This window comes from Theobroma cacao, chromosome 9 (genome assembly GCF_053813885.1).
Source record: "Theobroma cacao isolate CCN51 chromosome 9, ASM5381388v1, whole genome shotgun sequence".
Lineage (NCBI taxonomy): Eukaryota > Viridiplantae > Streptophyta > Magnoliopsida > Malvales > Malvaceae > Theobroma > Theobroma cacao.
The window spans coordinates 2,584,016-2,691,569 of NC_142647.1; the positions used below are offsets into that span (position 1 = coordinate 2,584,016).

The following is a 107,554-nucleotide window of genomic DNA, read 5'->3' on the forward strand; positions in this document are numbered from 1 at the left end:
TAACTGTTCTTCCAGTACTTGGGAATGTTTCTGATACACTTGAAGACGCAAGGCTGCTCCATAAGTTGCTGGTGCTGTAGTGCATCGCATATATCAGGTATTGTGAGAGATTGCGTTTTTGTTGGCAGGAAACAGATATTAGTACTTTTACTTTGGAAACAGATGCAACCGCCTTCTTACTACTACGTTTCTTTATTTATCTAGGAAACCATCGCCTGATCTGAATGAATTGGACAAATTTGTTCCATTGGGAGTATACGTAAGAATATTTTGCGGGATGTTTGAGGAATTGTCCTTCACCTCGTTGCCAGCCAGCCTTCGTTGGAAACAGGATAACTACTAGAATCAACTTAGGTGGAAGCGGTCCGCACGTCTCATGCATATGTTGGTGAGCAATCTTATAAATGTAGCTCTAGGTGGGTCCGGATCCGAGCTTCGTATGAAAGTGGAAACTCCACCTCGATGAAAATTCAACAAATTAGCTTTGCCATTAAATGTGTGAACCATACAATGGGTAAATGTTAATTCACTGCCCTTCCTGTTAAGAATCAAAATTCGACTATTCTCTCCTTTATTGCCATCTACAGAAGGAGTTTGAATTACCTAAAATAGATTGTGTAGTGAGAATCCAGAGGGATTTATTTCGGGGGAGTTTCAGATTTTTCATTTTTTGTTTTTGATAATCCCATTTTTGGAGGAAAAGAAATCCTAACGGCATTGATCATGCTTAATATCAAATCCCACTTTCAGTGACGTGAGGGAATTGTACTTCTAGCTGACTGCCTGGCCCCTCTATTTGGGTCACCATTAACCCCAGAAGTTTGATCATCATGCCTCATTCTCCTGGTGCCTTGTTAACATCTTAAATATACAAAGAAGCCATTTCCTCTTTTAAAATTCCCATTATATCCCTGCATGTCAAACAGTAAACTGTAACTCCATAGGACAAGACTGCCTTTTTAACTCACTCAAGGCTGCCCAAAATCACAGGTGGGCATATCATTTTTAAATACCGTTCTTCACATGGCAGCCAAGAAAAGGTATCTCCCCGACAACTGCAAACGCCAACTCGCGAAAGGAAAACAAAAAAAAACAGCACTCACTTCACACTCCCAGCCTTCCTTCCTTCCTTCCCTGAGTGAAGAAAGAGACACTGTTATTAACTTGCCACAGATTTCACAAATCATGCTCTTAGCACCACAAAATCCAGAAAAACATACTTATTGACCAACCAACTTCACCACATCTCTTTCTCTTGGCCTTCACCAAACTTTTCTGTCCTCCTCTGCCAAACCTTCTTTAATCTTTATTGTTTTCCCATACTGACCTTAATAAATAGTCTGGGCGCAATCCCAGCACCTCATATAGAATTAGAAACCTCTTTATCTCTATATCTTTCCGCACCCAAAAGTTTACATGGTACGTTCACTGTCTTCTACTTTTTTTGTTTTCTTGTTAACGAAGACTTCTGTCAGCCTCGTTCTGGACTTTGATCTTGGGTTAGATTCTTGATAGAACACTGTTTATCCAATATCCTTTTCCTTTAAACTCTTGATTCTCACGTTAAATTAGTTTATAGTGATTTTTTTTCTGGTCAGGTGGTATAACTTGTAAACTCTGGATCTGTTGTTCTATTATTGTTTCTATTGCTAAAAGGGGCTGTATTTTTTAAAGTTAGTTAGTTGCTAAAAAACCCCCAGGTAGTGGAATTTATTTCACTGAATTAATCGGTGGGGATCTAAGATGCGAGAGATTTTAGTTTGCTTTTGAGTGGGAAAACAAAGAAAGGGGCGGTTTCTGGATCTGACCCCGGAAGTTGAATTCTGGTTTTTGAATTTTCTTAAACGATGCAAACAAGAGTTGGGTCGGCCGGGTCATTGGATGAAGTCAAGGATCCTGTGGTTACTACTAGGACAAGTCAATCTAAGACTTTGCCACTAAGGTTATTTCAGTTGTTTGGGTTGTTCCTTGCTCTCTGTATCGCCTTTTCGATCGTTAGTATATATACAATCCGGCGTTTTGGAATTTATAGTGTGGTTACTACAGTTAAGTCTAATTTTGTACCGTGTGTTGAAGAACCAAATAGTTTGAATCGGTGGATAAAGCCTCCATCGAATTTGCTTCACACGATGAATGATAAAGAGTTATTATGGAGGGCATCTTTCGTGCCTCGAATAAAGAAGTATCCATTTAATAGACTTCCGAAGATTGCATTTATGTTCTTGACTAAGGGGCCGTTGCCGCTTTCTCCTCTTTGGGAGAGGTTCTTGAAGGGGCATGAAGGCCTTTATTCCATCTATATTCATTCACTGCCATCATACAATGCCGAGTTTCCTCCTTCATCAGTTTTTTACGGGAGGCAAATCCCAAGTCAGGTATGGTACTCATAATGTCCATTTCTTTTATAGGAGTTTTCATTTGTTTCTGAATTCTGTATTTTTTTTAATCGTCTTTGTTCTTTGTCATGTTATGAACCCTTCCATCCTTATTCCTCTGTAATGCACTTTGTGTGTTCTTTTACATGCTTATGCACAACATGGTAAGTTACTGTCCTTGATAATGCTAATTCTGTTTAGAACCTTTCTTATGTAGCGTTTTTGCTAAGTAGGTCTCCTGAGAATCTTTGTCCATAAGAGTGATAGTAGCATGCTTGTTATCTAGGCATTTCATAACTGTTGCAGAAGTTAGCATGCTAACTTAAGTTACATTAGGAAATTTGGTTTTTGGAGGTTAGACTTAGAACTGCTACCATTCATGGCCTCTCATTCCCTTTTTTTTTTTTTCAATAATGGGATGTTAGTTTGTTCCTCTCCTTATTTATCTACTTAAATTCAAGTTTTGATTGGTTCTTGGTTAGCTGGATAGATGGTGATCTGCCTGACCTTTATAACCTCTTTGCCAGTGGAAAGGTTTTCTCATGTTCAATACATTTTAGGCATTCCACAAGTTTTTTGCAAACACACACAAAATTGTGGTCACAAATAGACAAATAATATATCACTTTGATAAACAAAAATAAAAATGGCATGAGATGTATTTGATTGTTCAAACTTTATGTGACCTTCAATTTTTTAGATCACCTAACCTGCATGCAAGCTTGCAATTTGAAATCTGTCTATTTTTACCATCTGGATTTATCTTGTGCTTCAAACCACAGCACAGGTTTAAGACCCTCATAGTATAGCACACTATATCAGTGATGCTTGTTGAAACTGGAGACAAAGTTAATTCTGAACTAATCATGCAGAGTAACATCAGGGTGACAGAGAAACTTTTATGATTTAGACTTTAGAGACCTTTCAGGAAGTGAGTGTGGGGAATAGGAACTTATAGTGAGCTGAACATTTGCTTTGGAACAGATAGCTGTATTGTTTTGGCTAACTTGTAGGAGATGGCAAATTATTGTGATTGATTTGCCCGAAGAGATTTCACTAGATTTATGGTTGTCTTTCTAGTCCTGGTGTTAAGTAGAATATTGTGTGTGCAAGAGATGTGTTTTTGTTTGGGTCCCTGTAGGAAGATAAAAGAATCTGATTGTTTACATGTAAATTGTCAGCTGTTGTATTTGAAGGTAAAGGGGTAAACGTCTTCTACCCAGTATCTGTCATCTCTATATCAGCTCTTGTAGTGTTTTGCTGAATTTCTTTCTTTCAGTTACACCAAAGTACCCTGTTGTGGTTTCTATTTTTTTTTTACTTCCCATCAGTCATGATTTATAGTAATTGTTTGGCATTTGTTCTTCAACAGTTCAGATAGATGTTTGTTATTTAAATGAGCAGCCTTTATTTCTTCTCTTTTGGGGATTGAGTTCCTGATTTCTGTATTTGCTCTCATGCAGGTCTCTGAGTGGGGAAGGATGAGTATGTGTGATGCTGAGAGAAGACTCCTTGCCAACGCCTTGCTTGACATATCAAATGAATGGTTTATCCTCCTCTCTGAATCTTGCATACCTCTATACAATTTCAGTGTCATCTACCACTACATAAAGAAATCCAAATATAGTTTCATTGGTGCATTTGATGACCCTGGGCCATATGGTAGAGGACGTTACAATGAGAACATGGCTCCTGAAGTGAATATCACCCAGTGGCGTAAGGGGTCCCAATGGTTCGAAATTAACCGAAGGCTTGCACTCAACATAGTGGAAGATAGTACATATTACCCGAAGTTTGAACAGTTCTGTAGACCGGCATGTTATGTTGATGAGCATTATTTCCCCACCATGTTAACAATCCAGGCATCAAATCTCATAGCAAATAGAAGCATCACATGGGTAGACTGGTCGAGAGGTGGGGCTCATCCTGCTACATTTGGTAGAGCAGACATTACAGAAGAGTTGTTCAAGAGAATTTTCGAAGATCATCAGTGCAGGTACAACGATCAGCCATCTTTGGTCTGTTTTCTTTTTGCCAGAAAATTTGCACCAAGCGCATTGGAGCCTTTGTTACAGATAGCACCAAAGATTTTGGGCTTCGGACTTCCTGAGTGATGAATGAACATAAACCTTGCCACTGCCAGATTTAGATCCTGAAACAAAATTTGAAGTGGAGATGAGTCCATGAGAGACTATGGGAGCATGCCAGGTCCATTCTTTGATCTCATACATAAATGGGTCCTCTTTTTCCTTTCTTTCTTTTATAAAATTTAACCCTCGTCGGTGATACGATGTGGTTTTCTTACTTTGTACACTCTCCTAACTCTTTGGCACTCCCAACCCAAAAAACCATTATGTATGTACAGAAAATTCACATTTTTGTATTGAGGTTGAGAATACTACTGTATCAGGATATTTAGATAGCACCAGTGTTTTTGTTTTGTGCAATTTTCAATACACCCCCCACCTCTCTCTCCCTCTCTCTTGATAGTTTTGGCCAATGAGTTTGAGCTTTGAAGTTTAAAAGAGCAGCAAGAGAATCACGTTAAAACTTCAGGTATTTGGTTCTGATTGGTGTGGGAAGAGTGACATAATAATGTTAAAAGAACATTTTCTTGCTAAAGATAAAAGAAGTAACTAAACTAAAATGAGGTGGCATTTGTTTGTCTTTTAGGGTAAAAGTAATCGACCTTAATCGTTGCTACTTAAGACGCGTTGCTTTGTCATTTTTGTCAAAAGGAAAAAACAATGAGAATCCCATTCCTTAGTTGTTTTTTGGTAGAAAAATCCCAATAATAGCTTATATCAAACGCAAATAGCTTATATCAAACGCAAATAGCAAATTTAAAACCAAAAACGTTAGATATGAGCTTAAATGCTTTCCCTTAATTAACTTTGAGAGACACAAGTCAAAAGTAAAACATTAAACAATAACACGTGTTGGTCTTTCAAAATCGTGTGTGCCTTTTGACACCAGTCAAGGGGAAACTTCTCGAATTCATACACCTGTCTTTCATTCTTTGCTTTGAATTTCAAAAACAATAAACCCTGTTCCTTTTGGGCCCTCCACGTGTTCTTCCCCGGTTGGCCCAACCTCCGTCTCTACCATGTGACGTTTTGTGGACCCACGTTGAATCCGCATCTTTGCAGTTGTTTCGCGACGAAATCAGCGTGATTACTTCCTCAATTGCGGGCTGCCCATCACTCACTCCTTCCCTCTCCTCTCATCTCCTCTGTTTTAACTTCGCTGCGAATGTCTCATGCGCGTGTCAACACGGGTGAATACTGAACCTCAATCTTAACCAGACCTATTTAGATAGCCACCAGATGCGCGAGTAGAATCACGCTCTTTAGCCCAGCGGTCCCCCTACTCCCTTGATTTGGCAAAGAATCAAATTCTATTCCGAAAGAAGAAAAAACAAAGATCCGCCCCTAACAAGCATTAACAGCGTTAAAACGACCGCGTTTTCCATTGCACTACTTGTCATTATCAAAAAATACTGTGGGTAACGAACAATTTACACGCGTAAAATAAAATTAAGGAAGCCCTTTGAAACGGGGACCCGCTGGAGTACCAGCTGCAGCAATTGCAATCTCCAGGCTGGATATCCGGGCAGCTGCCCAAAGTCTCTCTCCTTCTCTCTCTATATATAGACCCCACCTATCCCACCCAAAACCCTTAACACATATCCTCACTCTCTAAAGGGGAAAAAGGAACGGTTTTTTTAACGCTTAAGAATTCCAACAATGGCTCTCTCCAAGGCTTCTCTGATGCTTGTTCTCGTCGCTGTTTGTGCTCTCATGGCTTCGGCTCTCGCTGCTGAGGCCCCAGCTCCAAGCCCCACCTCGGGAGCTGGCTCGATCTCTCTCTCATTCGTCTCCGTTGTCGCCGCCGCCGCTATGGCTCTCCTTTTCGGCTCTACTCTCAGGATCTGAAGATTTGTCACCTCTGGCGGTGGCGTCTCCTTGGATTGATGGCTATGGATGGTGTAGAGAGGGTGCTCGGATTTTCATTTTTATATATATTTTTTTGTGTTTTAAATTTGGTTTGGAATTTTAGTACTAGTGGATCTAGGGAGTGAGTATATATATATTTGAGAGAGTGAGACGGGGAGAGGTAGCTGTGTTATGTGTCTGCACAGATTATTGATGTTGATGTTTGGACTTAATTATTTCAGTATCATTTCTTATGGATTTATATCATTTTTATTAGTATAATGAGAGATCTTTTATTTTTTACAAACACTCCATTTGTTTCTTAATTTTTTCTGTTCAGTTATTTCTTACGTTTTCTCTGCAGCCAAACAATAGCCACATATTCTCTGGAATTATTTATATATACATTGGAATTTTCTGGTTCAACTCCTAGCCTAGGTCTTGCTTTGCTCTTAAGTTTTGCTCGGACTGTAGAGACAAATTTACCCTTCCATGGTCCACACTCTAACCGTACCACTACCAGTAAAGCAAAAATTTTGCAGTAATGCTGGCCACCACTCGCTACCATGTGACCTACAAAATATCCTTCTGTTCTCTTCACATAAATGAATGGCAGAATGGGGTCCCTCAAAAAGCTTTAAAAAAAGGTGGGTACGAAGAAAACTTCAGAAAACTTTGCTTAGAAGTTAGCCTTGGCAGCAGCTCGCTCTCATTTTTTATTTCTTTTCCTTTCTTCTTTTTCCCTTTTGTGGGTTCCAACTCCCAATTGTGGAAGTTGTGCTGCGTGGGTACGCAATTGCACAGATTGCCAGTTCCTAGTCTCTTTACAACTAATGATTCCATGTTCAATGTTCTTGAACAATTATTAGTGGTTTAACATGTTGAATTTTCTTTTGTTTTCAAGAATATGCTTTATTACAAAAAAGGGGGTCTGAATACGAAACTAGTAAGAGCACATGCTGGTGGGTCTTCTTGAGTTTATGGCACAGATCAATAATTCATTAGTGGTTAATTGAAATTATTTTTGAAGTCAATGATTAATGATTAATCCCACACGATTCTTTTAAATGCAATTTGGGAATCTGGAGCATTAGTCTTATTCTCCACTGAGAATTTGAAAGTGCCCTTTTCTTCTTTCAGTTTTTCACCAATCATGTGGGCCGGTTTCTTCCATTTTAAGTTTTTTAATTCCGATCAACTAATCACGAATTGAATGTGAATTATGAAGTTAAATTTTCAAAGAAAACTAGGTCATATGAGTTAGATGTCAGCTTCTAGTGTGGGCAGGCTACAACGGCTTGTCCTGTTTGTATTTTTTTTTCTTTATTTATATATTCTATGAAGAGACGGGTCAAGATCCTATCAACACGCTTGAAGAAATGGGCAGGACCTTGGGCACTTAGAAGTTAGAAGTCCGTGTGTGGTTAAGAATGTCGATGTCGTGGGGAAAATCTTTCGCTGTTGAATCATTGATTGCTACCGGGTTCCATACACTACTAAAAGAATGACTGGCAAGATAAGTATGTTGCATCTTTATATTCTCTGATTATATATATATCTCTAAATTATATTAGTTTTATAGATAAAGGAGATATATATAAGCTTAATTTTAATCTTATTCATTCTAACTAATTAATAGCATTATAGTGTAATTTTAATAAAATATTGTAATTTAATTAGATAATAATATTGTATAATAATTTTAATATAAATATTTTATGTATTTATCTTAACATGTCATGTGATAAGATAAATTTCCAAAACCGCAAAATTAATAAAGAAACATGTGAGGGATGCAAGATTAGATGTTCTCTTTTGATTGGGCCAGCGGATATAGAAAGTTTTAATATGCTTGTAATAGCGTTTTCCAGATCAATTCATTTGCTTAATCAGTTAAAACAATGGCGCCATTGTCGTACAAGCTTGGAAGAACCTAAGCATCGGAAACTCGCCAGTAAAGCAAAGTCAGTCAAGTTTTTACCAAATGAAAGAAATCTGGGGTGTTTACACACTGTAATCTCCTCGCAAGGAATTTCATTTTTGATTCAAGCCCCTTTAACTTTATGGAGTCACGTGAACTTTACACTTTTTGGCTTTTCGGGCTAAGCATTTAGTCCTAGTCATAGACGCCCCAATCACGAGATCGTGGAAAACACGGTGAAGTTTTCCATTCATTGCTAGAGAATTCCATGACCAGCGGCTGTACGGTAGACTGGAGTCAGTTACTACGAAAATTGTTTTTCCTCAAAGGTCGTATAATGGGTCAAGAAAACCTGTATTTGTAAGCTTGTACGCAACATTTGCACCAGTCCATTACGAAAATTTAGACTTTATTTTATTTATGCTTTTACTACTTGAGTTTCGTTTTTCATTATTTATAATTTTTATAAAAGAATAATAAAAACATTAATACCCAAAAGTAAAAGGTTGAAGTAAACACCAAAAATTTTGGCTTAATTTAATTCTTTCATTATCCCAAAGACCAAAGGTCATCATTTACACAGTTTACACCCTTTCTGTCATCCTCCAAAACAAAAAGGCCTAGGTCTTCTGCCCATCAACATCTCATCATCATCATCATTCCATATTGCAATGCAAAAACCAACACCTGGGCGGTTTTCTATTCAGAATCGGATTCCATATTACCCATTGCCTTCAAACCTCTTGGTCTCTGCGCAAGGATTCACATTCAAACGATTTCAGCTTCGAATATATATTAGTTCTATCTAGGAATGAGAGAAAAATCAAGAAAACAGATGAATGATTTGATACTGTATTGGGACGGGTACCTTCTTTGAGATCTTCTTCTCCCTGACCTCATATCGCTCAAGGGTTAAATCGCATAGCCATGCCCCCGGGCTCACCAGCTGTACAACAAATTTCCCGAATTAGCTTTTGTTAATCCTCCGATTCACAAAGCTTCCAAACGTTGAAATAAATAGCGTAAGCAACAACAAGGAAAACAAAAGAAAAGAATAATAATCATTATCACTTTTGTGTCGTTTTGGGAAGAGAATCATCCCAACCACCGCCTCAACAGTTGCATTTATTATTCAAAAGTAACCCTACAATCACAGCATATTTGCAGAAATGCCCCCCCGACAATGATGGGTCGGGCCGAGCCACATGCTCTCTGTCCTTTTTTTTGTCGGTTGCTCTTCATTTACAAAACCATTTCATCAAGAAACTATTTTTTGAATCACACGTGTACGGCGGTGGGACCCACTCATTTTGTCTCTGCGAAGACATTCGACATTCGGCCGCCCACTTTTTGGGAAAATATTTCCCCTTTAATGAAGTGAATAAATTCCTATAGTAGATGAAAATAAAAAATCTTAAATAATACTTAGTCATAATTCACAAGTTTTTCAGAGCGAATGGAAGATAACAAAAAGCAATAAAAAGCTGTCCAGTTGAGATATTTAATGGGAGGACATTAAATTCCCTAGAGTTGTACTTATTTTAAACCCTTTTCTCGGGAAAAGAAGAATAAAAACAATTAAATAATGTATGAAAAAGAATGTAGTTTCTTTCTTTTATTAGTTATTATTTTATATGTCAAACTATATATATATATATATATATATATTCTAGATGGTCGGCTGGCATTACGCATTACAGCGTAGCAAAAGCAGTACACAGACAAGGCATAACGCACAACATTATCTAAACAAATTAAATTTGGGACTGGCTCACAGCCTCACAGTCACAGGCTTTCCAGTGGGCCGCTAACAAATTTAGGTACTTTTATTGGCTGCTCCTCCACAATTTGGCTGACACGTAGACTTTTACGTATCACTTACTATCGCTTTGCCCGCTTCCCTTGGCCTATTCTACTTTTTTACCTTTGTTCTTTTGAGTACCAAAGTAGGCATAAAATAGAAAAAGCAAACCAAAATCATTATTTCACGTAACTCACAAGTACTCTCCTGCTCTAAAATGTTGTACCTCATCTATTAATTTCCTATACAAATGGTAGTAAATTAATTTCGCTTTCAAATCAAAGTCTGCTATAGTGAGTAAAATTTAATTCGTCCCCAATTTTAAAATTTCGAAATTACGTGCAAACGAAAACGATATTCAAATGAAATGAGGAATCACTCAAGGAAAAAGTAATGGGGATGCTTACATTGAGGGTACGTTGGATAAACTTGGCTCGTTTTTTGGGTCTTTGTGGTAGCTTAGATCCTTTAATGGCCAGGAAATCCTCTTCTTTCTCTTTATTCGTTAAAGCAATCACGAATTTCGGTGGCCAAACGGGTGGAACTGCCTCACCGCTCCCGGAAGACGAGCCTCCCTTTTTGCTATCGTGAGCCGTCTCCGAAGATGCCGCTGATTTGTTGTTGTGCTGGTGGTTGTTATCATTGTTGCTGTAGTGGTTGTTATTGTTATGGTTACCACCTCTCTTATCGCGCGCACCCCTGTCCGGCGAAGCGAATCCCCTTACACCACCGTTGCTTTGGCCTCTCATAGCACTGGGATTCTCAGAGTTCCTGAAAGATTTCCAAAGAAAAAACAAATTCGCATCGCAATAATAAGAATACCAGGGACAAATATCTTGAAAAGAATATGGTAAAATAATTAAAATAATTGGAGAAAGTATCAAGTGGTGTGAGTTTTGGAAAAGTAAAAAAAGGGTAAGTTGTAAACGTAGAATTACCAAAATAACCTTAAAATGATCTAGAACAGTGGGTGAAAGGGAGTGGATAGAATCTGGACAAGTTTTGCGTAGAAAATGGGGAATGGATTTGTTTTTGGCTTCCTTAGGGGAGGGTTGGACTTTGGGGTTGGCTTTTAAATAGGGAGTGGATAATTTCTTCCTTTCTTTCTTTTGATGAAGAGCTTTAGATATTTGAGAGAAGAGAGGAAAGAGTGATTCTATCTCTATCCAAGGTGCACAGCTGGTTTTTTCAGACGGTTTAAGGCCGTCGGATTTTTAAGGCTTTCGCCTTTCTGGTGGATTAAGGTAACGTGTTGAAACATGGCTTGGTTTTGGGGGATAACAGTGGACCAGATTCCTAAATCCAATTTTCTGATCGGACGGCTGACCAGGGCTGAGATCAAAATAGACTTTTCGTGGACACGTGGTGAGGTAACTGTCCATTCCATGTTTCCAACGGAGTCCATGGGGTTAGGGCTAATGCGCTAGGCATTCCGGATCAGAGCACCTGGGTCTAGGATCAGGTGTGGTAAGGTGCAGTGTATCGTACATATAAAATGTCTAAAACAGGTGCAATTCCATTAAAAACAATACTATTATTAACATAAAAGAAAATAATAATAGCAAATATTAATAGCCTGTTGCAATTGCAATCAGATACCATCAACATACTAGTAACAGCAATTATCAAATAAAAACAAAAGATCAAACACTGATTCTGACTCGGACAAGAGATGAAAGAAAATCTCAGCAAGCTTACATGATAAAAATGATTTAATATAGTATATTGAATTGAAACTTGTTTCCAGCGAAGATGGAGGGTTATGTCAAGGAAGAGAGCTAATTTGTTATTTAGGCCAAAAAAGGAATGCAATCAAATAGGAAAAAATCCCTAAAAAGGTGGTCTCAATATATCATTCATCTTCGCAAGAAAAGAATCACTACTAAGAATAATTTTCCCAATTATGTGGTTATTGAAACACATAACCAGCACAAAATGAAGTAAATACTTCACAAGAAAAGAGCTTAATATATCGATTCAACCAGAACCTCCTTGACGCACGAGATTTTTGTTAGGCTATATTGATCATGCTAAATATAAACATTAGATATGCAAATTGTGCAAGTCATTAGGATTCCTCATGTAAAAGCAAAAACTTGCTCTTATGTCTATTTAAAGAAAATAATCACTGAATTAGCATGAACAACCTGCTTTCACTCAGAGGTAAGACCCTAACAAAGAAGGCGCCTTGATAAACTCACCAAGAGTTTCTCCTGAACCATACACTGGCGCCCACCTGACCAATTGGAGAGTGCACAAATATAAGCCTCATAAAAATAAATTCAGCCTTGATGCATCATAAAATTTTGAAAAAGCTAAAAACTCTTCTGACGGTTCCGGATCCGACAAACCTTTACAACACTAAACATAGCAAATTCGAGGCTGAAATGTTATTTATTTATATATGAGACCCATACAATGCCATCACCAACTAGTCAAAAGGCCCATATGGAAATACCCATCCAACTTTGTGTAGGTTATAGGAGTGTCAATGGCGCCAGCTGTGCAGCTTATCCATTCCTGGAACAGCCTTTCCACTACCAGAAGAAAAAAAAAGGACGATTGTCAATCAAACAGGTCAATTATCATATTATCACCAGAGCACTTGTGTCTCACAAAATTTGAGGATCTTTCTGCCATGACTGCGAAGGCTTTCCTCTAGACCAAGTAGATGCCAAATTCTATTGCCCCTAAAAGTAAAACTATGAAAACGAGAAAAAAAATCATGCAAAATCAAAATATGAATTGAAACAACACAAATTTTCTTCAGAAAATGATTACCAATACTTTCATCACAGCATGCAATAACTACATTAATTTTTCTTTTTCTTTTCACTTTCCATTATATGTGAAAACCATAAATTTTATGACCCTGTTCGACTGGGAAAATAATGACCTCAGAAAACTAAACTCATTAAACGTTATGTATGGAATAGTCAAATCGGCTAATCCAGCGGTAATCTCTGCTATTTTTAGAGGAGAAAAATAAAAGAAAAGGTACGAGTATTTCAGACTTATAAGGAAGTGGGACCCAGAAATGACGGATCTAAGTTTCATAATCATTTTACTCGTGCTCAACACCCAGACGAAAGGCAAATAAAAAAACTTGTGGAGTACTAAATGAGTTGATATACACTATACAGTACCTGAGAACGCGCTGAGGTGGCGGAGCTTGAGGAGAAGGAGGCCTTTGACGGAGGTTAAAACATCCATTCCCGTGATTATTATTGCTTGGCTGACTGGAAGAGTCTTTATCGGCCCTCACGACCCGGCGATCAACTCGAACCGTGGTTCGATGAACCGGGCCGGACTGATCGTCTTTGACCTGGATCTTCATACACCTGAGGCGCTTCCGGTTTCCCCACTGCAAAACAAAATCAGACGACGACGGCGTTTGCTTCGCCGGATCTGAGCTGGATCTTAACAATCCCCCGTCGCTTCCGGTTCTGTCTCTGCAGTGGTTGGTGTTATTACCATTGTTGTTGGTCCTTAATGAGTCCTTTTCCATCCTTCTTTGCACACCTGTCCCATCATGTGAGTAAAAAATTGAAAATTAAAAATACGATTCGGGTTAAGCTTTCAATTAGTAGTGGGTTCAACTTCAGAATTAAAGTGGGAGCGCCGAAAGGATAAGAAAAGGAGGAGATTAGGAGGTTTTAGATGTGGCTTCGCCTTCTCTTAAAACGTCCACGCAATTTCAAACAAAACTTGTCTCACTCAGCTTTATCATCATGTGCATCGGACGGTTAGGAATTTCCGCCGAAACTTTGAAAAGAAAAAAATAAAAATCCGAGGGAAAGAAGGCGGCCTAAGCGTGAAGAAAAGTTGAAGATGGGAAGAAAAAGGCAAGCATCGAACGGTCTTTGCATCTTCGAGTAAAGAAAAAGGATTAACGGAATGTCAGCACTGAAATTGAGCGATTTTTATAAGATAATCAAATGGATTAACGAGAGAAAACAGAGATGATGAGAATTTTAGGTGGGATTGAGAAAATTCAGACAAGAATAGCCGCACTAATTTGAAAAATAGTTAAGTCAGAAAAGGAACACAGTTGAAACTTGAAAAGAAACAGAGAATAGGAAGATGTCTTTGGTCTTAGTTTAAAATGTAAGGAACAGGGACAATGATAGATTCGAAAACACAGAGAGAGATAACTAATCACTCCATTACAAGTTTCGAGGTTTTTTTTCTCTTGGTTTCCCGGTAACCAAACGGAAGTAATTGGGTAAGCAGGAACGGGAAGATAAGGAAAAAAAAAAGACAGACATGGAAAGAAAATTCAACAAAATCCGGAAAAACATCACAGAAAAAGATGAAAAACGTTTCTCAGCGGGGATTTAAGGAAGCGAAAATTAAAGACACAGACAGAATAAAGCGAAATCAAAACCAAGATGCAATCGGGAGGAAAAATCTTCGCGGAAAAGGTCAAGTTCTTCCTTAAACTGTTCGAGAAAAGCCATTGAATGAACAATTAGAAAGAAACTTGTGACTAAAATCCTGAGAGAAAAAAAAAACACTACCAAAATGAAATAAAAATATCAAAATACGGACTCCTAATGCTCTCCAGAGAGATTGACTGAAAGTCGCTTGCGAAAGAAAATCAACATTCTCGGAAAAATGCGACTCTGTTAAAGAAATCTTTTGTTCTCAATCAAATCCAAACTAGAGAAAACCGATTACTAAAACACTGAGCGTGGTCCAAAAAATCAAAAGAAAGAACAAGACGATGGGGAGAAGAAAAATATAACACTGTTTTAACAAAAAGCTTGGTGTATCAATGGCGAGTCAAATCTTTAGGTAGATTTAAAATCAGTACTCAGACAGTCAGATTTCTGATCTTATCGTGAGATAATGGCTCTCATACCTGAATTACTCAGGCTCTGCCTTTCCAACTAATTCACCAAAAGCTTTGCTTCTTTTAGTCCTTCTGGTAGAAACACAAATCTACTTTGGATTTTCAACGAAATATTGACATTTGAAGCCTGTTCTTTCGACTCTCATGTGATGTAAGATTCTAATCTTTTGATATGTCAGCAATTGATCTGCCTATTTGCAGATATATTCAGTCCAAATTTCTTCAGAAAGCAGCTCCGGTCTCTTTGGAATGTATCTGTCAAACCAAAAATTCCAACAGAAACAAAATCATTTCCAAAGAACGAATCAAACACAGTCGTTGTTGCAAATCTCCAGAACTTGAACTTCGTATACCTTTTCTTCTTACAGATTCTCAAATTTCCAACAGAACATAAGCAATCTTCACGATCAGGTAATAGAACCAGCAAGAAAACTTTCCTCCAATCTCTCCAAATGTATCTGCAGAAACCAGGAAAAAAATGGAGCATGAATAATTAACAGTTTCCTATTGAAAATAGACAAAGAAAAATCATCATAGTAAATGAAAATATAATCAATCTCTGCTCTCAATAACACACCTAACAATTCTCAGATTCTTCTCTCTCTCTGTCTCCCTCGCTTGGTTTAGAATTTAGATCCTCAACGTTTATTTATCAAATTATCATCAGTTTTAGTTTTTCCTCGGGAATTCTCTGTTAGGTTCTCGAGAAAGAAGAAGAAAGTAGAAGCAAATTAGCAGAGAACAAGAAGAAAATGAAAAACAAAGAAAGAGTAACAGGGAGGCTGTTTCTTCTTCCGATAAAACGAAATGCCCTCTCTCCCTTTCAAAACCAATTTTTATACCTCCTCTCACCCTCCGTTACACAACAAAGGTTAAGCACCGAGAATTATTGACCGTTGATCATTAATCCAACGTCTCCTATCGCCTTCTCTTTCGACCGTCAACTCCGTCTATGTGCACTCCCCGTTACGGGATTTTCATGTGCCTGACCACCGTTATTTTAACTAACGGCGCTAATAGATCTAGCGGAATCTTCAAACGACGCCGAAATAAAAAATAAAAAAAGCTATTCTAAAATTAAAAAATATTGTGTATATTTTTATTATTCATATTTTATTAATTTTGTTTTGTTTTAATTTTTCTCGCCCACGGGGTGAGGTGGTGCTGAGCGCAACAAGTTAACTATTGTTGGTTTGTAACTCTGGTGAACTAACCATGGTTAATTTCAACTGGTTTCCCGAATCTCATATTGGAGGACATTTTGGTAATTCTCGGCTGACTTTGGATTAAAGGGTAATTGGCCTTTTCCAACGTCAGTTGTCATTATATATATATTAAGATGGTGCCCGTAGTTATACTACAAAAAAGATTACAAAAAATATTAATTATATTATAGTTGATTTCAATTTGGCACCTTTAAAAGAGTTTGTAGAGAAAGCAATATTATATTAGTTAATTGCATGCATATCCGATTTTTACTGATAGATACAAAAATAAACTGGTATTAATTGAAAATAATTATTTACTTTAGTTTCAATTATCGAAAACTTATACCTACATATATGATTATAAAACAGTAGAATATTAAAAAATGAGAGAGTATATAACATGTATTATTGACAGATTAAGATAAACAATTGTACAATATAAGGCAACCGTATAATATAAAAATCCTATCAATATAAAATAGTTACTAATTTATAATAATATATATTTTATATATATAATGAATAGTTAAAGATTGTCAAATTTAGTTGATTTATTTATTCAATGACGACTATGTACTATGTATATTAAGAAATGAATAAACTTTCTTTATTTTTTTATTTTGTTCAATGAATTGAATTGATGTTTATTAGAACTTAAACATTAATGTACAAAAAATATGTCTATATACTATAAATTTAGGTTGATGCAGAATAAGAGAATATAAACAAAAAATAATATTAAATTGTAATTGATAAATATTAAATGAATCTATCTTATAAGCATTAAAAGTTGAAAATTATTATTTTCAAATATTTTTTACTAAAATAAATAAATAAATAAAAAACCCTTCAAATGTCAAAAACAATGTAGTTTTAACATAAAGTGTAAAAAAAATTAATTTAATTAAGAATGACAAATGTCAATTAATTGACCCAATCAATTATCCTACTTTTATATAATGAATTTGATGGATATTTATTAAAATTTAAACATTTAAGTGTAAAAGAGATATCTATATACTATAGATTCAAGTTCATGTAGAATAAGAGAATATATATAAAAAATAATATTAAATTATAATTGATAAATATTAAATGAATCTGTCTTCTAAGCATTAAGAAATTATTATTTTTAAGTATTTTTTTATTAAAATAAATAAAAGTAAAAAATAAAAAAAAACCCTTCAAATGTCAAAAACAACTTCTTTTTGACATAAGGTGTAAAAAAAATTAATTCAATAGAAAACGAAAGATCAAAAAAATAAAAAGGAATTATAATTGAATGACACTTGTCATTCAATTGAAGACTCAATTGAAAAAAATTGAAAGAAATTGAAACATCCTACTTTGATATATATTATAGATGTACACAGAGAATAAAGTTTATCAAAATGTCTTTAGAAAGTTCAAGGAAATTAAATCCTCTGTTCCAAAAACATAAATTTTGTTTTAGTATTTTTAAATTATTTTTTCATTTTTTTGACATTGATAATTTAAAATTATCGATACCATTGAAAACATTTAATTTATAGTTTTTTCATTAATTCTCATAACATTCAAATCAAAAAAATAGTATGATAAAGAAATGTTTAAATGTCGAATTATAAGTGCATAAACAAAATTAAAATATTATTATAATATTTGATTCATTAATTGGTACATGATTTTCTGTTTAAACAATATTTAATTTTTTTTAATTAAAAAATTAAGAATATTATTTTAAAATTTTAATCAAATAACACATTTTTTATAAGTTTTTTGAAAAAAAATCGCTTGACCAATGTTAATAACCACTGTTAGCATTTTAAACATGTGAAATCACAGGACAAGAGTCTTAAATATATACATAAATAAACAGTACTTTTTTCATTGATGTAAAATGATGATGTGAAGCAAGACATACCTTGCAATGCCATGCTATGTCACTCATCAACAAATACAAGTAGCCATATATATTCCATCTTCTTCTATCAAATTTCACTTTTTGTTGAAACAACCATTAATAATTTGATAATTGAAGTTGTTGACAGTGTTCCTAATTTCATATGTATATCGTCAATGCAAAATTTAAAATATAAGCCTCTCAACAATATGAGTAAATAAATTATAGAGAAAATTATAAGAAATGACCTTCATAGAAAGGTAATTTAAAAAATGATAATCTCTATAATTTTAACTGTTTTTAACCAGTTTTTGGTATTACTTGACAATAATACCCTTTAAACAATTTCAGATAAATTAAAATGGTTTCAGTTTTCTCTCTCCTGCCATCCAAATAAAAATTTTAAAATTAAATCTTGATTTCTCTCTCTACTAAAATATGTCTATTTCATCATTCAATTCGCAGATATAACATCAAGCTCTTTCTTATTTTGTTTTATTTTTTTAGATGGTGGATCTTGGAGTTATTAAGGACGATGAACAGCGATTTTGCTTTTTGCAAGCAGCGATTTTACTCAGGGAGAAAAAACAGTTAAAGTATGTTTGATGGGTTTTATGGTGGTTCACGGTTTTGTTGTGTCTGAGATTGGGATGATTGTTAAGCATGCTTGTTAGGAATTTTGATTTTTTTATGAGATTTTCAGTTGAAATTGTTCAAGGAATATTTTGTAAATAAGGTATATTTTATTTTTGTATAAGGGGAGTGAACAAGACCTTTCGATAAGGATATTTTCTCTTGCTTTGGAGGTTATGGAGTTTTGTAACCTATATTTTATGAAATGCACAATTTCGTGGCTTAGCAAAAAAAAAAAATGTGTTTTAGGTTATTGAGTTTGTTGGTTTATTTATAGAACCCAAAAATTGAGTTTATTGGTTTTTAGGTATTGCGTGACTTAATTATCGTGTGACTAGTTTTTAGTTAATACGTGATTGGTTTTAGACATTACGTGACTAGTTTTTATACATTGCATGACTGATTTTTAAGCAATGCATAAGTCACACAATGCCTTACGAACTAGTCACGTAATACCCTACTAAGAAGTCACGCAATACCTTACTAACAAGTCACGCAATGCCCATCAACTAGTCACGCAATACCTTATCAGAAACTAGTCATGCAATACCTTATCAAAAACTAGTCATGCAATGCCCAAAGTCAGTCACGCAATGTCTATTAACTAGTCACGCAATACCTTATCAGAAACTAGTTACGCAATACCTTATCAAAAATCAGTCACGTAATGCTCAAAGTTAGTCACGCAATACTTAAAAACTAGTCACATAATTCATAAAAATCACAAAAACTATTGAATTCCATTTAATAAGATCAATAATTTTAAACGATACACCATATTCCATTTAACAATATAATCAACAAATATGAATGCTCAAAATGTTCGAAAATTTTTTTTATATATCAAAAACCACTATAAAATGTTTAAAAATGCACAAAATGCTCACAAGTTTTTTTCGTATATAAAAAATTACTCAAAAATGTTCAAAATATTTAAACGTTTTTCTTTCTAGTAAGAAATACTCCAGAGATAAATAGTCTGGTGAGGAAAGCTAAAAAAATGAGTTAATTTGAGGTGTAAACCTAAACATACTTAACCTGTTAATAGATTTCGGATTGAGGCGCGGAACCTAGCTAATGGGTCAGTTTCATTAAAGATAATTTTATCTAGTTTTTTTTTTTCTCTTGACTAAAAACAAATAAAATTATAAAGAGAATTATTCTTAAAAACGCCTTATACCTCAGATCCATTTATAAAAAACACTCGAAATTATATGTATGCATTTTAATATGGAATCGAAGCAATTTATGTATTTCGAATTTTATGTAAAGAAATAAATACGAAAGAATAAAACTTAAGAGAAAGTTGGTCAAAATTTTATGTGGACTTTGCATAAGGACAAAGAAAAACTACTTTATAGATGTTGCTTGGATAAACTTGAATAGAAAGAAAGAAAAAATCATTGAGCTTCCTATTAATGCAAGTGGCAAAAAAATACTTGACAAACTTAACTTTAATACATATCATTGGCTTTAACGAGACCAAATTAAAATAAGATTGAATCAGATAAGATGCCTTTAGGAAAAGCTATTTATGGCTGTATTTGTTCGTTTTGGGATTTCGTAAGTCATGTGATCGACCAATATGTATAACATAAAATGTCCTTTCCTAAGGAAATTCTAATGCTCGGAGTCCATCGGGGGCACAAGCGGCAATGTAGAATCTTTTGAACATGCAAGTCTATGAAAAGTATTCTCATAATTAATCAAGATAGCAAATTAAATTTATTTAATTTTCTTATTATTAATATAAAAAGTTGACAAGAAAGACGGGAATGTTTTGTAAAAACACAAAATGTTTTTATTTATTTATTCTCTATGTAATATTTATAAAATATCGTTAAACAATTTTTTGCAAAACAAAATCTTTAATCTATTCCAAACAATTGAATTACAAAATAATATGGCATGCAATAATGCATTAATCAAAATAAAAATATACCAGGTGCTTAATTTTTTTTTTTGAAGAATTACTAATTGTCAAAGATGTGAAAAATAAAAAATTGGCTCCACACTCCAAAGCTAATAGCCGTGTTTAGACAGATTAGGGTCCGGACCCCAGAGCAGCAGAGCTCGCCATTCGCGCCAGTCCTGGCAAAAGCCCTGAGTGTTGATTAAGACAGAAATACCCATCACATTTAGGAGGGTCGGGTATTGGACGTGGAGGCTTGTTTTTTGTCCACAATCCAAATAAAATTATTTTTTTTCCTTTCCTTTTTTTTTTGTTACTTTTAATAGAGAGAGCAATTGCCTCTTGTCCCTTTCCCTATCCCGTCCAAAGTCGGTTGCACGAAAAGAACAAGGCGAAGGAAATTCCCGATTCTCTAAAATAGAAACAAGCAGGCAAGTTGCGTTTTATTTTCTTGAAAAAAATCTCAGTCTCCTGAATTTCTATGAAGCCAAATGTGAATTTTCAGTTCTTAGTGATACGGTAATTTTATTTTATCTTCATCTCTGTTTTTATTTATTTTTTTTGAAAAATACTGTTTTTTTATATATAAAACTGTAGCACTGTTGGTTTTTTTTCCCTTGAAGTTGGTGAATTTCGATCTGTTTGATTCGACAGTGTGGACCAGCGAGCAAGCAAGAGATGGATAACGGAATAGGATTACAAACCCCACAAGGGTCCGGGACAAGTGGGTACATCCCAACAAGTTCTCTGTCTAGCCAAAGCCGGCCCGGATGGCTGAAAATGCCAGCCGATTGGGGGCGGATCAGGGTACAATCAGCTGGAAGCCCGATAAGGATTTGCTTGAGCATGATCGCGAACGTCGGATTGAGGTGAAGCTCGTGATGCTTGAAGACGAGCTTGTTGATCAAGCTTACCCTAGCTGTGAAGTTGGAGGAGGCCAGGAAGGCTTTGGAAGCCAAGGAAAATGGCGAATAGGAAGTTTTGAACAACAGGCTTCAGTAGCTTACTCGGGGTTTTTAGATGTAGAGATGACTGATAAGAGAAAAGAAAATTGATAGAAGCATTTAGATGTATGTAATCGGAGTAATGGCTTTGACCTTCGTGAACAAAGTGCTCTAGCTAGAGAGGAATGAAAGAAATGGAAAATAAAAATGGTCATATATAGTCTCGTAGACCTAGTGTTTGGTTTAATTTTTTTTAATTAATTTATTTTTTTAAAGTAAAAGTTAAATTAAATATGATATTTTAATTTTTTTTAAAGTAAAATTTTTTAAAAATAAAATTAAAAAAAGCTTAAAAGAGGAGTTTTTTTTTTTAAATATAAGAAATTTTTATTTTTATTTTAAAAATATCTTTATTTGTTAAAAATAATTACAATAATAACTTCTATGAAAATAAGAGAGAAAAGGATTTGTCTAGTACAGCTGGAAGTTGAAGAAATATAGAAGAAGAGAAAGTAGTGGTAGTAAGTGAAGTATAACAATGATTTCAACACTTCAAGACATGGGGACTACGGTAAGGGTATGGAACAGGAGGAAAGGAGCCAAGTCAAGAAGTCTGTCAGATTAGATACTGACTGTAAAATCTGAAATGGATGGTAAATCGTATAGGATGAAGAATGACTGGGGTAATAGAATCATTCTTAACATTCAGCTGATGTTACATCGAGGATGTTGAATGTGAGGGCAGATTTCACACAGATAAGAAAGTATGTCTTAGAGACTTTGCAAGTCATGCAAGCCGTGGAAAGATGAAGGGAAGCTTTTGATGCCAGTTTAATGAGTTAAATCATCTTCGCTTCTATTAACACATTCGATCTTGTTTTGTGATCTGATGCAAAGTCATGGAAGCTTGCTTGAAGTCTGAATTAAATGATTCCGAAGTCTTTCATCCTTTGGGCCGCAGACGAAATGGTCATTTCGTGCTTTCTTTCTTTTCATCCACCTTTTCGTTTTGTTTTGCGAGCCGTTTAAAGTGGAACGTAGGTCCTGTCCGTGTTGGTGGTCTTCGTTTTTTTGCCTGGCATATTGAATGGCGGTTGCCATAATATTTTTTATTGGTGGGAGAGCCGACCAATTGTTTACGAGGCAGATGGCAGAAAAGTTCACAAATTGGGGGGAAAAAAAATCAACTGTGTAACAGGGAATGAAAGTGTCGCTGAAACCCTCTGTGATGTTGCTCTAGCCCTTTTCTCAACAAATCTCTGAATCTCGAGTACAAACGTGGAATTAGAGTATTTTTAAGAGAGGTTAAATAAAAAAATTAATAAATTAAAAAGAATTTTATATATAATTTAATTATTATTATTTAAAAAATTAAATAAAATTTAAAAATATAAAAAATATACATTAATAATAATGATTATGTCATTTATATATATATATAGTTAAATGAATTATAAAAATAATTTTTCTCATTCTTTGAGTACCAGAGTTCAAAAAAAATACAAATTTTCAAACTAAAATGAATTATCTTTTTACTTTTTGTGTCTTTAACTCTTTTTTTATTTTTTATTTACTTTTTAAATTATTAATTAATATATTAAGTTATTGAATTGAACTATTGAGATTTAATACTTAATGAGTTTGAATTAGTAGATTCACTTTTATTTTTTTGTAAATTTGATAGTTTAACATATTAGTTTACAATTTATTTGTTGGGCTTAACTAGCAATATGCTAATCATAATGATTCTAATTTTATCAAACAATTTGTAGAATAAAACAAATATAAAAAATTATTTTGAGAGTTATTATAAATAAATATAATAAATAAAACTATATTAAAAGAAATACAATTATTTCATTCTATCAATTTATATGTATATCCTTACTGCTTAAAGTTTGCAACATACATGTTAGAATGCATTGGTTATTTTAAATAAAAAATAATATATTGATAAAATTATAAAAAAATAGTGTAACCTTGTAACTTATATTTGAGAGTTATATAATAAATTATTTATTTTTAAAGATTAAAATTATAAAAAATAAAATTCACTAACAGAAAAACAAAAAAAGTAAAAGATAAAATCCATATATGACTTAATAAAAAATAAAAAATATATAATTGATGGTTTGTAGAAATTTGTAAAAAGAAATCTATAGATATTTAGAATATATAAATAAATAGAATAAAAATAAACTTAAAAAAAAACTTTAAAATTGAATCAAATATATAAAATTATTTTATTATTTATATTAATTATTAAATAATATATCATTTTGAGAAGATCATTAAAAAATTTTATATAGTATGTAAAAAGATTTTAAAATTTTAGAGGGCATGATCCCGCAAGAAGGCTCCGCCCCTGCTTGAGCAGTGACCCAGTCACCATTCCAGGTAGTATTTTTTACGATGGATGGTGATGGCATCTATTTTATTCTCTTTCCATCTCCTGGGTTCACTCTGTGCGGACGTTTATGGAAACCTGATAATGAATTACGTTACCGATTATGGATTAAAACTTGGAAAGCAGGACTGAGTACTGACGCAATCACAAAATTCACAGTCTGGATTATGCATGTGTCAATAGATATGATCATAAGTGAAAGTGAGATATGACCCAGCATTGCTCACCCGTCACCTCTGAAATCACTTCAGGACATAATCTTCAAGCACAACAGGTGCAACAATTTCGTTGTTCGCGCATCCCCTGTATTGCTTACTGGGGTCTACCATCTACCCCAAAGACTGCTTACTCCCCTCTGGATGGTGGGTAATAGCATATGCCAAAACGGCAATTACCAATTTGCTATCAGCTAAAGCTTGCAAAAAAGATGACAGAGACAAAGGTTATTGCCACCTTTGTCTTGATCGGAAACCAGTGACATGGAGAGGGCCCCTTTGAGATTTTCACCAGTAAGCAGAAGTTAAAACATTCTATCCATTTGTTTCTAAAACTTAGGAACTTTTGTCTTATCCATTCAACACATATGGGAAAAGATTCATACAATCAGATACACACACTTACATCTGATGCATATACTTAAATTAAGCAGTCTGGTACAGAGTTGCTCCTAAATAATTTTTACACACAAGCAATCACATTAACTATCATATAAATGCAGCGTTTGGACAATCTGTATGATAGGAAACCACATTGTGGAGTACAACATAATCCAAGGTTTGGCCTTTAATATTGCCTATTCTGCTGTATTTATGCACTGAACCCTTTCTGAACAGAGCTCCAATGACCAGAAGGAATGCTGACACAAGCTTGAGCTGATGCCTCAGCCATCTGCTCTGTCTGAATTCCAGCATTGCAGATGTTTGCAAGGGAACGCATGTGTTTCATCCCATACTGGGCTAGCGATCCACAGTGTGTCTCAAAAGTTCTCACCTGTGTAGATGAACAGAGCATCTTCTTAAGTAGCAAGACAAAACAAAGCAATGAAAGAGAGGCCAAGAATCAAGAGTATTACCATTTTCTTAAGGCATTTCCAGTCATCAACAAGAGGTTGCCCAGCTGGCCGAACCGTCTTCATAACTTCTGGGCCTTTTTCAATTCCAAATAAGAGCTTGCCAATGAGTTTCATACTGTTATCTATATGCATTCTATGAGACATAGCTTCAACAAACTGCTTTTGGGCTTCAAGCTTCCTAACAGAGCCATCAGGTGCCTTGCGATACTGCAAAGTAAATAGGGAGAAAGCTCGAGTGAGATGGGCTCTAGCACTAGCACGGTGGGTGCTTTCATACATATATGAAGTGTCACTATCAAGTAATTGACAACTTACATTCATTTAAAATAACAGCATTATAGAGAAAGAAAAACCTATAATTATTGACACCAAAGCATCGATTCCGAAGTCCCTCATATACTTTCTACAGTTGCACCCATCTTGTGTTTTTCTTCAAAGTATTTACACAAACATAACTCCAGGCTCCTGCCTTTTTGCACCCCATAAGATTTGTAGGATGTCCATCTAAATATTCAATCTAAGAAGAAGTCCCGTTCTTTATACTTTCAGTATTCCAATTACTCTACTCATTGGATTTCCTCCTCACAGCTTTAGGTATTACTAGAACATGGTAAGGAAATGCTTCCATAAAACACCAAATAGCACAATATCTTATTTACAACACCCATTAAATGAGTTCAGATAATAGTGTCATCTCCCAATTACAGATTGTATAGTTAGTTATACCAACGCCCAGGAACAGATAGCTAACTTTTAACTACCAAATTAATGCCCATTTCTGAATGTCTCATATATGCACTGATGCCTCATTCTATTAAAAGAATTGATGCGAAAAAGCAAATTCTTGAGTTTCATATATACTGTGTAATTTAAAAGAAATAAGACACAAACCTTATCCCAGAAATGGACAAGATCAGCATCACGCTGGTTGACAGCTTTTGTAGGCGGCTGCAGGGAGTTCTCATCAACAAATGTGAAGTTATCATTTGCAGGATTTGTACCCAAGTACACAAAGACAATGTCCTTGCTAAGCCCTATATCACCATATTGCATGACATGAGAGCCATATGCAGAATTACCATTTATCGTCCTCCTTTTCACCTGCAAAAGCCAGCAAAATGAAATTGCATATCAGATCTAAACAGCAAACTAGAAGGTTTTTGGAACATTATAGTAATGAATAAATGAGCACTTGAATCTGATGTCAGAGTAATTTAGACCATTGTCTGGATATAGTTTCGTACTTCTTAGATCTCGATGGTAATAAATAACTACTATAGGCAAAATGTAATTGAAGTTTTCCATTTTTCCCAGAAAGGAAAGGAAAAGGTTCAGGAAAATATACTTTTTAAAAACCTTACCAGTTCATACTGCTGGTGCAAAGTCTCTGTCTGCAAATTATGTATGTCACTGCTCACAGAAACATAATATTAAAATTCACAGCAAGAGAGGTAATTCGACAAAACGAAAAGTTTATAAGCTGATTCAGCTTGAAAAATCTCTTAAATTAGTCCAGATCATTACTAAGAGAATTAAAATTGCATGTGTATCACCCACGTCACCTCTGATTTAGTTATATGATTAGCATGCTTTAATCCATACCTATCCTCCATCCAAGCAACACTGTACAAGTCTCCCAAGCAGGTTTCATACTCTGGGGGAGGACTTGGGTACTCTCCAGGACAATAGGTCCCCCAACTACTCTCTTCTGCGTTTGATGCTGTGGTCGCATAGATATTCAAACCCTCAGGAAGAAGACCCTCGAAGATACTTCCTGACTCACAAGCTTCAAGATAGAATACCTACAAAGTTACATGTAAACCAGAAATTAAAATGCCACTAAAGAGATGGAGAACGCATCCAGAAATAAAAAGTTAAAACAACAGTTTACCAAGCTTTTATAGGTCCCTGAAGCATGCTTTTTCTTTAAAACTTCAATCAGGTCATCAGCATAAAGATAAGGAAAGGTAGGCATCCCTGGATTAACAACAAATGAATCATTAGCAGCTTCATAAACTAGTATTAAGTTTCAAGCTGAAACCATACTAGACTCAACTATAAGCAATTAAGTTAAGGTGCAAGGTACTCTGAAAGCCATAAGACATAAGTGCTAATAAGATACTACTAACCAAGCACTCCAGGACCCCCATGGTCAGTGTAGTATATGAAGATATGATCATTGGGGCCACTATCCACAACCTTTCCGCTACCCCCGGTCAGAGCAGTTTTGTTCCCGAGGATGGCAGCCAAGAGGTTGTTAACCGTAACATCTTCTCCAGTATAATCCTGCACCAATTAGGGAACGGTGAGAATCAGAAATTGTACAATCAACAATTTTTCTCTCGAAAACGGTAACCAGGAAAAAAAACGAACAGACCTTTGGAACTCCCTCATAAACATCATCGCCATGAGGACTGTTAATGATGATTCCAGGCCTGGGGTTTTCTTCATTGAAAGCAATGTCATCATACATGAAGACAATGATATTTTCGTCTTTGAGACCACCCTTTTTTAGGAGTTGATAAGCATGACAAACATCAGCCTGAAACAAATATAAATATCCTTAGCAAAAAGTAAGACCCGTCAATCGATTATCAATCAACTAATAAATTCAGCATAAAATCTGAAAAAAAAAACTTAACACTCTTTTGAAGTGAAGTGGACATTAAAAAATGATCACAAAACTTTTAAAAGATCATGCCAAACACGAAATTTAGAAATTGGGGAAGACTTTATGACCTGGTGCCTGTAGTTCCAGTAGCCATTAGATCCAGCAATCAGGACCGCCCATCTCGTGCCCTCGACTTCATCATCGTTGCTCCCACGGAAGAACTTAGAAGCTTCCGATGGTAACCGAAGGACGTCTCCGGTGATATCTCTACCGGCAGAGACGATTCCAGTCAGAGACAATAGGAGAAGAATCACACCGGACACGAGACGGGTCATGATTTGGCCAACCTTTAATCAATTGGAATTAGGAAAGAAAACTGATTTTGATGATTATGCAAAAATTCAAGGCTTTGCAGCTAAGATATAAGTAGAAATTTTGAATATAGTGATTCTATGTGGAGGGCCCCAGAGACATGTATTTCATGACCTTTTTTATTGTAACGTGTGATTGCATCTGTGGCCGTCGACGATGGGACCCGTTTCTAATCGACGGCTTTGATGAGAGTGAGGAAAAAATGGGGTAGGAGAGAAGTTGAATTTCGTGGGCTCTGTGGGGGCCACGGAGTCGACCATTTTATTACGTAATTGTGTCCTATTGGCTGGTTATTCCCGGAGAAAGAAAACTCAAAAACTCCAATTTTCTTGCCAAAAGGATTAAGGATTTTTGTTAATAATAGTTGTAAATTATAGTTAATTTAATTTTTATATTTTTTTCAAATAAATTTTTATAAAGAAAATAATTAAATTATTATTAATTAAAATATCATGTATTATTTTATATTCACATGATATTAATATATAAAAATGTTATCATATAAAATTATATCATATAGTTATGTTATCATATAATATTATCATATCACATATTATTTATTATAACATATTTATATACCATGTCAATGTTATGTGATTTTGCAATACAAGTGATTTTTTAATTAATATCAATTAATCAATTATTAATTATAATAATTTATTTAATTTAAAACAAAAATATAATAATTTGATTAAATATAATAAAATAATACAAATTTGTTAAAATATTTTTGAATAATTAAGTGACATTTTTATATATTATATCAAATATATTTGTATTAAATATTATAATTTATATTAATAAAATTAAATTATTTTTGTTACTTAATATTTAAATGGTAGTTTTAGGACAATAGTAAACAAAATCCAAATAATTAGGACTCTTTTTTAGATTATTTTAAGTCACTACTTATTCGGTTTTCCTTTTGCTTATCCCCATCGGGGAATCTCTCCCCCCCTTATCTTGAAACGAAGGCATGGACTTGAATCTTTGGGAATCAATTAACAGTGACATAAAGTAGGAATCCGTGCCGTACACTCTTCCTCCACTAGGGTTCATTTCTCTTGCACATGGAGGATTGATTTAGACAGCCCCCTTGTATTTATTATTGAATTACATCGGTACAAAGCCCATGCAGAACTAATCAGAGTGTTAGTGATGGATCGTTTCATGAATGATGATGGTTAAGTATACGTTTTATTTGAGTAATATATAATTCAAAGCCAATCACCAACGGCTGTCATTGTCGCCAAACTTCATTGCTTTTGTTTTCGAAGCCATTATTATACCTTATTTTTTTGGGGTGGGGGTGGGAATGAAAGCCATTATCATACTTTAATATCAGACATGGGTGAAGTTCCAAGTCGGGCCAAGGGGTAGTTTCGTTGATGATAATTCCAAATCAAGGTTCATTTTCATGCCTAACTAGCACTTGATTGCACAAAAGGATCATGTTATCCGTTACGGAGTAGCAATTGGTGTAGTACAGTGTCAGCTTCCAAGGATTTGCAATGGATATAAATCGATATGAATTGTACTCGTAAGATTGATTCTTAAAGAAATAAAGATAAGAATAACGTGGCCGCGACACGCTTTATTTTCTAAAGAAAGGAAAAGAATTTGTTGGGAGTAAAATAATGTTTGGAGGGCTACTCCATCGCTATTTACGCAATAACATAATGTCAAATTTGTGGAAAAATGCGGGTATTACTATTATTTGCATGATGCAAGTTTGATGAGTAAAGAATTCCTCTCTATGGTGTCTTGTGTGCACAATATTAATATATTATTATTGTTATAAAATATAATTTGAAAAAATAATTATAAGAGAAAAAATTAATAAAATAAAAAAATTTATTTAAGTATATATTTAGAAATAAAGTGAGGAGTCTATTTATAAGTTAATAACTTTTTAAATAATAATTTTAATTTAATTCAATTTATATCTAAATCTATATATATATAGTCAAATTTAAATATTTAAATTGGATTATACTTATTATGAAAGTTTGATACACTGTTTAACTTTTTTTTTTATAATTAAGAAAGGGGATTCGAACCTTACTCTTTAAACAGGAAAATTATACACTAACCAGACAAATACTCAGGTGCCATAACTTGATTTAGACTTATTGGATTATAAGATAATGGATATTTATATATATATTTTATAACAATTACTCAATTAAAAATTATTTTAAATTTTTAAATAAATATTTTTAAATTTATAAATATTTATTTTAAAAAGTTTTTAACTTTTAAATTTATTAATTAAATAATACTGACAAAATATCAAGTAGGAACTTTATAAAAAAAAAGGACTTATAAACATAGCCCAAGCGTGGCCCAGAGCCTTTTTCTCATATTTTATTCATTTGGGCTAAATCGATATTATTCCGACAAAAGAATGGTCCTTAGTTGAACTAATTACGCTTGCCCGGTTAATGCCCCCGAATGACAAAATCTATCCATCCAGCCCAATATAACCGCCTCTTGAGCTCTCTCGCCACAGAGCAAAACTCAAACGACCACACCATCACTGAAAGCTCGCCGACGAGCTTTTGATTTTACATTTAAAGGTTTATGAAGTAAGGTTTTGGGATTTGTTTCTTTAGATTTTTTTGATGGAGGAAGGAGAGAGCATATTGGAAGCGATTTACGAAGAGGACGGTTTAGGGGATGGCGAAGATGTTGAGATGCTTGATGTAGAAGAAGGAGAGCTCGTGGATAATAACTCGGGAAATTATCGGGAAAAAGGCGGCGTTGCAGATGCAAACATTGAAAGCGAAGGGTCCCAAAGTAAAAACAAAAGGCGCAGAGCAAATAAGAAGAAGAACAGGAAAAAGAAGGGTGGTTCGGGGCCTAAAGCTTTTGATATAAACAGGTAATATCTGTGAAGATTAATTTTTCATTGCATCAATAAATAAACTAAATAAACAGAATATATATTTGGGTAAGTTTGGTTTTTGAGAAGTTGTTAAATATGGGGATTTGCAGGTTTGTGTTGGATACTTGTAGACGGTTAAAAGAGAGGAAGTCGTATATGGTATACACTGCTGTGGGATGTTTGGGGGTTTCTGCATTAAGTGATCTTGTTAGAGAGGTATTTTTGATTTTATCCCTTTCAAGCTATTTATTTATTTTATTTAATTTTTTGTGTGCTTAATGTATAATTCAATGTTGGCTTCACCATAAATAAATTGTTTAATTTATAAAAATTACTAGTGAAAATTTATATGTGCTTTGAAGTTCTGAGATGTTTGAAACTTGTTGAGATTATGCTGTTGTTTCTTCAGAAAATCTGTATGAATAATGATAGATAATTTGGTTAGGCTGTGTTAATGTTGCCTGTTCTATAATGCTCTGACAAGCTTAGTTGAGTTTGGTTCATGTCACGTTGTCTAGTTGGGATTATGGTGCATTAGTAACTTCTCTTTCAGAAGTTAATAAGTTTGTGCTTGGTAACATTTCTGCCTTGCACCTTTTTGAGAGCTCCTCAGCTAATTTCGGTCTTGCCTGTTGCTGTCATCTTTGTGGGTACCTCTAAATTCTGAGTAACCTAAGCTTACTCCTTTTACATTGGCCTCTATTTTTTTCCCAATAAGATCAGTGCTTTTAAAAATAAATCACTGCCAGTAGTGAACGAGAAAATATTCATTTCGTTGTTAAGGAAAGGTGAGAATGTGGGTTGCACTTCATTTTGAGTCTGCCTAGGCTGCCGATGCTTGACTACTCTTTTTAAAAACAATTCCACGCTTAACATCTGATGGTCTACAATGTTTTCCCTACCATTGCTGATTTTTTTTACAGATGTCATTTGCTACTTCAAAACCTGTGCTCTGAGCTGAGATACTTAATAAGTTCCTTTTGATATAGGTTGTTACCAATTTTTCTTTCTTGGACTTGCACAACTCAGCGTTGATGTAAAATATTTTATCAAGTAGGTTTTCACATATCAAACAGCCAACTATAAGAATGGATATGTTCAAAATAAAAGACAGCCCTTCATGTCTAATTATCCAGATGGTAGGATCATGAGAAAATATTGAAGCTTCATGTCTAATTCATTTTTCCATCGCACATAAGAAGTGATATGTTAAAAGTCTTCGCCTTGGCTATTATTGCTTGACCTGTATACGAGGAATAATTGGTAGAAATTCTTGAGTTGTTCTTCATTTTGTCCTTTTACATCTATGGCAATAATTCTTAATGTTACAATGATGATTTTTGTAGTTTAAGCTTTGAGCTAACAATATTTTCATATCTGCTACTGTGCTATCCACCCCCTTACTTTGTTCCTTTTTTTCCTTCATTCTTTTTCTTTCCACACCCAAGATCTTTTGCATTTCCTTTTCCCTGCTATTGTTCCTACTGGGATGTCTATGATGAAACATAAAATTCTCAGGTGGATGCAATTCAATCTTGTGGAGGTCAGATGACTGCTGATGGAAGACGTTGTCGGACAGGTGGTGGGATATTATGGAATATCATAAAAGCACGGGAACCGGCTGCTTATCGTGAGATAATGAAAAAAGCCAAGGACTTTGAGGTTCGTACTTATGGGCACATAAAGTGCTATTCTTTTCCTTTTGGTCAGTTGAAAGTATACATGTCTGCATGAGAACTTTCAATGATCACCTATCAATTGGATGTCTAAATAATGTTGTTAGGAGCCAGTTGGTTGGTTCTTCGTAAGCTCAGCTTATATAGAATCTATTTCTTTGATCAACACTCAATAGTCTGTGACAGTTTTATGTGGCTTGGTATTTTTGCTTAGAAATCTGATTGCAGTAGTGATAAGTTCTTTTAATGTGAGAATTTAGTATGATTCAAGCAACTCTTGTATTTGATGTAATAGTCTTTGAACTGGATTCATGATGCCATTCCAATGCAATTCATAAGCCTCTTGGTTCTTGTATAATGTTATGGCCCATTCGATTCTCTTTATTCTTCAAATAGTATTCTAAAATATGTGAGTAATGGTATTTATGTTTTTGCAGAAGCAATTTAAGCAACAAAATGTCAGCCAAGCACTGGCACAGAACAAAGAGAGCTCTTGTCAAGGAACGGCCTGTACACTCACTAATGGAACTTCAGCAAGCGTTCCAGAAGATTCTCAACTAATACCTCAAAACCTGAAAGAGCAGTTCAGTGCTGAAGGAACACGCAAATCTGTTCATGAGAGGATTAGGGTCCCTGTTTCTTATGATGACCTTCTAGGAGAGGAACAAAAAGAAGAGAAATATAATCATTGAAAAATTGGAAATTTTGCAAATTTTGCTTGGCATCAGTTTTGCATGCATAGATTTATTGATACAAGGGATTTTATATTGTTTGGGAGGCTACAGATGAGATCTTTTTCCCCACTTAATGAGAGAATTACCCAGTTCAATAGTTGTTCTTGAATCAAAATGCCATTTTAGAAGTAAAAATTTACGATTACTCTTATTCAATATCCTTTTTCTGGGTCATCTTATTGGTACTTGTTTCTTATCTTCTCTTTGCTTCAAATGGACGTCGGATTTAGATTATGGGTCCAGTAGAGAGTTCCATCGGAAGATATTGCTTTGAACTTTAAAATCTGAAACTAACCAAATACTGGCTGGGAGGGGATCAGTGGTTTTGAGCGTTGGCTGGTATAAACAGGATGTTTGTGTTGACATTTTCCTAGGTGTTTTACAAGTAAAAGAGGAAAACATTGATTGATGTCACTCTAAGCTTAGATAGTCTCATGTTTGTGGTATGTCTGTCGATAGTCGCTAAAGCAGTCCATGTCGCTATTAGCCAAACCCAAAACAAAACGATGAGTACTTTGGATCTTCCATCATTGAAGGAATCTGGTTTTATCATTAAAACCTCTTCTCACCTCCATTCCTGTACCGTACATAACTTTGCGTCAGCCATTAGTTTTAGATCATTGATCAAATATGAAACTTACTGTTCCATACATTTTGTTTTCTTGGCAAAGTAATGGATACAACGTGGCTACAATCGTTAGGACCAAGACCTTAATCTTAGAATAGTTAACGGTGGCTAACAAAGTCACAAGAGTATCTAAAAACTTCTGCGACAAAGGTCATCACAAAATTAACAGAGGAGGCCGACCAACTAGTTAAGTCTCCGCAGGCAAGAAACTTGGATGTTGCTTCTTTTGGAGGAAGAGGCAAACCACGGTACAGTCATCTACTTTTGAAGATGGAAACTTCTTCTTCCATGAGGCGGTAGCTGCCTCCACCACTGCTCTTGCGGCTGCCTGCTCACTCTCTGCCTCCATCACTGTGGAGGCAACTTGGCTGTTGTTTAGCACATCCCATACCTAAAGAAAACAGGCCAAAAACAAATGTTCAGGTTCATTCTTATAGTGGAAACTTTCTACAAAGCATTATTATTTCAGTGAAATGGGCTGTACCCCATCTGTTGCAAGAACAATGAATTGATCGTTTGGAGTAAGGTGGTGATAGAAGACGTCAGGGATTGCGATTATTCCATGGTTCTTGAGTAGGAAGTCTCCAAAAGCTCGAGACATGGCCAGGCCTGGAGAATCTTCATGGGGCAGCCACACACGCTGGATATGCGATTCTTCCTTTAAAGCAAGTACCCTTCCATTGCAACTCCTGATTCGTTCGGCTTCACCTGTATCAAAATAATTGATCAACCACTACAAACAAAAAGGATGGCTTGAAGAAAAAAATAATACTCCTATAGTATATGCTCTTCAGTCCTGCTAGGAAAACTTTATTTTGATGGTCTGTCCTTCGGAATGACTTGTAGCAAGAAAGATGCTGTGAGCTGTGATTGCTCAATATACCTTAGAATACATGTTGTTTTTCTTCCTGGGGTATACTAAGAGTTGGCAAAGAATTTAGTCGTATAAGAAGAACAAATATTTTTCAGAAGATTCAGAGGAAGGGCTATTTTTTTGCTTTACCAGAAAGGAAAAGGGTCTTACTGGGTAAACCAGGCTTCAAATCAGTAGATAATTGAACAGCCTTGATACCATTTGCTGTTGTTGTTCCTAGAATCGCCCTTGAATCGCCAAGGTTTGCAATCATAAGATCTTCACCCTTTGAAAAACCAATAGGAAATAATAAATAAAGATGGGACTTCGATTTCCAAACAGTTTCTACAAATCACGAACGCTAGCTTTCTTACCTGTCTCACAACAACAACAGCAGTGGTTCCACTGGTAGAGCAGTCCAAATTCTCTTGAAGCTTAATCTCCTTGTCCATCACCTTGAAGGCACTGATGCAAGCCTCTTGCCATTTAAGCAAATCCTTGCTTAGTACCGATCCACTCTTTAAATCTGCTACTTGATCCTGGAAATTCTTGTGATCTGCTGATGTCTTCATCGTTGCTAGAGCATTCTTTTGGCTTAGCAAGAGTGATGGCAACCGGTTTCTCACCTTATTGCTCACTATGTGACCATTCTTTCCATGACCATCAAAAACTCCACAAAGAGCTCCACCTTCCATTCCATAGTCCTTTAAGAACACAAACACATTATATACTCAGTTTGATCCCATCTCAATTCGACCTATTAATTCCTTTTTGATTAACAAAATAAACCAACTATCATGTTTAAAACTGCCATAATATAACTAGGGAGTAGCAGTGGCAAACCTGATAAAGGATGGCAGCATCCTGGTTCAGTCCTTTGCTTCCCTGCCTAGAGTAAAGAGAGCCAAGTCTCTGAATTCCTATAGAAGCAATGTTTTCTGCCAAGTAGACAACATTTTCCTGGCAGTCTTCAGCCTCATGAATCTCTGAAGATGCAACGGATATGCAGATTCCCATCTCAAACTGAATACAAAGAATTTTCTTATTCTCCACCCAGAGTCACCGCCACCTTATTAAATTCCGATGACTTGTGGAAACAGTCCCCTCAATCATGTATTTAAGGACTCCTACAATGCGCATGTTAGCAAGATAATAATTATATATAGCGGCACAAGTGGCTCCCAGTGACCTGAAAGCACACTCCAATTCATTAATAAATTGTTTCTTAATTAATTGTTGAGTATTATTATAGGCTACCCCAAGATTCACTTAAAGAGGCATATGAGGTGTGTTCTTGCAAAGATTAGTATCTTGACAAGACATTCAAACTCTAGCCTCTCACGTACACAAGGAAATTTCCTCCTCCTTGCCTCAAATACTTTGTAAATAGCTCTTAAACATATTCGTGGAATACATATCACATGATTTACAAGCCCCTAAGGTTACATTTCATGAAATCCCAATGAACAATGGATGAACTGTGTGACCCAGAGGGCTCATGGAAGCCTATGTTTATAAAAATCAAAGGTAAAATGGACGGTTGGTCCCTTCCATAAAGTAAAAAAGGAAGGGATGGTTGACACTTGACCAAGCATATGTACTTTACAGGGGAAAAAGACTGGATCCATGGCCAAAGGAATCAGTTTTAACATTAACTCAACAGTTTTCAGACAGAATTATAAAAAGATGCATCAAAATGTTGGTCAACTCTTAAAAAGAAAAAACAAATAATTAAGCTATTGAAAGAAGTTTAATGCTACCCTCAAGAGCGCGTAATCATGGTTCATTAAAGTCTGCCAAGCATGCACAAGTTAGGGGAAAGGACTTGTTTGAGGTACGTCAGGCTGATTCATTGCTTAGTCTGATAGAGTTGATCATAAGATCATAACCGTACAAATTGTGGACTTTTCTTGCAGATAGTTTAAAACTTGGTTGATTATCCAAGTTGACTTTTTATTAACAGACAATTATTCAAATGGATGGGTCCCTTTCCGAATTGGTTGGATTTTGTTTATGCTATGCCATTGGAAACCCACGCAGGGATCTCAATGAGCAAACATGCCGTGTAGTTTTGGCAGAAGCAGCTGGAATTGAAAAAGAAACAGTCTTTTTATTATTTTATAAAGTCACAAATAAGAATTGAAACTAGAAAACTTAGAAGTTTGATTAGTGGGAACAAGATAATAATAATAAAATTCTAATAACATTTGCTCTATTATTTTTTTTCACATAATACTTGACAAAATTTAAATAAATCTTTATTTTTTTATGATATTCAATCAAATTTTCATTTTTATATTAAATTAAGACCTATATGACTAACAATTGATTAATTATTATTAATTAAAATATCATTTGTTATTTTATACACATGTGATACTAATATGATGTTGATGTGGATGGTGAAAATATCACATAATTATATTATCATGTTATATCATCATCTAACATATTACTATACCATGTCAATGTTATGTAGTCAAAAATAACAAGTGATATCTTGATTAACATCCGTTAATTAATTATTAATTATAAAAATTTATTTGATTTAAATTAAAAAGTATAAAGATTTGATTAAATATAATATAAAATAAAAATTTATATAAATTTTTGAAAGTATTTTACCTTCCTTTAAAAAAAAAAAAAAGAACAAATATCCTTACACAAATGGTAAAGGTTGATTGGCTATGTGTTATTTTTGTCCTTTAGATTTCTCCAATTCATTAAATCAAAGGGATGAGAAGAGTAATAGCTTCTTATAATTTCAGATTGTTTAGTTGTTAACATGAAGGATGAAATCTACTAGAATAGAGTAATCAGATAATGATGCCGACTCCCCTTCCTCCAAGGAACCATTGACTGCATTTTAACAATTATTAGCGTTGAATCTATCTGATTCTTATTCTTTAAAGATCAATAATTGATTCCAAATTAGTATTCGAATTACACAGAGAAACAAAAGCCCACCAGATTTCTACTACTTTGAGTTTTTCATTTTTTGTTGGCTGAAACTGAATAATCTATGCCCTGATTGGCAAATGTAGCAGACTGGAAGCCTATGAACACGCGTTAATGATGACAAGGGTGAACATAATCCCAACATTTTGATCCAAGCCATACACTTTTATAAGCACGCTTCGTTCTTTGTCTAGTCAAATAAACCCATCCTTCTCCCAAACTCCGTACAGGTCAGACAACCATTTTTCTTTTCCCCCAATGTTTTGCATCAGTGGTTTGGATAACCCAGGCATCTTATCAGATAAGAAACTTTTATACAATAATATTATACTAATTCTTTAATGGAAAAACCTTTGTTATCAAATGAAATGCTTGGAAACCTTGAACTTTCCAGATAAGATTCCTTCTACAATCAAAACCAATGTATTAGGATTAGGCATGCTAGAATAATAGAACACTTGGCATGCATTAAATCCTTGGTTATAAGCTTATGCACCCCTTACGTGGACCAGTTAATGTGCAGTTTGCAGCCAAATGTTGGATCAAAGGTCTTTGCATCTGGTGCTCTTGGACAAGCCTTGTCTGGTGTGCCTGTGTAAGTAAAGGATCAAGGAGAGTTTATTACTAAAAAAATGCTAAAAGAAATGCTCCTGCGGCTGCCTCTGACATGTTAAGAAAATTCGCATTGTCATATACATTGATCCATAACAATAACAAGTATGATTGATGAATATAGCGGTCGATATGACAAGGAAGCATCTTCCTTCAAGAAGCTGAAATATAAAAAGTTTAACATATCACCCAGATTGGATGGATGACCATTTACTGTGTAGGTGTAAGATAATGATATACTGAATCATATATTAAATGAAACAGTTTCAAAAACACACACAGAAAGGGTTTAATCTGTACAGAATGTTTACAGAAGATAAATAGGTCATCTAGTCCATGTATCTTATTTCCAGCACATCCAGAAATCATACTGGTAAAACCCAAGGATCGAAGCAGCATCGAAATTCGGTGGTTAATATTCTCACTGGCTGGTGGATATAAGAACACTATCTTCACCATTTCCTGATTCAGCTGACTTCTTCATAAGAGGCTTGGGAATATCACAGTCGTCTTGAGGGCAACGCTGTTGAGGGTGAGACAACAACATAGACATGAAACGGAAGAGAGTACGCGGTAGACCATGTCCACTCTCATGGATGTATCCTTCATACTCGCTGACATGTTCAAGCGCATCAACAAGTGCATCATAGACCACCTGGGGACAGTTATCTGGTCCAGGCTTGTCGTGGAGGTACATCACATCCAAAGTGAAGAGTTTCTGGTTAACAGGCCATTGATGCTGGGGCCGTATCGATGATCTGCAGTATATAAGAATCTAAGAGACCAGCAAAATATCACACCATGTGTCAGAATTACTAAGGAAGAATGAGGAAAAAGAAACATTAATATATTTCAACTCTAGGATGCACATACCAAAGGTTCATAACTTAATCTTTACAAGAAATGGGAATCATTCCTAGAAATTCATTAAACAAAGGATGCCTTGAAAACAAAAACAACATCTAAGCAGGTGTAGATAATGAATTCTACCAATAATTATCAAAGATAAATTACTGAGGCATAACCTAATTGGTAGCGACACTTAGAAAAGGAGGTCCCGAGTTCCAATCCTTTCCCCAACTTAACCATAATAACAATGATAAAGAGGAAAAGAAATGGATACTGACCACTCTTAAAATCCGGTTCTGTGCACGAGATTTCTTTGCTTCATGAGCTGCTAAGCGGAATAAATTGGTGAGATCAGCTTGGCCAGAAGAGACGGTAGTAGCCGAGAGTGCCCGAACAGCAGCAATGGTAGACTCAACATCACTGCTGAACTCTTTTCTAAGCTGAAAAATCACAGGTAATCAAAAAGAAATAAAAATTTATAAATAAATAACTTTCAAGTCCTTTTTCGAATTCATGAAATGCTAGACTACTTCCTTCTGTTTCCCACATTTCCAATCAATCTTAAAATAAAATTAAAGACAACAAAAGGAGAAAGGGAAAAATACCCAAGAGGCGGATTTGGACAGTGTGGCGAAAGCGAAGCGGTGATCGGGGTTGATAGAGAGTTTGGAGTTGACGAAGAGAAGGATGGCCTGCCTTATGGAATCCAATCTGGTGATTCCCGCTGTTTTCATCTCAACAAGCGACTCTGCGTCCACGTCCACGCAAAATATTATGTCCTCGTTGCTTTTTCGTGTTGGTTTCAGAGTGTAACGCCCTGTTCCACCCACCGAGGCGTCTCCTTCGACTCCTTCCATTTTCATTTTCCCTCGATTTCCTTCCTTCGGGAGAGAAGACATAGCAACCTACCAAGGGGCGGGACGGAGGGGAAGAGAAGAGGAAAGGAAATTGCCATATAGACGATGGAAACGGTGCGTTTTACTCTAACAACTTCAACGGCGTCGTTCTAGGGTGGACAAAAAAGGAAAGTAAAGGTCGGAGAAACGGTGCGTTTTTGCAGCATGTTTTCGTTCCTGTTTGGCTGCTTCTCGAGTGTTCCCGTTTTGTTTCTTTTTGGTTTTTGCTTCTTTGCTTCGTTTGGCTGCGAAAGTGAGAGAGATCGGAGAGAAGGCGAAAATGGCGTGTACGCATGACCACAGCTGCGAAGATCACGATTGTTCTTCTAATTGGTCTCTTTACAAGCACATCGACCTTTCCAAGGTTGTTTCTCTTTTTTTTTTTTGAAATATATTGAAGATTCAACCTATTCATTACTGATTTTTCTTGTGTTTTTTCATAAGTGGATTTTGGTTTTCCCTGATTGAATGTTTAAGTATAATTTCTATTCATTTTTCCACTCTCCAATTTTAATGAATTGACATGGAGTATTACTTTCGTTTCTTGGAATTTTGGTTACCGTTAAGGTGACTGCTCTAAATGAGGCTAATCCAGGAAGTGTTAAATCGGTGTTTAAAGCTTGGGAGGAGCGATTGAATTCTTCTGGGGTAAATTTTTATTATTTTTTAATTAAATGTACTTTTATCTTTCTTATATCATGCATCAGTTCTTTTCTTTGTTGAAACAAATGAATATATATATTGTTCATGTTTGTGTTAGCATGCTTTTGGGAGAATTTTGAATTTTGCATTGAAGTATTTGTCAAGTTCATGGTATGTGAAGCTTAATGTGTGGTTTTTAATCGTGGCAGGAACACTTGGAAAGCAATGAGGGTGATCCTGAGCTACTTGTTTACATCCCGTATGTGCCTGTTTCTAGTTGTTTAGTGGTTTACCTGAAAGTTTGCTTTGAATGTTCATGCCTTTACTTGCTTGAATTTACAAACCACCATCTATGTCTGTGGTCTTGTTGATATGACAAGTGACTACCTTAAATTTTTTGTGCTTGAGCTAAGTGAAGGAAGCATGCTGGTTTGAATATCAAGGATGACAAATTCATAATTTGTATTATATTGATAAATAGTATTCCATTTTATTTTTACCCAGTGTACTGGTCTCATTTTTCTGCTTTGTTATACATTATTATAGCTATATTCCTTGCTTGCTAACTCAAGGTATGCTTGAAATGTATATCATGAATCAAGTGGTCGACTCTATTTGTTCATTTTCTTGGTTTGGAATTTTAATGTTCCAGAAGTGCTTGTCTAACTTGTCATGTACTTGTTGGGTTTGTTCTAATAGATTTACATCAGATGTGAAGATCAAGAGCATATCAGTTGTTGGTGGTGCTGATGGAACAAGTCCTTCTAAGATGAGAGTGTAAGTTCTTGTGACTGACCTAGTGGTTTCATTGCTTCTGAAATGGTTAATCTGCAGTTAGAAAATGAAGGTTAATATTCAACGTTAATTGCAGTGATGATATTTTAACTGCTTTCACACTGTAGATATCTTTGATTTTGGTGTTTCCAAAGAACATAAGATTGTAGTGTTTTGAAAGGGGCGTCTGCTGTCCATATTGCTTTCTTCTTAGTTATTTTCTTTTGCAATTCTTCCTAATAAAAGGTTTTTTTTTTTTTTTCAATTTGTCTTGATTAGGTTTATCAATCGAGAAGGCATTGACTTCTCTGATGCTCAAGGCATGCAACCTGTGCAGGTATTGGTTGTCTTGCCTTGCCATGGAGTATACTGATAAATTCAGCTAAGTTGACCTAAAACGTGTATGTTTTCTTTGAAGGAGTGGGATTTGGTTGAAAATTTGCAAGGAGTGTTAGAATATCAGACAAGGTAGGTACTTTTCCCTCCAAACAGTGTTATTTTTGTTTTAAGAACACTTCTCATCCATTTGTGAGCAGTTAACTTGCTTAATTTGTCGTGCATGAATACTTGTTCCACATAGCCCTGATCCACTGACAATGTTGAGTTGATGCTAATAAAAGAATTCATAAAATAGCATACCTCTGTCTCATCTTCTCTGTTATCTAGTTTCTTTCTTTCTGATGTTTATTAACATGTATATCTAGGTATTCAAAATTTCAAAGTGTGGCAAGTATTACGTTGCATTTCCCTGAGAGTTTTGGTGGTGACACTACTCAAATTCACTACATTGGTTTCAAAGGTGAAGCCACACAGGTACTTCCCTTGACAAAGCTCGGACCCACTGGTGGTGTTGATTCTTTTCTGTTCCCTGTAAAAATTGGGTGCTTCAAATGATCTAGTTTCCTGAATTTGACTAACAGTTGAAGAGGGATGTTGTTGCAACAATTGTTTATGAAATTACACCCAATCCGTCTGATCACAAGTAAGTGGTTGCTCTTTCTAAATGGTTATGTACTGGGATAGACCTTGAATTAAGCATTTTAATGTGGCCTGCATTCTTGTTGAATCTTGAATTATTCTGCTATTGATTGATATGTGTTGTAAATCTTGATCATGCATTATATAGTAGGCAACATTGGGACAGCTGACATTGATAGATATCTACAAAGCCTTTTCCAAGTTCATGCAGTAAAAACTACTCCTCTTATTTTGATTAAGTTTCAAGATGTCCATGCATTAGTTTTCGTTCAATTGGTAGTTTAATATATAACTTAATTTAATTTATAAAAAATGATTACTCGTGCAGGACCCGGGCTGAAACTGGTGGGGGCTTTTCTCAAGTGGAGTAAAGAAACTGTCCTACCTCTGGGTGTTCTTGTGAAGAATCTGACCACTCCTTATATACATTCTATGATGAAAATTACACAAATGTTAATATAGCTGATGCAGAATCCCCCTACCCATCGGTTTCTTCTTTTCTTTTATTTCCATCATGTTATCAAAGATTTTATGCTTCATATACTGTGGGAAGGTTGAAATAGTTAATATTTGAAGTTTGAACTGAGAAGAGTCAAATTGTGCAAGCAACTTTGCATCTGCTATTTCCATTTGGTATCACACTGGGTTTCAGTTTGAAGTTACTGTTGCATTATTTCTCATATTACTCATCAGTTTCACGCAAGGTAAAGCATAATGAAGTTGGTAAAAACACTAGGCAGGTAATAGTAAAAACAGATGCTACCTATATTAGCACTTTACATTTCACATTTTATAAGCTAAAATCCATCCAAGCTAGGGAAGACAATTCATCACGTTTTCTTGTTCTAAATTCTAACATATGATCACAAAAGGAACTGTCCTCTAATATAAAATGACAAAGCACTATTTCCTTTCATAGTATATTATAAATCTAACAAAATTCTGCAAGTTTTTAAAAGGAAAAAAAATGGAATGCCAGGCATGTATGTCATTTTTTTCCCCTTTTTGGCCGTAACGTTGGTCATCCTAACCTGATGAAGGCCAAGTGGCAACATCAGAGTCGAGTAATCGAAGGAGACACGATAGACCAACCCGCAGAGGACTTTTTGCCCTCGACAAGGATTTTTCCCAATTTTCCTCCTCACTTCTGAGTTCCGAGTTCTGACATCCGAGTCTCCGCTATCCAGCCGCTTGGCTTTTCCTATTTTTTTTCTTTATTATTTTCTTTGTCTTTAAAGCGCGGCTCAATAATTTTAATAGAGTATTAGGGTTTTAGCCACGCATTTGCTTCACTCCATCTCAATAACGTTGCACTCCGAAAAAGAAAAAAGAAAACTCTTCCGAAAAATAGGCTCTCTTCTCTGTATTCGTTGAATCATTCACTTTTTTTTTTTTCTTTTAAATCCGTTATCCTCTCTGATTTTCATTTCCAGTTATCGGATTTTATGTTTGAGCCATACTTCTTGGTCTTGGCCAGGTCTTTTTTCACCCACTAATTCGTTCTATTAGATTTTATCAGGTACTATTATTTACGATTCTACAGAGTCAAAAGTTTACTTATTTTTCCCATTTTTTTAGGAAAAAATTGTAGTATATGCTGTAATTCTTGAGCTATATATGTTTTATCGTGGTCTCAGGAATTTGTAAGTGTCAGCTTTTTATCAGTCTCCTGCGAGAACTTCACTTTGCAAATCAAAATTTCATTTTTTTCTTTTTCTTTTTCTTTTGCTTATGGGAGAAAGTCATAAAAAGCTTTTCATTTTAACAAAGGAGAAGTTTGCGAATTAATTGGTGTTGGGTTGAATTTTTCATTTTAAATCTCTGTTTTGTCCGTAAATTCGTAGGAAATTTGTGAGGAATACTAGCGGAAAGCCAGAATGCAGGCTTGTAGCGGAGCTGCAATGATGGGTTCTGTGCAACAACCCATGAGGGTCAATAGACCAGCATTTCCTTTAAAAGGGTCTGGTATTAGTGGATTTCCGCACCAGATTAAGCTTAACTCAGTGAAACCCTGTAGAGCTCAACTTGAAGGGAGCTTAGTCACTGGGAGGCCTCCCTCTTCAGTCTCTGTCCCTGTGCTCGAAAGCAGTTTTGTGGACCATGGCCTCAGCGAAGCTGATCCTGAGGTTCGTGCAATTATTAGCAAGGAGAAGGAGAGGCAGTTTAAAAGCCTTGAGCTTATTGCCTCGGAGAACTTTACATCCCGTGCAGTGATGGAGGCAGTTGGCTCATGTCTCACAAACAAGTATTCTGAAGGACTGCCCGGTAAAAGGTCGTCTATCTAATTAAGCAAAGTGCATAGAGATTTAATTTTTTGTTAAGTTTTGATTTAAATCTGTGCAGCTAATGATCTTATTGTTTGTTGCAGGTACTATGGTGGCAATGAGTACATTGATGAACTTGAAATACTTTGCCAGAAGAGGGCTGTGGCAGCGTTTCATTTGGATGAAAAGAAATGGGGCGTTAATGTTCAACCATTGTCTGGTTCCCCTGCTAATTTTGAGGTTTATACAGCAATTCTTAATCCACATGATCGAATAATGGTAAGATGCTTCTGCCTATTTTAATAATTTAATTTTTTGTCTTTGATAAGATACAAATTAATAATTTCTTCATGTAACTGGCATAGGGTCTGGACTTACCTCATGGGGGACATTTGTCACATGGATTCATGACTCCTAAAAGACGAGTATCTGGCACATCAATCTATTTCGAGTCCATGCCTTATAGACTTGATGAATCTACAGGTTATGCATCCTTATTATTAGACTTGCTAAGGTTTAGTGGTTGGTACTGGCTTGGTGGTTAATTCAATTTGTCTGAAATTTGGAACAGGCCTTGTTGATTATGACATGCTTGAGAAGACAGCTACTCTCTTTCGACCAAAACTCATAATTGCTGGTGCCAGTGCATATCCTCGAGATTTTGACTATCCTCGTATGAGGAAGGTAAGGACTAACGTGCTTGCTGACTGTGCTGTAAAGCGTGCCACCATTTACTTACCATGTAGTATTTTTTTATTAAGCATTTTGGATATTTTCCTTATCTTTGCAAATAACTTATTGGAATTGATATTTGTTTGAAGATCGCAGATGCTGTTGGTGCATTTCTCATGATGGATATGGCTCATATAAGTGGACTTGTTGCTGCTTCTGTAGTTGCTGACCCCTTCGAGTATTGTGATATTGTGACAACTACTACACACAAGGTTTAGGATTAATGCTTACAATTTCTGTGTTGAACTCTGTGTATGTTAATTCACTTGACATGCTGCTTTAGAGTATTAGTTTTGCTTGTCCAAATATTGATATTTAGTAAGGGTACCTGAAAAGTTTTACTTGTAGCATGACTAATGTCACTTGATCTTTTCCAGTTCTGCACTTTGTTTGTCATATGTATTAGAAAGTTCTGTTCTGGCCATTAATTTGCCAATAGTGTTGTATCTTCCAAATACTATATACTTCCTTTGCATTAATGTCCACAATAAACTCAATTTTCTCATTTATTTCCAGTCTTTGAGAGGTCCAAGAGGTGGCATGATCTTCTTCAAGAAGGATCCTGTTCTTGGAGTTGATTTAGAATCTGCCATTAACAATGCTGTTTTTCCTGGTTTGCAGGTTAGTTTGACTTGTCTCCTTTGGTCCTATTACTAATCTGAATTCCCCTATTCCAACCTTCTACTGACTTTCAAACTGAGGTTTTTTAGTTATGAAATTAATTATAGATATGAGAGGCATTTATAGACATGAGAGGTATGATGTTGTCTGTGCAGGGTGGTCCTCACAACCACACAATTGGTGGATTAGCAGTTTGCTTGAAACATGCTGAGTCACAAGAGTTCAAGGCTTACCAAAACCAGGTGCTGCCCTTTGAAGATATAAATTCAGTCCAAATTATGTTTTGATGATCTTAATCTAATATGTGTACTTCATCCTGCAGGTAGTGTCTAATTGTAGAGCTCTTGCAAGCCGATTAGTTGAACTTGGTTATAAACTGGTTTCTGGTGGCAGTGACAATCACCTTGTACTTGTGGATCTGAGGCCATTGGTAAGTTACTATCTCCACAAGACATGCAGACATGTGCCCTCTTTATCTTCAAATCTTGAGTAGCATTGGAAGTATTTTTGTGATTCTTTTATAGATGCCCTATGCTCCCTTCCCCTTTTTTTTTTTTTTTCTAATTTTTTTATTTCTATTATCAACTTCTCCTTCAACAGGGTATTGATGGGGCTCGGGTGGAGAAAATACTTGACATGGCCTCTATCACCTTGAACAAAAATTCAGTGCCTGGTGAATTATGCCTTATTTTCTTTCTTTTTTTAATTCATTAAAAAATTTCCTTATTACAAAACAGATACTAACACATCTCGAATTTTGCAGGGGATAAGAGTGCACTTGTGCCAGGTGGCATCCGCATTGGATCACCTGCTATGACCACTAGAGGATTCACAGAAAAGGAATTCACAGCTATTGCTGACTTCATCCATGAGGGTGTGCAAATAACTGTTGATGCTAAAGGATTAGTGTCTGGATCAAAGCTACAAGAGTTCTTGAAGTTTGTGGTGTCTCCCGATTTTCCTTTGACTGATAAGGTGGCAAATCTCCGGAGTAGAGTTGAAGCACTGACAACCCAGTTTCCCATTCCTGGGGTATGAATGGTGTCGATGCACTCTACTAAGTAATAATGAGAAGTTGAGAACATCATGAAATTCAACACAGGTTTTAGGGATCAAATTTGAATGTATTCATAAAGTTATGAAAATTTTGAAGTGTTTGAGATCTTGTATTGAAAATTATGGATTTCACTTGGTATAGATCTCATCAGTAACCACTTATTAGTACTCCATTGGTAGACAGGAAAAATTAAACCATTGGTCATGTGATCAACTTTCCATCGTCATTTCCCAGCATCTACGGTGTTAAGAGTTGAATTTTACGGATTATTTAAACTATTATTAATTTTAGTTTTTAAAATCTTAATGATAACACATTAACAACATACAACCTGGTAGGGTCCAATTCCTGGATTCCTCTCCGGCCAATCCAGAAATTCTTAAGAAGAGGGTATTGCTTTTGTTCTAAGCTAATAATTTCCAAGGAAACGAAAAAGATTCTAAAGAATAAATGGATGCGTTAAAATGGGAAAAGAAAGCTATCCCTTGCTTTATTCCACAACTTCTTTGGGTGCAAATAAAGGTTGGTAGTTAACTATCTGCACCAGTTAATCCATTACAATCCTCGAAAAGAAAATAATCCAGGATGGCAATTAATTCAATGCTATGTAAATGGTCCCAAAAGGCCCAAAATGAGTTCAAAGGCGGCCCAAAGAGTAGAAAAAGCTTCTCTCCAAAACAAACTAAGAAACTCCTCTCCCTCCGTTTTAGGGTTTTTTGACAAAAGATACTTCTCAGTTTCACACTATTGTTCCTTCTCTTCTCCGTCTGCACTTCTCTTCAACAGGGACGACACCCATCTCCTGGTTTTCTTTTGGGTCTACTGTGAGGTAAGAGGCAATGCTTATTACCATTAGATTGATAGAGAGCTGTTTGCAACTATGGGTTTTCTTTTTTTTCGAAGTTTCAATCCTTTTATTTGCCGAAAATTCCCTTGAAGGATTCGTTTTTTGACAGTGTTGTGAATGATGAGGCGATTCAATATTATTACAGTTATCCCTGTCTGATTACTGTTGCTGATAATTTGTTTTCTGACACAACACTTTGTTATCATTAAGAACGATTTTTCTTTCCAATTTGCTTTTATTTTTTTTTGTTCTTTTCATTAATCTTTGCGGGTTTTGAAGTTTTGGATTTTCTGACATGCAGATTCAGCTAATGCCTAAGAAGAGTTCATCCAAAACGCCTTCAAAAAAGGCAGAAAAGGAAGAAGTAGAAGAACCTGTTCTGGGACAGAAGAAATCGTCTTCAACTCCTAAGAAGGCTGGTAATGAGATTGATGAGATATTTGCTGGTAAAAAGAGGAAGAAACCTGAACAAAAGAAGGCTGATAAGCCAAATGGTGATGAAATCTCGAAACCCAAACCACTGATGAAGAAGAAGAATAAAAAGAGTGAAGAAACCAAAGAGGAAGGATCCCAGGAACCTTCTTCTCGGCCTCGCAAGAGAACTGCAGATGGGTTTGCTATTTACACCGAAGAAGAATTGGGTATTAATAAATCGGATGTCGGAAGTACGCCGCTTTGTCCATTTGATTGTGATTGTTGTTTTTGATAGCGTTGGTTGATTCATTTTGCAACTTTGACATATCAGTTTGCAGAAATTGAAATAGGGTCTAGGCTTTTCTGCTTCTTGTACACAAGGAATGAATTTCACATGAAATGCAATTTTGATACTTTGTTATTCTTGCAGAGAATTCTGAGCTAATTCTTCGTTTACTTTTGCATGATAATTGAATAGATTATAGTGATGTTAATCACTTCTGTTGATCATGGTATTCAATCAGAGATATTCAGACCAATAATTACAAGCAATTATCTTTTGCTTTTTTGGAATTTCAATGGATGATAATCTTTTAACCACCTTAACAGTTGCATTCTGTGCTCAATCAGATGACTTGTGCTGGTGCTTTTCACTCAAAATTCTGGTTTAGATTTGCCATTCATAACCACAAACAAAACTAGAGCTTCATCAGGGGAATGCAGTCGTGCACAGCCCTGGAGACTTGGATTGAGAAAGGGTAGCCTCTACCCTTTTCTTACACTGCGGATTTTAGTCTATAACATGGCCAAAAAGGGTTCTTAGCAAAATTTGCAGATGTTCTTGTCTGGGATAAGTTTGTGATGGCTTCACAAGTAGGTTTCATTCATAAAGAGATTACTGCATAACAGATTATATTTACAACACTTGTGGTGCAGACAAATAATCTAGTTGTACAATATTATTTCAAGTAGGGGACAAATTTTCTTTATAGAGGCAGAAGGCCAAACCAAAATGGCCACAATTGGTGATAGCAATGCAATATATTTGTGACTAGTGTGCTAAATTGCTGATATGCCTAAACATTGGTGATCAGTGAATCTCTGTAAGTAGCTTAGAAAGAAATCTCAGCTTACATTTAACCCAAAAGGCTAAGCTGAGATTTTCTTTTCGAGGATTATAATGAATTAACTGGTGCAGATAGTTAACTACGGACCTTTATTTGCACCCAAAGAAGTTGTGGAATAAAGCAAGGGATAGTTTTCTTTTCCCATTGTAACGCATCCATTTACTCTTTAGAATCGTTTTCGTTTCCTTGGAAATTATTAGCTTAGAACAAAAGCTATACCCTCTTCATAAGAATTTCTGGATTGGTTGGAGAGGAATCCAGGAATTGGACCCTTCCAGGTTGTATGTTGTTAATGTGTAATCATTAAGATTTTAAAAACTAAAATTAACTATAATTAAAATAATCCGTAAAATTCAACTCTTAACACCATAGATGCTGGGAAATGATGATGGAAAGTTGATCACATGACCAATGGTTTAATTTTTCCTGTCTACCAATGGAGTACTAATAAGTGGTTACTAATGAGATCTATACCAAGTGAAATCCATAATTTTCAATACAAGATCTCAAACACTTCAAAATTTTCATAACTTTATGAATACATTCAAATTTGATCCCTAAAACCTGTGTTGAATTACATGATGTTCTCAACTTCTCATTATTACTTAGTAGAGTGCATCGATACCATTCATACCCCAGGAATGGGAAACTGGGTTGTCAGTGCTTCAACTCTACTCCGGAGATTTGCCACCTTATCAGTCAAAGGAAAATCGGGAGACACCACAAACTTCAAGAACTCTTGTAGCTTTGATCCAGACACTAATCCTTTAGCATCAACAGTTATTTGCACACCCTCATGGATGAAGTCAGCAATAGCTGTGAATTCCTTTTCTGTGAATCCTCTAGTGGTCATAGCAGGTGATCCAATGCGGATGCCACCTGGCACAAGTGCACTCTTATCCCCTGCAAAATTCGAGATGTGTTAGTACCTGTTTTGTAATAAGGAAATTTTTTAATGAATTAAACAAAGAAAGAAAATAAGGCATAATTCACCAGGCACTGAATTTTTGTTCAAGGTGATAGAAGCCATGTCAAGTATTTTCTCCACCAGAGCCCCATCAATACCCTGTTGAAGGAGAAGTTGATAATATAAGTAAAAAATTAGAAAAAAAAAAAAAAAGGGGAAGGGAGCATAGGGCATCTATAAAAGAGTCACAAAAATACTTCCAATGCTACTCAAGATTTGAAGATAAAGAGGGCACATGTCTGCATGTCTTGTGGAGATAGTAACTTACCAATGGCCTCAGATCCACAAGTACAAGGTGATTGTCACTGCCACCAGAAACCAGTTGATAGCCAAGTTCAACCAATCGGCTTGCAAGAGCTCTACAATTAGACACTACCCGCAGGATGAAGTACACATATTAGATAAGATCATCAAAACATAACTTGGACTGAATTTATACCTCCCTAGAATTTTTATCAAATAAAATAATACAAATATATACAATTATATTTAAATCGATCGAATATAAATACAATCATTAATCCAAGAAATTCAAACTTAAGAAATGTAACTTGAAATATTAATAAAATGAAAACATAAAAGATAAATAAAAAATTAAAAAGGTGGAGTAGCTCAGATTCTATGGGTGTAATAAAAAGTCTGTCATGCCCAAATTGAGCAAATCAGAACGAGGAATTATTTTTATAATCATTGCTAACTCCATACCTCCATTCTTCATTTAAAAAAAAAACTTAAAAAAATAAAATAAAAAATAATAAGGCTCAGACACGCACAAACGCTGTCATCAAAAAGCTATTTGGTCCTTAAATTAAATGAATTTAAGAAAAAATCCAAATCAGAATCGAGAAACATAAATTTGTCATCATTGCCTTTTGTAATAATTAGTTGATGAATTAAATTTCTAATGAGAAAAACTGACAAAAAAACTTAAAGAGACCAACAACAAGAGTATCTATTGCCTTTTATAACCATGAAAAAGAAATCCTAATTTTGAGCGTTTTTAAAATTGTGTAAATATTGATGCTATGCTTCTATGAATATATCTAAGATAAAATATTAAAATTTTATTTTATAAAAGGAAAATTCAAATTTAATTTTTATAAAGAAAAAAAATAATTATAATATCCATTTAATTCATATAGTTACATTTTTTTTTTAATTTAACCTTTTTACTTAAAATAGTGACAATTTAATCCATTGATTTTAAAAATTATTTCAATTTAATCCCTTCAACAAATGCTAACATGGTATATGAGGTGAGCTCGAATTACTAACGTGGTGTTGCCACGTTATCATATCAAGGTGTCACATTATACACTCTTTGACGTTCTTACCACCATAGCTAAACTCTTGCTTTTGTTAAAAAGGTTACTGTGCTTAAACCTAAGTTCCAACCTCAACATGAAGGTATCATATTTTAGACAAAATAAAGAAGAGAAAAAGAGAACGTCCACAATTTAGACGAAAAATGTTAAATGGAATTAGAGGACAATAAAAGGATTGGGATCAGGTGTAAGACAATACCAAAATGATCATAAATTTAGCTGCTTTAAATTTGAAGGAAACCATGGAGAGGCAAAGGCTCCCTCCAATCGTGTAAGTAGCTCGCTTTAGGCACCATGCAAAAGGTGGATTGCTACTGTAAACAACAAACACCCGTGTCTGACTGAGTGCCCGTCAACTATTGAGCTCCTAAAATGTACTTCAATTCAACCCACATTTCTTTTGGAAAAACACATTTAAAATAACTGAACAAGACCTAGAAAGAAATCAGACAATAGGAAATGTAAACGGGCTATTGTGTCATGAAACAACGGTGAGTTTCATGGGTCTTCTCCCGTTTAACTAAATCTTGGCTCCAAGCGGCAGTCAGGTCGCCATGGATCGGCACCTGCTGTTGACTCTATTTGTGGAGCCAGGATCCTAGTATCACACTTCATCGGAGAATCCCCAGTTTGCAAACAAAACAACTATCCAATTTAATAGTTGAGCAACTTCAGGAATCAAGAAAGAAGAAAATCTCCAGTACCTGAAAGAATCGAGCACTCAGTTGACTGATAATTTCTTCTTCGTGGCAGCAGCACCCACCGAGGTAGCAAGAAAATCATTATTCTTTGATGCTACATGTCAACTGTCAAATGGTAATTTCGCTCACTATTAGCTACCCAAGTGATCAGATAAGAAAAATAACAGTACCTCCAAAACATTAAGGTATGAAGTATTTACCTTCCTGCCAGAGTATCTGCATAAGATCCAATCGTGCAGACTGCAGCTGCATTGGATATTACAAGACTGATGGTAAAACATGAAGGATTCCTGATGGAAAGACCATCAGCTGTGAACATTCTGGTATAGAATCTAAGTTATGAAAGACAATAAGGGATGGAAAGCCAAGTGAGAGAAACAGGGGCACTTGAGTGTTTAGATGAGGAGGCTGGATGTTGCTCAAGAGCTTAAAGCATATGCTTTTATAGAGTGGTATCTCCAAAACCCTAAAAACACTTGGGCTTGTAAAATTACTTAAATAGACAATGATTCAACTTTATTTACTCGACTCTTTTTTTTTTTGGTAATATCACTAAATTTTTACTTAATACTATATTCAATCCGCTTATCATGCGCGTGAGTAGGTAAAAGTTATTTATTAATACTATATTATACCTTAAAATTTAGGTTAAGGCAAAAGTCTTTGATTAAATGAGAAAGAAAGGAAAACGATTTCTGTACTAGGCATCAAAATCATACATGCACTTTTTGTATATATTTATTAGGCATGATTTTTTATTTTACTTAGTCAAGATCTTTTACATATATATATATATAATTAATTAAAAAAACTTATAATTTAAAATAAATAGTAGTTTGATTAAATATATCAATATAAGGAAAAAATTATGATTAAAAATCTACTATTAGTTACAAAAATTAACATTATTTGTTTTAATATCATTAATTTTATCTTTTTTAGGTCAATTACTATTTAAGTGATAAAGAATTTAAAATTTAATATATGAAGTTACAAATTCACAATCATAATAATAATTAATTCAGTATAAAGCCAAATATTTTTTTTTTTGTGAAAGTTTCAAAGTTATAATTTAAATTGTTGACTAATGTGTTATTTAGTTGGTGTACTCAATTAGTCACTTTGGTGGTGTGTAAGGCTTTAAGTCGTACGAGACGGTGTCGTATTACCTTGCAACTAGTTAATCTTTCGTTGACAATTAGAATAGAAGTAGAACTATTCAAGTTTGGTTGCCGAGAAAGACTTGACAAGAAAATAAAGAAAGACGAAGAAAAAAAGGAAAAAAAAAAAAGGTATAAACGAGACGCACCGTCTTAATTCCTAGCTTCTTGGAAGCTTCTGCATAAGGTTTAGGCAGCCATCAACGTCTCCCTTTGAATGAAAATACTGTAGCTTTAATAATACGTTTACGCAGTTTTTATTTGACTTTCCGATCTCCAACTATTTCGCCATTTTCTTCCCAACCAACTCGTACAAAAACCTCTACCAAAGCCACCAAAAACCCAGATTCCATTTTTAATTTTAGTTTCCCACTTTTCTATTCTCCAGCTTCATAGTTTCTATTATACTTTCAATTGAAAGAAGATTGTTTCGATCAGAACCATGGAGGCAGCATCTTTATCTGGAGTTCTTTCCCACACCAACTTTTCTGGTTCCAACCTTAGGAATTCTGATTATAGATTTTCAAGGTGAGACTTTTGTCCCAGAAATTTGGGTTTTTTATCAAATATTTATGTTTATGAGTTAATGTTAGATCCCAATTTTTGTCTAGAAGGTACAAAGATTTGTTTGGTGAACAAAAGATGAAAATTTTTGGACCAAAATGATTCCCAAATTTACGTCTTTGTCAATTTCTTTTCTTTTCTTTGTTTTTCAGGTCGATTCGTAGGGGCAGATGTGTTGCCTCTGTCTCACGCCATTCCTCTGAGGGATCAAATGATGTTGATAAACCTTCGTCTAAAGCCCTTGTCATCTCAAGTTCTGACTCGAATACTAAAAATTACAGCGCTCTCAAAGGATCCAATCTCAGCGGTGGCTCAAATCAGAAAAGGAATCTGAACTTGCAAACGAATTGTGCGGTGGGGTTTTGCACTTTTGGTGAAAATGTTGTAGAATCTCATGCACATGCTGCAGAGGAGAAGCTTGGGGTCCTGCTTTTGAATCTTGGAGGGCCCGAGACTCTTAACGATGTTCAACCGTTTCTGTATAACTTGTTTGCTGATCCTGTATGTTAGATTTCTTGGGCATTTTTTAATGTACCTTATATAACCATTTTTGGGTTTTAAGGTTCAGTAGTGTGCTGATGGTGATATTGTTTTTGTTGTAGGATATAATACGGCTGCCTAGGCTGTTTAAGTTTCTTCAACGACCTTTGGCAAAGTTAATTTCTGTTCTTCGGGCTCCCAAAAGTAAAGAAGGGTATGCTGCCATTGGTGGTGGCTCACCTTTGCGTAAAATAACTGATGAACAGGTAAATTCCTTAATTGTAGAAATTGGGATATTACTTTGTGCTTGTGTTGTGTTAAAGTGAATTTGTATGGATATTTTTTTCAATTGAACCATGTTAAATGTGTTCGACGCTTTTAAAAGTTGTCCTCATGTTGATGGTAAAACTTGTGGTTTGAATGTTATTATTGTATTTATAGCCTGAAGAATTTGCTGCAGGCGGATGCTCTTAGAATGGCTTTGGAGGCAAAGAATGTATGTGCCAATATATATGTTGGAATGCGATATTGGTACCCATTCACTGAGGAGGCAATTGAGCAGGTGGGTCTTCTAATAGTCAAACAAATTTGTGTGGGTTTTAAGTTTCTTCATATATCGTTGGTGAAGTTATGAACTTGTGTGATACCATATCGAGGAGTTGCTATTTTTGTTTAGGTGATATTAAGAGTTTATTGTTAAGTGCATCAAATCCTTACAGAAGGGATAAATATAGGGAGTTGGAAGAAAAATAAAGACTTCCCATGCCTTCCTGCAAGTTCTCCTTTTATATGACTTGAAATTATATCTCATATTTTAATAAGGAATTATCTGTTTAACGTTGAATTATCTATCTTCAAAGTATGTTGAGTCTACGTTGCTAAGCATTTACGTTATGCTACAGATTAAGCGGGACAGGATAACAAAACTTGTTGTGCTGCCACTATATCCTCAGTTCTCCATCTCCACAACCGGATCAAGCATCCGAGTTCTCCAGAGTATATTCAGGTGGGTGTTTGATAATTTGTGCTACACCTTATCTGCTTGAAATCATCTATAACACCCCTTAGGAAATGGCTCTGAATGTGAGTTATATTTCAGGGAAGATGCATATCTATCAAGACTACCCGTTTCTGTCATTCTTTCATGGTATCAACGACAAGGTTATATTAGGTCTATGGCTGACTTGATTGAGAAAGAGTTGGGGAGATTTCCAAAGCCTGAAGAGGTTTGTTTGGTTGCTGCTTATACTACTTGTGTGTACATTTTTATGCATAAAGTCAGAAGTTGATATGTCGAACTTGTGGTCTTTTGAGATTGACCTCATTACAACTATTTCTAATATTCTTCTGAACTTCAGGTCATGATATTCTTTAGTGCCCATGGGGTGCCCGTCAGTTATGTTGAGGATGCTGGAGATCCGTACAAAGATCAAATGGAGGAGTGCATCTGCTTAATTATGCAAGAGTTGAAAGCTAGAGGAATTGGAAATGATCATAAACTTGCTTACCAGGTTGGTTTTAGAACTCAAGTTTCTGCTTTCACTTGAAAAATGAAAAACTGTTATGCTCAACTTCTTCTTCATGCTACTCCTCCAGAGTCGAGTTGGGCCTGTGCAATGGCTGAAGCCCTACACTGATGAAGTTCTTGTTGAGCTTGGCCAGAAAGGTGTGAAGAGTCTTCTAGCTGTTCCCATAAGGTACATGACTCTTAGTTTTAAGTAGCTGTTCTTGATGTGTGCTTTGAAATGCTCGATTATGAACTGAAAACTAATTCTACTTCCATCCAAAATTGTAGCTTTGTAAGTGAGCACATAGAGACTCTTGAAGAGATTGACATGGAATATAAGGACTTAGCTCTTGAATCTGGTATCAAGAATTGGGGTCGTGTGCCTGCTCTTGGTTGCACCTCTTCATTCATCACAGATCTAGCAGATGCTGTAGTTGAAGCTCTACCATCAGCAAAAGCCATGTCGACCTCAAGGGACACTGCTGAAGAATCTGAATATGACCCCTTGAACTACCTTGTCAAAGTGTTCCGCGGATCAATCTTGGCATTCATTTTGCTATTGACACCAAAGGTGTTACTTGCATTTAGAAACCATCTCTTTTAATGATGATTAAAGAAAGCTAACGTTCATAGAGAAGACACAGTTTTATATATATTAGAGGAGTTGTCCTCCATTTAGACCTGAATCTCAGAGACCTGTTTGGGGATGTGCCCCAATTCCGATTCCGGCATATAGAAAGCAAAGATGGGATTTTTGAGTTAAGTGTAACCTTTTGGAACCAAGAATTTTTTTTTTTTTCTTGGTGGTTTTGCTTAAGTGTAACCAGGGATATTTGCTGCCAGTGAAATAATAAACTTAAAATGCATACATCGTGGCTGTCGATTGTTCTATTTTTGTTCACTATGAGGCTCGGTGAGAATGCCTTTGAAAGATGTTCAATTCCCGAGAATTCCTGTTCTTTTTTCGTGTAACTTCCCCAATGCTTTCTACAGGCTGTTTCCTTGTAGCAGGATTCCTACTTATTTTTGGTTGAATCAAAAAAAAAAATCATTAATCTCAAAAGAGAAACTATCCAAATGTTAGCAACAGTTTGGGTTTTAAACACATTATCATAATCATTGCATGAAATAAACGAAAGAATTCCGAAGAGTTACCAAATTAAGTCTTTGATTACAACCAGCAAGATGTAAAACTTGGCATGCTTCAAATGCTTCGTTCACGCTAGCAGACTCAGCATGAGGAAAGGGGACTTCATATTTATTCTCAAAGAGGTGCAGATAAGGCTGTTTACAGCCACATGTTTTAGATATACCTGCCACTTTCCTCGAGAGAAAGATATATCCGGTACTATTTTTATTTAAAAAAGCCCAAATAGATTAAGCCTATAAAGAGTGTGATTCAGGACGATTACTCAAGTCTGGAACATCTTTTATGCTGGATATTAGTAGGGAAATTAACAGCCAAAATGCCTGGTTACTCTCAGCAACCTCTTCCTTAATAGGAATACCTTCAATTGATAGAATTGCAATAGAGAATGGTGTACCTTTTTTGTGCAAGGAGGAAAATGGAATTAGAGATATGTTGATACGAGTGGGTTGTTGCTAATCAAGTTTAATTTTTCTTGCAGAACGGCAACTTGTATGTTATGATGACAAAAAGATCTTGAAAAAATATATATATGGTGAAAGCTTTGATCAGTTCAAATTCAGAAGCTGTTCTTGTTGAATCACTTAAACATAGTAACCAGTTAAGGTGAATCCTCGACCAACAATCTCTCCAGCGCAGAACCAGGCAAAACACTCTAACCCAAATAGAGCAGCAATGCCAGCATCCTCAATCTTCAATTCCTTCCTGTTCTTCCACATATGCTTGGCATAATCCATCTCCTTCCAGAATGTCTCATAGCGGCCGGGAATACTGCATCAAATTCAGAAGATTAACTCAGTGGGAGGGTAGAAAAGTTTGACTGATGCAGATAATAGCCAAAGAGGTAATGCATTTCTAGAAAAAGAAAACAAAATCACAATCAAACAACATTAGGCCTTCTTACTTGTAGATGTTTCCAATGTCAGCAATAGCAAATGACTAAAAGACTAGAAGGGAGAACTGATGATAACAGAAGTAACAAATTCAATGGATCAGCATGAAGGTTTGATCAACGCAGGGAGCATGATGGCAGCTGACAGATGTTCAAGGAAGAGGGAAAAAGGAATATATGATGTAGGGAGAAGTCTAGGCTGGCATTTAATACTAAAATGCAGCCCACGCCTTTTATTTCAACCCGCTGCCATGCTTGAGCATAACATGATTGTTGTAGGAGAGGTTGCGAGAGTCGCAATGCAATGACTAGAAACAAGGACAGGGGCCCTCTCCCTTTCCCTTTAACTCGACACCCATCACTACCAGCATAAGCTTCCTGCTCAGACCTTTTACTTTTCAGCCATCATATCCATGTCAATACAAATAACACAAAAGATTAACAAAAGAAAATCACCGCAAGTCACAGCATAGATTCATTTGAGTCTGAAACCTTTGAGATTACCCTAAAATGCTGAAAGGAAAAGCAGAAGAACGAATGGGGTAAAGGGGTAACCTGGCTAGACGAGTGTAAAACAATTGCTTTGACAAAAGGTTACATTTCTCAACCGTAGGTGGCTCTTGAATGTAGTGCTTATTCTGCTCCAGTAGCTGCTTGTAGTAGGCAGAACCATGCTTTGCTACAAATTGGGATGCCTGAGTTGCCTTGGACTGCAACTGAGCTAACTTCGGTGCCAACGCCATCGGCTTCACAAACAAACAAAACCACCAGGATAGAATCGTAATACGTTAGATAAACAGAAATTTCATCAGAAATCAGCCAAAAAAGTTTCAACTCGGCAGACTTGTTTGGGCAATTTGTCCATTTTCCATCAAATAATCCCAGAATTACGAGCTCTTGAATTCATAATACTATACCTTAATTCCCACGCTATTGATCTAAATATCAATTTTAAAAACACAAGAGAATCGATAAGAAAGGATCAAACAGAAAAAGAAACGTTTACTTAAGCAGCATTAAAGTAATTAATCCCACTGAAGTCCAAATTCACTGGAAAAAAGAGAGAGGGGGATGAAAAGAAAAAGTATAACATGTTGTGGAAAACAATAAGAGCTCCATTGCAGAATCCAAGAATAAACCGAATCGATAAGCCAAAAACCAGATTTCTAAAAGTTTCAAAGAATTAGTAAGAGTCAACAACATTTGACGATATATGGTAAGTTTGGAGAGCTAAAGATGCAGAGTTGGATAAGTAAAATAAGGAAAGATGAAGAGAAAAATGCAGCATTACAATCTGAGGGAACGAACCTACCTATATCTGTTTTTGGCGATAGGAGAGAGAGAAGGAGCGGTACAGAGCAGAGGGAGAAGTAGGGTTTTATTTCCTCGTGTAAAATTTATATATCCTGGTAATTTTTGCTTATGTTCCGCTGCGGTGAGTCCTCGTCAGTATCCTGCACTGAATGCAAATAATCTTACCATGTGTCCAGAAGGATTCAAATATACGAGACACATTATTTATTTATTTATTATTATTATTTGACAACTTCAAATTGCAACTACAAAGGGAATAACATACGTAACAACGTATTTAGAATCTACTCTTTTTTTTTTGGCCGCAGTTTTTTTGATTTTACAATATTATCACTTTTACTACCAGTTAATTTTTTTCAATTTTGAATTAAAGAGTACCATTAGCATATATTGATATATATATATATATATATAATCCGGTTTAGAAGACCCAAGAACATGATCTAACCATTTTTGCATTGGTTGACTTCACGAGTTGACACAGGACAGCCAGTATCCGGATGATCTCAATTGAAGATGGTCATGGATTATTACCATGAGCATTAACTCCTACAACATAAGTTGTTCAACCTTTTCTCTTTTTCTTTTTTTCTTTTTTTTTTTTTTTTGTGCTAGACATTTCCCGCATGGTGATTATTACCCTATTGCACGAGTGTCATACTCAAGTATTAACTATCACAACCATTGTTCTGGTTAGGTCAGGCTGAACCCATTTGCCGACAAGAATGCAACTACTTTTGGACTGAATTTACTAAAACGTATATTTACAGCTCACAGCCAAAATGCTGAAAATCCTTCGTTCCCCAGCAACAACAGGAATCGGCTTATGATCCAGCCTTCAAAAAAGGAAATCGAATACAGTAGCACTTGCAACCTTTAACAAGGTCAACTAGGAGATAAGTGTAGCTTCCGCCTTCTGTAATATGACAACTTCCCTGGGTTTAGACAACCGTACCAATGCCCCTCAATATTAAGTGATTTTGACATTCTTCAGGAACATACATACATACATACATATATATATATATATATATATATATATATATAACTTGAACAAAACGAGATGATAATAACATTAGAAAATCAGTACTTAGAATAGGCAAGTATAAACCTTCGACCATAGCATAAAGCGGGAAAATTAAAGCATCCAAAACCACTGCCTCATAATATTGAAGTAAAACACTAGCACTGTCTTTGAATACTGCCAAAACTAACTTGACCTAATTGAAATACAATAAACCATCTGCATCAAAAGTACCAAAATATAAATGTCTTCAACAAACTCACCACAAATCAACTTTGGGGTGATGCCTTGGCAACTCCACTTTGTTGAACAGTTTGAGAGGCTGTTGGTGCTGCATCATACGTCCCACGAGTGCTCCCACTTGCATTGCTGTCAGCAGGATATGCTGGAGGCTGTGAGTAACTACCACCATAAGAGGTGTTATATGGTGGTGCTCCATAACCAGGCTGGCTGGCTGGTGCTGCTCCATAAGGTGGTGCTCCATATCCTGGCTGCGCGGGTGCAGCACCATAACTAGATGATTGAGTACGTTGTGAACCTGATTCTGGTTGAGCATAGCCAGATGGCGGTGGCTGTGAATGATATCCTGGCTGGCCATAGCTTCCTGGGGTGCTAGGCGACTGCTGCGTCTGCCCATAGACAGGGGGATTGGCCAAAGGTTTCTGTGCTTGTGGTGGTCCATATCCAGGCCCATAGCCAGACTGAGCTGGTGGTTGACTCCCATAGCCAGCCTGGGAAGTTGGAGGCACTCCATAACCAGGTTGAGTACTTCCTTGAGGTGGATAACTTCCAGGATTTTGGCTAGGCTGCTGACTAGTATTGTACCCTTGCTGGCCCATCGCAGATGGTTGGGTAGATGTAGGTGCTTGACCTGAATCCCCTTGACCACCATAGGAGGGTGTGTGACCCTCTTGAGTTGGGTTCGTTGCATTACCATAGCTATGTGCAGACCCATAACCTTGTTGTTGATCATATGATGATGGTTGTCCATAACCTGATTGCGGAGGTGCAGGGTATCCACCATAGCCATCCTGAGGATAACCTTGTCCTGGTTGCATGTAGCTAGAAGCTGGTGGTTGACTGTAATTGTAACCACTGTTATCAGCTGGAGCTGCTGAACCACCAGGGGTTTGCTGCTGCTGTGAAGAAGGCTGTTGATTATAGTAATCATAACCACCTGCAGCAGAGCTTTGCTGGTTTGGTGGTACAGCTGACTGGTCCCAACCAGAGGCATAGCTGCCAGATGTTGGTTGCGAAGGATAGCCCCCATAAGGTGGCTGAGACATGTTATACTGAGGTGATGGGCCAGGATATGCCCCAGGCTGCATATAACCATAACCAGGTTGCTGCATTGGAGGAGCCCCTTGGCCCCAGCTTGTAGGCGGTCGTGCTTGGTAACCTTGCTGTGTATAGCCTCCAGCCATTGCTGGATTTCTCAGACGATTCTGCACAAAATTGTTCCCTCAAATAACCAAAGTGGACTTTCCAATGACGCTGGCACATAAACACATACAGCAAAACAGAATATGCATCTACACAAATAGGCATATACAAAAACTGAATAGCAATTATCAAAATCAGTATGTCCACAGTGGCATTAACGGAGTTTGTACTGTAGTACGAAGGTTATAAATGCCTACATACCGTATGGTCGGAGGGATTATTGAGTTTACTCCAGCAGAAGCCCATCCTCTCCCTATTTGAAGTGAATGGGTGCAAAAAGAAAAAAATATATAGAACCCCACAAATACTAATAGAACCTTTTACATCAAAGCACAAGGAACCATGAACCCCATTGCCAACAGGCAAGAAACTCATAGTTAAAAGCATACTATATATCATCTATCCAACAATCCAATTGATGCATTTAACACACAGAAGCATCAAATAAGGAATGACAATATCCTAGAAGATCAATCAACATGCATTAAGCAAATGATATCTCTTAGAACAGACCTAAATTTCTCTAAACAAAAGAAAGGAAAAAATGAATTGTAGATCTAACACTTATACAAGATTGATTATCTGCATTTAGAAAAGATAATTGACTTGTATCACCAAAATAAAGGATTTTGCTTAACATATGAACCCTAACCGCATAGGGCAAACATCTGATAAGAAATACCATAGACCAGAGCTAACCTAATCATAGACAAAAGTTTTCTGGAATAAATTCAATCTAAATTACAACTTTCAATAAAACAACTTCAACACAAGAATAAAAAAGATATGCAAGACAAAACAAAATTACATCAAATATGTATCCTCATACTTGAGGCTTTCCGAAAAAGAACATGCAACTCGACCAATGAACAGAGTGAAATCCATAAAGAATAAAACTCGTTAAGTTAATGTTTAAAAAAAAAAATCCCACAACATGTTACTGATAAAAATACAAGCTTAAAGATTGCTTAAAGATGACATTTAGAAATACAGGAAAGCTCAAATACTAACGCAGTCAAAAACAATCTTTAAGCAACTAAAAAAAATTTAATTTACAAGGCTGGAAGAAAAGACATCTCAGTATGAAATATCCACAAATTTAGAATTATGTAAATTTGTCAACAACCAGCCAACACTATTAAATGATGGTGACAGAAAAAATCAGGGGCAATGTAAGGAAGAAAAATTGGACTGAATGGTTTAAGCATTCAAATAATAAACCAAATTAAGAACCAAAAGCTATACCATCCTTGTTTAACCAAAAGAGAAGATTAATAGAAATAGGAACATTCTTGTGATACACGTTAAAATGAACAAATCCTGTGGTGCCAGAATGATAAAAGAATCTAGTATTTAGCAATCTTATATATCCAACAATAACTTTCAGCCTCTCTCCAGTATAAGATTACTAAATATCAGAAATAGGATCTGAAACCATACCAGGGCAATGCAGAGGAAACACCAACAGAAAGAAATCAATGTTGGTGTCACCAATTGTCCAACAGACTAATCCTACAATAGTTCCCAATGACAATATCAGTCTCATCATTTACAATTAATAAGCACATTTGGTGGCTAAACATGCCTAATCCCAACGACAATATCAGTCTCATCATTTACAATTAATAAGCACAGTTGGTAGCTAAACATGCCTAATCCCAACAAGTCACTTAGCCATAAAACCAAAGAACGACGAAATTCGACTTCTATCACCAGAATGAAGGAAGTCCTTGTTTATACTTTATACCACAATATCCTAACATAAAATGAGTGGGTAAGACCTGCCTTGCAAACTAAGCATCAAAATATCAAGCACAAAACTTAAGGAAAACTAGAGGGCAATAACCATCACTCTTCACAAAACTTTGGCAATTGAAACTATCAAGTTTGACCTCTGTCCAATTCCCAACACACAATTTACCTTAATTAATACATAAGAAACCGACTGCAGATAGAGACCTTGACAGTTTGAACTTAACATGTAAAAGTATTAACTCCACCCACAAGATTTCGAGAGGATACCAAGCAGTGCAAATTACCACGTTATCCAGCTCCTAATGACACTAGAACCAGAAAATTTTGATACAAAATAGCCATGAATCTCTTACAAAGTAGAGGAGCTGCTCATCTTGCACTGGTCATTTTGACACATACAAAACAGCTGTCATAGCGACAAGGATCACCAGCAAAAGATGTCTGCAACTCTCAAGATTTTACAAGTGCAACAAAGGGAAGAAAAGAAATCGATGATAATATAAAATCCAATCTATATCTCAAAGTGACTGAATAACTACATCAAGAAATGAGGATGCAAAAGCAAGTCTAGGAAAAATTATTCAGCACAATACTTAGCAGAAAAATTATAACCTGAGTGGGAAAATCATCTACTTCCTCAACAGGTATATGGAAGTATAAGAAAATGTAAGAATTTGTTAGATAAAAAGAGAGACTTCCAGAACATTGACCAGAGACAACAATTGACAGATCATAATGACACAATATCTATGTAGGAAGAAATAAACACAAAATAAAGTAGCAATTTAGCCCCTACTTTACCCAAATGAACAAAACTGTTTTTAACCTGCAATTGAGAATATAAGAATACCTCTAGAAAATCTGAACAAGGAAATTTCTTAAGCAATGTTAATGAGATGTCTCAATAAAACTAAAATTTTGAAGAGTCCAATCTTTACTAATGTTGTACAGACTAGAGTGATGCTCCAGAAGATCACCTAAAATCAACATTCAGAATAGAACTAAACAGGTCCTACAGGAGTAGGCATACAAAATAAAGGTACAAAACAATCACAAGCGATTCATGTAAAAAACTAGAGACAGAAATAGGTTAAACTAAGAAAAGCTTTCCTCCCAACATTCACATCCAAACATACCTCGCTTATGACCTCATCAACCAATTCTCTAGCATTTTTAATCTGTTCACTTGTCCCATCTATGTGTAATGACCTTTCTGTTGATGGATCACCAGGAGGCAAGTGCAATGGTATCACCTGCACCAGATTAAAAGAGATACTGTTGTCAGAAACCGTAGTTGTAGATGCAACTACTGCAAGATTTAAAAGAACATATCGAAGAAACTGATTAAAAAATGAATCTGGTCCAAAGGTAGCTGTTTTACAATTCAAACAAATACATTACTTGTCAGCGAATATGAAGCTAAAGCAACAATAGAGGACATCCAAATAAGAATGACACTTAAGATTCAAACCTGAATACGAGCTCCAGTTCTGGCTTGCATATTTTTAATTGTTTCACCACCTTTACCAATCACCAGACCAACCTGAAATCATGCTCACATTACATATTATCTTGAACCAAAGTCAATGAACAAAGTTGACTAATGCTTTTACACTGGTCTACCTTGTTATTTGGAATCTTCATTTCAAAATGTTCACTTCCAGCTTGTCCTGTCAATCTTCGAGAAACTATGCCAGAGCCCCCTGCTTCAGCCTGGCCAGAGCATTAATTGGTATAATCATATTTCATCCTTACTATAACTAATATTGCAAGACTCCAAAATGATAAAATTAGATTAATATTCTGCATAAAGGCAATGCATCAATTTCACATAAATAGAAGGGCGGGATGAATTACCTCAGCAAGAACATCGTTTATCAACTGCTCTGCCTTGGCAATTTGTTCAGCAGTACCCATGAGCTCTACAGGCCTAGTCACAGAATTTGGGTCTGCATCCATATCTCGCTGAACCTGAATCTTTGCCCCAGATTGTAGTTGAAGATATTTGATGGTTTCTCCGGCTTTCCCAATTATAACACCAACCCTGATTTGTGGAATGTCAATCTTTTTGCTAGTACCATGGTAGCTACCATAAGAAACTGGTATAGATGAAGGAGCAGAGTTCGACATAGGCTTCATATCTGTATTCATTAAAGCTATTCATTACGCTTTGCGTCAACTTTCAAAAATCAGATCTACAATTTAGCATCTTGCAAACAGCAGCAACCAAAAGATTGTATTCAAAAGTTCGAAACCGTAAATACAAAACCCTAGATGCAACAATCTACTCAAAACACTGAAAGCATTTACTATCAAAGAACACGTGTCACAGGCAGGAAAAATGAAGAAAGAAAGAGAGACAATACCAGGAGGTGCGGAGCTAAATCCCTTGTCGTTATCAAAACCACCTCCAGAGCCGTTTTCGACGCGAGGGCGCTTGGCCTCAGCGCCGGCGGATGCAGCAGAGAGAGTAAGGCGAGCAGCAATCTCTTGAGCTCGCTGCTTGGCCATCTCGATGCCGTCAAGCGGTGGCGGGACGCTGTTGTAAGAAGGAGGAGCCGAATCTGGGGAGGAAAACCCTGTCGGCCTCCTGCCACCGGAAGAAGGCGGTGTCTGGTCATCGTATTTGCGCTTGTTGCTGCCGGCGTCTGGACCTGAAGAGTACTGCGCTTCGTCTGTCATTGTGCGAGAGACCAAAAGACAGACAGCGAGAGAGAAACCCTAGAGGGATAGAGAGAGAGAGAGAGAGGGTGTGGGCGAATAGCTAAGAAATAAAATCACTGGTGGATTTTATTTATTTATATATGTCGTGAGTTTAAATTGCTTTTTTTTTCTTTTTTTTTTTGGGTTCACTTTCTTGTGCATGTGAATTGCATTTTTATTCTATTTTCGGCTTTAGAATTCGATCGTTTTGGTTTACATACGGTAAAAAGCATCTACTGCTTTTAACTAAACGGGAGGAGTGGTTTGCTTATAGACTTCTGCTTACGGTCAAGTTCTCATTTTTAGTAGCTTTTTCATATTATTTTAGCCATGGTCAACGTCAAGATATAACTCATTTTAAAGTAAATTTAATTAAAAAAAATCCACTGCCCTCCGTGGGTAAATTATGATGATTGATAGATACTATAAAGCATGACGAGTTATTAATAACACAAGCTATGTTGTAATAACTCCATTTTGATTGGTCGGAATAATTTACAATTGTATTTAATTACCAAGAAAAGTTCCTTGGTCCAAAAAATTATCTTAGTTCTCTGTCCCACCCAATGAGCCCAATTCGCCATATCTTTGAGCTAAAAACCACCTTTGAGTAATATGTTTCTATATTATGTTTTACATTATTGTTATTGATATAGCAAGTGAAGTCTCTCAGTCTCAGACCTGGCAAACTACTGTAATCAACATGCACAAACTTGACTGCACGAGTCAAGTCCCCCAACCCAGATTTCCAACTTACCATGGCAATGGAAAACCCAAATCCTGCCCTTAGAAATTCATCCCATAGGCATAAGGGCATTGACGATCACCATTATGTTGACAGACTGTTCCAGATATGAATAAAATACTCCTCAGAACTGCCTTCGAAGTTCAAACCATCAAATCGAGATACCACAGAAAAAAAAAAAACAATGAATTTATTCATACCCTTGTAAAACGACAAAATAAACATCCTTAGAACAACAGCACAGGTAGGTAAAAAGAAAACTAAAGCCGGTGCAAATTGAAATTCCAAGTAATACAGGAAGTACAATCACCATACATGTAACAGAAACTTGATTTGTAAAGCTCATGGACTTTATGTTCAAAACCATTTTAATAATCTATCTCTACATGGCATTTCACCAGAGAACTGATTTATTTTACCTTAACACTGCACCCAAAATAGCCCAGGAGCAACTTGTGATATCCTTACTTGTTCCACCAATGGAGGAAATCCTTGCGCCTGTTGATCTTTTTCTGCAACTGAAGAACTCCATATAGTAGAGCCTCAGCAGTGGGTGGGCAACCAGGTACGTAGATGTCAACAGGGACAATTCTATCACAACCTCTAACAACAGAGTATGAGTAATGATAGTATCCACCACCATTCGCACAACTTCCCATAGAAATGACCCACCTAGGCTCCGGCATTTGGTCATAAACCCTGCAAAAATTCAACATGAAGGTAAAATTACCAAACCTCGAGCAAATTTCTACAACTGTAGTACAGAAGGAAGAAGAAGAAGATAGCCAATGACTTGGTTCTTTGCCAAGTCATTCACACAAATTCCATGGAATCCCTTCTCTCAAACAAAAAATTTAGAGAATCCCTCAAGCCTAGAGTAACAAAATTCAAAATGAAGAAGATGCTATACATCATCAAGAAAATAAAGAATGGCAACAAAATTTGGGGAATGCTACTAAAAATTGTAAAACTTGGCAAAGAGTATGAAACCACCAGCAGAGGTAAAACTTTAAGGTTGCATCTATTTGCACGACTCTGAGAAATAAATCTAAATGTCAAATCACCATTGAAACACCAAACATTTTATGCACATCGCACTCCAAATTCACCATCATAACATAGCCTATAGCCCTAATCCACGCAAATAATCCAATTAAGCCAGCTTCAGCAGACCCTTATCAGACTGTATAACAAGCAAAACAAGCCAGCTCAGCCTAGGTTGGGTAGTTTTCTATATGTAGATGCCATAAACCAGTTACACAAATGTCAAGTTGAACAACCATCGACATATAGTAATATGTTACTAGTTCTGATTATAGGTTATTGACCAAAAACCTAATTACTAACTTACCAAGCCAGATCACACAAACTTATCCAGGACCATTCCAGCTAGACCTAAGTTGAGCTCCAGGTTGACAGCTGTAAAATCCATGTTCAGCCAACCAAGCTAAGGCCTTGAAAGATTACAGATAGCAAAATCTTGTACCATAGTTTTTTATCTTCATATCTCTTCAACAATTCCCCCAAAATCAGGAAGAAACAAAAGACAAATTGAAAGTTGATTTAACCTTCTTTAGGGATGCACCAATCACAATGCCTCATACAAGGGAGCACGGAAAAATCATTTTGTTACACTGAACGAGAAACAACCTCGGGTAGCTTTCACCTTTCAGATCATTTACTTTAGCTACCCTATTCCCCAAACAAAAATCCGTAAATTTCACAGAAATTGTCATCTTCATTATTTGAAATATGCTCCCAACTTATATAAAAGCAAAGATCCTACAGCATTACAGGAATTCAGTCACAAATCAAATGATAATTTTAATCCTATAAGAAAAAAAAAAGATTTTCTAAATAATCCTTGACACAAAGCAAATAGAGGATTTAGGAATTCAATTTTGCAACTATGCCTATCGTTAATTCAAACCTAGCATAGCTAAAAAGAATGTTGGGACTGCCAAAATTCACATTCTCATTCGCCCCAAAATTTAAATATAAAGATAAATAAAGGAGTATTAAATTAGTATAAAATAAAACCCTAAGAAATGAGATTAAAACATAGTATAAAATAAAACCCTAAGAAATGAGATTAAAACATACTTGCGGAGAGCAGGGGCCATTTTGTTTGTGAGAGTGCCAGCGACAATCATGCAATCGGATTGGCGAGGGCTAGGCCTGAAAATGATACCGAAGCGATCGAAATCATAGCGAGCGGCACCGGTGTGCATCATTTCAACAGCACAGCAAGCGAGGCCGAAGGTCATAGGCCAGATGGACCCACGACGGGCCCAGTTCATGAGGTCATCGACCTTTGAGATCACATATTCGGCAGTCTTGGAGAGCCCAGCGGGAGGGCCGGAGGTGGAGGGAGGAGAAGGACGAGCGTAAGTGGTGGGGAAGGAGGAGGAGGAGAGAGAAGGAAGGGTGGTGTGCAGAGAGAGAGCCCGCTGTGCGGAGAGGAGGTGTGGGAGGCGATTGGCGGTGTTTCGGCTGATAAGAGCCATGGCTCGGTGGTTTCTGTGAAGAGAGAGAAATGACCTTTCCCTTTGGAGATGGCGAGAGATTTGGAAGTATTGATTCGGTGAGGACTCCCAGACTATTGGTTATGCGCCATGGAGTTATTAACTGGGTTCATTTGGGAGATGACAGATCTGTACGGGCCCTGTAAAATAACTCAGAGAAAGGAATGAGTTGGATTTTATTTTTTTAAAAATCTTCTAATTAAATTACGTGTATATATTTAATTTTGATTTATAAAAAATTATTAATTTATATATTAAATAAAATATATTTTTTTGAATATATTATTTTATAAATTTAATAAATTATTAATTTATTAAGTCGATTACAACAGAAAGGATAATACTAACTATATGCATTTGATTAAATACAGGCAACTAGTCTCAGATATTTCTTTAATTTGTGATCATAAAAGGCTTTGATTGATAGTTTTTTGTTAAATTAATTGATTGACCTAATAATCACGCAGGCCAAATTTCAAGGGTATTATTTTGCCTCTTTCTTCATTTCATTTCCATTAGAAATGAAGTACAATTGGCACTTCCACTACAAAAATCTAGGGAATACTTGTGTAAATAGATTTGGTATTAATTTAACGCAAGTTACTATCAAAGTATAAAGTAATAATAATAAAAATAATGGAGGGTCAGAAGATTGATTTAAAGGAGGGGTTCTACTTCATCCCAAAACCAACACAAGGGAATTCTGTGGAGGAGGAGGAGAAAGAATAGTTAGAAATTAAATAACAATAATCGTAATGGAATATAACAAGTATTAATCTAAAGTTGAAAATGGTACAAGATTAAAGCACAAGGCCTCAGAGCTGCCTGTATCAATGAGAATTGATGCACCACATAAGTCCTTTTCCCTCAGATTTTTGGTTAAGATCCCATCAGTCTCAAACCCAGCAACATTGCAGCCCAATTAGAAGCGAGTTTGTTTTCAGTAGTTGGGAGTGCTATCATCATACTTTTTCTTCGACCTAAACAAAACCAAAATAGGGAGAGCACTGTGTCTATCCCTACAAAGAATATTAAATCAGGGGGCATGACCTGCCTGGAAGCATTAAAGTCAATGTACTACGTTGACAAATCAACAACAGCAACATTGAACCCTGGTGTTGGAAGACATGATAGAATTTCAATGAACCACCCAGAGTCTGGTAAATTGGTGCAGCTTCCGCATCATTAATTAGGGAACAAGGCAAAGCAAATCTCTCCAAAAGCAAGCGAGAAAAGCTTTGCCCAGCAAAATAATCACGAGCCTTGTCGGATCATCTTCATGCATAATACATGTAAAGACTATTTGATGCAGCGCATGCGAGAGAGTTTTCAGTTGGATGCCATGCTAGGTGTAGCAACTTTGTTGTGAAATCAAAAGCATTTCCATTTGCATCAACTCCCGAGTTATCTGCTCCTTTTACTGAAAGTGGAAACAAAGAGATGCATAGAGACATAAATGTTAAATGAACCTCAAGCAACCGTACAAAAGCAGAAAAAATATATACTTTCCATGAATCAATAATTGTTCAAAGACTAGTTACCTTAGAAAAAGGTTTTAAGCCTAATTCACTAATATCACAGCCCAGTGATTAAAAGAAGTCATTATGCAAAAATAAAGGAAAAGAAATTAAACTGATGGAACACAATCCAGATATCTGGACTTTGTAAGAAGGGTGTGAAACAAATACCACGTCTGACAACACCAGAGAGGCTACCAAGAGATCTTGAAGGCCTTGATGATGTCTGAATTTGTCTCCTGGAAATTCATTATATAAATTACAAAGTGAATCTCTGACAATATATAAGACATTCCTTTCGATTCAAGACTTCACAAACCAAGAAAAGTAAAACAAGTCCCTCTAACAGCTACTCACATCATTATATCTACAATAGCCAACTACCTCAGAACATACCTCATTGGGTTTTTGCTGGCTTCCAGTGTTGTTGCTTCTGTACTACCTTCAGAACAACCAAACACCCGAAACAGATTGCTGAAGTCACAAAAAGCACTACATTATATACTGGTTGATGGTGGAATCTCTTGGATTCCTTCTCTTGTACATTCATGCCCTCAAGTTTTGTTTTCTGTTTGCTGGGATTGTGTTTATTGTTGATTGTATAGGTTCACACCCAGCAGCTTATTTTGTTCTGATGGGTTCTTTTGTTTGGTGTCTTGATAGTGTATTGGGGAAATATGCTTATTTTTGTCTAAAGGCATATCAACCAATATGCAGCCATCTTGATGATGTTCTTGCCATGGGAATTTTTTCCATTCCCTATTTATTAATGGATGATATCTAATGATTTCCAAAAAAAAAATATGATGACCAGGTCCTTCCATATTGTTGATGTTTTATATAAGATGATAAAAAGAATTATTCAAATATCTAAACTGTACCTGTAGGAACCAGTAGCCAATCGAAGTCCATCTCCACTTAGACAACACTCAAATTTGTCAAAGATAGAATCATTTTCATATAGATCGCAAAGCTGCTCAAGGTCCAAAAAAGAAAAAAATCACCCATCATATAGGGTAAATGTAGTGTCTCTTTTTTAAATATTACCTAAACCCTACAAAAGAATCTAAGAAGAATATGTTACCTTTGGTCTAAGATATTCATGAACCTGGAAAGTTGCAACTGGACCAGAATCCATATTTATGTCCCACAACTGACAGCCAAGAAACCAAAACCTTGTTACAGAACAATAGAAGAGGAGGAAGGAGTAAATAAATATAGAAATTCAGCTATTATACTAGCATCATATCTGGTAGTTATGACACAACAGCAAAGTGCTGCTCAAAAGAGAAAAACTAATTTCACATAAAAATATATCAACCTTAAGGGTCATGTAATCACGACTTAGTATATGCCTTCCATCCTTGGCAAACTTAATGTCTGAGATTGATGCTATGATCTCTGTGAAAAAAGACCTGGAGCCGGGAGCCTCTTGTTCCTCAAACCTATACCATCAAAAATCTTATAAAAACACAGAGAAAACAACATGAAAGAAAACACAATTAAAGTATCTAAAGCTAATAATGATCCAAGCACTATAATGAATAAACCAATAAAAAACAGAAATACCACATGTCACTTACAATTTGCTGTGAGTATCACACAGCGCAGACTGGCGCATATCAATAAGACGAATTGAACCCTTTGAACTACTATATGCTAACATATTACAGTGTGTAGGATGAAATTCTGCCGAAGTTATCACCTCTGCAAGTATTGATTCAAATAAATCAATCATACAAACATGAAAAATACATATAGTATTACTTTTTAGGGAAACATCATAAATTGACAGCATTGATGTTTGCAATTGCCAAACAGTAAAATGAAGAGAGTCAATGAAGAACAGGAGAGAGAGAGAGAGAGTTGATTCTAATAATAAGCAACAGAAGATAAACAATTAAAAAAATCCAAATAGATAAATAATTGAAATTTTAGAAATGGATTCCCACCAGTCAAATCCTCCATATTTGCGGGTTTCACATCAACGATGTTAAAACTTTGATTGCTAATTTCCAGGTTCCACAGATTAATTCGCAGGTCGTCAGCCGAAATAAAAGTTTCACCATCACTACGAATCAAGAAGAAAGGAACAATAAGTATTTGGTAAAATCATGATCATGATAGCTTAGAACACCAAGCATTTCAGGTTCAAAAATCAAACAGCAATTTCTATGACTCTCTCAATTGATGATTTTTCTAAATGCCCCCAACCCCACCCCACCCACACACACAAATTATAAAAAGACTCAGCCGCAATAAAGTGGAAACTCAATAGAAAATAAGAGATATGTACCATTTATAAGGATTAAGAGGGGAAAAAGAGGTCAGGGCTAAATTCAATCAAATAAGTGGACATACCTGTTGTTGGATATGGAATTAATATGATAGTCATGAGCATGAGCATATATTCTTCGACATCTAGCCATAAGGTTCGTCTCATGACTGGTTACCTAATTACAACAGAAGCATTAAGTGTTAGATCAGCAAATCATATATACAATAATGTTGACATATAAAACATTGCAGAAACCAGCTCTTGAAACATGACAAAACTAACATAATAGATTCTGAAAGTATCAAAATATATGAAAATTTAATTGTTATTCTTAGAATCTGGATTGAGTACAACTACCACAGGCAAATGCAAAGATGAGAAACCCCCAGTAGGGAATGAAAATTCATTGCTTGTGCATCCTCCATTTGCAATGCACTGTTTGGAGCTTGTTGATATATTTGAACCAACAATAGGACCATTTCCCATGGCTTTTGTGGAGTCCATATTCATGTCACATACTTTTTTAACCTTCTTTTCTTGAACCTGTCCAAAGTAGAAATGGAATTAGAAAGACTAACAAGCAAGGATACATTTGTAGATTTGCTAAGTAAGTACTTTTTGAATATTGATTTTCCTTTGAAAAAAAATTTACAGGGCGACCATCACAATACCAATCTGTGTAGAACTTCAAAATAGTAAAATCCAGAATAAAAAAAATGCCTTCACCTACCTTCCAGAACTTGATTGTTTTGTCATTAGTAGACAAAAGAAACAGAGCACCATTAGCTGACTGGCACCATCTAATTTTGTTAATTTTCTCCTCAATTTCCAAGCTCTTAAGATAGTCAAACTGCATTAAACCAATAAAGTTGAACATTTCAATAGATGTTCAAGGCCAGAAATGCGTAAGTATGTAAACCCAAACAATTCTATGTTTATGTATGCCGTATACCACACATAAATACCTCAGGTTCGTGGCTCTGAAACTCTGTTTTGTAGCGAAACTCAGGGTGCCTATTTATTGGATAATCCATCCTCTCTAGATCTCTCTGATGTCCAACATGCTACATATGGTACATTTATATCACAGAACCATATTACAAAATGTGACAACAGAACACTGGAGCAAAATAGTGCATGAAAGAACCTAGCTTCAGAAATATAAATAGGAAAACAGTTAGCATACATACGTCTCGAGTGTCAGTCCTTTCAAACAAAACCACCCGACCTCCACGATCTCCAGTAGCAAGGTGATCACCACTTCTATCAAATTCAATAGCAGATATGATATCAACTGAGAAATAAAAAACAACATGTAAATGGAGTGAGCCGAGGAAGCAGAACATGTAAGAGAAGCAAGTACCAAGCACATCATACCCACAACTGTTTTCTTCACACAGGAAAAATCATCAAGCAAAGGGCGTCATGGAAAATACGATTTCCCTAAAATTTTAATTTAAATCCATCTCAAGTTTGCGGAGGATGCAAGGAAGGCATCAAGTAGAGCAAAGTTAACAATAGCCCAGTCAATGTAGTTCACAAAGAGAAATAAGAAACTATGATTCCTACCAGCCCAATACAAACAGTAACTCATAAACCTGCTAATTTCACATGGCTAGAGTTCTAAGTCAGACCATTTGGTAAGTTCACTTGCGCCTTTTTCTATTTTCTAGAACACCTACCACGTGAAAGAACCTAAAGTCAAGAACATCAATCACGCAGGCAAACTCAGTCTCTTACAAGCAAAGACTTGCTAGTGCCTTCTTTTCATGGGGCACCAGCCTCCAAGACCCTAGTAATAGGATCAATTTGCAGAAAACAACGGCCAAGCATTTATGAAATAAAAAGTTTATTGAATTAATTATTCCAATCATTCAGACAATAACAACTAATATCAGCTAAAACTCAACTGCTAAGTATAGAACAGATCGATAAACCACAATTTACACGCCATTGCTTCACATCACACTTCAAGAAGCTACACAGTGATCAAGCTCGACCTAGATCCTAACATTATACCGTAATCCAACCCAATATATATCCAGTAGAGCTCACTTATTACCAATTTAAGCAGAGGAAAATAAAATAGCAATGAAGGAAAACGATTACATAAGCAAATTTGGAGCTATAAGAGTTAAAAACATTAAAATTCGATCATTCATAAACAGTGAGACACAATCAAACCCTAAGAGAAATCCCATCGAATAAATCCAAATATTGCACCTTCCTGTACTTCCTCTCCGGCCGTCCGTTCCCCGAACACCTGCGAGAATTTCCACTCCAGCGGCTGTGACCCTCCCACCGGAGCTATGGCTGCTTCAGCACCGCCGTTGTTCATTGTTTTCCCCCCCAAAGAAAAGAACAAAGAAATTAAACCGATTCCACCTCAGGAAACAAAATAAAAGCAAACTCAATGCATCAACGAGCCGATCTGGCACTCAGATTCACAACAAAAACGAAACACTTCATCGATTCGAAGCAATCTCCATTGAGAAATGCAAGCTCTCGATCGATCATCTATAAATGAAAAAACAGCTTCACAATGAAAAATTATCGGCGTTTTCTCTCTCCCTTTTGCTTTTACCGGCAATGAACATCGATTGGATATTATTTTTAAAGAAAAATAAATAAAATTCTCTTTCGAGAAAACGAACATAGACGAGATTTCACTCTCTCTTCCCTACTCTTTCTCCGTCGATTGAGACTCTCACAGTTTTTTTTTTTTCCCTTATAATTTGGGAGAAGAAGGGGAAAAAAATGGAGATTGGAAGATAATGACGGAGCAGGAAATGCGACGTAGCTTTTTGGCTGATTATTGGATCTCTCTCCTTCTATTCCCTCTCTCTCTCTTCTTCTTTTTTCCTTTTTCTTTTTCTTTTTATGTTAATTTGGTGATTAATTAAGTGAATATTGAGATGTAAATTGTCTTAAGAAGATGGAAAAAATGGGAATGGATGGGCTCTAGCTATAAGCCATTTGATGAAAACGACATGGACTTTGGTTTCAAATTTAATAGCCTAAGCTTCTCAACTTTACGGATGAGGTTGAGGCCATGTTTGGCGTCGATTACAATGCTCTCCTTCTCTTCCCCTTTTGGTTTTGCTTTCCAATTATAACCCAAGTTTTGTCCTTAAACAAAACACCCATAATGACACCAAGAATCTTATGCTTTTGAAAGTGGTTTTTTTTTTTTTTTTTGAAAAGGTTTTAATTTTATTTTATATACTGTAGGGTATCTCTTACTTTTATCTAACCCTAATTTTCTTTTCGAGGTTTTTTTTTTACACTCTCAATGTTATCTCTAGTTTTATTTAGTTATAATTTTTTTCAAATGATTTTAAAAGTGTATTCTTTTATATTAATGTGATATATTCAGAATTTTAATTACAAAATATTTTTCATGAGATAAAGAAACGAAACTTTACTTGGTAACAATCGGATTAATTCACATGGATTTAGGTATAAAAAATAGTGAGTTATTTAAATTTAACAAATATTTTTAAAAGCTTTTTAATTATTTAATAAAATATAAATAAATTATTTTTTAATTATATTCGATGAAATTATATATTTTTATTTTGCATTAAATATGTTTTTATAACCAACAGTTTACTGATTATCATTAATAAATATGTCATTTATTATATTTAGATTACATGACACTAACGTGAAGTTAATATAAATTTTGAAAAATACTATACAATTCATATCATCAAGTCACATCAATATATCACATTATCATATCAGTATATCACGTGAAAATCACGTGACATAAAATAATAAGTAACATCTTAACTAATAAAAATTAATCAACTTTTAATTATAAAAATTTATCTTATAAAAAATAAAAATATATGAACTTAATTGAATATAATGTAAAAGATAAGAGTTTATATAAATTTTTTTAAATAACTTAATAAATTTTTAAAATATTGTGCTTTTAAATTTAAGAAAAAAAATTAAAGAAGAATTATTTTTTTTTTGTGCTTTTAAAAGGGAGAAATATGTGAAGTGAATTGTAAAATATAAGCGTATAGTATTTGTTGCAAGATAAAGTTGATGGTGCCTGGATAAGATTGAAATCAAAATGGAATGGTTTCCTCGATGGTACATAAAGCAACATGCAAAAAATATTTTCCCTAATTTGAAAGTAGTATTCGAAATTAACAGCTGTAGGCCTTGTGGATTCGTCGGTTTCGTGTTATTCGTTTCCTAAATACGAATCCATGTTTGATTTTTCATTTTTGTTTCCTTTTAGGGTGTGAATGTGTTGCAACATTGTATGTCCTAAAATGTTGTTTTAAACACTTTGAATAAGTAAGAAAGATTTTCAATTTCTTTTTTTGTTCCAAGTTTAATTTCTGAAATCAAACCAAAATCTCAACTAATCCATAACAAGGAAATCTATTTTATTAGTGTAGCAAGTGAGCTATTTTTAATGTTCTGCATGAGATTCATAATAAGTAATTTTTTTAACATATGATATCAAATTGCATGTGTCATGAGACGAGTCTTCTTTCACTTGATAAAAATATCTTTTTGATTAAAAATATAAATCAATAACAAATAGTATTAAAACTTATCAAACTCTTTACTGATAAAAAAGTTTTTTTTTTCATGTGATAAATATATATTTTGAGTTGAAAATGTAAATACGTGACATATATATATATATAATTAAAAAATGCGAGTGATTTAAATTTGTTATTCTTAAAAATTTTGTATTAATGCATAATACAAAAGTTTATATTATTGCAAAGATGGCAGGTAACATTCCAATAAGACAAGGAGATGTGCAAAATTTGTTAATTTTTATCTACTCTCTAAACACTAAAAAATTATGCTAACGTGTATAAAGCACTTAGCCTATTTCTTAATTATATGGGGAGGAATGACGATTGCATTGCAACCTAGCTTAACCAACTTTAAGATAATTGTATCATAAGCTATAACATAAGCTACTTTCCGATGCAAAGCCCTTTCTTTTTGTTTGCTTCCAATAAAAAATCAAAAGCAACATTCTCTTCCCCGATGCAATATCATTAGTGCTTGTTTGGTCTAAATTTTTTTCAATTTATTTATCTCTTAAAAAAAAAAAGTAAGCCAAACATAAATTTTGAAAAACTCTTAAAAAAAAAAATTTTTTTAAACAAATAAAATTTTGAAAAAAAACAGTGTCAAGAAAAGCTCATGTGACGTATTTTTTCTTATCTTCTTTTAAAAATGCAAGAGTATTTTAATTTTTGTTTCAAAAATATATTCATTTATTAAAAATAATTACAATATTACCCTCTAAAAAAATACCCTTTATGATAATTTTAACCAAAATTATAATTTATAAAAAAAAATTTACCAAATAATTTTAGTTTAATTTTAAAAATTATTATTTTTCATAAGAGCTTCATAATAGCTTTTAAATTAAAAAAAAATTATGTCAAACAAGCTTTTAGTCTTGGACAATATTAAGACGGGAGCTTAAGACAAAAATAATCAAAGAAACCAATGTTAGCAGTGGTGCGCGGTTACTTTGCTTTGGTTACATAATTACCAATATAAAATATTAAGATTTAAGATGTTCACGACACTTACTTGACTATCGATTTTAGTTTTAGACATAAATTATTTAATGAAAGTAAAATTCGATACTAATTATAATTTCTTTTAACTTTAAGCACATAAATCAAATAATTAATCATACTTCAAGTACTAAATATGTGATTTATCCCTTCTCCTTCTACCTATTTGCTTCCACAAACGAAATATTTCAAGAGTTAGCTCTCCGAAAAATATATGCGTGGATATCAGAAAGAAATGTTTTACATTTCAACAAAAACAGAAATTAATGAAGAGTTGTTCCCTTAACTATACGAAGATTTATCTAAAATCTGAATGCACTATCCACAATTAATATTATTAATTATTAAACTAAATAAAAGGAAGAAGTTTCGAGATGCTTTAATATTCTCATTTGACTCTTCTCCTTATTTAAATATTTAGATTATCTACTTTATTTTATATTTAATTTGGTGACTTTAGTATCTTTACTTATAATTGCTATTAGGCAACACGTCCCTTTACCAATTTCAAAGATTATCAGTCCCTTTTTCTTTTCTTTTTTTCTTTTAGAAATTCTTTAATTCTCAATTATTATATAGGTTTAGATTAAATACCCAAATAAGCTTCAGAATTATGTCAAAAAAATCAATTTAACCTTTATCTTTTTATTGCATTCAAATAAACTTCTAAACTTTTATTTTGAGTCTAATAAGCCCCTTTATCTAACCGTTGATCAACTTTCATTAGTCAATGGTACATGTGGTACTTTTATACCACATCATCTACCACGTGACAGATAATGTGGCATTAAATGTTGTTGATTATAATTAAGTAAATGGGTAAAAAAGTAAGCACATGAATTATAATTAATAATATTTAATGTCATATCATCTACCACGTGGCATATGACATGGTACAAAAGTGTTACATGTATTGTTGATTAATGAAAATTAATTAATGGTTATGGAGAGGGGCTTATTTGTCTCGAAATATAAGTTCGGGGGCTTATTTGAATGTAATAAAATAATAGGGGCTGAATTGATTTTTATGACATAGTTTAGAGACTTATTATAGTATTTAACCATAGTTCTAGCATTTCTCATTACATGTAATAAAAAAAAAACTCATAAATGACAATACAAATGTAAACATCTCATTTCCACACATTGCATGTCAATGGGTACCTTAAAAATGGATACTCTGCATTACATGATCCAATTAAGTAAGATTAGGGTACTTTATAATTAAATTTAAGTTGTGGTTTAAGGGTGTTCACTACTTAAATTCGATTATAAATAATAATTTATTGGTATTACTTTTTATTATATTATTTTTCATTTATAAATGATTTATAATTAATATAATACTTACCAAAATTCATTAATTGTTCTAAATATTTTTAATTTTTTTATGAACTAACTTCAATTTATTAATTTAATTTTTATTAATAATATACATAAAAATTTAGTTTAAATTTATTTTATTAGAGTATTTAATCAAGAACGTCAAAATAAGGATTCAAATAACAATTTAAAAATTTAATTAGATATTTGTAGAGTTCAATACTTTAAATATAATAAGATTCATGTTAAAATACCTAAAATATAACGGATAATTTATTCATTGACATCTCTACATTGTGAAAATAACAATTAAAAAAATAATAATTTATTTTTATTGTGGTAAGTAAAATACTCTTAGAGCATGACAATTACTATCATAACAATGATGTATAAAATTTAGTAAATCATGGTAATTAACCATCCATTTTCTTAAACAATTTCTCATATTTCTTCAAATTCTTTCCCACATGTCTAATACGTATTGCTACTTTAAATCTCCCTCCACCTATACCAACTACCAACTAAATTAACAGACAAGATAATATGGTTGGGAGAAACAAAAAAAAAGGGAAATAACTTGTAAACAAAAAAAACTCTACAAAATATTAAAATTTAGTATTAATTTTTTTTTTGTAGGGGGAGCTGGGGGGTTCATTTCTTTGAAATGTCATTGGCTCCAATTCAAATGCGTGACGTTACCAAAATACCCCCAACTTCCCTCCCCTTTCTCCACTTTCCAACGCTGTTCCCCGCAGAACTAGGGTTTCCCTCGCCCTGCAATTCCACCACACTCACTCTCCCAACTCGCACCACCTTCCCTTCATTTTCCCTCCACGGTTCAATCAGTTTTGAAATTTCAAAATGATACAATCGAATTCAAATTGCAGCACCACCAATCCAAAACCACCGGACACTTACCAACCCATGTTAACAGAATCCGTCCACCGGTTTTTAAGCGAGTACCGTAACGGCGCAACCGATTTCTCCAATTTCACCTCTATTTTCTCTAGGTTGCTACAGACTTTACCCGATCCACCCCTCGAATTCGTCTGGTTTTACTCCGCAGTAACTTTCCACTCCACTAAATTCGACTCTCCGAATTCAATCTCCGCTTCCAAAGACCTTTTCCAGCTTCTGGTGTCCTGCTCCGCTTCTTGTAACCCCATTAAAAGAATCTCCGTACTTGCTCCCGTTATTTACGAGCTGTTCCGTTTAACTCTTGATCGTAAAGTGTTAAAGAGAGAAGTGGAGAGTTTGCTAGAAGGGATTGTTAGTTACATTAGCATATGTTGCGGTATGGAAGCTGAGGGAAACGACGATTTGAGTTCGCGTTTTGTGGATTTGTTGCGCGTTTGGATGGTGGATAGAGGTAGGGAAGAGGAAGGTGAAAAGAGAGATTACTTGAAGGTGTTTTTTCCAATTGTTAGCGAAGAAGTTCAAAAAATGATTGGCGGAGAATGTAGGGTTTGGTATTTGGCTGGTGTTGTTATGTGTCAGGCTTTTCTGCTGAGGTTGTGCTTGAAATTTGGGGCTGAGATTCCAAAATTGGAGCTGGAGAAAGACGTGCATGATTGCGCGGTTCAAATGATAACTGGGTTTCGGAATTTTTACTTTCTGGGTAAGTCTTTCTTTTGCTTGTCCTTGTCAGCGGATAAGTTTTTATTTGAAAATTTGGATCGATGAAGCTGTTTTTTCTTCACTGTTCTAGATTCTAGAGTGGTATAAACTTTACTAACTGTATTGACGCTGATATTGCTAAATTGATAGGGATGAACTCGCTTGTTTATCTCAGATGTTGAGTCACTAGGTTGACTCGGATATCAACATTGGCACTGCGTTACTAATTATATTTATGGTTTTCATCGAAGGCAGCTTTGGCTATTTGCTTTTGGCCGTTTCTTTATAGAGCAAATAGCAAAAACTTATTTGGTTAATCTTACGAGTAACCAGATAAAATTAACACCAACCCAAACAAGGTAGATGCCCATAGAATTGACTTAACTTCATGCCTTTTTGCTGCCCATGCATGTATGTATTTGCTTGTGCACACATGCCTTGGAAAGCATTGGGCAAGCAGTAAAAGTCACAATCAAGCAGGTGCGTCAATCATTTTTTCTTTTCCCTTGTGGACAAATATTTGATTGACATGTTGTATATAAAGCCACTGTTGGGAGTCTGATGTCTTCTTCTGCTTGACAAGGCTTTTGTTCCTGCCTTAGTGCCAGCAATGACATGATATTCCTTTTCTTAGTGAGGTTTTTGTTTTTTTCCTTCTCCTGTTCAGTTGTCAATGTAGTAGTTCTAACTCATCGTTGGTGCGTAACAGATATCCTTTTCAGGATGCTGTTGGAACCAGTTTTACCCATTACCTCTCTACTGGTCAGTTTCTTCACACTTTCTTGCTTTAATTTTTAATGCTTCCATACTTACTATTCAAAAGTTAGATTTAGCTTTTGGTTATTCAAGAAGGAATTTTTGTAGTCTCAAACTATAGGGCCAAGCATTTTTCATAATTTTTTGAATTGAAAAATAGAACAGTAGAAGATACATTGTAGAGAGTCCAATGGCGACATGTTGGAACAAGACTAGAAAGATATTTAGCTATTTGTAATCCCCTTGAGGAAACATCTTGTTCTTAACATGCTAGATCCTAGTCTAGTCCTTGCTTTTAGTTTTTATCATTAATTACCACTCTGTTCTTTATTTATGGTTACTGTACTAAATAAATATTTTAGACACGAGCTTCAATTTAATGGAACAAGTCACATATCCTATTTGTCATCTCTTCTTAACCACGGCCACTTGTGGATCATCAGTGGATGCTGAGAATCAGCAAGACTTTGTCTTTGGCAATATGACCGTCAGTGGTCATTGCTGATGGTCACATTGCCTGCTGGCTATCACCAGTAATAATCATCTATGGACAAATATTTCTGTTTTTTTACTATTGACTATAATCACCTAGCATTATTTATGCCTATGAGTGGTTGTTTAGAACAAAGTTTTATCTAACACCGAAAATAGATTGTTTTCCTTAAAAATAATTTTCTTGAAAAAGTTTCCCTCAAGATTATTTTTTGGGGACCAAACAAAAAACTTCCAAGCAGTTGTCTTTCTCTAGTAGTTTTAAATTCCTTGGACATTTGAAACTTTCAAACTATCTACTTTGCACTTTGAGCTTCTGAGTTGTTTAATACGTTTGAAATAAGGTTGCTTGTACTTGCCCCTGAGATACTTGAATAAACCTTCATTTTACTGCAGGGCCATGGAAATGAAATTCTTTTAAGAGAAATTTTGTATGATGCTGTAATAACGATGGACCACACATTCCTCAGTCCCCAGGGGGGATTTCTGCTACCTGGCAAACAATTAAAAGAACTTGCTTTGACATGGTCCTTTGTTGCTGACAATGCCATACGGTCAGTGAGGTATGATTATGAATGTGAGGACTGGCAGATGCAATTGTTATTTATTAGAACATCTCATCCAGGAATCTCATGAGCCACAATCTAATGCCACAGGGAGAATGGTAACCAGACCAAAGCTATCACTTACATAAATGCTTTCTCTGAATCTTGCCTACCCTCTCAGTTGATCAATTGGGTTACCAGTCAGACAGGGATGGGGGACAAAGCAAGGAGCCTAAATGTTTCCACTCCCGTAGCTCTGATCAGTGAGTTGCCTGCTATCTCTATGCTCTTGTCATTTGTTGTCACTTGTCAGGACTTCAGCACCTGTTTCAATGGATTGTCTGGTTAAGATTGTCAACATGCTATGTGATGATATGAAGATATTTTGTTCTTACCGTTGTCCAAAGTGGAGCATATGTAATCACTAGACCAGCAACCTCTGCATTGGATGTGTCGCACTTTCGGTAGCTAAAAGTGCAAATTTGGAAGACATCTAACCATAGGACGCACATGATTTGTAATTCTTTCCTCTTTATTCTAATAATTTTTTTACGTTGGTTTCTTAAGTGTCTAACTATAAAGCGGCTGCATTTTCAGAGTGGCTACTCATCATTGAGGATCAAGGTGTGAGAATATTTGAATGTGACATCTCCAAGGTTTATGCCAAGGCAGTGCTTTGCAAGTCAAGGGTTGAATATGAGATCCCAGTTGTTAAGACCAATGGCAAAATTTTGGGTGAAAATCTTGTTTACATGGTTCATGAAGGGAGAGAAGACAAGAAAGCTGATGGTGATCTGGAGATGATTGATTCTATGGATACTGTTCCCTTGACTGCTCCTTGCTTGATGACATCAACACCAACTGATAGTGTAAGAAAACGCAAAGAAGGGAGCAATGTTGAAGAGGAAATACCTGTTAAGTTTGTGAAGTATCACTTTCATGAAAATTTGGTAAGGGAGAAGCTTTTGTCTTTGGCTAAAGATGATGGTTTGAGTAGTGGGAGTGAGGTTGACAATCCAGCTTCAGATGAAGATATGAAAGATATGGGACAATAATTTTAGACAAAGGCAGCAACTTGATCACAGTAACCAAAATGATTTTGGTGATTGTGGTTTCTGAGACAGTTACTGCTGTTGCATTCAATTTCGACGAAGAGCAGATGAGAACATTCTGCAACTGAATTTGCACCATTCCATATAGTATATTTTGAGGTTGGCTGCATGCTGATAAAGATAGAGATGCGGCTCGTGATCTTTCTGTCCATTTTTTGAAGACCAAGTTTATGATTCTGCCTTACCCCAAACTTGATGGTCGTCTTAGTTGTATCAATATTTGAAGGCTTTGTGGCTGAAGAAGTCAGTATTTTGACATTGGATGATGGCTTCTCACTTCAGCATCGGCTCCTAAATTCCCCCTCGAATTGTTCATTATGCCATTGTAGAGGAAATATCCAAGTTATTGTAGTATATGATCTACGCAAAGGAATCAAGTTGTAATAGAAGTGAAATCAACTGCCTATATTTCATTTCTCTCTTTCCCTCTTCATTACTAGTGAGATAGCATGGAGATTGTACTTTACTGCATGACTCTCCTGATTGCTGGATTTGACCATTGGGAGTTGGATGAATTCCCTTTGCCCTTGTTGAACTGGGGGTCTTTGGGCCGGGCTGAGCTTGAATATCCACTATATAAACTCAGCATAATCGTCCAAAGCCTAAAAGGTTTCATTTATCCAGTCCAACCCTAGGCTGGGCTGCCGACTTCGTTCTTGTTTCAGCATGCACTTGTCCACTTTCCCACTCTTTTGGAAAGGGTACATTGGAAGTATAGCTCAATGAGTTCGAAGAACTCCGAAATCCAAATCCTACCGACACTAGAAATATGCTAAGGACTGATTCGTGGTTTGGCATTACATTTTAGACGAAAAAGATTCTGCATTGCAATAATTTTTATTGAAAATAGAAATGAAGAAAAAGGCTAGATTTCTTTGTAGGGGGAACTGACCTCCATAAAAAGAAAAGGCATTAATTCATCACGTGTAATTCATGGTAGGTCCCAATCCGAGAGCGCTCTCCAACCATAAAATAACTAAGGCCAAGATTTCAACACTTTTGTCTTTTTGTATTACTAATAGTTTTAATATATGAAAAATTGATGATCAAATTACATTTTAGTTACATTTACATGGACATCCCAATCATTACAGTACAATCGGCTGTAATACAAGCAAAATATACAATCTTCTTGAAAAAACGACACGTGGCTTCTCTGCCCCCGTGATATGATTACTGTGACGTGAGGGCACGAGAAGTTTCCCCAAAAAAGAACACCATAAATTTTTCACCAAACCCCCCTTTTTGTGCCATGTAAGCTTGGAGGCGAAAATTGCTATTTTCCTTTTTTCCTTGAAACCTTTGCTTTGGTCCAAATCCTCCTTTCCTCCCATGTACTTCAATGCCAATCAACTAATCGTGTCGCCGACACTTAATAATAATAATAAAAAAAAAAAAAAAAAAGGAAAGAAGCTTCCCTTGAGCTTTATATTTCAGAAACAAAAAGAACGTAAAAGGGGCAAATACACAGATTTTCATGACTTTGTCTGTCTACTCTGTGATTTATGATTAGTTTTTGGATTTAATAAATTAAAAGCTAAATGTTAAAAATGAAGTTTAATGCAAAGTTATAAAGCTCCAAATTAATCGGATCTGATTTATGGGTCGACTTAGTTGGACCACCGCTGTGTCGGTGCTGACCGTTGCAAGGCAAAGCCTGGTCTCAAAATGTACAAAAAGGAAGAAAATTTCCCGTAATGTATACATCCTGGTGTAGACAACCTCACGTGTACTTGGTTGACTACAACCGGATTCAATTATTTTTGCTGTAAATCACCCGATCCCACGGAGATTTTTCACAGTGAGAACAAGAGTAGTGCTTTTGTCTGACCATCGAAAGAATTTAGATGTATCTAAATTCGCTTTAATCAGAGATTATCAGTACGATTCAAATTCAAATTCATTATTTATAGAGAAAAACAAATTTAAAATTATCATGTTATGTTAATATTAGGGTAGTGGAACGAGATGAAATAGGAGAAGTGTGGAGCCACACAATATCTATACTTTATGCCAAGTGCAGCCAAAATATCGACATCCGGTTATAAATTACACACAAATGATTGAAAGGTCCTTGGAAAAAAGTATTCCCTTGTCGATCACATCAAAGGAAGAGTCCTTTGAATTATGAAATACATATATATTAAGAATTTATAATAATAAACAAATATGATCATGAAATTTGTAATTTAAATGAGGTTGTTGGGTTAATGATAAAAAGACATTAAACCTTACATATACATGTACTTGCCAGTTCCTAGTCAAAGATTCGAGATTAAGACTGGCATTCAGCAGCAAAAGAAAAATGGTGAGATACCCACTTCGATTTTCTTCATACAACCTGCTGCCTGTGGGACAAAACTAGAAATGGTTAAGCTAGCAAATGTCATAGTTAGACTGTAGACGGCCTTGTTTTATTATCTTAATTTATATATTTTTCATAATTTTATATCACATATTTATTAATTTTTTTTAGTCACTAATATTTTTCGATGCTTCATGTTAAAGACAGCATGTGAACCAATCCAAAGTCACGGAGGGCAACTTTTGAATATTAAATTAAAATTATATCATGACATTAAATTTTCGATTTGATTTGAGATATGATAATAGTTCTTTTTGATACATGAGATGTAACACTATTAAATCTGATTTTAATGCTTGATATTTTGAGCTTAAAAATTTGAAGTCATACATAGAGCTTGCTTCACGGTACGGAAACATTCGAGGTCCCAACTTATAAATTAATTTTTCGAACATTATTATTTTCATCATTTATTAATATGGGACTCACAGTTTGTAGGTGAATTTCATAAATACACGCAACAACTATGTGTATATTAAAATAGTATTGGTAAAAGAAAAGGGCCTGTAGCAAGTTTCTCAATTTGCAACTTTGAAATTATAGATACAATAAATAAAAATAAATTAATATTTGTTATATAACTACAATAATTATAAACATGGTACGTGCATGAGGGTAGTTTGGATTTAATTTATTAAGACTCATCCACTGCCATTAAATTAAAATTTATTGTTAGATTGGTGACATTCAATTAAAATAGGAAATAAGAAGTTTGGGTATTTTGTGAGGTAAAATGTCCATCTCTCAAAGTTTCAAACTGCCTTATTTTAAAGCAGCAACCAATAATACATGGCTTGAAAAGCTAGAAAAAAAGGTCATACTCATGACAATGTTCTTAACCCACTCATTACCTAAAAAGAAAACAAAATAAAAAGAAAATCTTTAGCAAATTTGAACGCGACGGTGATTTTGTATCTGCATGACAAAGGAAATAGCTGCATTTCGGCCCATTGTTTTCAGTTTGTTTTTTGTTTTTAATTATTTTTATAAATATGGTCTTAAAGAGAAATAGAAAAAGAAAAAAGGAAAAAGGAGAACGTTTTTTTAATTTGAGTAAAACGACATGAAAGCGGTACGAAGAGGGACTGGCGGGTTACTGTCTGGTGAATGGTAATGACAGATACCAACTTGAGCTGAAAATGACGTTGCAAATGTTGGCATGCGATGGATGGCTGATGGGCCCCATCTCAATCTAACCCGTTTGATGATGTCTCAACAGTTGGATCCTGTGGCTGATTGCCCGACTTTGCATCTTCCATCCAACTCCTCCTCAAATTTTAATATACATTTCACCAATTCATCATTTCCCCCTTTATCACTATTTTTCCAAAAAATAAAAAAAATCTTACCCATCTGATTTACTAATATTTTTAAAGTAAATATGAATAAACGATAAACTCGATCAGAAAATTCATTCATATCAAATTCAGTAATTTTAAATTTAAAATTTTATCCAAAACCTATCGATGAAGTTTTATAAAATATTATAACACATCTTATTTTGTTTTAAAATTTTATTATTTATTATATTAAGGAGGTTAATTTCAATTGAAGCATTTTAGACAATAATCTTTTATTTAAGAAAATTCAAAATCATTCGAGTTAGTTGGAACAAAATCTTGCATGACAAATGCCAACAAAATAAAAACAAAAACGAAAAGCAATATATATGAAAAAATAAAATACGAGTAGTAGTTTACTTCGATATATAAATCAAACGGTTGAGCTCATTTGATCATATCACAGACAAAAACAATCAATCAAAAGTCAACAAATCAACTTTATAACCTAACTCCAATCTTTGTACTATAAAAATAGTTTAATCCTTAAATGACGATTTTTTAAAAAAAAAGGATTAGTTTTTAATAAATTAAAATAAAAATAGCTAAACAGGCTTGAGGTTAACTAGTGAATTGTGAAATGAAGAGAGGGTAATAATGTAAAATTGAAGAAACTGTCGGCCTCTTAACTAGGGTTCAATAGACCCGAGACCCAGGTTAAGGCCCGCTTGTGCGGGACCCTTGTGAGTTTTGTCTGTCTGTCTCTCTCTCTCTCATAAATCGAGCGTCGGTGACTCGGTCCGAGTTAACCACGAGTTAAACTTGTAGTTTTAGAGATAGACATTTTTTTTGGTGGAAAAGGGATAGACAAATTTAAAATATATAGATTCTATTTTTCTCGTTATTATTTTTATTTTAATAGAGAGAGAAATCTGAAAAGGAGGGACCGAGAGGGAGGTTTGGTATATAAGACATGGAAGCCAATTCTAAAAGTGCGTCTTCAGTTTGAGAGAGAGAAAGGGGGAAAATGGCAGATTCTAGCGATTCCGTTTCCATCGATATGGAAACGATCTCTCTTGGCGGCAAGGTAACCAGCATTTCTCTCTTGTTTGGTTACAGGGAAAATGCGGGAATGGAAGAGAAAAATAAATGGAAGAATTTTTTTCCCGGTTAAAGCTAAATGCACCTATCTGGCCTTTTTCTTTAGCTTAGCCAGATTTTGCTTCCATTTCTTGTTTATTTCTCTATTTTTCAGCTGCAAAGCAGTTATTTAAATCATTCATTATTTTTTATCATTGACAATTTATTTACATTCTTGCTGCATTTATTTTTGAATGATCACGTAATTTGTCTTTGTAGACTATAATCCATTGATTAATGGCTTCTGAATTTATTCCCATCTGAGAAGCACATAGCTAAATGAAATGAAATTAAATTAAAAAAAAAACTAAATTTAATGATTTATGAAACTTATAAATGCTTTTTTCGGGTCTTATTTGCTTCATGTGTTGGAAAAAGAATTCCTAGACTAGTAAATTCGTTAGTTTTATGTCAATTTGTCATATTAGGAGTTTGGATGATGCAGAATATGCCTAGATGAGCAAAACAGTTAGGTTTCTTGAAAAAGTTCTGCTGCACATGCAAATTCTATCTAGTCAGAATATACTTAGCTTGGGCTATGCCTGAAACGTTTTTCCTTTTAAAGTAAATGACAACCAAGTCACTTGGGCTCTCTTTATGTAGCTAGATCATAAGTTGTAATTTTCCGCATTGGCTATTTGTTAAAATCAAGGCATTATTTTGTTTGATGGTAATTTCTTTTGATTCCTTTAGTTGCTTTCCAGAAAGTTTTGTTAAACCAATAACAATGCATTGTAAAATCTGTCTGCAGGAGTACCTTGTGAAAACTCGCCATGGTACGGTTTCTGTTGCTGTGTTTGGAGACCAAGATAAGCCAGCTCTCATCACCTATCCGGATTTAGCACTAAACCGTAAGTAATGCAGAAAACTGTATTGTACTCCACATTTTCCTTATGCTTCCCTCATGACAAAACATGTGCTGCAATGTCTAAGAAAACTGGTCTTTATTTGCTAACAATTTAGGCTAAAAAGGGTCCAGGATTTTCATTTTGGAATAATGACTTCTCTTTATGACATATATATTGTTTCAAACTTGAGATCTTCATTTGTGATTTCATCATAGTGCATATGAGACTTTGTGTCTGTAAGGCAATTAATTTTAGCTAAAATTTTACATGATAGTGTAAGATGTCTGGAGTTTGTGAAATTATTTTTAAGATTTCCACAATGACCAAGACCATTTTATCCAATGATACTTCTGGTTTCTAACCTAAGCTTTTATTTGTGTGAGATTGTGCAGATGTCTCCTGTTTTCAAGGCTTGTTCTTTTGTCCAGAAGCTAGTTCCATACTTCTCCACAATTTCTGCATATATCATATAAGTCCTCCTGGGCATGAGGTCAGTTCTGTGCATGTTTTACTCTTGTATTTGCTGTTTTAATAATCTTTTTTTCTTGGTTGAATCATATAATTCACATCTTTCTTATCCGGGACTTTCTTCAAGAAATATTGCAGTTGGGAGCTGCCCCAATCGGTTCTGATGACCTTATGCCTTCTGTTGATGACTTGGCAGATCAGATTGTTGAGGTTCTCAATTTTTTTGGGTAATTATATAATTTCATTGTTATTTTATTTATTTTCTCTTTCTATGTGTCAGCTGATTAGGATTTACTTCACTGTAATCTCTTCTGCTTTGACATTCTTTGACACATTGTATTTTGTCATGATGGCTGATAATTGTTGTAGTTGTTGTCTGAAAATGATGTAAATTGATTCACCTACTACCCTTGTCTAATTTCTTAAGCTGTTGTTTTCTTTAATATTTTATCACCAGTAATTCTTTATATGGAAAAGAATATATGCAAGCAAGCTGATATTCCTTATCCTTAAAACTTTTTCCTTCTCTTTTCTGAATTAACCGCAGGCTTGGTGCTGTAATGTGTATGGGTGTTACAGCTGGAGCATACATTCTTACCCTATTTGCTGTAAGTCAGCTTCCTTGGCATAGTGTGAAGAAATTTTCTTTTCCCTTTTATGTTTCCAATGAAATTTCTAAGTGCTCCTTTGTATTCTTGGAAATAATTTTTTGTGTTTTTGTCTTAATAGATGAAATACAGGCAACGTGTCCTTGGGTTAATACTTGTTTCACCCCTCTGCAGAGCGCCCTCATGGACAGAATGGTTGTTAAATAAGGTTCCTTTTCTGGGCCTTTCTATTTTTCTTAGGGTTAAATAGATTATGTGCTCAGATGGGTTTTCATATCATTTCAGGTGATGTCAAATTTACTTTATTTCTATGGCATGTGTGGAGTGGTGAAGGAGTTATTGCTCAAGCGCTACTTCAGTAAGGTATTTTTCTGCTTCAAAAGTTTATGCCATTTATATCTTTGTGTCTAGAATTGGACTAGTTGGGTGATAAGGTTCTGAATGACAATGGCAGGAAGTTCGTGGTAGTGCTCAAGTACCCGAATCAGATATAGTTCAGGCGTGCATAAGAGTTAGTTCCTCAGCTCCTTGTATTTGCCTTCTATTTACTAGTCCAGTGACTTACAATGAAATATTTCTCATGGCACTTTCTGACTTAAATCCTGTGTTTTCGCCTTCCAGTTGCTAGATGAAAGGCAGAGTATAAATGTTTGGCAATTCCTTGAAGCAATGAACGGGTAATGCCTGTCTCCATGATAGATAGGTAGACTAGGTTTCTTTTTGAAGATGATGTTAAAATAGGCCTCACGTGGCTGGTTTCCTTATCATCTTTACTGGGGGAAATAAAAAAGAAAAATGTTCAATGCGTGCATGCAATTACAGCTTTGATCCGGCATTAAAGTCTTATTTAGTATTTACTGTCTTTCAGGAGACCTGACCTTAGCGATGGATTAAGAAAATTGCATTGCCGTTCACTAATATTTGTTGGGGAGAACTCTCCGTTCCATTCTGAGGCTCTTCACATGACATCAAAATTAGATAGAAGATATAGTGCCTTAGTGGAGGTATGAAAACAGTCTATTGCCTAACCTGATATAATGTCTTTCATTTAGCTTTCAACATCATATAACAGTGAGCTAACTACCTGGAAATTGGGGAACCTACAGGTTCAGGCATGTGGGTCAATGGTAACAGAGGAGCAGCCTCATGCCATGTTGATACCAATAGAGTACTTTCTTATGGGATACGGCTTATACAGGCCAACCCTAAGCGTCAGCCCAAGGAGCCCTTTGAGTCCATCTTGCATCTCGCCGGAGCTTCTATCACCAGAAAGCATGGGCTTGAAGTTAAAACCGATTAAAACCCGTATCTCCGTTGAGGTTTGAGAGAAGATGAAAGAGAAAGGGGGCAAGATCACCTTTTTGTAATCTATATATGTGAGGTGTTTGTAACATCTTTTGACGGGTTGGTGACGATCAGAGAGGATTACCAGAGGGTTGTAGATAGAGAAAAAAAGTACAGACAGAAAAGGAGATATTGTCATTCTTTTATTTGTAACCATAAATCTTAGCTGAGGTGAAGACGTGAAGTCATCTGTAAATGGTCGGAATAATTATTTACTAGAGAAGAGCCAATAATGATAATAACAGTGGGTGGAAGGTGCATTTACACTTTGCCTTTTTCTTTTATGTTATGAAATATAATTACAAAAGAAACGTATTAGTAAAGTAACAAGAGTTTATTTAAATGTGTATTTTTAAAAATGACGTAAGAGGTTTATTTATTGATTAATAATTTATTTTTTTATTTTGTTTTTACATAAATATTTATTTAGATTTTACTGGTTTTATATTATTTATGGACTACATATTTAAAAATTTTATGTTTTGCAAGGGAGTTTATTTTCTTATTGATTGTGTCTTTTTTATCATTTTGTATATTTAATTATTTTTAGAATTTTATTTTTGAAATCAATTAATTTTCTATGCTTTTAACGGTCTTGTCTTACAAGAACATCAATTCTAATGCAAGCATTTGCAATTGGTATATGAGATTTATTTATTCTCTTTAAGTTAGTAAATACGTTTTATTACTGATTTGTTATATTTTGTAAATGAATTACTTTTGAACTTTAAGTTTATATTGATTTGTATGAATATTGTTGCATTAAAATGTGGTGTGTTCACATTGCATGCAATTATGTTAATTATTTGTGAATAATTAACAAATATTTGATTAATTAATATTGGATATTGTTATGATATTACTTGATTGAATAATTGAAAAATGTTTATAAGATAATTGAGATAGGATATAAATTTAAATTTAATTTATTTAAATTTAAATAAAGATCATTTATGTAATAATCTATTACATTTAAATTTAATTTGTTTAAATTTAAAAGAGATATCTTATCTTTATATTCTTAGCACCTTTATAAATAGTAATTGGTTTTTACATATAATCAAGAGTGGCTATGAGTTGTTATGTAAGTCAGAAAATCAAAATACTCTCTCATTCTCTTTATTCTTAAGTTAACATAAAAAAGACCTGAAGGTTTTGGGAACGTAGGGTAATTTCTCATGGAGGACTCTAGTAGTTGCTCCATAACAACAAGAAGAGATCATTATATACACGAAAGAGAATTCGTAAAGCAAGCTTTTTTAGTTAAGAAGGGAGTGGAAAATTCATTTCTTCAATTAGGAAATGAATGGAAAATTCATCTGAAAAGATAGGCCCACCTTTCAACAGTAGTATCAAAGCAAGTTTTGGCTTGTTTTCACCTTTTTAATTCGTACTGTAAATATATATATGTGCGCGTGTGTTGCGTATTTTGAAAGCATGTTTTGGTTGATGGCTCAAATGTATATATCATGAGAAAAAAAATTGGCCCACCTCTCAACAATGGTATCAGAGCAGATTTTAACTTGTTTTCATCGTTTTAACTTGGTTTTAATTTGTACATTAAATATGTGTGTGTGTGTGTGTGTGTGTGTGTGTGTTGCATATTTTGTGAGCATGTTTTGGTTGATGGCCCAAACGTATATATCATGAGAAAAAAATAAGATAGCAAATTTGTTTTACTGAAATCAATAAGCTTTAATCTAGTGCAAATAAGTGTATTGAACTAGAGTTGTGGTGCTTTATGAATGGCAGCAAAACAAGATAAAACGTATATATAATGAGAAAACAACTTGGATAGCAAATTTGTTTTGTTGAAACTAATAGGTTTTAATTCAGTGCAAACAAGTGCATTTAACTAGAGTCATGTGGCGCCTTATGAATGGTAAGAAAATAGGATAATAAGTAGCAAGATTTGAACCTACACTGATAAAATCATTATGACTTTTAAATGAACCCTTCAACCATTATACCAAGGAAGCATTTTTAAGATAAAAGTGCAACAGAAAAAGGTCCAGACAAAGCCATGAAAGGCCTGATGTGGCAGCCACATGGCACCAATGGATATATTTTTCACAATTACGTTTTTACCCCACAAGTTATGTTTTTTACTGAATGACCTTAAAATTTTTTGGTAATTATCATTTGATACAAAAAATTTATTTATTTTTCCAAAATATTATTTATGTTCTTGGCATGTTTATATTTTATTAAATTCACATGTATTATAAATATAGTTAATTAATTTGTTAATTAACCACCTTTGATGCTTATATGTTGTATATTAGAAATTGGTTTTCTAAAATATATATATGATTTGAGCAAATTTAGCAAATGCCTATTAAATTAATTATTTTACATATGTTGTAAAATACTATATCTCTTATGTGCCATTAAAGAATATTTTGCATGATTGCAATATTTTACTTATTTGATAGTTAAAATCTATAAAATGCATAATGTGATTATTTTACTTATTTATTATGTAAAACTGTATGCTAAAATTGATATTTTATAATTGTTAGTATAAGCCCTACAAGCCAATAAGTAATTGTATGAGGATTGCACTTTAATCTATTTATGTATGACATTTGTTATTTATAATAGTTAGTTTTTTATCCATGAATTTGTAATTTAATTACTATTTATACTTAAGTAGATAAAGCCCATGAAACTATATAGAGAAAATTATGAGGAATAACATTTCTTGATAAGGGCATTTAAAAAATAACTATACAAATAAATTTAATTGTTTTTAGTCATATTTAGTCATGACTTGATAAAAATACTCTTGAAACTATTTCAAATAAATTAAACAATTAATCACAATTTTTCGCTTTCAATTTCTCTCTCTCATCATCCCACTCTCTCTAATTTTATTGATTTCTCTCTTCGACATTCGTCTACTATGCTCCCAATTTCTCTCTCCCGTATTTTCAGATCTCTCTTTCCTGTGCTTTCAAGGCACTAAGTGATAGTTTTGATGTACTTAGGTGGATGGCTATTGGGGGAATTTGATTTTAGGTATTTTGGATAAAAATAAAATGGTAGAAATAATCACAAATGTTTGAAATAGCTTTTAATTGGATCAATTCAGGATCTAGACACCAATAAACTCAAAATTTTGAAATTTATAAATATAGGTTTTCAAAGGATTTTTTTTTTTATTTTTAGTCGAAATAAGTGATTTAGATAAGAAAATTTGTGTTTTGATTTATGAAAACATATTAGAAATACTTTAATCGGTGCCAAATTGTCAAAAATAAAAAATAAAAAAAATGAAGAGAGTTGAGAAGATTTGAAAATTTGGTTCGTAAGTACAACAAAATTTTAGATATTAAAGTGTAACAAAATGTTTTTGAATATGACGTGTAATAATAATATTTTTTCAATATGATGTGTAACAACAATATTTTTTTTTAATATGACGTGTAACAACCTAACCATGACGTGTCATATGTTTTTGTATATGACGTGTGACAACCTAACCATGAAGTGTCACATGTTTTTGTATATGGCGTGTAACAATCTAACTATGACGTGTCACATGTTTTTGTACATGGCATGTAATAACCTAACCATGGCGTGTAACATATTTTTGTACATGACGTGTAACAACCTAACCATATTGTGTCACATGTTTTTGTACATGACGTGTAACAATCTAACTATGGCATGTCACATGTTTTTGTACATGGCATGAAACAACCTAACTATGGCGTGTAACATGTTTTTGTACATGACGTGTAACATCATGACGTATAATTTCATTAAGTGTAATTTTATCCAACTTAGCTAAAAATAGTTAAAATTATAAAGAAAGTTATTTTTAAAAACATATTATCTATAAGGATATTTTTAAAAATGCCCTAACTATATATGCTTTGCAAAGAAATTGTATTGAAATACAATTATGAGATCCTTATACATCAAAACATTGTTTCTAAAAGTTCCTAATCATTCTATTATTGAGACAGGACATCAATAATACTCAAAGATCGACACATACTATGTTCTTTACTTGTGAAGTAAGCAATTGATTTCATAGGTTAAAGTATAGAGATACTTAGAACTAGCATGTGGGTGCTTGCTTTGAGAAAACAGATTCACTAAACATGACCGAACATGATAAATGCATTTGGTATCTCACTTTAGTATTTATACAAATATTTCTCATGTGTTATTTGTGTAAATACTCATTAGACTTGAGACACTAGGTTATCTTATATATGGAGTGTTCTATATTTGATCATATCACTACAAGTTCTACCGAGGATGCCAAAACAGGATATGGTTAGTTGTAGTATGAAACATATAAAGACAAATGAGTAGTTAAGAAAGAAATCATCACCCCAAGTGATTTAGGAAACATATCTTAACAATTTTTTCTAGATAGTATTTATTTAATTATCAAATTAAGTACCTATCAAAGTAACATCTAGGAATTTATGGTCATTTATTTAATAACACAATGTATAACAAAGCCAAGGGTACCTCTAATTAAATGGACATTACATTTCAATCAACTTGTTATTATTGGGGTATTCAACCATTTTGTCCATGATAATATTTCATTTCATACGATTTCTTTCGTCCGACTCAAATCTTAAGTTATCCAACCATTTACTTTCACCAACTGGCAAACCTTAATTTAGTTTATTGGTAATTTCTGGAAATCTCCTACGAAAGCAAATAAATTTTTTTTTTCAGGTTCACTGTCAATTTTTGTCAACCTTCCTTCGGTGAAGGTGACAGATAATTTTTTTTTGGATAAAATACCCTAACTTCTTTAAGTTTTGATTGAAATTACACTAAAATCCATTAATTTTCGAAATGGACACTTTGGCTCAAAAAAATATTTTTTGCTGGACACGTAGGTCCAGCAGTTAATCAACTGCTAGTATTTTCATCAATTTGCTGACATGAAAAGGGTAAAAAGATAATTTTATCATTGATTAATTTTTATAATTATAATTATATAATTTTATTATTTATTATTTATTATTAATTAAAAAAAAGCTCCCCATTGGGGATCACCGATCTGGTGCATTCGTCCCTTGGGAGGGCCTACCAGTGCTCCCCTTTCTTGGGATTGGTGCTTCTTATTTTTTTATTTTTTTTAAAAATATAATAATATTTTTTTAAATTAATAAAAAATAAAAGAGTATTTTAGTTTTTTTATTATTTTTGTTAATAATGTTTGTAGTTTTGAGATAGAGTGTCTATTTCGAAAACTAATAAATTTTTGTATAATTTCAATTAAAATTAAAAAAAATAAGAGTATTTTACTTTTTTTTTAATTGCTATTTAGAATGAGACAGAAGTAGGTCGTGCACACAATTATGCAAATAATTCTGTGGCTTTACTATTGATGATTCAATGAACCGCACTCTACTATTTCAACTAAACATGGTGTGGTCTATCAGGCCATTGTAGTGGTGCACTGCTGCTGACTTGCAGGATCATATAGCTGTTTAGTTTACTTATCTCTTGAATATGGATTCATGTCACTTTCCAGGAAAATGGACAAAAAAAACCGAAAACCCCATTAGAGCACTAGCTGTCACTAAAATAGTCCTCCTTGTCATTGCCAACTTTCCAGGAAATTTATTTGATTTTCATCACATGAAAAAAGAAAAAAAAAAAGATGTGTAGGATTATCCAATGAACGTGAATCCAAATATTAAACACAATTGAAAATAAGAGTAAAAAGTCGTTGTTTGCATTTCCATTGGCTAGTGTGGAACTGGTTGAGTTCAAAAGGCTGCATGGGCAGGGACCGAGCTTGTCTTGAATTTACAATGAACGGGAACCATCTGATCGACCCCAACAGCGTAGTTCTCTTCAATTGAGATTTTGTTGACTAAATGGGACAGGACATCGCCAAGCTCCTCCCCGTCATTCCATTCGTGAATGTTTGCTCTGATGAGTTTGGGGTTGCTGCAAATCAGCTCCCACACTGGAAAATTCTTCCTCGGCATCAGGAAATCATCCTCTCCGAGTTTCAAACCCGGGCAAAAATCAGCAGTTCCATCGCCCAGATAGATAAACCTTTTCTTTCCGGTGGCAGAAACAGAGGCTTGAACTCTTTCCATGATCAGACCCTATTACACAATGAGAACGAACCATTCTAAACTAAATTTTTTGAAGATATCTTCTAAAAATTATTGCATACCATGTATAGATGTTAATCATAAGTTTTTGTAATTGAAGATTTCTACTGATAGGAAATAGAGGTTTTAATATTATTTACCTTGCACATGTTGGGAGGGCAGATATTGCAGCCGTGGGAAGACGATTCGAAATCATGGTAAGGAGAGATTCTAAGCCTGCCTTCTCCATCAACATAACTAGGGTTCGTGTTGATTTCCGAGAAACGATCCAACAGTCCATGATTCTTCAAGATTGTCTCGATGAAGAAGACGTTGGCATCACTTATTATCCTCAGATCACACCTGAAACAATGTCATATTACTTGTTAGGTTCAGCGTTGTGCACCATTCATCATACTATTACAACACAGGAAATAGTAGTTCAGGAGGCTTACCCCGAAGCATGGGCCGCTTTAATAACAGAGACAATTCTGGGATGTAATGGAACCCGTCTTAAACAGGCGGCGATATCCGCAGTTGAGTTTCCCCTAGACTGGACCTCCATTATCATTCTATCCTGGAAAAACAGTCGAGAAAAAGCATCCAACATGAATCTCTGATAGTTATCATGATGAAAATCCTATTACATAATCCATAATGCATGTCAAAACAACTGAAATTAGAAGGAAGATTAATGTTGGTACTACAAAACCAGATTATATGACACTGACCATGAGAGTGTTCAAGGGGAAAGTAGGCCGGAGTTGAGTGAACAGCTCAGAAACACCAAACCCTTCCACAACCCAATCATCACTGTCGCATTCGATGATTGTCTTGTCAAAGTCAAAAACCAACACCACCCCTGCCATTGCTGATCTGATTGTGCTAACACTACCACGATCTTCACCAGCACTTTGCTATTTGCCCAAAAGGGGTACAACTATGCAAGCACTTTAGCCAAAGGCAGGAATATATATACTTGTAGGATAATTGATGGACAAGTGATCGATCTGTTACATGGACTTAGACTCCAATTTTCTTTAGGAAAAGGGAGCACGATGACTGTGACAGTTGCACTTCCCCAGATCACATATATATATAAAAAAAATTAAAACCCAATTCGTTTACGAATTAGATTTTGGGGTGAGTATAAGAGATAATAATGATGTTCTTTGATCTATATACGCTCTAGCTTTTTTTTTTTCCTCTTAATTTTTTTTACAGGTGAGCAATCTCAAAATAGAGAATTCGAATTTTGTGCCTTAAAAGGAAAACAACTCTTAAATACGAAAATTAATTGACAAGTAGACATAATTTATTTTTGTACTATTTCCATCAGACAGATGAATTATGTAATATTCAAGGAATTCCTTTGTTCGCTGGGTCGGTTAGCAACGAAGCATTAAAATTCAAATGTCTTTCTATTTAGCCCTGTTTGCAATCCCAAGAATCCTTTTTTAAGATTGCTTCGAAGAACTAAATGACAATGGCATATGCAAACCAGAAATAATCAAAGACGAAATTAAATCGAGCAGGACACTGCTACAGCCAAAACCCACCCTCAATTTATCTATTTTTGTTGCAAAAGGAAGAGAAGTGATGTGATACGTTGCAGAAGAAGTAGTTCCATTGCCCACTAAGTAGTTTACTGATATCACGTGTCATAATCTGGTTGAAGTTAACTATTTCACCCCCGCATGAATTATGTGGATTTCTACAAAATTTCCACTCAAGTTGGAACTAAAATAGTACAAAAGAAAAAGAGCGAAAAAGAGCAAAATGGCTTAAGAGCACAGGAAATCTTTCTTGTTTTATGAACCTTACAAGCAGGAAATTTAAATGAAGGCCAGGAATCTGGAATTGTGTTGTTTTCAATCAAGTGGACATGACAAGTTGACAAACAGCCCACAAAAGGTTTCCGTTCCTTGACGCGGTGCTTTTGCACTGCAGGATCGGAAGTGGTATACACATCCTCAGGTTCAATCGTGGAGGATCAATAATTCTTGAGCAGCAACTTTTAGCCGCCAATCTATCATGTTCATGTGCTATACTACTAATATTTGTTGTTTTTGTTTAGTTTCAGGGACATCATTAAGTACTATATTGGTGACCCAGGAATCCCCATGCATATGAACAAAAGTGTGCCACCAGGGTCTTCATACCAAGTAATTCCATATAATTTAATATGAATTCATAATATTTTCAACAAAGGGATTACTGTTGAATAGAATATATACTAATTACTGATAGAATTATATCCTTAAGGCTAAGGTTCCAACTATATGGAGCATTATGTACAGTTGTAACCTTGAGGTGGATGTGTTGTTTCTTTCCTATTGAAACCTGCTCGAATTCTTTGTCCCCTTGATTCTTTCTTCAGCTTCAATTAATGTTAAATCTTTGATTGTTGATGCTTATCTGGCTTCTGTGGTTGCTGTTGGTTCCCTCCTCATTTTGCCGAGCCTTTCTCCTGTTCATCTCTGAGTACATTTCCTCTATCATTGGTTTCCATAGTCGAACACGAGCATTTATGAACCAGTTGGAGACCTGCTCATTGGTTGATCCAATTTTACGCAGTGAAACAATGAGATCATATTAAAAACTCAAAATTACCAAAATACATGACATGTCAACACCTTTGAACTCTCATAGTAAAAGAGGATTAAAATGCTTCACCAACACGTTTACGTTCAAAGATGAAACAAAAGCTCTAAGTACCTGGCTCCTTGTCAAGCCACTTTTAATTGCAAGTAAATGTTTCTCTGCATCCTTAGGGTACCTGCAAAATAGGAAATCTGTCAAAATGTGCAAAACAGTCCCCATTGTTGTGCATAAACGTGAAACAAGCAAACTATTTCTTGTCCTAGTTTGACTTCGAGAAAATGCTCGTAGCAATTCTGCAGAAAGAAGCTCACGGGTGAAGAAAGTTCTGAAACATCCACGCACGTAAAACTGAGACAGACTTTTCAGGCAACCCTCTCTGTGGTCTCCATAATTGATCTTTTTTCTTTAGCTGCTGCAGTGCCCATTGCTCCTGGATGAATGAATTCTGAAAAGATTTTTCCCTGCCTCCTGTATATCCACTGTCAAAATTTGCTCCCATAGCTAGGATTTGGTTGCTGATCCTCTCTCTTAGGTTCTTGTATAAGAAAGAGATTGTCTGTAGAGCAAAACGAGCATGCACCTGAGGGTCCAACTCAGTTGCAGCATGGAATGCAGATATAACTGTATGGATCTCATCCAAGCATTGACTGTATCTGTCATCAACCTGGTCTCAATGAAGGAGTGCAAACCCATTTAAGTACCAGAAATATGCTATGTCAAATGCAACACAGAATAGAGAAAAGAAAGAAAATGGAGAAAAAAAGAAAATGGCGATTTGCTACTGCTTACATATGCCCGCTTGCTTAACAAAGCCTACTGGCTTAAATAGAGCCGGTAAGGGCGACCCAAGGTTATTCCACAGTTTAGTCTAAAAAATTTTGAAGTTATGAATTTCAATCTATATTTTAGCCTACATCACATTAGCATCCCTCTATAATTATCTATTCAATTGCCAAGGAAGTTAAGCAGCTCATATCTCAAAGTCCAAGGTAGCAATTGATGCAAATCGAATATGATAATTCTACCAACATACCACTTGCAGTAGAGTCAGAAGTTGAGTTTTCTTTGCCTCAACAGTTCGTTTTCGTACTTCTGGCTCTAATCGAACCTCAGAATTACCATCAATATCAGGATGCTCATTTGGATCCATCAGTGCCATCCCTCTCCCTGCTAGAAAGCTTGAGGAGAATGGAATGGTTGCTCCAGCTCCAACACTCATCTGGTCTAGATTTTCCAGTGAATAGCTTGCAATTTGAGCAAGTATTTCCTGAACTGCATGAAGATATCTTGATCCTGATATCAGGTGTGATTCTTGAACTGGTCCATAAGAACCAAAACTCAGAGAAAGCTCCTTAGCATTACAAGAAGGTTGTTCTGAGCCTAACCTTGTTGTATTCAAGCAGAAGTGATTTGCACCAGAACAGTTTATCTCAGAGGACTGATCAGGTATATTGTTACCGCTAATGACAGCAGGCAGAGATGTGGCGAGACTTAAAGAGAGCTCATTACTATGTTTAGAGGAACCACAAGGATAATCTATGCTCATATTTGCCCCATTTGATGAAATCCACCCGTTTGGATCCGGACATCCTATTGATGTATATGGTTGACATGCTGTTCTCAATGGGGGTTTCCCAACAAGCTCCAGAGGAGAAGGAAACTTCTCAAAATCCCACTTATTGTTCAAATTACCAAGTGCTTCGTTAAATACACAGTTCACAGAGGTTACCAGAGAAGAATTTATGCCATCAGAACAGCTAGTTGAAGAATAAGTCCTGACATCCAAAGGGTAGATGGAAGGTGCTATGATTGCTAACTCGTTTAAGTTTTCTTGAGGAACACACTTTGCAGGTGGAATAGAAGAGATGGCTGTTCTGCCCATGAATTGCTCCTGAAACTCCATATTATCCTCTGAAGGTGAACTGCCAAGTGAAACATCACTCACAACAGTCCTTCCAAGAGATGTGACCAATGCATTTGAGTCGAAGAACCTGGCACGATTAGTTATGTGTAGATCAGCACAGAGATCACTGATAATTTCTCCTTGCGCTGATGGAAGCACTGGAAATTCAGCTAGTGTCTGATTTTGGTTGATGATGCTAAATGAGTGGGATTCAACAATTGAATTTGGGGCTGTCCGCGATGGAATCCCATCAACAACCACAGGATTTCGGTTTCCCATGGCTCGTGAAACGCTGAACATATCATTCTCCATCATATAGTGGGCACAAAAATCACATGGGATCGGGCATAAGCAGCTGCTTCTTCATTTGGGGTTCTTAAGCTTCAATTGTCTGTTAAGCCAATTTAATTTCACTATATAACAAACTTCCTTGATTCAACTTTTTTTCGTGCACTTTTACAACAAAAACCACTGCACAAATTTTCTTGCTGCAACCATATATTTTATGTCGTCCCCATAATCATTCTATCTTGCTCAGATGATCCACCAGGAACCTGCAGAATTGGTAATGAAATGAAATCACCATACCAAAATAATTCAAAAGAACAATACTTCACAGTTCACATACTTGCAAAGGAGAAAGAAACTTGTAACCACCTATCCCGAGACCAGAGTTTTAAAATAGCACTTGTATCAGATCCCATTTCTTCTTAAGAAGAGTACAGAATTATGGTACAGAGAGTTCTCAGATACACTATGTGAATGATTTAACCTTTCAAGATTATTGAGGACACTTCCTGCCCCACTCTTACACAAGGATAAGATTATTGATAAAGAAATCTTTCACCACAAATTCAAAGTGCAAAGGATGTCAGACAGAGTAAATGGGACTCGCAAGGCCACAAAAATAAAGCATCAGGACATAGAGTTCCCCAAGAAAACCGTAATTAACAGCCTTGAATAACTCAAATCCATGCAAAAAGTTATAAAAAAAAAATCCCCTCCTATGGCAATGAATTGCTAGAGAATGGGAGGAATCCTTCTTTTTGTCAAATAAGGGGTAATCAGAACCATAGCCTCATTAATTAGGAGAAGATGTGTCTGATTAAACATACATACTAGAGTACTAATGAAAAAACGACGTTGACAAAAAAATCTCTATCAGGGAAGATAGAAGAACTTCAATAGTAGTAGTACTTAACAGCTAAAAGGGGTATGGATATGCACACCAAAGCAAAAGCTTGGCAAAGCACAACAGGCTACAGCGCACGGACAGGAAAGTCTAAAGTTGAACCAAAGGAAGAACATGAGGAAATATACAAAGCCTAAATCTTCATATTTAAACAGTTCATGTAGAAAGCTAAATCTTGAAGATGTTTTAGAGGCTTCAAAATATATTTTCTTTTGTACTCGTGTGTTTGCGTGCGTGTCTGAAACCACGTTGATCAGCAAAAGGTAGGCTGAAAAAAAGATGACCAACCTGCAATGATTCGAAGAGTAGCTTTCAACCTTGCATTTATCTATCAATAGAAAAACCAGCTGAGGAAACTATTTTCTTCACCAAAACCTTATAAAAGCAAAGTATCGGAGTCAAGAATTTTCGTGCAGGTTCAATGGCATTCCAGGGGATCAGAGATGAGAAATCGTTCACCCTACTCAAAATATAAAGTGGTCTGTTACTGTATTTTGATTGAGAAATACATGTAGGCTTTTCTCAGAGAACTCCAAAAGAAGCCATTGCAATGCAAAGTTCACATAAAATCATTGGTTTTCTGTTTCTCCATAAAAAGAGAATTGTCAAAAAAGCCAGGAAACAGTAGTAAAAACCTTTGTTTCGTCTTTAACAAAAAGAATAAGGTGAAAAAGCCAACAGGACTCATGCATTATCCCCACCTCTTTCAGAGGGTCATAAAAGAAATGAAGAAAAAAAAAAGAGCCAACACAAAAAAGTGGGGTTAATTTGTTTGCATGAACAGAAAAGTGGAGTTTTCTCCAAGAACTCAAACCCCAAGAAACTGAGATTCACAGTTTCAGACCCCAACAAGATTCATAATCTCTCCCTCTCTGTCCACAAAGATTTAAAGCTCTTAAACACAAATGGGTTTTGAAAATAAAAGACACCAACAACAGAGAGAACCCACTAAAAAGGAGAGAGAGTGTCCCAACAGGCCCAGAAAAAGGAGGAAAAAGAAAAGCAGTTCTGCAGAGAAATGGAGTTGAATGAAATGGCCCCATTCATTAAGATAGAGAGAGAGAGAGAGAGAGAGCAGCCACGCAAGAGTAAAAACAAGAAGATAGAGAGAGAAGGAAGGGAAACACATCACTCTTTGATGCAGTGCCACTCATTTCTGTTGCAGGCTCTAGAGGGGCCCTCCCTGTTACTTCTCTCTCTCTCTCTCTGATCTGCTTTGTCCTTCTCACCACATCTCATTTTCTGCTTCTCTGCAATCATCACAATCAAAATATCTGGATTCTCTCTGTTCAAACTCCTGTTCACGGCAGGTCCTCTCAGCACCATTTTTCAGAAGAAAGTCTTTTGCTTTTATAGCTTATTTTAGACAAGGATAGCCTAATGTAATGTGTTTGATGAGAAAGATGAGTGAATGGGGTATCAAAAGTCTTATACTTTCTCCGCACCAGAATCTAACAACTAAAGTTTTAAGGCAAACAAATGCATTTGTGAAGAAAAAGAGAGAAGGTAGTAAGAAAACACACTGTTTTTTGCAGTGTACTTTGAATATGATGATGCAAGCTATGCCAAAAGGTGACGAGAATATCTGCTGGGCAAGATCTTTGACGAATTTATTGAAGCAATTACACGCTCTATCTAACTCCTTTTCCTTTTGGCTTGGTTCCCTCGGCCCAACTCCAAAACCAGTTTAAATTTACACAACTGCTACTTGACTGAAATAGTCTTTGCAGCCTACATAATGTGAAACGCTAGACTACTTTATTATTATTATCATTGTCTCTGGCGACAGACCAAATATTTTGTAATGATGAAATAGTGATAATATCAGCTCATTTTCTCTCCCTCTTGGGTTTTTATCAGTAACTAATGTTTTAAGATGTCTCGGCAAAGACAAGTAGATTTTTCTCGGGGGATCCTGATGTGATAATACAGTCTTTTCCTCTAAGAACTGTGTGCTCTGTGGTGCCATGTGCAGTTTTAAGACTGGTTAAAAGAATCCAACAACGGATATAAATGATGGTAGGAACCTGTTTTTTCATGTATTCATTCAGTAGAATAGTCTAAAAAATTATTACTTACAAAACTAAAAACAGAATCTGTAGTTGTTTCAATAACTGGATTTCTCACACCTGACAATGAAGATTGTTGCCTGCGTTACATACTTGTGTAGTTCGGGCCAAAGGGATTAGTATATATTTGATGAGGCTAATCTTTGATTAATGGATCCTGAGTGAGAGGGAACTGGGGTAAAAAAAAGAGCAATATCCTTGACCGGACAATTAATCTTTGGAGAGGAAGTACCCTCTCCGGAACTGGTACACGATCCCAAAGATTTGTCTCGGACAAAAGTATATATGAAAGGAGTTTTGCCCTGTGGTGTTTGACATGTAGCCAATGAGGAAAGGGTGGAGCCCTCCCTAAGTTAGGACTTAAAGACAAGGCAATTATTACGTTTTGAAGGCATGAAGTTGAGATGGAGGCAGCAGCAGCAGCAGCTCAGACCCGGTACAAGGCTTGAACCGAGCTCCTGTTTGCTTCGTTCGGACTTGTATTTCCTATTTTCGCATGCAGAAATAGAATTATGCAATCAGACAAAGAAAGAGACACTAATGCTTTTCTAACACTAAAAATTCAATTGCTACTCCCAAATGGGTTCATTTCATTGCCTCGGATCTTGGCAGCTGCACGTTCATAAGAGAAACAAGCAACAACAACGATAATGGGCTTAAGGCCTTGAGTTGTGCCTTACGCAGATTACAGAAAAAATG

The 107,554-nt window shown here is 35.2% G+C and overlaps 19 protein-coding genes, 1 long non-coding RNA gene and 3 other non-coding genes across 28 annotated transcripts; 10 read left to right on the forward strand and 13 right to left on the reverse strand.

Moving 5' to 3' along the window:
* Positions 1-981: 981 nt before the first annotated feature.
* On the forward strand, positions 982-4,822 carry LOC18588028 (glycosyltransferase BC10-like). The gene is made up of 2 exons (XM_007012169.3): positions 982-2,375; positions 3,839-4,822. Exons 1-2 carry the CDS (start codon positions 1,848-1,850, stop codon positions 4,487-4,489), a joined length of 1,179 nt encoding a protein of 392 aa, XP_007012231.3. The 5' UTR covers positions 982-1,847; the 3' UTR covers positions 4,490-4,822.
* A 3,921-nt stretch (positions 4,823-8,743) lies between these two features.
* LOC18588030 (uncharacterized) lies at positions 8,744-15,700 on the reverse strand. Of its 2 annotated transcripts, XR_001929545.2 has the most exons (8): positions 15,465-15,700; positions 15,241-15,345; positions 14,897-15,142; positions 13,179-13,554; positions 10,440-10,803; positions 9,303-9,620; positions 9,100-9,177; positions 8,744-8,981 (listed from the first exon to the last, which is right to left on the reverse strand). XR_001929545.2 is itself a non-coding variant. In XM_007012171.3 (7 exons), exons 4-7 carry the CDS (start codon positions 13,538-13,540, stop codon positions 8,931-8,933), a joined length of 855 nt encoding a protein of 284 aa, XP_007012233.1. In that variant the 5' UTR covers positions 13,541-13,554; positions 14,897-15,142; positions 15,241-15,345; positions 15,465-15,699; the 3' UTR covers positions 8,744-8,930. The 2 variants fall into 2 exon arrangements, 1 of the variants encoding a protein (XP_007012233.1); XM_007012171.3 differs by lacking the exon at positions 9,303-9,620 and having other exon boundaries at positions 15,465-15,699.
* Positions 15,701-20,699: 4,999 nt separating this feature from the next.
* Positions 20,700-21,674, forward strand: LOC18588031 (uncharacterized). The gene is made up of 2 exons (XR_001929317.2): positions 20,700-21,041; positions 21,177-21,674. It is a non-coding gene; the product is annotated as an uncharacterized LOC18588031 (long non-coding RNA).
* Positions 21,675-24,410: 2,736 nt separating this feature from the next.
* On the reverse strand, positions 24,411-28,005 carry LOC18588032 (vacuolar-processing enzyme-like). Its single transcript, XM_007012174.3, has 9 exons — positions 27,685-28,005; positions 27,323-27,487; positions 27,075-27,231; positions 26,837-26,922; positions 26,548-26,747; positions 26,307-26,355; positions 25,837-26,046; positions 24,946-25,152; positions 24,411-24,863 (listed from the first exon to the last, which is right to left on the reverse strand). Exons 1-9 carry the CDS (start codon positions 27,889-27,891, stop codon positions 24,681-24,683), a joined length of 1,464 nt encoding a protein of 487 aa, XP_007012236.3. The 5' UTR covers positions 27,892-28,005; the 3' UTR covers positions 24,411-24,680.
* A 2,370-nt stretch (positions 28,006-30,375) lies between these two features.
* On the forward strand, positions 30,376-33,320 carry LOC18588033 (phosphorylated adapter RNA export-like protein). The gene is made up of 4 exons (XM_007012175.3): positions 30,376-30,812; positions 30,926-31,031; positions 32,334-32,477; positions 32,929-33,320. Exons 1-4 carry the CDS (start codon positions 30,553-30,555, stop codon positions 33,181-33,183), a joined length of 765 nt encoding a protein of 254 aa, XP_007012237.3. The 5' UTR covers positions 30,376-30,552; the 3' UTR covers positions 33,184-33,320.
* Positions 33,321-33,755: 435 nt separating this feature from the next.
* On the reverse strand, positions 33,756-35,837 carry LOC18588034 (putative protein phosphatase 2C 72). The gene is made up of 5 exons (XM_007012176.3): positions 35,550-35,837; positions 35,081-35,410; positions 34,878-34,992; positions 34,338-34,561; positions 33,756-34,244 (listed from the first exon to the last, which is right to left on the reverse strand). The coding sequence occupies exons 1-5, from the start codon at positions 35,721-35,723 to the stop codon at positions 34,041-34,043; spliced, it is 1,047 nt and encodes a 348-aa protein (XP_007012238.3). The 5' UTR covers positions 35,724-35,837; the 3' UTR covers positions 33,756-34,040.
* A 2,657-nt stretch (positions 35,838-38,494) lies between these two features.
* LOC18588035 (BRISC/BRCA1-A complex protein) lies at positions 38,495-40,052 on the reverse strand. The gene is made up of 3 exons (XM_007012177.3): positions 39,731-40,052; positions 39,404-39,565; positions 38,495-39,051 (listed from the first exon to the last, which is right to left on the reverse strand). Exons 1-3 carry the CDS (start codon positions 40,022-40,024, stop codon positions 38,698-38,700), a joined length of 810 nt encoding a protein of 269 aa, XP_007012239.1. The 5' UTR covers positions 40,025-40,052; the 3' UTR covers positions 38,495-38,697.
* A 168-nt stretch (positions 40,053-40,220) lies between these two features.
* On the forward strand, positions 40,221-43,020 carry LOC18588036 (PITH domain protein (DUF1000)). The gene is made up of 9 exons (XM_007012178.3): positions 40,221-40,385; positions 40,589-40,669; positions 40,873-40,922; positions 41,363-41,440; positions 41,717-41,774; positions 41,856-41,905; positions 42,142-42,250; positions 42,358-42,419; positions 42,744-43,020. The coding sequence occupies exons 1-9, from the start codon at positions 40,302-40,304 to the stop codon at positions 42,784-42,786; spliced, it is 615 nt and encodes a 204-aa protein (XP_007012240.3). The 5' UTR covers positions 40,221-40,301; the 3' UTR covers positions 42,787-43,020.
* Positions 43,021-43,611: 591 nt separating this feature from the next.
* SHM3 (serine hydroxymethyltransferase 3) lies at positions 43,612-47,315 on the forward strand. 2 transcript variants are annotated; one of them, XM_007012179.3, is made up of 11 exons: positions 43,612-43,934; positions 44,260-44,687; positions 44,784-44,958; positions 45,045-45,162; positions 45,251-45,363; positions 45,501-45,623; positions 45,928-46,032; positions 46,188-46,274; positions 46,355-46,462; positions 46,633-46,705; positions 46,796-47,315. In XM_007012179.3, the coding sequence occupies exons 2-11, from the start codon at positions 44,293-44,295 to the stop codon at positions 47,068-47,070; spliced, it is 1,572 nt and encodes a 523-aa protein (XP_007012241.3). In that variant the 5' UTR covers positions 43,612-43,934; positions 44,260-44,292; the 3' UTR covers positions 47,071-47,315. The 2 variants fall into 2 exon arrangements, with proteins under 2 accessions (XP_007012241.3, XP_017983479.2); XM_018127990.2 differs by having other exon boundaries at positions 43,920-44,058.
* A 402-nt stretch (positions 47,316-47,717) lies between these two features.
* Positions 47,718-48,784, forward strand: LOC18588038 (stress response protein). Its single transcript, XM_007012181.3, has 2 exons — positions 47,718-47,918; positions 48,238-48,784. Exons 1-2 carry the CDS (start codon positions 47,721-47,723, stop codon positions 48,640-48,642), a joined length of 603 nt encoding a protein of 200 aa, XP_007012243.3. The 5' UTR covers positions 47,718-47,720; the 3' UTR covers positions 48,643-48,784.
* Positions 48,046-48,130, forward strand: LOC148760617 (small nucleolar RNA R38). Its single transcript, XR_016028696.1, has one exon. It is a non-coding gene; the product is annotated as a small nucleolar RNA R38 (small nucleolar RNA).
* Positions 48,785-49,946: 1,162 nt separating the features above from the next.
* On the reverse strand, positions 49,947-52,882 carry LOC18588039 (serine hydroxymethyltransferase 3, chloroplastic-like). The gene is made up of 5 exons (XM_018126491.2): positions 52,671-52,882; positions 52,474-52,575; positions 50,713-50,816; positions 50,471-50,543; positions 49,947-50,380 (listed from the first exon to the last, which is right to left on the reverse strand). The coding sequence occupies exons 2-5, from the start codon at positions 52,550-52,552 to the stop codon at positions 50,106-50,108; spliced, it is 531 nt and encodes a 176-aa protein (XP_017981980.2). The 5' UTR covers positions 52,553-52,575; positions 52,671-52,882; the 3' UTR covers positions 49,947-50,105.
* LOC148760618 (small nucleolar RNA snoR8a) lies at positions 51,052-51,144 on the reverse strand. The gene has a single exon (XR_016028708.1). It is a non-coding gene; the product is annotated as a small nucleolar RNA snoR8a (small nucleolar RNA).
* On the reverse strand, positions 51,201-51,315 carry LOC148760619 (small nucleolar RNA snoR126). The gene has a single exon (XR_016028704.1). It is a non-coding gene; the product is annotated as a small nucleolar RNA snoR126 (small nucleolar RNA).
* Positions 52,883-53,861: 979 nt separating the features above from the next.
* Positions 53,862-57,049, forward strand: LOC18588040 (ferrochelatase 1). The gene is made up of 9 exons (XM_007012184.3): positions 53,862-54,158; positions 54,347-54,695; positions 54,797-54,940; positions 55,135-55,236; positions 55,577-55,680; positions 55,774-55,900; positions 56,033-56,185; positions 56,271-56,371; positions 56,470-57,049. The coding sequence occupies exons 1-9, from the start codon at positions 54,073-54,075 to the stop codon at positions 56,783-56,785; spliced, it is 1,482 nt and encodes a 493-aa protein (XP_007012246.3). The 5' UTR covers positions 53,862-54,072; the 3' UTR covers positions 56,786-57,049.
* A 782-nt stretch (positions 57,050-57,831) lies between these two features.
* Positions 57,832-59,674, reverse strand: LOC18588041 (uncharacterized). Its single transcript, XM_018127207.2, has 3 exons — positions 59,533-59,674; positions 58,776-58,966; positions 57,832-58,099 (listed from the first exon to the last, which is right to left on the reverse strand). The coding sequence occupies exons 2-3, from the start codon at positions 58,961-58,963 to the stop codon at positions 57,913-57,915; spliced, it is 375 nt and encodes a 124-aa protein (XP_017982696.2). The 5' UTR covers positions 58,964-58,966; positions 59,533-59,674; the 3' UTR covers positions 57,832-57,912.
* Positions 59,675-60,672: 998 nt separating this feature from the next.
* Positions 60,673-66,533, reverse strand: LOC18588042 (KH domain-containing protein). The gene is made up of 6 exons (XM_007012186.3): positions 66,123-66,533; positions 65,614-65,897; positions 65,380-65,469; positions 65,228-65,299; positions 64,893-65,009; positions 60,673-62,003 (listed from the first exon to the last, which is right to left on the reverse strand). Exons 1-6 carry the CDS (start codon positions 66,436-66,438, stop codon positions 60,828-60,830), a joined length of 2,055 nt encoding a protein of 684 aa, XP_007012248.2. The 5' UTR covers positions 66,439-66,533; the 3' UTR covers positions 60,673-60,827.
* An 842-nt stretch (positions 66,534-67,375) lies between these two features.
* Positions 67,376-69,895, reverse strand: LOC18588043 (NADH-ubiquinone oxidoreductase 20 kDa subunit). Its single transcript, XM_018127206.2, has 2 exons — positions 69,308-69,895; positions 67,376-67,903 (listed from the first exon to the last, which is right to left on the reverse strand). Exons 1-2 carry the CDS (start codon positions 69,709-69,711, stop codon positions 67,669-67,671), a joined length of 639 nt encoding a protein of 212 aa, XP_017982695.1. The 5' UTR covers positions 69,712-69,895; the 3' UTR covers positions 67,376-67,668.
* A 486-nt stretch (positions 69,896-70,381) lies between these two features.
* Positions 70,382-76,415, reverse strand: LOC18588044 (serine/threonine protein phosphatase 2A 55 kDa regulatory subunit B beta isoform-like). Of its 2 annotated transcripts, none has more exons than XM_018128043.2 (14): positions 75,748-76,415; positions 74,715-74,818; positions 74,490-74,588; positions 74,255-74,374; positions 73,882-74,067; positions 73,608-73,699; positions 73,199-73,317; positions 72,830-72,953; positions 72,568-72,691; positions 72,331-72,399; positions 72,128-72,219; positions 71,643-71,720; positions 71,418-71,485; positions 70,382-71,149 (listed from the first exon to the last, which is right to left on the reverse strand). In XM_018128043.2, exons 1-14 carry the CDS (start codon positions 75,860-75,862, stop codon positions 71,007-71,009), a joined length of 1,533 nt encoding a protein of 510 aa, XP_017983532.2. In that variant the 5' UTR covers positions 75,863-76,415; the 3' UTR covers positions 70,382-71,006. The 2 variants fall into 2 exon arrangements, with proteins under 2 accessions (XP_017983532.2, XP_007012253.3); XM_007012191.3 differs by having other exon boundaries at positions 73,879-74,067; positions 75,748-76,413.
* A 4,604-nt stretch (positions 76,416-81,019) lies between these two features.
* LOC18588045 (SNF2 domain protein) lies at positions 81,020-85,416 on the forward strand. Of its 2 annotated transcripts, none has more exons than XM_088810348.1 (5): positions 81,020-82,041; positions 82,750-82,802; positions 83,685-83,842; positions 83,945-84,096; positions 84,431-85,416. In XM_088810348.1, the coding sequence occupies exons 1-5, from the start codon at positions 81,285-81,287 to the stop codon at positions 84,886-84,888; spliced, it is 1,578 nt and encodes a 525-aa protein (XP_088666474.1). In that variant the 5' UTR covers positions 81,020-81,284; the 3' UTR covers positions 84,889-85,416. The 2 variants fall into 2 exon arrangements, with proteins under 2 accessions (XP_088666474.1, XP_007012256.3); XM_007012194.3 differs by having other exon boundaries at positions 81,022-82,041; positions 83,685-83,851.
* A 4,097-nt stretch (positions 85,417-89,513) lies between these two features.
* NDL2 (N-MYC downregulated-like 2) lies at positions 89,514-93,258 on the forward strand. The gene is made up of 11 exons (XM_007012196.3): positions 89,514-89,677; positions 90,482-90,581; positions 90,971-91,068; positions 91,185-91,273; positions 91,594-91,654; positions 91,776-91,862; positions 91,940-92,017; positions 92,109-92,165; positions 92,276-92,331; positions 92,523-92,658; positions 92,761-93,258. The coding sequence occupies exons 1-11, from the start codon at positions 89,618-89,620 to the stop codon at positions 92,977-92,979; spliced, it is 1,041 nt and encodes a 346-aa protein (XP_007012258.3). The 5' UTR covers positions 89,514-89,617; the 3' UTR covers positions 92,980-93,258.
* Positions 93,259-98,589: 5,331 nt separating this feature from the next.
* On the reverse strand, positions 98,590-99,979 carry LOC18588047 (inorganic pyrophosphatase 2-like). The gene is made up of 4 exons (XM_018127042.2): positions 99,819-99,979; positions 99,543-99,664; positions 99,249-99,450; positions 98,590-99,099 (listed from the first exon to the last, which is right to left on the reverse strand). Exons 1-4 carry the CDS (start codon positions 99,954-99,956, stop codon positions 98,752-98,754), a joined length of 810 nt encoding a protein of 269 aa, XP_017982531.2. The 5' UTR covers positions 99,957-99,979; the 3' UTR covers positions 98,590-98,751.
* Positions 99,980-101,170: 1,191 nt separating this feature from the next.
* Positions 101,171-106,088, reverse strand: ATH1 (homeobox protein ATH1). 2 transcript variants are annotated; one of them, XM_007012199.3, is made up of 5 exons: positions 105,075-106,088; positions 102,725-104,148; positions 102,003-102,355; positions 101,806-101,866; positions 101,171-101,634 (listed from the first exon to the last, which is right to left on the reverse strand). In XM_007012199.3, exons 2-5 carry the CDS (start codon positions 103,907-103,909, stop codon positions 101,470-101,472), a joined length of 1,764 nt encoding a protein of 587 aa, XP_007012261.2. In that variant the 5' UTR covers positions 103,910-104,148; positions 105,075-106,088; the 3' UTR covers positions 101,171-101,469. The 2 variants fall into 2 exon arrangements, with proteins under 2 accessions (XP_007012261.2, XP_017983952.1); XM_018128463.2 differs by lacking the exon at positions 105,075-106,088 and adding an exon at positions 104,252-104,374.
* Between the last annotated feature and the right edge of the window lie 1,466 nt (positions 106,089-107,554).

What these genes read in the sequence shown, in the direction of transcription:
- LOC18588033 (XM_007012175.3), top strand. Translation starts at nt 30,553, where the DNA reads ATGGAGGAAGGAGAGAGCATATTGGAAGCGATTTACGAAGAGGACGGT. An exon ending in AAAGCTTTTGATATAAACAG is followed by an intron (nt 30,813 to 30,925) that starts GTAATATCTGTG and finishes GGGGATTTGCAG; the next exon opens with GTTTGTGTTGGATACTTGTA. An exon ending in AAAAAGCCAAGGACTTTGAG is followed by an intron (nt 32,478 to 32,928) that starts GTTCGTACTTAT and finishes ATGTTTTTGCAG; the next exon opens with AAGCAATTTAAGCAACAAAA.
- LOC18588042 (XM_007012186.3), bottom strand. Translation starts at nt 66,438, where the DNA reads ATGACAGACGAAGCGCAGTACTCTTCAGGTCCAGACGCCGGCAGCAAC. An exon ending in TAAACGATGTTCTTGCTGAG is followed by an intron (nt 65,470 to 65,613) that starts GTAATTCATCCC and finishes TGCTCTGGCCAG; the next exon opens with GCTGAAGCAGGGGGCTCTGG. An exon ending in TTGATGAGGTCATAAGCGAG is followed by an intron (nt 62,004 to 64,892) that starts GTATGTTTGGAT and finishes AATTTTGTGCAG; the next exon opens with AATCGTCTGAGAAATCCAGC.
- LOC18588039 (XM_018126491.2), bottom strand. Translation starts at nt 52,552, where the DNA reads ATGATTTTCTTGCTACCTCGGTGGGTGCTGCTGCCACGAAGAAGAAAT. An exon ending in TTGTGGATCTGAGGCCATTG is followed by an intron (nt 50,544 to 50,712) that starts GTAAGTTACTAT and finishes CTCCTTCAACAG; the next exon opens with GGTATTGATGGGGCTCTGGT. An exon ending in GAACAAAAATTCAGTGCCTG is followed by an intron (nt 50,381 to 50,470) that starts GTGAATTATGCC and finishes CGAATTTTGCAG; the next exon opens with GGGATAAGAGTGCACTTGTG.
- LOC18588030 (XM_007012171.3), bottom strand. Translation starts at nt 13,540, where the DNA reads ATGGAAAAGGACTCATTAAGGACCAACAACAATGGTAATAACACCAAC. An exon ending in TTATCCAACGTACCCTCAAT is followed by an intron (nt 9,178 to 10,439) that starts GTAAGCATCCCC and finishes TTTGTTGTACAG; the next exon opens with CTGGTGAGCCCGGGGGCATG. An exon ending in AGAAGAAGATCTCAAAGAAG is followed by an intron (nt 8,982 to 9,099) that starts GTACCCGTCCCA and finishes ATCCTTGCGCAG; the next exon opens with AGACCAAGAGGTTTGAAGGC.
- LOC18588036 (XM_007012178.3), top strand. Translation starts at nt 40,302, where the DNA reads ATGGCGTGTACGCATGACCACAGCTGCGAAGATCACGATTGTTCTTCT. An exon ending in AGCACATCGACCTTTCCAAG is followed by an intron (nt 40,386 to 40,588) that starts GTTGTTTCTCTT and finishes GTTACCGTTAAG; the next exon opens with GTGACTGCTCTAAATGAGGC. An exon ending in GAGCTACTTGTTTACATCCC is followed by an intron (nt 40,923 to 41,362) that starts GTATGTGCCTGT and finishes TTGTTCTAATAG; the next exon opens with ATTTACATCAGATGTGAAGA.
- NDL2 (XM_007012196.3), top strand. Translation starts at nt 89,618, where the DNA reads ATGGCAGATTCTAGCGATTCCGTTTCCATCGATATGGAAACGATCTCT. An exon ending in TAAGTCCTCCTGGGCATGAG is followed by an intron (nt 91,069 to 91,184) that starts GTCAGTTCTGTG and finishes GAAATATTGCAG; the next exon opens with TTGGGAGCTGCCCCAATCGG. An exon ending in TTCCTTGAAGCAATGAACGG is followed by an intron (nt 92,332 to 92,522) that starts GTAATGCCTGTC and finishes ACTGTCTTTCAG; the next exon opens with GAGACCTGACCTTAGCGATG.
- LOC18588040 (XM_007012184.3), top strand. Translation starts at nt 54,073, where the DNA reads ATGGAGGCAGCATCTTTATCTGGAGTTCTTTCCCACACCAACTTTTCT. An exon ending in GATTTCCAAAGCCTGAAGAG is followed by an intron (nt 55,901 to 56,032) that starts GTTTGTTTGGTT and finishes TCTGAACTTCAG; the next exon opens with GTCATGATATTCTTTAGTGC. An exon ending in CTTCTAGCTGTTCCCATAAG is followed by an intron (nt 56,372 to 56,469) that starts GTACATGACTCT and finishes CCAAAATTGTAG; the next exon opens with CTTTGTAAGTGAGCACATAG.
- ATH1 (XM_007012199.3), bottom strand. Translation starts at nt 103,909, where the DNA reads ATGATGGAGAATGATATGTTCAGCGTTTCACGAGCCATGGGAAACCGA. An exon ending in TTTCAGAACTTTCTTCACCC is followed by an intron (nt 101,867 to 102,002) that starts GTGAGCTTCTTT and finishes CCTATTTTGCAG; the next exon opens with GTACCCTAAGGATGCAGAGA. An exon ending in GTGGCTTGACAAGGAGCCAG is followed by an intron (nt 101,635 to 101,805) that starts GTACTTAGAGCT and finishes ACCAATGAGCAG; the next exon opens with GTCTCCAACTGGTTCATAAA.
- SHM3 (XM_007012179.3), top strand. Translation starts at nt 44,293, where the DNA reads ATGCAGGCTTGTAGCGGAGCTGCAATGATGGGTTCTGTGCAACAACCC. An exon ending in ACTATCCTCGTATGAGGAAG is followed by an intron (nt 45,364 to 45,500) that starts GTAAGGACTAAC and finishes ATTTGTTTGAAG; the next exon opens with ATCGCAGATGCTGTTGGTGC. An exon ending in TGACAACTACTACACACAAG is followed by an intron (nt 45,624 to 45,927) that starts GTTTAGGATTAA and finishes ATTTATTTCCAG; the next exon opens with TCTTTGAGAGGTCCAAGAGG.
- LOC18588041 (XM_018127207.2), bottom strand. Translation starts at nt 58,963, where the DNA reads ATGGCGTTGGCACCGAAGTTAGCTCAGTTGCAGTCCAAGGCAACTCAG. An exon ending in TTTTACACTCGTCTAGCCAG is followed by an intron (nt 58,100 to 58,775) that starts GTTACCCCTTTA and finishes AATTTGATGCAG; the next exon opens with TATTCCCGGCCGCTATGAGA.
- LOC18588044 (XM_007012191.3), bottom strand. Translation starts at nt 75,862, where the DNA reads ATGAACAACGGCGGTGCTGAAGCAGCCATAGCTCCGGTGGGAGGGTCA. An exon ending in GTGATTACATGACCCTTAAG is followed by an intron (nt 72,400 to 72,567) that starts GTTGATATATTT and finishes CTTGGCTGTCAG; the next exon opens with TTGTGGGACATAAATATGGA. An exon ending in TTGGCTACTGGTTCCTACAG is followed by an intron (nt 71,721 to 72,127) that starts GTACAGTTTAGA and finishes TTGTGACTTCAG; the next exon opens with CAATCTGTTTCGGGTGTTTG.
- LOC18588028 (XM_007012169.3), top strand. Translation starts at nt 1,848, where the DNA reads ATGCAAACAAGAGTTGGGTCGGCCGGGTCATTGGATGAAGTCAAGGAT. An exon ending in GGAGGCAAATCCCAAGTCAG is followed by an intron (nt 2,376 to 3,838) that starts GTATGGTACTCA and finishes GCTCTCATGCAG; the next exon opens with GTCTCTGAGTGGGGAAGGAT.
- LOC18588035 (XM_007012177.3), bottom strand. Translation starts at nt 40,024, where the DNA reads ATGTCTTCTCTCCCGAAGGAAGGAAATCGAGGGAAAATGAAAATGGAA. An exon ending in TGTCCAAATCCGCCTCTTGG is followed by an intron (nt 39,566 to 39,730) that starts GTATTTTTCCCT and finishes GTGATTTTTCAG; the next exon opens with CTTAGAAAAGAGTTCAGCAG. An exon ending in AGAACCGGATTTTAAGAGTG is followed by an intron (nt 39,052 to 39,403) that starts GTCAGTATCCAT and finishes CTGGTCTCTTAG; the next exon opens with ATTCTTATATACTGCAGATC.
- LOC18588032 (XM_007012174.3), bottom strand. Translation starts at nt 27,891, where the DNA reads ATGACCCGTCTCGTGTCCGGTGTGATTCTTCTCCTATTGTCTCTGACT. An exon ending in TTTATGAGGGAGTTCCAAAG is followed by an intron (nt 27,232 to 27,322) that starts GTCTGTTCGTTT and finishes TAATTGGTGCAG; the next exon opens with GATTATACTGGAGAAGATGT. An exon ending in GTTGCTTGGATGGAGGATAG is followed by an intron (nt 26,356 to 26,547) that starts GTATGGATTAAA and finishes TTCTGTGAGCAG; the next exon opens with TGACATACATAATTTGCAGA.
- LOC18588045 (XM_007012194.3), top strand. Translation starts at nt 81,285, where the DNA reads ATGATACAATCGAATTCAAATTGCAGCACCACCAATCCAAAACCACCG. An exon ending in TCGGAATTTTTACTTTCTGG is followed by an intron (nt 82,042 to 82,749) that starts GTAAGTCTTTCT and finishes GGTGCGTAACAG; the next exon opens with ATATCCTTTTCAGGATGCTG. An exon ending in CACTCCCGTAGCTCTGATCA is followed by an intron (nt 84,097 to 84,430) that starts GTGAGTTGCCTG and finishes CTGCATTTTCAG; the next exon opens with AGTGGCTACTCATCATTGAG.
- LOC18588034 (XM_007012176.3), bottom strand. Translation starts at nt 35,723, where the DNA reads ATGGGAATCTGCATATCCGTTGCATCTTCAGAGATTCATGAGGCTGAA. An exon ending in ATGCTGCCATCCTTTATCAG is followed by an intron (nt 35,411 to 35,549) that starts GTTTGCCACTGC and finishes GTGTTCTTAAAG; the next exon opens with GACTATGGAATGGAAGGTGG. An exon ending in CTGTTGTTGTTGTGAGACAG is followed by an intron (nt 34,993 to 35,080) that starts GTAAGAAAGCTA and finishes GGTTTTTCAAAG; the next exon opens with GGTGAAGATCTTATGATTGC.
- LOC18588038 (XM_007012181.3), top strand. Translation starts at nt 47,721, where the DNA reads ATGAGTTCAAAGGCGGCCCAAAGAGTAGAAAAAGCTTCTCTCCAAAAC. An exon ending in TCTTTTGGGTCTACTGTGAG is followed by an intron (nt 47,919 to 48,237) that starts GTAAGAGGCAAT and finishes TCTGACATGCAG; the next exon opens with ATTCAGCTAATGCCTAAGAA.
- LOC18588047 (XM_018127042.2), bottom strand. Translation starts at nt 99,956, where the DNA reads ATGGCAGGGGTGGTGTTGGTTTTTGACTTTGACAAGACAATCATCGAA. An exon ending in TCCCCTTGAACACTCTCATG is followed by an intron (nt 99,665 to 99,818) that starts GTCAGTGTCATA and finishes CTGTTTTTCCAG; the next exon opens with GATAGAATGATAATGGAGGT. An exon ending in GCCCTCCCAACATGTGCAAG is followed by an intron (nt 99,100 to 99,248) that starts GTAAATAATATT and finishes ATTGTGTAATAG; the next exon opens with GGTCTGATCATGGAAAGAGT.
- LOC18588043 (XM_018127206.2), bottom strand. Translation starts at nt 69,711, where the DNA reads ATGGCTCTTATCAGCCGAAACACCGCCAATCGCCTCCCACACCTCCTC. An exon ending in ATGGCCCCTGCTCTCCGCAA is followed by an intron (nt 67,904 to 69,307) that starts GTATGTTTTAAT and finishes GAATTTTTGCAG; the next exon opens with GGTTTATGACCAAATGCCGG.